This window comes from Anomaloglossus baeobatrachus, chromosome 1 (genome assembly GCF_048569485.1).
Source record: "Anomaloglossus baeobatrachus isolate aAnoBae1 chromosome 1, aAnoBae1.hap1, whole genome shotgun sequence".
Taxonomy (NCBI): Eukaryota; Metazoa; Chordata; class Amphibia; order Anura; family Aromobatidae; genus Anomaloglossus; species Anomaloglossus baeobatrachus.
The window spans coordinates 285,637,048-285,781,226 of NC_134353.1; the positions used below are offsets into that span (position 1 = coordinate 285,637,048).

At 45.3% G+C, this 144,179-nt stretch overlaps 1 protein-coding gene across 1 annotated transcript; it reads left to right on the forward strand.

The window, feature by feature from the left end:
* Positions 1 to 14,127: 14,127 nt before the first annotated feature.
* On the forward strand, positions 14,128 to 118,578 carry SLC39A8 (solute carrier family 39 member 8). The gene is made up of 8 exons (XM_075336831.1): positions 14,128 to 14,445; positions 68,757 to 68,907; positions 72,915 to 73,084; positions 77,958 to 78,080; positions 78,171 to 78,335; positions 100,999 to 101,203; positions 108,686 to 108,870; positions 117,845 to 118,578. The coding sequence occupies exons 1-8, from the start codon at positions 14,212 to 14,214 to the stop codon at positions 117,992 to 117,994; spliced, it is 1,383 nt and encodes a 460-aa protein (XP_075192946.1). The 5' UTR covers positions 14,128 to 14,211; the 3' UTR covers positions 117,995 to 118,578.
* The last annotated feature ends 25,601 nt before the right edge of the window (positions 118,579 to 144,179 follow it).

Below are 144,179 nucleotides of genomic sequence, written 5' to 3' on the forward strand. Positions count from 1 at the left end.
CATTGGACAGGTGTGGAGGATGAGTACTGTTCCAGGAAAACCAATCGAGTCCAACCTGGGGAAATATATGAGGGCAGTTTCTGTCTGACCTTTGCTGGTGATAATTGTTTCTGCTCCAAGAAAGATGTCCTGAATTTAGTCCTTCTGTCTTTAGGCCTTTTTTTGCCTTTCCATGTGGGACTGGTTTTTGCTTTTTCTGTTCCTTTTTTTGGATTTTCCAGGAATGATTTCTACAACAGCTTTTTCGTTCTTTTGCATCAGTTTTGTGCCTATGTCATCCAGAGTCTGCAGATATGCCTGATAAGTATTTTGTTTTTTCTTCCTGAGATTAATTTGTTCTTATTTATTTTTTTGTCTTTTTTTTTACAATTAATGGAAATTGTGTAATCTCAGTGATTTTTTTTCTTGTGAGGGTTTTTTCTCTCAGTCTGGACTTGGTTTGGGCTAAAAATTGTACTTATGGGTGTTTTTTGCTTAAACTGTGAAGTCTATTCCTAATTCAGTGATTGAGAAGATTCTCTTTTGTTTCTTGCATGGGAATAGGCATCCTTTCTGCACTATTTTTTGAGGATGATTTATTCGCAGCAAGAAGGTTTTTTTTCTTTACTCCCTGTCTGATTAGGAGTTGTATTTGCACAAGAGTTCCTAATATAGTGGGAGGAAGACCGTGTGATCTTACGGTATTTTTGTTTATCGGGTGTTGGTGTTTTTTAGAGTTTTTACTGGTTGCAACCAGTAATCTTTTCTATCCTTTTTGTATCTATCTAGCAGGGCCTCACTTTGCTTAACCTATATTAACCATCTCTGTGCTGTCTTTTTCCCTACATCACCATTTTTATATGTAGGGGGCTTTACTATTCTTTGGGCTGCTCTGAGGCAAGAAAGGATTCCTCATTTCATCTTTGAGGCTAGTTAATTTCTCCGGCAGTGACGAGGCGTCTAGGTTGGTTAGGAACGCTCCACCGATACTTTTAGTTGTGTATTTGTAGTCAGCGGATTGCAGCCAGCTCAGCTTCCAAATACTCTTGTGCATTATTTTGTACCTTATGGGGTTTTTGCAAGATCATTTGCAGTGGTCTCTTGACCATAACAGATCTCATTTCACGCACTAACCTTTTATGTGTATGTTTTTGAAATTACCTCACCATCCACTGGATCACTCTGGTCAAGTCTAGAACTTCTCATAGAAGCTGATCAGATTAGTTTGACCAAACCAATCCCTCATACCTCTGAAGACTTGAGTTTGGTTCGGTTCGTCGAACAGAGGGCTGGTTTGGCGAACGTTCGACGAACCTCTCGAACTCCATTGGAAACAATGGGAGGCAAACACATAAAAACACATAGAAAACACTTTTAAATGTGTCCAAAAGGTGACAACTCCCAAGACACCACAAACACATGGGAAAGTGACAAGGACATATACTCATGCGAAACCAAAAGAGCTGGATGAGGAAAAAGAGGAGGAGACACACATATAGGCATGTCATGCCCTTCTAAAATCATGTAAAACACAGCAAGGGGACTCCAAGCAGAGTCTCCCTTTTTTCCAAAAATTGGGCCCCACAGACACCACTTCAGTGGCATCACTTGTGCCCCAGTTACAAACTTGACAGGTAAATTTGCATCAAGCACAGTCAAAAATACACCAGCCTTAACTGTCCCCAGGATGACAGCGGGGTAGGTAGCAAAGTCCTTGCTGATCCATGACTTGTTCATCTTGGCTCATTTTTAAAAACACAGCAGGGGGACTCCAAGCAGAGTCTCTCTTTTTCCAAAAATTGGGCCCCACAGACACCATCACTTGTCCCCCAGTTGCAAACTTGACAGGTAGATTTGCATCAAGCACAATCCAAATCCACAAGTCTTTACTCTCCCTAGGATGACACAGGGGTAGCAAAGTCCTTGCTGATCCATGACTTGTTCATCTTGATGAACGTTTGTCTGTCCACATTGTCACTGGACAGACGCGTGCGCTTTTCTGTCAGCACACACCCAGCAGTACTGAAGACACGTTTAGAGACAACGCTGGCTGCGAGACATGACAAGATCTCCAAGGCGTAAGTGGCGAGCTCAGACCATTTTTCATGACTGGAAGCCCAAAATGAGCAAAGCTCCAGTTGCACAGTCATGGCATTGATGTTCATTTGGAGATACTCCTGTATCATCCTCTCCAGCCGTTGACTATGTGTCAGACTTGTTGTCTCTGGTGGCCTTGCAAAGGATGGTCTGAAAAAATTATGAAACGATTCAATAAAATTGCTGTTACCACCAGATACGGTGCTGCTGGTATGGTTTGACTGATGATGACGAGACAGTCCCATGTTGGTCAAGTTACAACTGGGAGATTCACTCTGTGCACCACTGGTGTTTTGTGGAAAAGCCAAGCTAAGATTGCGTAACAGCTTCTGCTGATACTCCTGCATACGTGCGTCCCTTTCTATGGCTGGAATTATTTCACCAAATTTTGACTTGTACCGGGGATCTAAGAGTGTGGCAACCCAGTAGTCATCATTACTTCTAATTCGGACAATCCGAGGGTCATGTTGAAGGTAGTGCAGCAAGAAGGCGCTCATGTGTCTTGCGCATCCAGGCGGACCAAGTCCTCGCTGTGATTTTGGCGGCGAGGTGATAACCGTGCTTTCTTCCTCTGACATCTCCCCCCAACCTCTTTCAACCGAAGTTTTACCAAGGTCTCCCTCATCTGCTGAGTCTTCCATGCCCATCAAGAGTTCATCCTCCATTTCTTCCTGGTCTCCAGCACCTTTCTCAACATTTTGACTGCTACCATGCGCCCTTGTTAATCCCTCTCCCCCACCGTCCCATGCCTGCCACCTTGGTAATGCTGAACGTCTGGACCGTGTAGATGTTGGTATCCCTTGCGCATATGAATCCTCCTGTACTTCCTCCCCTTCCTCTTGTCCCACCCCCTGACTCCGAATAGTGTTTAGCGTGTGCTCCAGCATGTAAATGACTGGAATTGTCATGCTGATAATGGCATTGTCAGCGCTAAACATATGCGTCACCATGTCGAAACTGTGCAGAAGGGTGCATAGGTCCTTGATCTGAGACCACTCCAGCAGCGTGATCTGCCCCACCTCTGCATCTCGTTGGCCCAGTCGCTGTAACATGTGGAGAGTCGAATTCCAGCGTGTCAGCACATCACATTTCAGGCAATGAACTGGAAGGCCGAAAGACCTTTGCAGCGATGCAAGTCGGTCAGCTGCGCTGGTTGAACGGCGGAAGTAAGCAGAGAGTGACCGTGCCCTGTGCAGAAGCCCATCTAGGCCGGGATAGTGGGTTAAAACTAGCTGGACAACAAGGTTCAACACGTGAGCCATACAAGGCATGTGTGTCACCTTGCCCCGGCAGGTCCGGGAGCACTTGGGCACCAGCGATCATAATATGGTAAGCTTTAACGTAATATTCAATAGAACATTTCAAAGGGGGAATGCTAAAACCTGGAATTTTAGGAAAGCTGATTTCAACAAATTAAGGGAAGAGCTTAAATGTGTAGATTGGGACAGAGTCATGGTAACTGGGGATACCGAACATAAATGGGGTAAGTTTAAGGATATACTACTAGAGTCCTGTAAAAAACGTATACCCTCTGGTAATAAAATGTCCAGGAATAAAAATAAACCACTATGGATAAATAAGACTGTACAAAGTATAATAAAACAATAACAAAGGGCGTTTAAAATCTTAAAGGCTGAGAATACAGAAATAGCATTGCAGGAGTATAAAGATATCAATAGGCAATGCAAAAAAGAAATCAAACAAGCAAAACTAGCTACTGAAACAAAAATCGCCAATGACATTAAAATAAATCCCAAAATCTTTTATAAATACATTAATGCCAAAAGGAAAACAAAGGATAGTATCGGACCCTTAAAATATAACCAGTTAGTTATAGAGGACAAACAAAAGACTGAGATATTAAATAGGCATTTCTCATCTGTATTCACCAAGGAACTGACTGTACCATGGATCATTCAACAAGTGAAAAATCAAAGTCCACCACTCGATATAATTAATTTAACACAAGATGAAGTACGCCTACGTCTGAGTAAATTAAACATTGACAAATCCCCAGGGCCAGATGGCATTCATCCACGAATATTGAGGGAATTGAGCTCCGTAATCGACAGACCGCTGTATCTCATCTTTTTAGACTCACTTGTAACGGGGTTGGTGCCTCAGGATTCGAGGATTGCTGATGTGGTACCGATATTTAAGAAAGGTAAGAGGGTAGATCCAGGCAACTACCGTCCAGTAAGCCTAACATCAGTAGTATGCAAAGTTTTTGAGGGCATTTTAAGGGATGACATGCAAAAATATATTGCAGAAAATAATATGATAACTGACAAACAGCATGGATTCATGAAAGATAAGTCGTGTCTAACCAACCTGTTGGGGTTCTATGAGGGGGTAAGTTCAAACCTGGATATTGGTAATGCAGCTGATGTGATTTATTTGGACTTTGCAAAGGCATTTGATACTGTACCACATAATAGCCTTATACTAAAGCTCCAGAAGCAAGGACTAGGGGACACAATATGCAACTGGGTAAGGAATTGGCTAAGAGATAGGAAACAAAGAGTAGTCATAAATGGTACATTCTCTAAATGGGCTATAGTCAGCAGTGGGGTGCCGCAGGGATCTGTGCTTGGACCGATTCTTTTTACTCTCTTTATTAATGACCTTGTGGATGGGATTGATAGTACAGTGTCAGTCTTTGCCGATGACACCAAACTATGTAGGATATTAAAAACTGACCTGGATAGTACAATATTACAAAAAGATCTGGATAAGATGTCAGAATGGGCAGATACTTGGCAAATGAGATTTAATGTTGATAAATGTAAAGTAATGCACCTAGGACGGAGTAATCCTATAGCTGCATATACATTAAACGGAAGTAAACTCGGGACTACAGAACAGGAGAAGGACTTGGGTATTCTCATTACAAATAAGCTGAGCAGCAGCACTCAATGTCAAGCAGCAGCTGCTAAAGCAAACAAGATTTTAGGGTGTATAAAAAGAGAGATTAGATCCCGTGATCCCAACGTATTGTTACCCCTCTATAAATCACTTGTAAGACCACATCTGGAATACGGGATCCAGTTTTGGGCTCCACATTTTAAAAAGGACATTCAGAAGTTAGAGTCAGTTCAAAGGCGGGCAACTAGACTATTACAAGGAATGGAAGGCCTCCCATATGATGGCAGGTTGAAAAAGTTAGATATGTTTAGCTTAGAAAAAAGACGTCTCAGAGGAGATCTCATTTATATGTATAAATACATGTGTGGTCAATATAAAGGACTGGCACATGACTTATTTCTTCCAAAAACAATACTAAGGACCAGGGGGCACTCACTGCGAGTGGAAGAAAAGCGATTCCGACACCTAAAAAGGAAAGGGTTCTTTACAGTTAGAGCGGTCAGACTGTGGAATACACTACCACAAGAGGTTGTAATGGCAGATACTATAACAGCTTTTAAAAAAGGGCTGGATGATTTCCTCAGTACACAAAACATTGTTGGTTATAAATGACTTAGTGACTAAATGTAGAACTGGTGGAGGAAGGTTGAACTAGATGGACCTAGGTCTTTTTTCAACCTAAGTAACTATGTAACTATGTAACTATGTAACTATGAAGGGCCGCACCCAGGTTTGCAGCATTGTCGCACATGGCCTTCCCAGGCTGCAGGTTGAGTGGAGACAGCCATTTACGAAACTCGGACTGTAGAGCTGACCACAACTCCTCAGCTGTGTGACTCTTATTTCCCAGACATTTCAACGTAAAGACCACCTGATGCCGTTGAGCTCTGCTGCCAGCATAGTAAGGAGGTGCGTGGGATTCCTTGTGCACAGTTACAACGCGGGTGGCCTGACCACACAGGGTTTGGGTGGAGGTGGAGGACCCAGACGAGGTTGAGGAGGCAGAAGCAGTGGATGAACTTCTACATACAGAGGATTGACGCAAAAGTCGTGGAGACGGCAAGACTTGTACAACAGACCCTTCTCCATCTCTCACCATAGTTACCCAATGCCCAGTCAGCGACATGTAACGCCCCTGTCCATGCTTACTGGTCCAAGTATCGGTGGTGAAATGCACCCTGTCACACACAGAGTTTCTCAAGGAAGCGGTGATGTTGTGTGTGACATGTGTTGTGCAGACACACCTTTCTTGGAGAAGTAGTGACAACTGGGAATCTGGTACTGGGGCACTGCAACTGACATAAGGTCTCAAAAATCCTGTGTCCACCAGGCGGAAAGGCTGTATTTCGGTAGCCAAGAGCTTACAGAGGTGAAAGTCAACCGCTTAGCTTTGTCATGGCTCGGAGGAAATAGCCTTTTATTTGTCCACATCTGAGGGGCCGAGATCTGGCTGCTGTGTGGAGATGGTGTTGAGTAGGGTGTCCCTGGAAAACTGCAGGTCTGTGAGGAAAGTGCAGGCAGTGACATGATGTTGCCTTCATTCAAAGTTGGTCCTCTTGATGTCTGAGAGAGCTCTACACCAGCACTTGTTTCCCCTTCCAAAACAACTGACGACCTGCTAAGCAATCTGCCTGTTGAGGTTAAAGTGGTGGAAGGTCTGCGTGGAAAAACATGTGTGACAGCTGTCCCCACAGTCATAGAGGATGAAGAGCGCGCGCATGCACTTGAAGGGGAAGACGGTGGTTGGCCTGGTCTGCTAGGCCGCATGGTAGCATGGTGAGCTTCCCACTGGGACTTATGCTTGTTATTCATGTGACGATTCATGGAAGAAGTTGTCAAACTAGTGAGGTTTTGGCCTCTACTTATAGATTGGTGACAAATCTTAAACAAAGGAAGGCAGAATGCAAGTGCGATTGGGGTGACAACTCAGAGGACTGTTGTTTTGGATGTTGAAGTTGAGGTGGAGGGGAGGCTACTTGTTGGAGCACTTGAGATTCCTTGAAGCACGTTCTTTTTTTGTGCATCATCTACCTATGTTACAGTTGTTCGTTTCCGTAAAAAAGTTAGCACATCCGATTGTCCACGGAAAGTAGTAGACATCTTACTTTTGCTGGAAGATGGCCTTTCTTCAGCAGATGTTAATGTAGCTTTCCCACCTATTCCACGGACACAAACTTTTTTTCCTTTTCCAACACGCTTGTTCCCCTTTTCACCATCATCTGTGCTTTTGCCACTCATTTTGTTAGCAACAAGATTGGACATTTAAAATGTGGTAGCAAAAATGGAGAGGTGGTGTAGATTGCAGAGGTTGTCTAGCTTTATTGACAGCTGAAAAACCAACACTGACTATCCCAGACAATTTTAGTATGCCCCTAACAGTGGCAGCACAGTTTGCAATTAGAATTACGTAGCTAAAAATGGAAAGGTGTGTACAATGCAGAGGTGGTCTAGCTTTATTGACAGCTGAAGAACCAACACTGACTATCCCAGTCAATTTTAGTAAGCCCCTAACAGTGGCAGCACAGTTTGAAATTAGAATTGCATAGCAAAAATGGACAGGTGTGTAGCATGCACAGGTGCTGTACCGTGATTGTCAGCAAAGGCACACTAAGGTAGTATCCCAGACAATTTTAGTATGCCCCTAACAGTGGCAGAACAGTTTTCAATTAGAATTGCGTAGCAAAAACTGGGCAGGTGAGTAGAATGCACGGGTGCTGTGGGTCACTGGACAGCAAAGGAACAATAACTTAGTATTCCAGACACTTTTAGGATGCCACAAAAAGTGTCAGCTCTTTGCGGAAATAAAATAGCATGGCAAAAATGGGCAGTTGGGTAGAATGCACGGGTACTGTAGGTAGCAGGACAGCAAAGGAACACTAACTTAGTATTCCAGACACTTTTAGGATGCCACAAAAAGTGTCAGCTCTTTGGGGAAATAAAATAGTGTGGCAAAAATGGGCAGTTGGGTAGAATGCATGGGTACTGTAGGTAGCAGGACAGCAAAGGAACACTAACTTAGTATTCCAGACACTTTTTGGATGCCCCAAAAAGTGTCAGCTCTTGGGGGAAATAAAATAGCGTGGCAAAAATGGGCAGGTGGGTAGAATTCACGGGTGCTGTGGGTAGCAGGACAGCAAAGGAAGCCTCACTTTCTATCCCTGCTAATGAAAAAATGCAGCAAGGAATTGCCTGAGCTGAGGTAGCCAGACTCTGTTATCTAAAGCCATAGGGGAACGAAGAAAGAACAATTCAGCTCACCCGTATATGTATCCGCTCAGTTCAGATGGGATGCAGGATGTCCACCGGACAGGCAGGTCCGTAGAGGCAATAGCTAGGAGAAAGGACGTGACTCAGCACCAATTCCAGGATAGGAAAAATATAAATCCAACGAAAAATATATAAAAGTGTAGAAACTTTATTCAACGATTAAAAATCCAAGAAAAACATCATCGGTTCCATGAAAACATCATGGCTTGACGTGTTTCGGACAGTTGGAATGTAGATAAGTCCTTAATCATATGCTTATGATTAAGGACTTATCCACATTCCAACTGTCCGAAACGCGTCAAGCCATGATGTTTTCATGGAACCGATGATGTTTTTCTTGGATTTTTAATCGTTGAATAAAGTTTCTACACTTTTATATATTTTTCGTTGGATTTATATGTTTCCTATCCTGGAATTGGTGCTGAGTCCCGTCCTTTCTCCTTGCTGTTATCTAAAGCCATGCACAGTGTTAGCATGGACCTGCCTAGCAGCTATGGCTATGAACGCCTTTAAATCAGCCCTGAAAAGAGCTGAAATAACCAGTAGTCCCTACTCCCTAAAGCGTTGTGTAGATTGCACTGTATCTCTATAGCGCACACAGCAGCAGCAGCGGGAGCGGTGACTGTCACCCACATGCAGCAGAGAGATAATGGCGGCGATGGGCAAAATGGCCGTGTCTTATAAGGCAAGGACATGTGACATGCACAGCCTTTGACACATGCCCTTGCTTGTCTGGCAAAAATCCACTTAGCTGTGTGTGTGTCTGTGATTGGCTGACATCCGGGCCCACCCCACTGTACGCTCGGTTAGGGAAAAAAAAATGGTGATCGGCATTCTCTCAGCACTCAGCAGCAGCACTGATCTAAACCTCATCCCCCCGCACACTATACGCTGAATTTTGATAATAGCGTGATTCACATTGACTCACACTATTACAGTGAAATGCCAGCTAGTAACTAACTAGGCTTTTTGTTGATCAAACCGTTCTCGAACGTTACTCAAACTGTCGAACTTTTAGCAAAAGGCTCGAGTTCGTCGAACGACTCGAACACCCACCAAAATCACTCGAACATGAAATTGCCGAACCTCGAACATCGCTCATCTCTAGTTATGAGATACTCCAGGATAACATCTTTTTTGAAAACCCTAAAGATTTGGAGGTAGAAGATAAACTTAAAGGCCCTCCTATTTAAATTAAATGTGACATGTAAAAGAGAATTTGTAGTATTCCTGATCTTAATAATTAAACATATGCTTGTATTGAATGGTCCAGCCATCAATATAATATATAGTGAATTAAAATAGCGCCGCATGAATCAACCAGTATGTGTAGAGGTACAGATACAGAGTACTATTAAGTGCATGGATGGTGTAAATAAACAGATGATACAACGCACTACATTTCGAGGAGTTTTTTGGAAAGGCACAACAAGAATAGTTAGATATGTTACGTAGTGAGGTAGGCTGGTCTAAAAAAATGCATTTTTAGGCCACGCTTAAAACTGTGGGTATTGGGAACACATTGAATTGTCCTGGGTAGTGCATTCTAGAGAATTGGCACAGCTCACGAGAATTCTTGGAAATCAGAGTGAGAGGTTTGGATTACTGAGGATGTCAGTCTTAGGTTATTAGCATAATGAAGGCATGGGTATGATGGTAACACCTTGTCACCCAGATAATTTTTTAGGGGCCAACACTATCATTTTTTTAATCTTTAACTGTTTATGTAGTTGATGAATATATTTGTAACATTTTTATTTTCTTTGACAGTGAGTCTCTTTGTCTCAGTCTTTCCTGCCTTGATGTGTTTTTTTACACAATTTATTTTCTCTCTATTATTTTTAAATGCATTGTCACTACCCTCTTACTTTAGTTTTCTTTTTGTTATTTATTGTGCCTCCTACAGCTGTATTTTCTATAGTTAAAAATAATAATCAAGGAAGTCGAGAGGAATTGCACTTCTGAAAGCCACCAAAGAAAAAGCAAGTTAAGCTGGTGTCACACATAACGATGACGACAACGACGTCGCTGCAACGTCACCATATTCGGTGACGTTGCAGCGACCTCAACAGCGACGTCGCTGTGTGTGACACATAACAACGATCAGACCCCTGCTGCGAAATCGTTGCTCGCTCCTGAATGCTCGAAGTCATTTTTTGATCGCTGCTATCCCGCTGCGCCATGCTGATAAGCTGATAATCCTTGTGTTTGACACCGCAGCAGCGACGCTACGCTACGTCTGAAACCACACAACGACCGTCGACGTCGCTATGATCGCTGCTTCTTCGCTGCTTTTTCTAACATGTTTGACAGCTTACTAACGATCATCTATGGTCGCTGCAACGTCACAGAATATGGTGACGTTGCAGCGACGTCGTTGTCGTCGTCATCGTTATGTGTGACACTAGCTTTACTCTTTCTTCCTTTGTACTTGGTATCAGATATACTCATGACCCCACCAGCCAGTCATTAATTGCACATATAATCATTATTCCATCAATGTTAAAACTGCATTAATCCTTTGCTACTTTTTGTGAATATCTTTGTAATATCTGTGTAAGAGGTTTAGCTTGTGGCTTGTGTGATCTCCTCACAGACGGTCAGAGGTGCCACTAATGCAAAGTACTTGACTTATTGTAAACATTTGCCCTAATTGTATGGATTGGGTCTTTATGGTTATACTTTAACTACAAGGACAATAGAGCTTTACCATTTTGCTATCCTCAAGAATGTGCTGAGACAGTGTCATTTCTGGCAGGTTTTTGGCTGGTTTTCACTAACTCATGAAGCAAAGGGAGGAGTATAAAATACAGTGTGTACGTCACTGACAATTTACATAGCTCTGCAGTTTTTTTTTACAAGGTAGTCATTTTGGTAGCTAATGAGCATAATGACAAGCCATGTGACTTGTCCAATGTCTTTATTAACCTGACCAAAATCAAAAAGAGTAAAGGACAAGAAAAGGAACAGGTGAGACCTATTGAGAGTACCACCAGGTATTACTGATACAACCAATGCATGAGGACATTTATATAGGAACGCAATTCAATACTTAAGATCTTCTCGCATTTAGATTGATGTTTTTCTTATAGTTTCATAGTTTCATAGTTTTTAAGGTTGAAGGGAGACTCTAAGTCCATCTAGTTCAACCCGTAGCCTAACATGTTGATCCAGAGGAAGGCAAAAAAAACCCAATGTGTCAAATAAGCTCCAATGGGGAAAAAAATTCCTTCCTGACTCCACATACGGCAATCAGACTAGTTCCCTGGATCAACACCCTGTCATAAAATCCAATATACATAACTGGTAATATTATATTTTTCAATTAATGCGATCAGGCTCTGCTTAAATTTTACTTGTGAATCCCTCAATACAACATCATACGGCAGAGAGCTCCATAGTCTCACTGCTCGTACAGTAAAGAGTCCTCATCTGTGATTATGATTAAACATTCTTTCCTCAAGACGTAGCGGATGCCCCCGTGTTCCAGTCGCAGGCCTAGGTGTAAAGAGATCTTTGGAAAGGTCTCTGTACTGTCCCCTCATATATTTATACATTGTGATTAGATCCCCCTAAGCCTTTGTTTTTCCTAACTAACTAACCCCAAGTTTAATAACCTGTCTTGGTATTGCAGCCCACCCATTCCTCTAATAATCTTGGTCGCTCTTCTATCTACCTGTAAGATTATGCTATTTATCACCTTCTATACTTTTGCTAACAAGAAATGCATCCATTCCATTATGTTTTTTTGCATGGTTAACTGATGCTGACCATAGACATCTCCATTTCATAAATAATTTGCAGAAAAACAACGATTTTATATATTTGACTCAAAAATGACGAGATAAGACCTGTATAAATGCAATGAATTGTGTAGTGCATTTCAAACCATGTTTCATTTTGTAATAAAACATTCTTGATGATTGTGAAATAGTGACAATATCGGGCAGGTCAAAGTCTGGATGTCAATAGTTAATTGGTCCATGAATGGTACTTTGTTTTTTTTTTAGTTTGTTATACTTTTCAATAAATATGGAAGTACAAATCAAATTTAGCCATTCTTTATTATACTTAATATCAAATGCCAAATAGATGTAATCATACATTAATTGTGTGACTATTGGCTAATTTTAGACATTTTGTGATGGCCAATTTTTGTTAGGGGTGATCATCTAACATTTATATTAATATAAATGTAATAAATAGAATAAAATCATAAAACTTGAAAGAGTCCTTAGTTGTTGATGCCTTTTAGTAATATATTTTTCCCCTAAATGGCATCAGCTATGTAGTGATGGACACCTTCTTCCACTTGCTAGTAGCTGGGACCAGAAGTGCAAATTATTTGTTTAACTAGGTATTACCCACTTGGTACTGTATGGGATATCTCTATATTATTATTAGTTCTCACTAGTTATTAGTGGTTATCACTTTTATTTTAGTAAATTTGAGTGTATTTGTGGATACCTTTAGAACTTTTTCTTAAATAGGCTGTTTCATTTACACTCTTGATGATAATAATAAGTTTTAGTTCTTTAGCGCCAACATATTCTGCAGCGCTTTACAATTAAGAGGGGACATGTACAGACAATATGAGACAATACAAAATAACAAAATTGAGATACCAGGAGGAGTGAGGGCCCTGCTCATAAGCTTATGAGGAAATAGGGGAGACACAAATGATCTTTTCAATAGTGTAGTTTAGCCATGGTACCTGATGACTAAAATATATTAGTAAGTTCATATGGTCAAAATTCAGGAAGGAAACTCGTTGAGAATGCTATGTTGTTTCCATTTCTTACAGAGAGATCCCAGTCAGATACTTTTTTTGTAGGGAACAGGGACTAGAATCCTTAGACTGGTTATACACTTTGGATGGCCATCGATCATCCTTCCCGAAACCATGTTAGCCGACTCCCTCTTAAACAGGAGAGGTTTTTTGGCCCCAGTGCTCCTGTGTTTTCTATGATATAGGAGCCACCAGGCCTATCTCCTGGACACAATTCGATCAGCAGTGCAAAATCAGACATGCTGGATTAATATTTCTTCAGAAAATCAATTTTCTGGGGTTGTCATACTTATTAGTCAGTCAGCTCAACCTATTGATATTGGTGTGTTCGGCCAAAATTAGTCTATTGTGTATGGAGGCTTTAGTCTTGGGTATGACTTATTTTCCGTGCACCTTTCATACTTTCTCTAAATGCAAAAAAAATAAAAATTAAAAAACATATATTTTCTGTTATATTTACAAACCATTATTAAATATGAATTAATACATATCCTGGTTCCAAATTTCTCAGAATCAAATATTACTAGGAAGGCAATAACGAGCCAAAAGTACTATTTACTACAGTGTATCAGTGTTAAACAAGGCAAAAGAAAAAAAGAGCAAACAGTATCCGTACAGTTCTGAGCTCCACAATAACCCATTTAATGGAAGAACTTGGCCTGCTTCTATTTACTGGTTACATGATGCCAGGCAATATCTGAAGTAGTTAAAAGAAAGAAAATCCTCATTGACAAAGAAAGGGAATAGAGGAAAAGTACACACAGTACAGTGAGTGCTATTAAGAGAATATATATGTAGAGTGACTGGTGTTATCACAGGCTGTGGTGTCATATTTATATTGATTACCATGTTTTTTTTTTAAATATGCAGGTTTCATTGACACGGAGACAGTGTTTCCTTATCTGCCACAGACTGGGAAGAGCTTATACCATCTGGTATCAGAGGGCAGTTCCTATCCACAATACTAGCTGAGTTATCAGAGGGAGAGGACAAGTGGAAGAGGACAGATACAGGCTTAACCTACTCCGCAGGAGCCCATAGACTTGTGCAGGGCAGGAGGAATACACAGCCAATGCTAACAGCTCTCACAACTGGCTATTACTGACTATATGCTCTTTGTTTAAAGCCACTAACCAGTTCTGCAAGTTTTGTGTAGTTACTAATTAGACATCAGTTCCTTGTTCTAATAGGATAAACTGGGTAACTGGTGTGACATGGGTACCGGGGGGCACTGTGGAACTAAATGGGTCTGCTTAGCACTTACTCTGAGTATATGGCTGACAAAGGTCTACTCCCAAGGAACAGACATTGGGTTTGACACCGAGGAGAATTTCATTGAAGCTGTACTAAACACCTATGGAAACAATGGAAATCTCAGTGCCAGTCACATGGACAAGATGCTGGAAAGCTGTGGAAATCCGGAGGAGATGCACTCAAATTTCAACAAGGTAAGACCCTTATTTAGATACTTTGGTACTTCGGGTACTTCTAATTGTGTTACCAGAGTTGGCATTACATGTGGTAGGTAATGGAGGGAAGAATGCCAAAGGAAATCTAAGAAGTCATAACAATAGTTATAGCACAAAGACGTACTCTGTGTAATAACAAAGCACACTCAATCCAATCATATGCTTTTTACAAGTCCTTTATACACTATTTATAGATCCTGGTGACATTTACGTAAGTTGATAGGACATTCCATAAGGATCTTCACAAAGATTTCCTAAATGGATAGAACATTTTGCCAGTAAAGGTGTCACCATTGCTAAAAGACACAGTGTACAATATACAAATATATGGAGCATGTAGTGTATACTGTACATTGAACTGACTATACAAGTTATTAGATAATCCCTGTGGGAAAGTGCTTTATCTTGTGTAGATGGCATCCAATCAGGTCATTGTAAGAATGCACAACGTTTCTTACTTGTTACATCAGGAAAAATCATTGTGTAAGGGGAATGTGATGTATATATTCCTTTTGTATGGCATAAATACAAAAACACTATTTTTGGTGATTTTCAGTAAGGTAATGTTTTGGGTTAATTAATTATTGTATGCGTGTTATATAAATGCTGAATTCAAATGCTGACCGTCAATTTTCATTACCTGCTGGTTTCTGGGTGCCGACTAATGATGAAGTTCTGGTTTACTCGCAAGTGTGACTCCGGCCTATAATCATCCGGCAGAGATCCGTTGGCAAAAAGTTCTGCAAACACAATTTTTTTGCCCATTGCTAAATAACTGATTTTTGCCAGATTTGTTTCTTAACATTGGAGTCTATGGAGAACGGATCTATTAATTGACTTCTATTTAGACATCTGTTTTTCTTTTGCAGAACGTTTTCCGACGGATCTCTGCCGGATGAAAGGATCCGTTTTTTTCTTACAGGATCCATTTCAAATGTAAAGCAAATAGCAATCCGATAATGGATCTGTTCTCCATAGATTCCAATGATAAAAAAGTATCCAGCAGAAATCCTTTAAATTATTAAATAACAGACAAAACATTTTCCCAATGGATTTTCACAGGATCCATTCTAATGGATGATTACTGGACATGTGAACTCAGCCTTAACTATAGTGCTGTGTTTTATTGCCAAAAATCATTAGTTACTAAGAAAGCATTTTAGAATAAATAGATGTTATACTTCATTACTATTACAATTTAACCATTTAACATCATTATGTATGTGGCAGTGAAGGTTGTAGGACAGTGATACCCAACGTTTTTTGCTGTGAGAGCTACACTCCGCTCTGAGAGAAGTCGAGAACCATATTCAACTTTGAGAGATTGTAGTGAGCCATTAGCAACTTGTCCTCTCCTATAATGACACCCAGAGTGTGGTGTAAAAAAAGCCATCCTTCCCAAAAAAAGTACACCCAAGACCTTGTGCCCCCTCCCTTATAGGCATTAAATTTACAACTAGGGGTGCCCACTTTACCCCCATTCAATATATTTACATAAAACATACTCATCACACTATCGAATCCAGTGTCAAGAATCAAACTGGCAATATCATCCTTTGTCACCACACCAGGTGTATTGGCATCCAGATGTACTATGCTGTGGGGGAGTAACATCTAAAACCTTCACTTCATAGCTGGTTTCTAGATCTTAAGCTAAGGCAGCAAGCTGGCAGACAGCCACGAGCCACACATCATGGTCCTGAGTGCCATATGTGGCTCCCAATCTACAGGTGGGGGACCCCTGCTTTAGGAGATAAAGTACAGTGCCCAGGGCCAGATTAAGGTTGGTGGGGGCCCCTGGGCAGAAAATCTGGTGGGGGCCCAATAACCTTAACAATTTTAGCCGTAACAGTAGAGCACGCACTGTAGCATTTAGATATAAATACTGCACCTCAGTCTCACATTCCCCCTTCTCAGCATACTGTGCCCTCCTCCATACTGTGCCCTCACACTGGCCACCTTGCTGCCCCTTATCTATACTGCTTATCTCCTTCACTATCCAGTCACTATACTGCACCTCAGTCTCACATTCCCCCTTCTCAGCATACTGTTCCCTCCTCCATACTGTGCCCTCACACTGGCCACCTTGCTGCCCCTTATCTATACTGCCTATGTCCTTCACTATCCAGTCACTATACTGTACCTCAGTCTCACATTCCCCCTCCTCAGCATACTGTGCCCTCACACTGGCCACCTTGCTGCCCCTTATCTATACTGCCTATGTCCTTCACTATCCAGTCACTATACTGTACCTCAGTCTCACATTCCCCCTCCTCAGCATATTGTGCCCTCACACTGGCCACCTTGCTGCCCCTTCTCTATACTGCACCTCAGTCTCACATTCCCCCTCCTCAGCATACTGTGCCCTCCTCCATACTGTGCCCTCACACTGGCCACCTTGCTGCCCCTTATCTATACTGCCTATGTCCTTCACTATCCAGTCACTATACTGTACCTCAGTCTCACATTCCCCCTCCTCAGCATACTGTGCCCTCACACTGGCCACCATGCTGCCCCTTCTCTATACTGCTTATCCCCCACCACTACCCAGTCTCTATTCTATGCCCCTCACACTTTTCTTTCCCAATACTGTCTACTTACAATTTTCTCCCACCATACTGCTGCCTCACACTTTCCAATGGTGCCCCCCTGATAAATATGCAAATATGCCGCATGCCCCCCAAAGGTACGCCCCTGTACAGTGTACAGGAGAATACATGGCTGGTATGCGCAGGGCCGGCTCCAGGTTTTTGTAGGCCCTGGGCGAAAGAGTCTCAGTGGGCCCCATCCACACATAGACATGCACAGATACATTCACATACAGGCATACGTACACATATATATTTAAAGAGAAATTCACAAAAACACATAAATAGACATAAAGACACATCATACATGCACACACAGACACATTTTTATATTTTTATATATATTTTTAATATTGGGAAGCCGGCAACAGTCTCATTCACCTCCCCGCTTGTCTCCATCCAACTCCTCCTGGGCATGTGTCTGTGCCACGCTGATTGGTGGCAGTCACTAACAGACATGGCCGCACATAGAGCACACTAACACCGATGTATATACAGATCACAAGAGAGGCTGGAGACATACACATTACTGGGGGGGCATAAATATTACTAAGGAAAGGGGTATGGAGCAATGGGGGGCATACAGCTCTAGAGGGAGGCAGTGACTCAGAGGTGGGGGGACAAACAGCTCTGAGGTGGGGGGTGACATGCAGCTCTTGGGGTATACAGCTCTGGGGTGGAAGGGACATACAACTCTGGGGGTATAGTATTATGCAGCCTCAATATTCCTCCATATAGTATTATGCAGCCCCGATATGGCATTATGCAGCCCCGATATGGCATTATGCAGCCCCGATATGGCACTATGCAGCCCCCATATGGCACTATGCAGCCCCATATAGCAGTAGGCACCCTCATGTAGTATACAGCCCCCATATAGCACAATGCAGACCCATATAGCATTAGGCACCCTCATGTAGTACACAGCCCCTATATAGCACAGTGCAGACCCAGATAGCATTAGGCATCCTCATGTAGTACACAGCCCCTATATAGCACAGTGCAGAGCCAATAGCATTAGGCATCCTCACATAGTACACAGCCCCAATATAGCACAGAGCAGACCAGATAATATTAAGCACCTTCACATAGTACACAGCCCCTATATAGCACAGTGCAGACCCTGATAGCATTAGGCATCCTCATGTAGTATACAGCCCCTATATAGCACAGTGCAGAGCCAGTTAGCATTAGGCACCCTCATGTAGTATACAGCCAGTATATAGCACAGTGCAGAGAACCAGATAGCAATAGGCATCCTCATGTAGTGTACAGCCGCCATATCATTTAATGTACCCCCATGGTCGTCTGGCCATAGTGATTGTACATACTCACTTCTCCTCGTTCCCCCGCTGCTCCGGTCTCCTCGGCGCGTCCATTGCTGTCGTTCGACCTATCAGCAGGCGCGCAGTGATGACGTCACCATGCTCCGCTGCAGAGCTCTCAGAGTGCCAACAGAGACAGTGGGGAGAATCATGAGAGAGAGCCGCCCAATCTCATCATTGCTCTCAATTGTATCGGCAACTGCGATGCCGATACAATTGAAAGTGCGATCCTTGGCGGGGGGGGAGGCTGGTGACAGCGCTGGCATCGGGCCCCCTGACTAGGGGTACGCCACTCCTGCCACCGCGATTGGGCCCCGCGGCAGCTCAGGGCCCCAGCATTTGACCGGGTTTACTGTGATACAGACACCAGATGTTATACAATATACACATTATATGCCATCTGATGTGTGTACACAGTATATCACAGTGCTCTGTACACTGGATGTGGTATACCATGTACACAGTATATCACACAGCTCTGTACACTGGATGTGGTATACCATGTACACAGTATATCACACTGCTGTGTACACTGGATGTGGTATATAATGTACACAGTATATCACTCTACTCTGTACACTGGATGTGGTAAATAATGTACACAGTATATCACACTGCTCTGTACACTGGATGTGGTATATAATTTACACAGTATATCACACTGCTCTGTACACTGGATGTGGTATATCATGTACACAGTATATCACACTGCTCTGTACACTGGATGTGGTATATAATGTACACAGTATATCACACTGCTCTGTACACTGGATGTGGTAAATAATGTACACAGTATATCACACTGCTCTGTACACTGGATGTGGTATATAATGTACACAGTATATCACACTGCTCTGTACACTGGATGTGGTATATAATGTATACAGTATATCACACTGCTCTGTACACTGGATGTGGTATACCATGTACACAGTATATCACACTGCTCTGCACACTGGATGTGGTATACCATGTACACAGTATATCACACTGCTCTGTACACTGGATGTGGTATACCATGTACACAGTATATCACACTGCACTGTACACTGGATGTGGTATATCATGTACACAGTATATCACACTGCTCTGTACACTGGATGTGGTAAATAATGTACACAGTATATCACACTGCTCTGTACACTGGATGTGGTATACCATGTACACAGTATATCACACTGCACTGTACACTGGATGTGGTATACCATGTACACAGTATATCACACTGCTCTGTACACTGAATGTGGTATATACACAGATATACAATGCCCTGCACTGATCACACCTGGGCCTACAGGACCTCACATATTCTATATGTAATATGGGCCATATAGTGTAATGTGTGCTGCAGGCTCAGATGTGATCAGTGCAGGATTCTGTGTAGTGATGTCTCTGCTGGAGATCAGTGTGAGTTATTGCAGGGGAGGGATGAGGCCGATGACCCGGCACTGACAGTCCGACCTGATCTGCAGCAGGTCACACTCCTGCAATAACTCACACTGATCCCGCCGGCAGAGCTGCCGCTGACACTATGAAATCCCGTCCTGCTCCCTCCTCACTGCAGCCTCCTGCCCGGCACCATGATGGATGATGTCACACTCACCATCATCCACCGAGGCCTCTGCTCCGGTCCTCCCACAAGCTCCTGTACGGCACGAAGAAGCATCAGCAGGCGCGCGGTGACGTCATCCTTGCAGACTCAGCCCACACAGCATGCAGTGGGCGTGTCTGCAGCACAGTGACGGCCGGATTGAAATTCTTTAAAGGTACAGTGTGGTCCTGAACCTTAATAAAATGGCGCCCACACTGATGGTGGTGGGGGCCCCCTCAGAAGCTCTTGTGGTGGGGGCCCCTGGGCTGAAGCCCCACCTGCCCCGCCTATAATCCGGCCCTGACAGTGCCAAACAGGAGCTACAAGACAATGTATGAAGCTGATAGAAACCTCATTTATTGCCAAACATCATTAGATACAAAAACGTTTTGGGAATAAATTATGGTTATAGTTTCCAGTTAATTATACAGTATAACCAGCAATACATAAATAGCATAAGAGGCTTTAGGAGATTGGGCACAGTGCCCCAGAGCATCCAGAACACTATGTATAGACAATTGAATGTATCAGCTCACCGTGTATTCATGATTAAGGGTGAGTGTTTTCACCTGAAACGCGTAGTGTTGGTCATGTCATTCGTTGTGTCTGCATAATGGAATAAAGACCTTGGTTTTCCTTGCCTGAAGAGCTGGACATCCTTTCTTCTTTTATACTATGTATAGAACTGACGAATCCGCATTTATTGCCAAACATCAATAGATCCTAAGTAAACATCTAGTAAATAAATGTTATAATTTCCAATCAATTATACAGTTTAACCATTTACTAGCACGAGGGTTTTCTCACAACTAAGTACAATATATTGGGCTGATTTTCATCCTGGAGAGTAGAAAAGTGAAATCTGTTTGGTATTCTATATATCTTGCGAGTGCTATGAGAGTGTGCAATTTTTTTCATCACCTACCATCCATCGATATGACATGCGTTCTTGTTTCTCAGCAACTTATTATACAGTCATTTACAGTGTTCTATACTACATAATGGTGATGTATCTGTAAAAAATTGAATGATATATGGATGTCATATGGATAGTTCAATTTTTTTCTTGCACACAGAGACTTGTATTGGTGAGTCTTGTGCGATATACTCAGCTTTCAGCTAAATGGTGAGGGTTGCAAGTGTCAGACCCCACCAATCTTAAATTGATATCCTACAGACAAGAAATCAATTGCTTGGTCCCAGATAACCACTTTCGTGGAGCTCCCTAGGTAAACAGTTAGGTAGTTGTCCCTTTTCCTTTTCTATAAAGTCCAAACCAATAATAATATCTGTCTAGCTCAGATTAGATAAATAGTGTATAGATAAAGCAAATAGAAGATTACAAATACTAGAAAAAATGATGTAATAATAAAATGATAGACTGTTTTTCTAAATAACATTGCCATAAAACGATGTTCTATGTGGATTTCTTATCCAATGCTCTAATTTGGCTCTGGGTTTTGTGTTATAAAGTTAAAAATGTAAACAAAGATAAAACAATCTTTTTGCCTTTTTCTGCTCAGTTTCATTTAGCACAAATTGGACTGTTTAGCCCTGTTTAACCTAATAAATAAATAAAAAAACGATGTGGGTTTGATCACCATCCAAGGTAAAGCAGACAGCTGTGGGCTGATATTATCAGGCTGGGATAGACCAATGGTATTTGGCCCTTCCCAGCCTAAAAATAGCGGCTCAGAGCTGCCCCAGAATTCATGCATCACATTAGATTGGCTTTTCCCCATTGCCCTGGTGCAGTGGTAATTGGGGTAATATTTTTTGGTGTTATAATCAGCTTTGAAATATCAGCTGACAGCAATCCCAGAGATTAGTAAATGAGAGACATTTATCAGACACACCCATTGCTAACCCAGTAAGTGTAAATTAAATAAAGCACACACACAGGAAAAAATAGTTTATTTGAAGTCTCCCTCACACTCCATCATTCACCAATTTATTTGAAGAAAAAAAAAAAAGCCATGGCGATCCAACATAATTTATTGTATAGTGATTCCTCGACATCCTCCGAACCTGTACTCCAACCTATGGAGCCTCATTCAGTGAACTAGGCTCCAAAGGTCACTCCAGGTCAGCACCAGACCCACAGTTTCTCATGTCAGTAACTCAGTGACGTCATGGCACGTGAGAAATTCTGGGTCTGGCGGTGACTTGGAGTGACTCTAGAGGTCACTCCCAATCAGTGCCAGATCCATGATTTCTCAAGTGCGGCAACATCAGAATCACCATGTATAAGAAATTCCAGTTCTGACGCTGACCGAGAGTGTCAGGCCCGGTCAATGGCAGACCCGGAATTTCTCAAGTGCGGTAAAGGTCAACTGAGCTATTGACATCACCATACGTGAAAAACTGTGTGTCTGGTACTGATCTGAAGTGACCTATGGAGCCTTGTTCTCTGAACAAAGCTCCATATATTAAAGTTTAGACTTGGAGAACGTCGTGGGATTACTATACAATGGTTTACATTGGATCTTAATGTTTTTGTTTTCAATAAATTAGTGAACAAAGGAATATCTGGGGTAATTTTTATTCAAATAAACTATTTTTTCCCTTGTGTGTTTTTTTTTAAATTTACACTTAATGTAATGGGGGTTTCTGATAGATACCTTTACTTTACTAACCTGTGGGCTTGATGTCAGCTGACAATTCACAGGTGGCATCAACCCCATTAACCATTACCCCAATTTTAACTGCAACCGGACAATCTGGAAAAATTGGGGTGAAGGACCAGAACTGGAGGAACTAATGGATGCGCCAATTTTGGGGCAGCTCTGGGCTGCTAATTTTAGGCTAAGAAGGGTTCAAAATCCATAGGCCTTTCCAGCCTGATAATATCAGCCCATAGCTGTTTGCTTTACCTTGGCTAGTTATCAAAAAGAGGTGAGATCGCATACCAGTTTTTAAAAATTATTTATTTATTTATCATATTAAACCAACCTAAAAACACCCTTTAATGCAAATTGAAAGGCACTAAAGGGTGCAAGTGTAAACCATTGCATATATGCCTGCTGTAATCTTAGCTGTCCCTCCTACATCAACACTCCCTGAAATGCACGGTGCTGTGCATTGCACCCTTGAGTCTCATATAAGACCTGATGATGCAATGCGGCCAGCCAACCACAGAAATACCAGTAGCCAACATGATTGTGGCATTACTGTGATTGACAGGCATTCCTCATGTTTAGTGGCTCAAAAATAGTCACAAAACATTCAGATTGTGTACTTGAGCAAGGGGCTCGAGCACTCCCAATACTCGGCCGCGTATTGAGCTTGTAGAGCACCCCAATATTCAATCAAGTAACGATCAGTGCTGAACACGCTTGCCCATCACGAAGTATGACTATGATAGGGATATCTGCTTCCTCACAGTCAGGACTATCGAAACAGATAAGCACATCTGAGCTACGCTGTGTTCATAACCCCATTGAAGTGTATGGGAGCAGTGAAAAAAAGCGTAGCACTGCTTATTTATAATAAAGCTTATTTTTATAGCACCAACATATTCCACAGCACTTAACTCTAGGAAAGAATCTCCAGACACATTATAAATTGGCCCAAGTTTTTAAAGGGATCTATATCACAGATATAATGCTGCTGATGACACATCAGCAGTAAGAAATTGGTTACATTTAGTTTAATTGTTTTTTCATAATATTAAATATCCTCAAGTAAGTAATAAAAAATGGTGTAAATCTAGCAGTGGTACACTCAACTTGTGCACAGTACCTATATTATACTGTGGGGCATTTGCTTTGAGAACCCTATAGTGAGCAGAAGTAGTAAACAAAAAAAAAAATCAATCTCTTCCCATATTTACACACATTAGCTATGCAAACCACGGACGATAATTACAAATAGACTTAAGCTTACTAATCCCTTAGTTAAAATGTAACTTTTGTTGAATAATTAATTTAAAACTCACAACAAAGAAAATTAAGATAAACACTAAAACAATGGATCTGGTGTTGTGCTTGATTAAGTATGTATGCCAGACAAAAAGTTAACAGATGACAGGATAATAATTGACAATCAGCATAAATTAAACTCATTATTTCAGGAATGTCTATAAGTAGTAAGACAAATCTGGCCAAATTCAAACCAAACCGGAAAAACAGCTGTGAATCCCGGGCGCTGCCATAGAGTGAAACCAAGGGAGTATGTTCGCTGTATCGTTATTCATACAACCTGATGAAGGAGTTACTCCTGACTCCGAAACGCATTGTATGAAAAAAGATCCAGAGAACATATACCCTTGTCTTCACTCTATGGCAGTGCCCAGGAATCATAACTCTTTTTCCTCTTTTGTTTCTTCCCAGCAGCCTTTCCTACTTACAAGTACAGAGTTGTGCCAGGTCACAACCTAGGCAGGTGAGCATATAGAATACCTTGCTTGCCCTGTCTTATATTGCAGATAGCACACTTTAGGCCGGAGTCACACTTATGAGAGAGTCTTGCAAGTCTTGCATCATATCACCCGACATGGCCTGCAGCTCTCCAGACAGGAGCATCTCAGCTGCATAGAAATACATGCAGCTGACCCGATCCTGTCAGGAGAGTGTGTGGCCATGCCGAGTGATGCGATGTGAGACTCGCGCGAGTCTCTCGCAAGTGTGACTCCAGCCTTAGAGTGCCTTTTCTCTTTCTTTTTAAATCAAACCAAGTGGCTCAACCTCTATTATGTCACCATGCCACTCCAGGAAAGAAGCGTCAATCTTAAAAATAGTATCCTCACTGCTCGGAGGTTCTCCCTCAGGTCTTAAGTTAATAGCAGGCCATAATCTTGAGCTTTAGCTTCACCATAAAGTGGGATGGAAAATCTCTTTTTGGCATGGAATGGACTTGGGCAGGGGTTTCACCATCTAAAGGTTTGTGAAAATGCCATCATTTTCAGATGAATTCTGCCTTGAAGCCACCTGAAAAAGAACTAAAAATAAACCAAAAACAACAAACATATGATAGCAATAGTAGTATACACATGTTTTGTCATTTTGAACTTCTTTTAAACACTTCAGGCTTCCATAGCTGCAAAAAAGGTCAAAAGAAGTGCTGTGACTATTATTTTGGTGGCTTGCAAGCTTACTCACTTGTAATGCACACAATTTAAAAAAAAACAACAAAAAACAAAAACGCAGGAGCCGCTTGCCTCTGGTCAGCGCGCTGACATCAAAGGCATGAGCCGCTTGTCTCTGATTTGTCAGTGTGCTGCCTTTGGGAAGCGCTGACAGCAGAAGTTCCTGCATCAGTCCCAATGGTTACCGGATACACATACCTGTGGACTACAAGAACCAGGTTAGAGACCGCCGAGGGAGCAGAAGATAGGTGAGCATACTATGTGTGTTTCTGCGGACTTCAAGAGCCAGTCAGAGAGCGGTGAAAGTACGGAACCGGAAGTGTGTGCGGTGAGTATTTGCCTGTACAGCAAAGCATTGCTCGTAAACCGAAGTTACAAATTTACAGCAAGCTTTGCTCGTATAGCGAAATACTCGAACACCAAGTTACTCGTAAACAGAGGTTCCACTGTAGTTTAAAAATGAAAAAAAAAAACAGAAACAAAGAACAAATCTTTGATTGATTTGGTGCATCTTAAGTTATCACACATCTGTTTAGAAACATTACTCCGCTTTTTAAGCCACATTCTTACTTGAGTGAGTTTGTGAAATATTTTTTTAAAAATGTCGCAATTGGTAAATATGGTTAAAACCTCAAGAGCGTAGTTAGCCATAACCACTTTTAAAAAGTAATGAGAGAGGTGTAAAAGGTCAAAATGTCACACATTTTTGCCCAAAACTTATCTCTGGAAAAATAGGCAACTTTTAGAAAATTGCCTCAAAAGCCTTGATGCTTGGCATCACAGTTTTTTTTTTTATCTTTTTTGAGGGACATTTTGAATTTTACATGGCCTTTTGTCTGAGGTTTGACAGTGGACTTTAGTATAGAAACAAACACCTTAAAACCACATGTCAAAAGTGTGTAATAAACAAAAATCCAATAAAGAAAATGTAGGTGGGTTACAGTTGGGGATGCTAAGTGGCCTCTGTGGTTGACTTTCACTAAGGTCTCATTCACAAATCCGTGTTTAAACATGTACAAGAAAAATATAACGGTGTCATCAGTATTGTCCATCAGTGTGACCATTTTTACTGTCAGTGTCTCATTGTTTTCATAGATGGATAAAAAATAAACCCCAAACTTTTCCTATACTTGAAATGTGAAACACATACAGTACACAGGCTGTACACTGATGCCATCCATGTGCTGTATGGCGGATCCATAGACTTGTATTGGCCCTTGTTATCCGTGCTACTGGAAAACAATGGACATGTTTCTTGTGTTTTGCATGGATGCTTGATCCGCAAAAAAGATGGACATGTGAATAGCAACTTAGATTAATGGGTAATGGGTATGTCATGTATATGTAAAAAAAAAAACAGACTGAAGACGTATGTGCAACATGGATTTGTGAATGAGGCCTCATTGAATAAAGTCAGCACTTACATTTTGAGATACTTAATTTTTTTTGGAATAGTTCTGTGAATAAATTTACAATCCGTAACAGCATTCATTATTATCTCCTTCTTGACGTGTGATGTACTTCGATCCTATATGTCTCTGTATATAACAGCATCATATCCAATAGTATAGTTGCTATGTAGCTGGTTAGGGCTGTATAAACGTGAAAACTACCGGATTCTGATAGGCTCAGTTGGCCACTATGTCACAGAAAATGAAAACCAGTATAAAAAATGGCGCATGTTGTGAGAACTGTTATATTTTACGTTGGCTTAAGGACTTCATGTTATTCCTCTTGTGATCTCATACATGGTTTAATATATTATGCTCACATGTGCTTTGAAGATCAAGTCATAGCACAGTGTTTTATTAAATACTAAATGTACACTTTACTAGGTTGTCATTTTATAACAGACTGAAAAAGTTCTAAATCGATACTACAGTGCATTATGATTCACCCTGAAAACATGAAGTTTCCTGTGACCTACATAAATTTAGGCACGTAAATTTTAATAACATTTTTGGCAATTCAGACTGAAAACTGAATTTAAGGTTCCTGTAAGAAGGAGATATTCCTGGCTTTATCTTTCTACCTTTCTACTCAGACATGAGTTGGCACCGTAGGTCGAGGGTTATCTCTATGTACTTAGGATGAATCACAAATATTTTCTACGGTAAGGACAGAACTCGGTAGAATACATGAGATATTCAACTGGCTGGAATCCTGTACATAAGTCCTACTCAGATCTGAGAAAGTGGGTATAACTGTATCCAGTCTCAGCAACCCTGTGTGAACTTACACTCCCTGACAGAAGTTTTGACGCTTAGCCATGTTATATAAATAAAAGCTTATAACCTGACTTTAAATTCATCCATTGGTTTTATAAATTACTCTTTTGAAAGATGAAACCCTCCCAAATTGGTTTAGGCTATGAAAATAAAGTTGCTGCAAAGCTGAAATATTGATCATTTAATGAGCACAGAAAGGTCAGATTTTGGCAAGACAAAAGATTTGTCGCCCACAGAAAGTAATGTGAAATTCAAACAAATAATTAACTTCTAATACAAAGATATGTTGTATAACATTGGTGAATGAAGTTGTGGTGCTATTAGAGCCATAATTAATATTTTGTGTGTCTTCCATGAGCTTGAAGCACTGCATCCATGCGGTTCAACAATGATTCATACAATTTATTGATGAAATCATCAGGAATAGCACAGAATGCAGTCTTACATGCCTCCCAGAGTTCATATAGATTCTTTGGTTTGGTCCTCCAAGCTTCCTCTTTCATCCCAACCCAAACATGCTCAATTATGTTCATGTCTAGTGACTGGGCTGGCCAGTCCTTGAGCACCTTGATTTTCTTTTCCAGGAGTAACTTTGTTGTAGAGATCGATGTATGAGATGGAGCACCATCCTACTGCAGAATTTGACCCCTTCTATGATTGGGAATGTAAGAGTTAGCTAATACTTCTTGATATTTTAGGCTATTGATATTGCCTTCCACCTTGCAAATGTTTCGGACACCCCCATACTGAATGTAACCCCAGCATCCATCTGTTTAACAGGCTGTGGGACTTGGCAAATGCCACACGTTTTTTTAATTGCCTTTTGTTTAGTGCTGGCTTCTGGGCATTGATTCGACCATGGAGGCCATTTTGAGACAGAATCCTACAAACTGTTCTAGTTGACACAGGGACTTGAGGAGACCAGGCCTGTTGGAGCTCAGCTGCAGTGGAAGAGGGGCTGGCTTTGGATTTTCTCACCAACAAACTTTTCTCCTGAGCAGTTGTCTTGCAGAGTATGCCGGACCTGGGCTTGCCAAAAACATTTCCAGTCTCTTCAAACTTTTTTTTAATTCTTTGTACTTGACGCTGAGACACATTAAAGGTGCAAGCTACCTCTGCAGTGGATCTGGTCTTCAGCCTCTTGATAATCAAGGCTGTGGTCGCAGGGTGGATTTTCGGCATGTTGTCAGAGGTCAAGTTGCAGTTGAAGTGAAGGTCTGGAGTGCTGAGTTTCTTTTTATACACACCCACTAATTAACCGATCATTTAGTGAGCACATGTGAGGATGTAAAGTAGGATTGGGTGCATTATATGACAAGGCGACAAAACTTTTGTCTTGCCAAAATCTGACCTTTCTGTGTTCATTAAATGATCAATATTTCAGCTTTGCAGCAACTTTACTTTCATAACCCAAACCAAATTTGGGAGGGTTTCAGCTTTCAAAAGAGTAATTTATAAAACCAATGGATGAATTTAAAGTCAGGTTACAAGCTTTATTTACATAAAATGGATAAGCGACAGAACTTCTGTCAGGGAGTGTATATAGGGCTACAGATACTCACTGTGCTGTTTGGTGACCTGACTTGTACCACACTCAACATGGACTAGAGGAAGCAAAGGAATGAATTGTCTCAGGAGATTAGAAAGAAAATTATAGATAAGCATGTTAAAGGTAATGGTTATAAGACCATCTTTAAGCAGCTTGATGTTCCTGTGACTACAGTTGCACATATTATTCAGAAATTTAAGATCCATGGGACTGTAGCCAACCACCATGGATGTGGCCGCAGGAGGAAAATTGTTGAGAAATCAAAGAGATGGATAATATGAATGGTAACAGAAGTTCCCAGAAAAATGTCTACAGAGATTGAAGGTGAACTTCAAGTTCAAGGAACATTAGTGTCAGATCGCACCAGCCGTCATTGTTTGAGCCAAAGTGGACTTCATGGGAGACGACAAAAGAGGATAGCATTGTTGAAAAAAATATCATAAAAAAGTCAGACTGAAATTTGCCAAACTACATGTTGACAAGCTATAAAGTGTCTGGGAGAATGTCCTATGTACAGATGAGACAAAAATGGAACGTTTTGGCAAGGCACATCAGTTCTATGTTCACAAATGGAAAAATTAAGCTTATCATGAAAAGAACACTATCTCTACTGTGAAACATAGAGGAGGCTCTGTTATGTTCTGGGGCTGCTTTGCTGCATCTAGGACAGGGTGTCTTGAATCTGTGCAGGGTACAATGATATCTCAAGATTATCAAGGCATTCTAGAGAGAAATGTGCTGCCCAGTGTCAGAAAGCTTGGTTCAGGTCACAGTTCATGTGTCTTGCAACAGGATAAGGACCCAACAGCTAAAAACACCCAAAAATGGCTAAGAGGAAAACATTGGACTATTCTGAAGCGACCTTCTATGATCCCTGACCTAAATCCTATTGAGCATCTCTGGAAAGAGTTGAAACATGCCATCTAGAAAAGGCAAGCTTCAAACATGAGACAACTGGAGCAGTTTACTCTTGAGGAGTGGGCTGAAATACCTGTTGAGAGGTGCAGAAGTCTCATTGACAGTTACAGGAATCGTTTGATTGCAACAGTTGCCTCAAAAGGTTGTGCAACCAAATATTAAGTTAAAAGGGTGGTTCACCCATACTTTTTATTGTCTAGATCGATATTATATTGAGAAACAATGTTTCTCTCAAATACTTTGTGTTGGCAATAGTGCATGTGAGAGGCACTATTGCAGACCGCTGTTCCCCGCTCCGTGACCTTCAGGCTCCATGACCTCAGGGATCTGGTGACGCCATGTCAAGTTCCGGACACGTCACATCCCTGTACCCGACCCCAGTCTTCCTGACTCACTGAGCTGTGGGTGGTGTTTCACCGCTTGTCACAGCACAGTGAGTCTCCTGCTTGCAGCGCTCTGCTGTGAGGTAGGAGGGAGCAGATGGGGTGTGACGAGCGGTGAAACACCGCCCACAGCCCATCACTCACAGACACTGCGGCCGGCCGCAGTGTCAGGAACATGACGTGACGGTCACGGAGACCGGGGGTCACGGAGCGGGGAACAGCGGTCTGCAATAGCTCCTCTCACAGGCACTATTGCCAACATAAGGTCTTTGAGAGAAACATTGTTTCTCAATATAATATCGATCTAGATAATAAAAAATATGGGTGAACCACCCCTTTAAGGATGGGTACCATCATTTCTGTCCAGGCCTATTTCATGAGTTTTATTTTTTTTTTAAATTCTGTGGAAGCAGAAAAGCAATATCTGACTTTAATTTGTTTATTTTAATAGATTTATTTTTTTTATTTACTATTACTTTTGTCAGATTCAAGTTATTTCTGTGACCATTGTGGGTTTTTCTTTCATTAAATGAGGGGTACCTACAATTTTGACCATGTGTGTATATCTAGACAGTCATCACAGTGAATTTTACTGCTGCTAGATTTCGAATGGGGATCCCTGGGTCCAACCAAGGATGTGGTTCTATGCTGATCCTACTGAACCTACCCTGTAGGTAGTGATGTTTTCTTCTAGGACTCATTCTGTCAGTGGATGAGTCAACCTGAGATTTTCCAGGTGTGGAGCATTTCAACTGCCGATGATTTGCCTAAACGGTCAAGGAGGACTAGGTCAAAATAGAACCAGGACAAAATTCAGCCTCTGGATTAAACAACATTTTCAACCAAATAATTTTACCCTTTAAAGACCCAGACATTTTCATCTCTGTACTTTACATTTTCCTTGTTCCAAGAGCCATACCTTTTTTCTTATTTTTTGTTGACAAAACCATATAAGGGCTTGATTTTCGTGGGACGGGTTGCAGTTCTAGCAATAGCTATTGTTTTTTATGGCTTATGTTTTTAAGGTGTTCATTATGTGCTAAAAACATGTCCAGTTTTTTTTATTTTAGGGGTGAAAAAAAGGTTCTGAAATTTGTAAAAAAAAAAAAACAAAACAAAAAAACCCCAACATGTTGCCAGTGTTTGAAACCTGTAACTTTTCTATTTTTCTATTGATGGAGCTATGTGAAGGCTTGTTTTTTTGCACCCTGTGATATTTTTATTGAAACTATTTTGGTAGACATTTTGTCAGCTTTTTCTTGCATTTTTTTGTTTTGCAAAAATGCAATGACCAAATATCTTTTTTCATTTCAATGCTAATATACAGTTTAAATAAATATGTATTTTGACTGATTAGATTTCATGGGACATTACATTACCTAATACGTCTATTGTACTTGAACCTACAGTCATGACCAAAAGTTTTGAGAATGACATCAAAATTATATTTTCACATGATCTGTTGCCCTCTAGTTTTTAATAGTGTTTGTCTGATGTTTACATCACATACAGAAATATAATTACAATCATATTATGAGTACCAAAAGGTTATATTGACAGTGAGAATGAGTTAATGCAGCAAGTCAATATTTGCAGTGTTGACCCTTCTTCTTCAGGACCTCTGAGAGCATGCCAGGGAGAATTGCAATCAACTTCTGGATCAAATCCTGACTGCTCTGTCCATTCTTGCATAAGCAATGCTTGCATTTTGCCAGAATTTGTTGGTTTTTGTTTTTCCACCCGTCTCTTGATGATTGCCCACAAGTTCTCAATGGGATTAAGATCTGGTGAGTTTCCAGGCCATGGACCCAACATCTTTAAGTTTTGTTCCATGAGCTATTTAGTGATCACCTTTGCTTTATGGCAAGGTGCTGCATCATGCTGGAAAAGGCATTGTTGCGCGCCAAACTGCTCTTGGACAGTTGGGAGAAGTTGCTCTTGGAGGACATTCTGGTACCATTCTTTATTCATGGCTGTGTTTTTAGGCAAGACTGTGAGTGAGCCGATTCCCTTGGCTGAGAAGCAACACCACACATGAATCGTTTCAGGATGCTTAACAGTTGGCATGAGACAAGACTGGTGGTAGCGCTCACCTCATCTTCTTCTAATAAGCTGTTTTCCAGATGTCCTAAACAATCGAAAAGGGCATTCATCTGAGAAAATGACTTTACCCCAGTCCTCAGCAGTCCACTCCCTGTACCTTTTGCAGAATATCAGTTGGTCCCTGATGTTTTTTCTGGAGAGAAGTGGCTTCTTTGCTGCCCTCCTTGAAACCAGGCCTTGCTCAAGCAGTCTCCGCCTCACAGTGCGTGCAGAAGCACTGACACCAGCCTGCTGCCATTGCTGAGCTAGCTTGGCACTGCTGGTAGTCCGATCCCGCAGCTGAAACAGTTTTAAGATACGGTCCCGGCGTTTGCTGGTCCTTCTTGGGCGCCCTGGAGCCTTTTTGGCAACAATGGAAGCTCTCTCCTTGAATCCTTGAAGTTCTTGATGATGTGATAGATTGTTGACTGAGGTGCAATCTTTGTAGCTGCGATACTCTTCCCTGTTAGGCCATTTTTGTGCAGAGCAATGATGGCTGCACGTGTTTCTTTAGAGATAACCATGGTTAACTGAAGAGAAACAATGATACCAAGCACCAGCCTCCTTTTAAAGTGTCCAGTGGGGTTATTCTTACTTAATCATGACTGATTGATCGCCAGCCCTGTCCTCATCAACACCCACAACTGTGTTAATGGAACAATCACTAAAACAATGTTAGCTGATCCTTTTACGGCAGGAATGCAATGATGTTGAAATGTGTTTTGGGGGGTTAAAGTTCATTTTCTTAGCCAATATTGACTTTGCAAGTAATTGCTGTTAAGCTGATCACTCTTTATGACATTCTGGAGTATATGCAAATTGCCATTAGGAAAACTTAAGGAGTAGACTTTGTAAAAATTAATATTTGTAGCATTCTCAAAACTTTTGGCCATGACTGTACAATCATTTGAACACATATACTATATTTTTCGATACAGACGCATTGCAGTATACAGCATATGTCTGTTTATCCTATGAAGCCCAGTCCATGGTTGACTTTCTTAGAATAACTAAAATAGCAGCTACAGGGTCAATCAGCAGGACGCTGGCTCCCTTAGTAGTTAATTGGCTCCTTGTGATGATGAAAGGGTGTAATGGGAGAAAGTGCACTTGCACACTGACATTGATGTTACTTAAAGTACCACTCAAGCATTTTTTTTTATTGGAGTGATGTTTTAAATCTAAGTTCCCTGATCCCTGTCTTATACTCACCTTCTGGCAGCTTCATCTTCTTCCAGCATTGCTCTGGCTGGTCTTCTGTGATTTGTGACCTGCCTGCAGCTCAAATGTTTCATGGAGCGTGGCGGAGGTCACAACAACTCAATGTATCTCTATGAAAGCCTCATTCTGTCCTCATTCTGGCTCTCATAGAGATGCATTGGAAGCTTGTGATGTAACTTCTGACTTATGGACAGTCAAAAGTTATAGCCACCAAAGCGGTGTCAGTAAAAGTTGAAGCCGACAGAAGATGAGTATATGACAGGGGACAAGGGATTTGGATTTAAAGGGAACCTGTCATGTGCAATATGCACCCAGAACCATGATCATGTGCACTAAATTGATGCTGAGTGTAAGCTTGCCAGTAGAGATGAGCGAGGTTTGAGGTTCACCAATTTCATGTTTGAGTGATTTTGGGGGGTGTTCGAGTTGTTCAATGAACTCGAATGATTTGCTAAAAGTTCGGCAGTTCGAGTTACGTTCAAGAATGGTTCGATCACCAAAAGCGTGGCTTTTCACAGTACATATGTGCGCACCTTTCGCATCTGCATGCGTCCTGCGTCCCCAGCTCAATCCCTCTCTCTTTCCTACTCACCGATCACGGGCGTCTCGCTGCACGGCTGTCACAAATCTCCAGCGTCATTTTCTCTTTTGAAAATGGCTGCCGCTTCATTATTCAATTAGTTATTCCGTGCTTTCCCCGCCCACCGGCGCCCATGATTGGTTGCAGTCAGACACGCCCCCACGATGAGTGACAGCTGTCTCACTGCACCCAATCACAGCCTCTGGTGGGTGGGTCTACATCGTGCAGTAAAATAAATAAATAATAATAATAATAATAAAAAAAAAATGGTTCCCCCCATATTTCATACCAGCCAGGATAAAGCCACACAGCTGGAGGCTGATATTGTCAGGATGGGGAGCGCCACATTATGGGGAACCCACCACCCTAAAAATATCAGCTAGCAGCCGCCCAGAATTGACGCATCCATTAGATGCGGCAGTTCTTGGACTCTACCCAGCTCATCCCGAATTACCCTGGTGCGGTGGCAATTGGGGTAATAAGGAGTTAATCATGGCAGGCGTCTACCCGAGATACCTTCCATGATTAAACTGTAAGTGAAAGTAAAGAAACATATACAGCGAAAAATCCTTTATTTGGAATAAAAGACAAAAAACACCTCATTTACCTCTTTATTAATCTCCAAACAACAATCCAGGTCCGAAGTAATCCACACGACACTGTCAGCTCTGCTACGTGAAGATGACAGGGAGGGCTCTGTGTCCTCTCCATGTAGCACCTGAAGTGAGCCGCGCTGTCACCGGACTTCACTCTGCAATGCAGACGTCAAGATTACTAAATCTGCCTATGTTTCTCATTAGAGACAGTGGCTCAATGGTTAGAGCTCTTGCTTAGAAAGCATTAGTTCACGAGTTCAAGTCCTGGCCGTCCTGGTAAAAATGTAATTTATTTTTAATTATTATTTTATTGTAATTTAATTTAATTATGCACTGAGGGGAGGAGCCAGACATCAGCTGTGAGCCGCAGGACACACTTCTAAAATCGGAGCAGTTCACGGAATGAGGCTGCATTGCTCTCCCTCTCCCTCTCTTTTTCTCTCTCTCTTTTTCTCTTTTTCCCTCTCTCTTCTCTCTCTCTCCCTCTCTCTTTTTCTCTGTTTTTCTCAGTCTATTTTTCTCTTTTTTTCCTCTCTCTCTCCCTCTCTCTCTTTCCATCTCTCTCTCTTTCCATCTCTTTTTCTCTCTCTCTCTCTTCTCTCTCTCTCTCTCTCTCTCCCTCTCTTTCTCTCTCCCCTCCCTCTCTCTCTTTCTCTCTCTCGCTCTCTCTCTCTTTCTCTCTCTCCCTCTCTCCTCTCTCTCTCCCTCTCGTTCTTTCTCTCTTTTTCTCTCTTTTTCTCTCTCTTTTTCTGTCTCTCTTTTTCTCTTTTCCCTCTCTCTTCTCTCTCTCCCTCTCTCTTTTTCTCTCTCTTTTTCTCTCTCTTTTTCTCTTTTTTCCTCTCTCCCTCTCTCTCTCTCTTCTCTCTCTCCCTCTCCCCCTCTCTTTTTCTCTCTCTTTCTCTCTTTCTCTCTCTCTTTATCTTTCTCTCTTTTTTGCTCTCTTTTTCTCTCTTTTTCTCTCCTCTCTTTTTCTCTTTTTCCCTCTCTCTTCTCTCTCCCTCTCTCTTTTTCTCTCTCTCCTCTTTCTCTCTCTCTCTTTTTCTCTCTTTTTTCTCTCTCTCTCCCTCTCTCTCTTTTTCTTTCTCTCGTTTTCTCTCTCTCTCTCTTTCGCTTTCTCTCTCTCTTTTTCCCTCTTTTTTCTCTCTCTCTTTTTCTCAGTCTCTCTTTTTCTCTTTTTCCCTCTCTCTTCTCTCTCTCCCTCTCTCTCTCTCTTTTTCTCTCCTCACCCTCTCTTTCTCTCTCTCTTTTTCCCTCTCTCTCTTTCTCTCTTCCTCTTTCTCTCTCCTTCTCCCTCTCTTTTTCTCTCTTTTTCTCTCTTTCTCTCTTTCCGTCTCTCCTCTCTCTCCCTCTCTCTCTTCTCTTTTCTCTATCTTTCTCTCTCTTTCTCTCTCAGACCTGGCGATGATCAGCTGATGCGGTCACCTGACGGAATCAGCTGACACTATAAGTCGAGGGGTGAGGCCGGCTTCTTACCGCACGGCCGGCTAAACTATCAGCTGATGCTGTTGGACAGGAGTCTGCACAGAAGTATGTAGTTTTTGGGGTTTTTTGCACTGATGCATCATCTGATTGTATAAAAGCTGATTATACAATCAGCTGCTGTGTCATGGGATTAAGGCCCTTGAACCTGACACCTCATCTGATCACTTTGCCTTCCAGCAAACCGATCAGATGATATTGGATCCGGATTGGACGGCGCGGGTAGTCTGGATTATGTGCAGCATGTATCCATCCTCCACCGGCTACCATCAAGACTGAGGTATGTTTGGCAAAGCTGCGCACTCATTAGCATGTTAGTACGCCCACATGGGTGTGCTAACATGCTATGTGGGCCGGCTAGCCAAGGGAACTCATGTCCTTGTGACTAGTCATGGGCCTCATTAGCATATAATAAACGATCTTTAGAAATACTTATTCTAAAGATCTCTTTATCTATGGTAGTGTATACAGGGATGGTTATGCAGGAATTACTAATGTGCACCCAGAACTGCACATGGTACTGGGTGCATATTCCACCTGACAGGTTCCCTTAAAAACACCATTTCGTCGCTGAAAAATAAATAAAATGCTGGAGTGGTTGTTTAATTGTTGCTGTCCGAAATTAACAGCGGCATTTATATAGTTAAATTGCAGTGACTAACGCAAGCTGAAATCTGCCTTCTATGAAGCAGACTCAGTTCCTAAAATGGCTGCATAATAAGGTTAGTGATCTGTAACAAAAATGTACGTCACAGGCCATTAAACAATGATCTATAAAATGGAGAGCAATTAAACAGATTTCTAAAAGGCGTGTTAGAAGGCATAGATTAGAAATTACGCATATTGTTAATAATTTGTAGTGCATATGGCATGATAAATTTAGCTGAACATGATTGGTAGGAAAAGATGGAATAATCAAATGATATAAAGTTGCAAAACAAGTAAATATAACATTCTATATATCATGTAAATCACACAGGACAGCACTGAGCATTCACCCAGTAAAAGTTTATTCCCATCTTTGTTGATGGATAGAATGGGAGAGTGCTGGTAAAAACAATCAATTTTCCAGTTACTGTTCATTAAAATTCCTGTTTCCTTACCAGATAATTTCAGAGGGGTTTTTTTTATTATTATTTATAGCTTTTTATCTAGTGTACTGTCAACCACGGTGTGTTCACAGTGGCCGAACATGAGTAGCGTTTACCACCTCTTTCCATCTGAAGCCGGCCAGGATCATTGAAGCTCGCTCTTAGCACCTAGTGTCACCCAGCTTCAGTGCATTGCACTTCTCCAATGCTGCAAAAATGAATAAAAAATTAGAATAACAGAATATTTTGGATTTATGGTCCAGGTAGGCATAGAGCTATAATACTGCAAAAGATTTAGGCAGAAAAACGCTGCATAGTAAGAATGCGTTAAAAAATAAGTGATAAAAGTTTATTTTTATAGCAAAATCTAAATCATATCACTGTTTGGCGAGATCACCCTTCTAAGCACACTTGCACAAAGTGAAGGATTTTGTAGGATTATAGTAAGTGTATGAGCAATCAGTTGTAAAAAAACAGGCGATATTGATAATTCCATATGTAAGTTGAAACACAGTCACAGAGACCTAAGGAACCTATATATACACTATGCGTCAGATCACTGTGACTAATGAATGTGTGAGGCCCCTGGACTATTCAGGTCGTCACAGGGTACTGCACGCTCTTTTTTAGTGCAGGATTCAACCCCTCATGGTTCTGGGTCCCCATCTTGCAGTACTGCCTCCACCAGCTCTACAAATCCTAGTCACATCTCGCACCACACCCTGTCAGGCACACCAGTGGGCTGCTAAGCTGGAATAAGGCCGCCCACCTAGGGATCAGACAGGGAGGTGGGAGGTGACAAGTGTACCGCCCCGCGGGCTTGGCTGTGACCGCCGAGCTGCTCGGATCCGTGCTCGCACTGCAGGTGGTGGCTCGAGCCTCTCACGGACACGGGGGTCATGTCGCTCTGCAAGGGAGTTGGCGCTACACGCGGGGATTTGGGTGTTTGGTTTGAAATGATAGTTCATGACGCCACCCACAGGTTGTGGTGATTGTAGACACCACCGCTGCGGTGAAGGTGTGGGGGCCCCCGGGAGCGGTGTAGTAGCGTAGCTGGGTGTTGATCTCTCCGTGGGTAGGGGATGTTGGTACCGGGGTCTGGTGGGCTGGGGCCCGGGTGCAGGGTTTAGTGTTGCGGTGCAGCGCGGCGTGGTGCCGGATGGCACTGGTGTACTCACTCTGACACAAGACACTGGAGTCACTGGTAAACCAAACGAAGTGATGAACGGGGCCCGCCGTCGGCTGCAGCTTTTCCCAGTTTAGATTGGTAATGTCCGCTTTTCTCCTGCACCTCTGTGTGTGAATCTTGACTCCTGTGCCTAGGCACCGGTAGTCCGCTCCCCGACGTGTACCTGTCGTAGGAGCCCGTTTGCCCGCAGACGCTGGTCCTTTGGATCTCTTGCCCTTGGCGGTGGCACTTATCCGGAATGGTTGGGCTGTTGCCTTCAATCGGGACTTAGGTGGGAATGAACCCCTGAGGTCCAGACCGCAATCAGTTAATTTGACTATGGTGGTGGCTTCTAGCCTAGTTCGGGGTCTGAGTACCCTGCCTGGTGCTCCGGTATTCAGTTGGCTCCCCGGTTCGGTTACGGCGAGCCATTACCCTGTCCCGGTCCCTTACGGTTCCACCGGTCATCTTCCCGGTCTCCTGCAGGCGGCTTCTACCGTCTGCCTCCTTGCCAATGGTGACTGGGCTCCAACCCAGCCACCGGTGTAGTCTCTGGGCAGCCTTGACACAGAACTCCCTGTGAACTTGGACTTGACTCTTCCAGAGCCTGAGCTAGACCACTACTCGACTACAACTACTTGGGTTCCGGCCTCCAGGCCTGTGAACTCCTCGGTGGGTGGAACCAACTGCCTGGCTCCACCCCCCTGACGTGGACATCAAACCTGGAGGGTGGTGACAAGGCTTTAAGTTTGACTGGTGTTACCTAACTCGGAAGGAGGTGTGTAGTGTTGTTGTGTCTACCTGGGACGACCTGGATAGTCCAGGGCGTCACACAAGCAGTTAGCTCCAAGGGAGCAAAGTGTGTGGAAGCTGGAAGCTGTAGCTCCCAGGGGAGAAGCAGACTAGGTCGCAGACGGTGGTCTGGACCCGGAGGAGTCGGAGACCCGATTGCGGGAAATTGGGACTGGGTGCTTGGCTAGTCTTGGAGGATAGAAAGCAGCTGCAGTTCAATAGCTAGGCTGGGACTGAAGGCACTTCGGGGTACATGGACCCAAGGTCGGGGAGAGGCTTCAAGAACCCTGGCAATTAACCTGAGGAGGACAAGGCCTATATGGACTGTTCCCACGAAGCTCAGAGATTGGGGGCACTAGCGCAATGAGGGGGATAGGGCTTTCCAAGAAAAGCAGCCCACTGAAATCCCAAGTTTGAGCTCCTGAGAGAAAGCTCCTCTGCTACTCATAGCAGGGAGTGGGGCCCATTAACTTCAAGCTTACGGGGCCACTTGAACACTCTAAAATTACTGTGCCCGGAGGCAGGTCACAGACCACCAGGCAGTGCTGCAGGGGACGGGACCTGGACGAGCTCCCCAAGAGGGCAGCGGCACCCAGAGACTTGGTTTACCACATTGTCAGCGTCTGCTTTCTTGATGAGTGAGTACCTGATTAACCCCTGCAACCTCACTGCTGGGGATATCTCCTAATCCTGGTCCTCCTCACCACATCAATATTGTCATATTTAACTGCCTAACACTCTAACACAAATTTCCGCAACCTATCTATCTAACCTCATACCCATCCACCCAGCCCCCGCTCACCCAGTCCCACTAACGGGAGCTCTATGGAACGCTCACTCTGTCTGCAACAAACTATCCTACATTCATGATCTTTTCATCACTAATAAACTTTTCTTCCTCGGCCTCACTGAAACCTGGCTTACCCCCTCTGACACAGCCTCTCCTGCTGCACTTTCTTATGGCGGTCTCCAACTCTCACCCCCCCCGCCCCAGTAACAAGCATGGTGGAGGAGTTAGTTTGCTCCTGTCCGACCAATGCTCCTTTACACCAATTCCACTACCACCCTCTGTTACTCTCCCATCTTTTGAGGTGCACTCTGTACACATCTACGCCCCCTCCAACCTTCAACTGGCTGTCATTTACTGCCCTCCAGGGCCAGCCACTGCCTTTTTTGACCATTTCACCACCTGGCTACTACACTTCCTTTCCACCGACATCCCCACCATCATGGGTGATTTCAATATCCCCATTGACACTTCCCACTCATCTGTCTCCAAACTTCTAACACTCACTTCCTCTTTCGGCCTCACCAAATGGTCTTCTGCAGCTACTCACAAAGATGGCCACAAGCTGGACCTCATCTTCACTCGCTTCTGTTCCCTATCTAACCTCTCTAACTCACCTCTCCCCCTGTATGACCACAACCTACTCACATTCTCTTCCCCCTCTTCTCCAAGTACGCAACCCCCACTCCACAAACTTTCACACCCTCGCAGAAATATCAAACACCTTGATTTACACACATTTTCTCAGTCCCTTCTCCCTCTCACAGACATTGCATTTTTACATGATGCAGATGCTGCTGCAACTTTATATAACACTACAATCTCTGCAGCTCTCGAATCAGCTGCCCCCTCACACACACCAAAACCCGCACAATCAACAGACAACCCTGGAACACGAGTCAGACTAATGAATTGAGACGGGCTTCCAGAATTGCTGAGCGCAGATGGAAGAAGTCTCATTCCACTGAGCACTTCAATGCATATAAAGAGTCCCTCACCACCTTCAAGTCCACACTCACAGCTGCATAACAAACCTACTTCTCATCCCTCATATCCTCTCTCTCTCTCACAACCGGAAAAAGCTATTCAACACTTTCAATTCTCTCCTCCGTCCTCCAGCACCACCTCCCTCTCCTCTCATCTCAGCTGAAGACTTTGCCTCTTTCTTCAAGCAGAAGATTGACAACATCAGAGCAAGATTTGGCCCACAATCACCATGGCCCCTCATCATAGCTACTCAGCCCTCTTCCTCCAAATCCAGCTTCTCCACCATGACAGAAAACAATCTTTCCACTCTACTCTCAAGATCACATCTAACTACCTGTGCACTGGACCCGCTCCCATCACACCTCATCCCCAACATCACCGCAGTCCTCATCCCAGCCCTAACCCATGTCTTCAACCTATCACTAACAAGTGGTGTATTCCCTTCATGCTTTAAATATGCCTCCATTACACCCATCCTTAAAAAGCCCTCCCTTGACCCATCCTCTGTGTCAAACTATCGCCCCATATCCCTTCTCCCCTATGCCTCAAAAATACTGGAACAGCATGTCCATCTTGAACTGTCCTCATACCTCTCTTCCTGCTCCCTCTTTGACCAGCTACAATCTGGCTTCTGACCACATCACTCTACTGAAATTGCCCTAACCAAAGTCACCAATGATCTACTAACCGCCAAAGCCAAGCGACACTACTCTATCCTCCTCCTCCTGGACCTGTCCTCTGCCTTCGACACAGTAGACCATTCCCTCCTACTACAGATTCTCTCATCTCTGGGCATCACAGACTTGGCCCTATCTTGGATCTCCTCATACCTAACCGACCGAACTTTCAGCGTCTCCCATTCTCACACCACTTCCTCATCTCGCCCCCTATCTGTCGGTGTCCTCCAATTCTCAGTTCTTGGAACCCTGCTGTTCTCCATCTACACCTTCGGCCTGGGACAGCTCATAGATTCCCACAGCTTTCAGTATCATCTCTATGCCGATGACACACAGATCTACCTCTCTGGACTTGACATTACCTCTCCACTAACCAAAATTCCACAATGTCTGTCTGCTATTTCATCCTTCTTCTCTGCGCGATTCCTAAAACTTAACATGGACAAAACAGAGTTCATTGTCTTTCCTCCTCCTCACTCATCTCCTCCAACAAGCCTTTCCATAAAACTTGATGTTTGCTCACTCTCACCAGTCTCACCAGCTCGTTGCCTTGGAGTAACCCTCGACTCTGCTCTATCCTTCAAGCCACACATCCAAGCCCTCTTCACCTCATGCAGACTACGACTCAAAAATATCTCCCGGATCCATGCTTTCCTTAACCAAGAATCAGCAAAAACATTAGTGCATGCCCTCATCATCTCCCGCCTTGACTACTGCAACCTCCTGCTCTCTGGCCTCCCTTCCAACACTCTTGCACCCCTCCAATCTATCCTAAACTCTGCGGCCCGCTTAATACACCTCTACCCTCGCAATTCCCCAGCCTCGCCACTCTGTCAATCCCTCCACTGGCTTCCCATCACCCAACGACTCCAGTTCAAAACATTAACCATGACATACAAAGCCATCCACAACCTGTCTCCTCCTTACATCTGTGATCTAGTCTCCCGCTACCTACCTGCATGCAACCTCAGATCCTCACAAGATCTCCTTCTCTACTCCTCTCTTATCTCCTCTTCCCACAATCGCGTACAAGATTTCTCCCGTGCCTCCCCCATAATCTTGAACGCTCTACCTCAGCATATCAGACTCTCCCCTACCGTGGAAAGCTTCAAGAGGGACCTCAAGACCCACCTCTTCCAACAAGCCTACAACCTACAATAGCCCTCAGTCCAGTACACCACTGCACAACCAGCTCTGTCCTCACCTAGTGTACCATCACCCATTCCCTGTAAACTGTGAGCCCTCGCGGGCAGGATCCCCTCTCCTCCTATACCAGTCTGTTTTGTACTGTTAATGATTGTTGTATGTATACCCTCTTTCACTTGTAAAGCGCCATGGAATAAATGGCGCTATAATAATAAATAATAATAATAATGATAATAACCAGCGAGCCTACGCCCCCCTTCACCCCATCACACCATCCAGAGTCCCGGGGCCTTTTCCTACCTGTGGAGGGTAACGTCATATAGCTGCCCCACTCCATCACCCCGGGTACACTCAACGGCAGCGGCGGTACTCCCTATTACAGCACACCACGGGTGGCATCACGAACTATATATATCTCCCCTGTAAATAGCCCCCTTCTTCATTTGGGTGTGACCCTTAGCCCCCGAGTCCGAAGACCCTCGAGCCACGAGTAGTGACATCCGGATCTGAGCGGTTCGACCACTGCTAGGGTGGTACAAATGCATGAACTCCAATTGTACTTTACTCGTTAAAAACACAAAGTATTTAGATAACATTTTTAGTAAAAAAGCCATGTCGAAGTCTACGTTTAATATGGATGATCCCTATCACTTATGTCTACTCTAACCTCTTTTTATACCAAGCCTCAGTAGAAGTGAAAAGAAACCAGGCATTGCTTGAAATTTATACTTTGCTTAGGAAAGATTTGTGAATAAGGGAGCTGTGCCCCAGAAGGGGCCCCCCCTTGAATGTATACAGCAAAAAAAAATAAATAAAAAAAATCATAAAATAGGACACCTTTAGCATTAAATTAAAGGGAACCTGTCACCAGATTTGGTGACTATAAGCTGTTGCCACCACCAGTGGGCTCTTATATACAGCATGTTAGAATGCTGTATATAAGAGCCCAAGCCGCTGTGTAGAACGTAAAAATCACTTTATAATACCTAAATGGTCGGTGCGGTGCAGACTGGTCCGATGGGTGTCTCCGTTCTCCGGGTCTGGCGCCTCCTCTTTCGGCCATCTTTGTCCTCCTTCTTCTGAAGCCTGGGTGCATGACGCGTCCTACGTCATGCACACAGACCGGCATTGAGGTCCTGCGTAGGCGCACTTTGAACTGCCCTGAGCAGAGCAGATCAAAGTATTGCAGTGTGAATATGCGGGACCTCAAAGCGGCCTGTGTGCATGACGTAGGATGCGTCATTCACCCAGGCTTCAGAAGAAGGACAAAGATGGTTGGAAGAGAAGGTGCCAGACCCGGAGAACGGAGACACCCATCTGACCAGTCAGCACCACACCGCGAGTATTATAAAGTGACTTTTACATTCTACACAGCGGCCTGGGCTCTTATATACAGCATGTTAGAATGCTGTATATAAGAGCTTCCTGGTGGTGGCCGGAACTTATAGTCACCAAATCTGGTGACAGGTTCCCTTTAATCCACAGGTGTACAAAGCATGTTGACGCATAATTTATTATGTTTGTATATTGGCCACATAGCTTATTTGCTCACATGTTCATTAATTTAATACTAGAGCTGTTCAGGAATGATTTTTTTTGCCTTTTTTGTCACGAGGTTTTATTGAAATAAACTAAATCTACCACCTTTGAAAAGAACCTGTCAGCACAATTTTATAATGTAATGTATAAGTGTGGCTGTAGTGGCACTGTAATACTCATTAAATTGATTTCTTTGGTGAAGAAATCTGCTTTGTGGTTCTTCTTTATTCACCCTTTGAAGTTTTCTACTAATTAGATTTCACTGCTGGACTGTACACTGGGTCTTACATTTCCCTGTATGTGATTCCTCAGCCCCTCCGCCTACCACTGGCCTTTGAATGACAGATCACTGCTTTTTCATTGACTTGCCTCCTCAGTTTGAAATTTCCTCTTCAAACAGAGGAGACAGATGAGGTGTAGAAAAAATAGCAATTGCTCTGGATTGATGAGTCAACGTTTTCAAATATTTGTTTATAACTTAAGGGAGAAAGCAGTACAATACTGAGTGCCTGCAGGCAACAGTAAAGCATAGTGGAGGTTCCATACAAGTTGGGGCTACATTTCAGCAAATGGAAATGGGATTTGGTCAGAATTAATGGTGTTCTCAGTATTGAGGCAGGTACTTTTCCTTCATGCACTACCATTAGGGTAGCATCTGATTGGCTTAAAATATATGCTGCAGCAGGACAACAACCTCAAACATACAGCCAATGTAATTAAGAATTATTTTTAGCATAAAAGAGAACAAAAAGTCTTGGAAATCATGATATTGCCCCGATCAATGAATCTGTATGTAATTGCACAAAGAGACAAAAGGATTTGCATAAATGCCGCTTTACACACAACGACATCGCTAAGGAGATGTCGTTGGGGTCAAGGAATTTGTGACGCACATCCGTTCTCGTTAGCGACGTCAGTGAATGTGACATGTACGAGTGACCGCTAACGATCAAAAATGCCCACCTTATCGTTGATCGTTGACACACTGTCCATTTCCCAAATATCATTGCTGCTGCAGGTATGATATTGTTCGTCGTTCCTGCGGCAGCACACATCGCTATGTGTGACACCGCAGGAACGAGGAACCTCCCCTTACCTGTGGCAATGAGGAAGTAGGTGGGCGGGATGTTCGTCTCGCTCATCTCCGCCCCTCCGCTTTTATTAGGCGGCCGCTTAGTGATGTCGCTGTGACGCAGAGCGAACCACCCCCTTAGAAAGGAGGTGGTTCGCCGGTCACAGCGACGTCGCTAGGCAGGTAAGTAGTGTGACGGGTCCGAGCGATGTTGTGCGCCACGGGCAGTGATTTGCCCGTGACGCACAACCGACGGGGGGCGGCTACGCTCGCTAGCGATCTCGCTAGCAAGATCGCAGCATGTAAAGTGCCCTTAAGCCTATATCTGCACAAGATCTATATTTAGTAGAGATGAGCAATCCCATGGAAATTCTCTTTGGCGGGGTCAGTGGAACTTTAAATTAAGTTCGGTTTGGCACCCAAACTTGACCTGAATCACAATGGAATTCACTTGCTGGACAGTTTGGTTCTCTGCCCACGTGCAACTAGCCATATACAGATCACTACCAGGGGCAGGAGAGTGGGGTTTTTACATTTTGTTTGGGTGCACACTACATATGATCATGCTGTTATTACTCCCAGTGCAAACCATTCAAATACTGCAAGCGGCTCACACTGGGCCAAGCACCGAGCATACCTGAGCACAGCGTTGCTCTCACAAATGAAATTAATATTAATAAATAGCATCCAAACTCCGAAACTGAACTTAGGATTTTTATAAAATTCTGAACACCAAAACTCAGATTCACTAAACTCTACTAGCTGGTTGTCAAAGATGTTTGGAAAGATTCCCTTACCAAGTTTATTTAAAAATTGTGTACAAGTGTGCCTGGAAGAATTAATGCTTTTTTGAAGGCAATGGGTTCAAAATGTCACAACAAATATTTTGTTCATTCATTTTATTTTTATCAGTTAGCAAAATGCAAACTATTAACATGTCTATTTTTGAAAGCATTATTTTAGAATTTTTGTCATACCTTCATGTGCATAAGATAGATAGATAGATTTGCACCATTTTACTAGCCCTTTCCACCTCAGAAAGGAGAGATGGAAAGTAGCGTGGGTAGAGAAGCGTGAATGACCAGTAATCGGTGTTGGCCAAAAGTCGAATAACTTGAGGGTCCCGGGAAAGGCTGTGGGACATAATGTCAGCCATATGTTGCAGATTCCAACAGGCAAGACTTCCCTTCCCCCACCAGGAGGACAACTCTTCTTGTCAGCCTCCTCCCCCTCTTTATCACTCAATCCTTGCTGAAAAGATGAGATGAGCCTGGGCTGGGTAGCATCACCCCTGTTATGAACCACCTTCTTCTCCATATGCAAAGCTTCCTCTTTAAATTGTGAACAGTGAGCATTTGAGTAAACTCAAAAACAGCATGGTTATGCTGATTATGGCGCCATCACCGCTCCCCATCTTGGTTGATTCCTCAAAGCTTTGTAGAACCTCACAGATGTCAGACATCCATACCCAGTCAATGGTTGTTATGTGCGGTGGCTAAGTGGAATACCGATGGGCATGTTGTAGCTGGTATTCAACTCCTGCCCTCTGATGTTCACAAAGTCTTGCTAACGTGTAATATGGCGCTCCTGCATGGTCATGTCGCACACCAGTCAGTGAGATAGCAATTGCAAGTGTGGCGCCCCTGAGGATACAGTCGCCACAGGGTACTGCACCTCACTTAAGGTGCGGTACTCATCCCGGGTATTGAGGAGGTAGGTGCCGGTTCCACATCCAAACATTCCATAAATACACAGCAGGTTGCCCTCCCCACTGAGGACCAGGCTAGGGTCAGGCCTTAAGATTGCCACAAAACACTGGAGCATCCACCCACTAGTGATGGAACTCGGGGATGGGAGGGTCAGCCACTGGGAGTGAGGGGGGAGGTCAGTTACACAATGAGTCATGAGCTGACAGAGGTAAGGGAAGGAAGCAAGGTAGCTTACCGGTGGAATCTGTGGGACACTTGAGCAAGGACGGCCACCAAGGGGAGAGCATAGTTGCTTCCACGGGACTGGCACAGTTCAGGGTGCGGAGCCCTAGGATGCTGTATATTTCAAGTTGCGCCACCAGAATCCATCAGACAGGGGGATTTTATGTTCCTCTGGTCACCACCAGATCCCGGAGCACAGTAGCAACATAGAGCCCGGAGTCGTGATCACAAGCACATCCTGGCTGTGACACCACCCCCCCCCCAGAGGACAGCACCAGCAGTGGCGGCTAATTCCTGGCCACACACCACAGGTGTCATCACGAGACAACTCCCAACATCTTCAACCCCTTTATCCTTATCTCCCCACCATCATCCCATCCTCTATCCCTTCGTGAACCCCTCGGGGTCACGAAATCGGGCAGGGCCACCTGTGAAATCCCCTGACCCTCACCGACCCGGTGACGAGTATCCCCCGGGCCTCGTGAGGTACTCCATTTGTCGTCACAAACAGGATAACGTGCCTGCAAGAACGCCTTACAGAACTGTGTCAAAACGTAGTTCTTGAAAAGACAGTCGCCATTAATCATTCCACGCTGGAACAGAAGGGACGTGCCATTGTGGGCAGGACCCAAAAATGTGTGGGTGGAGCCCAGAAAGAGCGCGAAGGAGAGCCCCACTGCCGGAAACGAGCAGGAGACCTCGTGCCTCTAAGCCAGAGCTGGAAACCACTGGTCGAGGTATGTCCAATGTGGAAAGAGACCAAACCGTTCATGTTGCCGGAGCTGCAGCATTAACCCCAGCTCCAGTTCTACCGTTTGCCATGCCGTACCTCCCAGGAGCAACATGGCTACCCCAGTATTCCAGGGAGGCGTATACCCTGACTGACTTTAAGGAGACTGTACAGTTTATTCTGGGTGTACCCTATGACAGAGGACCAGAAAGCCAGCGTCCTTATTGGCCAATTAACCGGGACAGCTCGTCGAGAAGTCAAGTCCTGGCCAGAGACCGATAAAAGAGTGGTAAAGAACATTTTAACTAAACTCAAGGAAACTTTTGATGCCTGTACAGCAGCTGAGATAAAGATACGATTTTACGGATGAAAAAGGTGCAAGACAGTATACGGGACTATGTTTAAACCTTCAGGAGGCAATGAGAGCTGTTCGGCATGTGGAACCGGAGGGGGTGATAGATGAGAACCGCCTGCTGACCGATCAGTTAATCGCGGGGCTTCTGTCCGATGCCCACCGGACCCAGCTGCGCATTGAGTCCATGCAAAACCCTAACTTCAGCTTTGCAGAAATTAAAGACCGGGCCATCCGGGCGTTGCGTGAACCGGATCACTGCAGCGCAGTGCTGGTGGGAGCCAAGGAACAAACCGTGGGTAAGGACTCTATCAATGAACTGCGCAGCTCCAGATCCTGGAATTGATCAAAGATATGGCTACTTTGACCAAAGTGGTGCAAACCAGGCTGAGGGCTCAGCAACCTGCAACCATGGAACTGGCTTCCAGTGCTGACGACCTCCCTTGGTGGTGATGTGGAAGAAACCCACTGCCTCAGATTCCCGACCATTACGATGCCAATGGGCAGCCGATCTGCCAACGCTGCGACCAGGTTGGGCATTTTGCCAGAGGATGTCCCATGAGTATCCAGAGCCAGGGGGCTGGGACCAGCCCTCTGGTACAAACAGCAGCCAAGAAAGAGTAAATGTTTCCATATGCAAAGAGTTGTTGTTTATATGTTGCAATTAATTACTCTGCTGATAATTGATTTGATTGGTAATGATTCCCATAAAGGGAAAATTGTTACATGTTTCTTTTTCTGCATAACAAAATTGCGGTGAGCCATTGTTATTTTATTGCAGCCCAGTAGTGCTGCAATTTGCTGTGGGGGTATGTGGCACCCCTGAGGCTACAGTCGCCCAGGGTACTGCACCTCACTTAAGGTGTGGTACTCATCCCAGATATTGAGGAGGTCGGTGCCGGTTCCACATCCAAACATTCCGTAAATACATAGCAGGTTGCCCCCTCACTGGGGATCGGGCTGGGGTTGGGTCTTAAGGTTGCCATTAAACACTGGGGCATCCACCCGCTAGTGACAGGAACTCGGGGATGGAATGGACAGCCACTGGGGTGAGGGAGGAGGTCACTCTAGCAATACGTCGTGCCCTGACAGAGGTGAGGGATGGAAGCAAGGGAGCTTACCGGTGCAATCTGGGGGACACTGGAGCAAATAAAGTCTCCAAGGGGAGAGCATAGTTGCTTCCTCGGGACCGGCACAGTTCAGGGTGCGGAGCCCTAGGGTGGCGTATATTTCAAGTTAATCCACCAGAATCCGCCGGACAGGGGTTTTTTTTTGTCCCTCTGGTCACCACCAGATCCCGGAGCACAGTAGCAACATAGAGCCCGGAGTCGTGATCACAGTCAGGCCCCAAACGGTTTTGTGCTGCCTGCAGACGGGACGGGAACTTTAACACCAAACAGCGGTCCCCAAGCACATCCCGGCTGTGACACCATCCACCCCAGAGGACAGCACCAGCAGCGGCAGCTAATTCCTGGCCGCACACCACAGGTGGCGTCACGAGACAACAACTCCCAACATCCTCAACCCCTTCATCCTCATCTCTCCACCATCATCCCATCCTCCATCCTTTCGTGGACACCTCAGGGTCACTGAACAGGGATCCCCAAGAACTTCAGGTCATGGGATCCACACAGAAAGCTCAAGAAGGAAGTGCCCACAATCCACAACACCGATGGTGACCTCCGAAATATCCTGGATTGGCTGGGGCCCATCACGGCAGAGATCGGCACTCTAAGGGTGACAACTGGACAGTGAGCAAAAGAAACCTTGAACCGCAACTACCAAGTCAGCCCTTCATTGCCATGGCCATCGCCCCCCTCTCCGGCGCCAATGGTCACTACTATCTCCATCATCCTCCCTGGGGCCTAGCTCTACCTATGGGGAGCTGAACTATCCCAGCTGCAACACCATCCACCCCAGAGGACAGCACCAGCAGCGGCGGCTAATCCCTGGCCGCACACCACAGGTGGCGCCACAAAACAACAACTCCCAACATCCTCAACCCCTTCATCCTCATCTCCCAATCATCATCCCATCCTCCATCCCTTCGTGGACACCTCGGGGTCACGAAACCGGGTAGGGACACCCGTGAAATCCCTTGACCCTCACCGGCCTGGTGACGAGTATCCCCCGGACCCCGTGGGGTGCTCCACAAGCACTACTGCAGCACGGGCACACCGGCAACAGCTGTACCAGACCTGCGGAAATGGGCACACATGCGGCGTACCTTCACAAGTAGCTCAGGTAAATCTGGGTAGGTTTTTAGAAAGCGCTCAACAACTAAGTTGAGCACGTCAGGCAGGCCTGGTAACTGTACAAGCTTGCCAAGCTTCAGAGCCACCTGGTTACGGCCATTATCACACACGACCATGCCTGGTTGCAGATTAAGCGGCGTGAGTCACATTTCTGTCTGGTCTATTATACCTTTTAACAACTCTGTGGCAATGTGAAGTTTGTGACCTAAACAAATTTGTTTCACCAGAGCATGTTGCTGCTTCACTTAGGCAGTGTAGCAAGGCTTCAAGCGTGTTACTTATATGAACAACGTGCTCTTAGATAATAATTTGGAGATGGAGAAAGAGCAAGCATCTGGTGTAGGACATGGGAGAAACTCTGATGGTACTAGGGACCGCAATGCTCAGCATTGGTAGCACATGTGCTATTCCAGGGTCTGACTCAGTCCTGCCACAAGGTTCACCCACTGTGCATCAGGCAAATCAAGTGACCTTAGCCAAAAATACTTGTCCACGTGTCGGTTGTTAAGTAGACCTTCCTAGTAACTGTGTTGGCGAGGACACGAGTAATGTTATGAGACATGTGCTATTGTAAGATGGGGACAGCACACTAGCATAAATAATGGTGGCTGGGCAATTAATACCAAGGAAGGGTTACTGCAAGGTAACAGAAAACCTCAGTGTCTAAGCCATTTTCAGGTCAAGCAGTCTGAAAATGTGCCCGTTAGGTGTTTGGGCCTGTGGACATGTGGGTGGTTGGGTATTTACATTTGCTTTCCAAGGCCTGGTGTAAGGACAGCTGATCACTGCCATGGAATAAAGAATCAGAGAACATTACTGATGGTGCTTGCGAATGTGCAATGACAAGTGTTGGAGGTGTGCCCTCCCTAGTCAGGCGAGCTACTCGGATCCAGGATTACTGTGGCTCGAGGGTCGCCGAGTTTAGCGGACACTCAATAAAGGGGGTATTTACAAGGGAGAAGTGTTCCGTGACACCACATGTGAGCTGCGGTAACAGGTATATCGCTGCTGCGTAAAGGGGGCTGGGGCTGATGGAATTTAGCAGCTAGATGTTAGTCCCTCCACAGGTAGGGAAGGCCCCGGTGCCCTCGTGGTGTTGGATGAGGTGGATAGTGCAGGAACAGTCTGAGACCTCTTGGTGTTGGATGAGGTGCACAATGCAGGAAACAGGAACACACACTGCTGGTTATCTTGGTGCTGGATAGGGTTGATAATGCAGGAAAACAGGAACACACACTGCTGGTTATCGTGGTGCTGGATGATGGAGACAGTGTAGGAGACAGGGACCACACACAGTAAACCAAGTTCTTACTCACTCAGAGCTCTGGGATGCCCGTTCCGGTCCCGGTACTATCAGTGCCACATAGTGATCCAATTGCTCTACCTTTGCACTTTGTGTTGAAGTCTGTGGTGAGATCCCAAAGCCTGAAACTTTGGGTTCTCCGGCTGTTTTGCAGCCCCTTTTGTCCATCTGGCTGGCAACGTGGACCCTGTAGGGCCGGTACTTGGAGTCTCCTGGCCCTGGTCCAGAATTGGTGCTGCTGTTGCCACGGATCTTTTGGGTCAAAGAGGGTCGTGAAGATCCCTCCCTGGGCAGGTCAATTATCAAGGCGCCTGAAGCTCTTCCCTAATCTAGGGCCCTGTGCCCCGTCGCACAGTTCCAGAGGGATTTGTTGCACCGTCTTGGCATCCACTGCCCCCTCTAGGCAGTGTCCTTGGCAAACCTCAGGTTCAGGTCACCCCTGACTGGCAACTGTCCGCCTCTGCCCCTGGGTCACCGCTACACACCCAGCTGGCAGGTTCCCCTCCTAGCTCCTCACTCCTTGGAGCTCTCCACTTCACTCCTAGCTCCACTCTCTTTGGAGCTCTGTACTCCACTTCTAGCTCCTCTCTTTTTGGAGCTCTGCACTCCACTTCCAGCTCCTCTCTCTCTGGAACTCTACACTCGACTCCTTGTCCCCACCCACCAGGCTGTCTAGTCACCCCCAGGCTGGCCCTGGGACATTGGACCCCCCCTGGTCTGTGACTGTCAGGCACTGGTGTGTGTGGTAGCTGGGATTTTCTGTGTTGTGGTGGTAGTGGCACTGAGTTCCCTGGAACCTTGGGGGTAGGCCCTGCACCCTAGGAGAAGATGCAGTTCCCTGTAGCACCCTGAAACCTTCAGGGGCTCTACAGTGGCATCCGCACCTGCATCCTGGACAGGATACTGGCAAACACATAGCACAGGGGAAGAGGCCTGTGGGTGGGTGGCTGGGTATTTCCTTTTGCATTCCAAGGCTTGGGGTAGGGACAGCTGAACACTGCGCTGGGACAAAGATCTGGAACTGGTTGCTGGTGGTGCTTGCGAATGTGCAATGACAAGTGCAGGGTGGGAGGCATCTGGGCCTGTATCCTGGACAGGGGATTGGCAAGCATGTAGCACAGGGAAAGGCCTGAAACACACATCCGTGAAACACGTGCGTGTTTGGTCCGTTTCCGTGTATACTGGAGACACGGCCAAACGTGCACCAATGTTACCATATCTCAGCGGTTACAATTGCGTTTTTGGTTATGTCCGTGAGTCCGTCTCCGTGATGCGTTTTTTGGTCCGTGTCTCACGCCAGCATGTCCGTTTTCTGCACGCAACACGCAGCACGGACCCAATGAAAGTCAATGGGTCTGTGCGCACGTCCGAGTGACACGGACGCATCTCTGTTTGCTCCCTGTACGTTTTGTGCTTTTTTCATGTGATGTCGGTCTTTTTTCTTTTTCTGTTTCGTTCTCTCCCTCAGTCCGTCGGTCGGTCTCTATGTCTGTCGGTCGGTCTTTCTGTCTTATCTGTCCCTCTAGCTGTCTGTCGGTCAGTTCCCCCCCCTCTCTATAACTTACCGTTCCCCGATCTCCGGCGTGGCGCTGCACGGCTGTTATAATAACTCCGGCGGCTTTTACTATTTTGAAAAAGCCGGCCGTCCATTAATCAATCTCGTATTCCCTGCTTTACCCACCCACCGGCGCCTGTGATTGGTTGCAGTCACACACGCCCACCACGCTGAGTAACAGCTGTCTCACTGCACCCAATCACAGCAGCCGGTGGGCGTGTCTATACTGTGCAGTGAAATAAATAAATAAATAATTAAAAAAACCGGCGTGCGGTCCCCCCCCATTTTAATACCAGCCAGATAAAGCCATACGGCTGCAGGCTGGTATTCTCAGGATGGGGAGCTCCACGTTATGGGGAGCCCCCCACCCTAACAATATCAGTCAGCAGCCGCCCAGAATTGCCGCATACATTATATGTGACAGTTCTGGGGCTGTACCCGGCTCTTCCCGATTTACCCTGGTGCGTTGGCAAATCGGTGTAATAAGGAGTTATTGGCAGCCCATAGCTGCCACTAAATCCTAGATTAATCATGTCAGGCGTCTATGAAAACACCTTCCATGATTAATCTGTAAGTGACAGTAAAAAAACACACACACACCCGAAAAAAATCCTTTATTAGAAATAAAAAACACAAACAAATTCCCTCATTACCAATTTATTAACCCCGACAAACCCTCCATGTCCGGCGTAATCCACGGACCTCCAGCGTCGCATCCAGCTCTGCTGCATGGAGGTGACAGGAGCAGCAGAAGACACCGCCGCTCCGGTCACCTCCACACAGCTAATGAGATGAGTAGCGCGATCAGCTGCTGTCACTGAGGTTACCCGCGGCCACCGCTGGATCCAGCAGTGGCCGCGGGTAACCTCAGTGACAGCAGCTGATCGCGCTACTCATCTCATTAGCTGTGTGGAGGTGACCGGAGCGGCGGTGTCTTCTGCTGCTCCTGTCACCTCCATGCAGCAGAGCTGGATGCGACGCTGGAGGTCCGTGGATTACGCCGGACATGGAGGGTTTGTCGGGGTTAATAAATTGGTAATGAGGGAATTTGTTTGTGGTTTTTATTTCTAATAAAGGATTTTTCGGGTGTGTGTGTTTTTTTACTGTCACTTACAGATTAATCATGGAAGGAATCTCGGGGAGACGCCTGACATGATTAATCTAGGACTTATTGGCAGCTATGGGCTGCCAATTAGAGTTGAGCGCGGTTCGCGGTTCGAGGTTCTCCAGTTCTAAGCTCGAGTGATTTTTGGGGCTGTTCGAGATCGAACTAGAACTCGAGCTTTTTGCAAAAGCTCGATAGTTCTAGATACGTTGGAGAACGGTTCTAGCAGCAAAAAGCAGGGCTTTTTACAGCTACAGTGAGCAGGAGCCATCGCTGGCAGCCTGCCAGAAGCTGGTAACCAAGATAAACATCGGGTATCCAAGCAAAGCGCTTTGGTTAGTAACCCGATGTTTATCTTAGTTACGTGCAGGAAGCCCACACTTCCCCACTCAGCTCGCTCCGCCCCCTCCTGCCCGCGGCATGTACACATACATACACATACACACACACACACACACCCCCCCCCACCCCCCGCTCGGCTTACCTGCGGTGATGAAGTCCCGCCATCCCGACCTCAGCGCTGTCACTGTCCTCCATGGCCGCCGCTTGTCACATCACCTCTCGCTTCCGACCCGAGACTGACTAGCGGTGACGTCACGGACCTCTCGCGATACTTGAGGGGAAGGTGCCGGTCATTGAACTCAGTGACAGGGGCTGTCAGTGTGCTGGAGATCAGCGCAGGTAATGTACCTCGCTGACAGCAGCACTTGTCATCCCCTGCAGTGACCTGGGCTGACCCATTGATGTTAGCTCAGGTCACTGCATTGCTCTCCCAGTCAATGGGGAACATCCTGCTCTTCATTGACTGGGACAGTGTGGATCGTCATGGCAACCCCTTGGATTACACCAGACCTGGATTTGTTTTTCATTCTAATAAATTGGTTAAAGAGGGAATGTTTTGGGGAGTGTTTTTTCAAATAAAAATGTGTTTGTCGTCTATTTTTTTTTATTACTGACTGGGTTGGTGATGTCGGGTATCTGATAGATGCCTGACCTCACCAACCCCAGGGCTTGATGCCAGGTGACATTACACATCTGGTATTAACCCCATATATTACCCCGTTTGCCACCGCACCAGGGCGCGGGATGAGCTGGGGCGAAGCACCAGGATTGGCGCATCTAATGGATGCGCCACTTCTGGGGCGGCTGCGGCCTGCTATTTTTAGGCTGGGGAGAGTCCAATAACCATGGACCTCCCTAGTCTGAGAATATCAGGCCCCAGCTGTCTGCTTTACCTTGGCTGGTGATCCAATTTTGGGGGACCCCTACGTGTTTTTTTTTTTAATTATTTATTTAATTTAAAATAACAGCGTGGGGTGCCCTCAGTTTTGGATTACCAGCCAAGGTGAGGTTGCCAGCTGTGGTCTGCAGGCTGCAGCCGTCTGCTTTACCCTAGCTGGCTACAAAACTAGGGGGAACCCTACGTCTTTTTTTTTTTCATTTTTTTGGCTAAATACAAAGCTAAGCACCCCTTAGTGCCACATGAAAGGCACCAAAGGGTGCTCCACTTTTTCTCCATTTTTTCTACATTTTTTTCTCCACTTTTTCTCCACTTTTTCTCCACTTTTTCTCCACTTTTTCTCCATTTTTTTCTCCACTTTTTCTCCACTTTTTCTCCATTTTTTCTCCACTTTTTCTCCACTTTTTTTCTCCATTTTTTTTCTCCACTTTTTCTCCACTTTTTCTCCATTTTTTTCTCCACTTTTTCTCCATTTTTTCTCCACTTTTTCTCCACTTTTTCTCCATTTTTTTTCTCCACTTTTTCTCCACTTTTTCTCCACTTTTTCTCCATTTTTTTTCTCCACTTTTTCTCCACTTTTTCTCCACTTTTTCTCCATTTTTTTCTCCACTTTTTCTCCACTTTTTCTCCACTTATGGAGAAAAAGTGGAGAAAAAGTGGAGAAAAAGTGGAGAAAAAATGGAGAAAAAATGGAGAAAAAGTGGAGAAAAAGTGGAGATTTTTTTTCTCCACTTTTTCTCCATTTTTTCTCCACTTTTTCTCCACTTTTTCTCCACTTTTTCTCCACTTTTTCTCCATTTTTTCTCCACTTTTTCTCCACTTTTTCTCCACTTTTTCTCCACTTTTTCTCCATTTTTTTTCTCCACTTTTTCTCCACTTTTTCTCCATTTTTTTCCTCCACTTTTCCTCCACTTTTTCTCCACTTATGGAGAAAAAGTGGAGAAAAAATGGAGAAAAAATGGAGAAAAAATGGAGAAAAAGTGGAGAAAAAGTGGAGAATTTTTTTCTCCACTTTTTCTCCATTTTTTCTCCACTTTTTCTCCACTTTTTCTCCACTTTTTCTCCACTTTTTCTCCACTTTTTCTCCACTTTTTCTCCACTTTTTCTCCACTTATGGAGAAAAAGTGGAGCAAAAGTGGAGCAAAAGTGGAGCAAAAGTGGAGCAAAAGTGGAGAAAAAAGTGGAGAAAAAAGTGGAGAAAAAAGTGGAGAAAAAGTGGAGAAAAAGTAAAGAAAAAAAAGTGGAGCAAAAGTGGAGAAAAAGTGGAGAAAAAGTGGAGAAAAAGTGGAGAATTTTTTTCTCCACTTTTTCTCCATTTTTTCTCCACTTTTTCTCCACTTTTTCTCCATAAGTGGAGAAAAAGTGGAGAAAAAGTGGAGAAAAAGTGGAGAATTTTTTTCTCCACTTTTTCTCCATTTTTTTCTCCACTTTTTCTCCACTTTTTCTCCACTTTTTTCTCCACTTTTTCTCCACTTTTTTTTCTCCACTTTTTCTCCATTTTTTTCTCCACTTTTTCTCCATTTTTATTCTCCACTTATTCTCCACTTTTTCTCCACTTTTTTCTCCACTTTTTCTCCATTTTTATTCTCCACTTTTTTCTCCACTTTTTTCTCCACTTTTTCTCCACTTATGGAGAAAAAGTGGAGAAAAAGTGGAGAAAAAAATTCTCCACTTTTTCTCCACTTTTTCTCCACTTTTTCTCCACTTTTTCTCCATTTTTTTCTCCACTTTTTCTCCACTTTTTCTCCACTTATGGAGAAAAAGTGGAGAAAAAGTGGAGAAAAAGTGGAGAAAAAAATTGAGAAAAAGTGGAGAAAAAGTGGAGAAAAAGTGGAGAAAAAGTGGAGCAAAAGTGGAGCAAAAGTGGAGCAAAAGTGGAGAAAAAGTGGAGAAAAAGTGGAGAAAAAGTGGAGAATAAAAATGGAGAAAAAGTGGAGAAAAAGTGGAGAAAAAGTGGAGAATTTTTTTCTCCACTTTTTCTCCACTTTTTCTCCACTTTTTCTCCACTTTTTTCTCCACTTTTTTCTCCACTTTTTTCTCCACTTTTTCTCCACTTTTTTCTCCACTTTTTTCTCCACTTTTTCTCCACTTTTTCTCCACTTTTTCTCCACTTTTTCTCCACTTTTTTCTCCACTTTTTACTCCACTTTTTCTCCACTTTTTCTCCACTTTTTCTCCACTTTTTTCTCCACTTTTTTCTCCACTTTTTTCTCCACTTTTTCTCCACTTTTTTCTCCATTCTTTTTCTATGGTCGGTCTACCCATTAGCTCTGCCATGCACACTGTAGCTCTACACCTACTGCACATGTTACTTTATGATTGACATCTCTTTCGTACCAGAGCTGTCTAAGTCTACTCTGACCCCATATTTGGAGAATAAACTGTGGAAGAAACAAGCGCAGAAATAGGGTCTTATCTGATGGATGAGGGAATACACATGTAAAGACAGGCACTCACCTGTTTCAGTTGTGACAGGCACAACTCCTATGCAAGCATATAGGCAGATTATGCAGCAGTGGTCAGCAGCAGCCCCGATGCAGAAATAGTAGATAACAGGATGGCTGAGAGAGAACCGGGTTAAATGCTGCGCTAGAAAACCACAATTCCGATGGATAAAGTGAAATCCTTTCCTTTATTGGCACAAGTCTACGCGTTTCGAAGGCATACCGCCTGGCGCAGCATTTAACCCGGTTCTCTCTCAGCCATCCTGTTATCTGACCCCATATTTGTCATTACTATATTGTCCTTGTACTGTATTATGACATTTGTATCATGTGTTTCATTTCTTGCTGTGTTGCAATTTTTTTGCTGCATCCCAATTGTACCTCTACATTGTTCGAGTTTATGTTATTGTTCTCTCACTCTTATGTGATACTGATTATTGTCATTTTTCAGGATTACATGCAGATAAGTCCAATCTGACGAAGGCTCAGGCCGAAACGTCATTTGTAACTTGTTTTGGACAAAAACATATATGCTTATGAAAATTTTTTTTTTCTTAATGCGGACCAATAAAGAGTGATTTTGCATTACTATCCGTTGTGACTTACTGACTTAGTCTGGGAGATTTAGAGTGCCGAGGTTACTCACTAATTTTATCTATTATTACCTCTGAGCACCTATATACCAGTGAGCAGAGCTTCCTCTACAGTAGTTCTCCTGATTAGGCATGCCCTTACCTCATGAGCAGGGCATTGCAGCTTTGGTAGCAACCATTACGACATGGACTCTGCTGCTGTGGACCCGAGAAGAGTGAGTGCAGATTCATTGCACCCACACTCCTCACATGAAGGGTCCGCACTCCTAGAAAATGGGGGTACGTTCCCTGAGTGTCTCCCCCCCCATATTCTAGACGGTCCAGAGTCGTCGTGGGACCCCTTTATTTTTTTTCTTACAATAAATTGGTGAAAGAGAAAATGTTTTGGGGACTGTTTTCTCAAATAAATTTCTTTTGTCGATTTTTTTTTTTTTTTTTGTTAGTACTGACAGTTTATGATGTTGGGTATCTAATAGACGCCATGACATCACAAACTGCTGGGCTTGATCTCAGGTTACTTTACAGCTAGTATCAACCCGATTTATTACCCCGTTTGCCACTGCACCAGGGCACGGGATGAGCAGGGGTGAAGCGCCAGGATTGGCGCATCTAGTGGATGCGCCACGTCTGGGGTGCCTGCGGCCTGCTATTTTTAGGCTGTGAAGGAAGGCCCAATAACTATGGACCTTCCCACCCTGAGAATACCAGACCACAGCTGTCAGCTTTACCTTGGCTGGTGATCCAATTTGGGGGGGACCCAACTTTTATTGTGTAATTATTAATATTTATACAATAATTATAAAAAAGAGCCTGAGGGGACCTCCACATTGGATCCCCAACCACGGTAAAGCTGCCAGCTGTGGTTTTCAGGCTACAGCCGTCTGCTTTACCCTAGCTGGCTATCAAAAATGGGGGGACCCAACGTCATTTTTTTTTTTAACTATTTTTTAAATAGAAAAAATTAATGGGCTTCCCTGTATTTTGATTGCCAACCAAGGTAACGGCAGGCAGATGGGGGTGGCAACCCATAGCTGTCTGCTTTATCTGCGCTGAGAATCAAAAATACCGCGGAGCGCTACGTCATTTTTTTAAAGATTTATTTTTACAGCACTGTGATGTCCAGCAATCAAAATACAGGGAAGCCCATTTTATTTTTAGTTATTTAAATAAATAATTAAAAAAAATATATATGGGCTCCCGCTGCATTTTTTGTATTGCTAGCTAAGGGTAATCCAAGCAGCTACTGGCTGCTAACCCCCACTGCTTGGTGTTACCTTCACTGGCAATGTAAAATCCAGGGAAGCATTTTTTATTTTTTTTGCCAAAAAACTACAAAAAAAAAGGACGTGAGCTTCGCCATATTTTTGTATGCTAGCCAGGTATAGCAGGCAGGTGCTGGAAGAGTTGGATACAGCGCCAGAATATGGCGCTTCTATGAAAATGCCATTTTCTGAGGCGGCTGCAGACTGCAATTCGCAGCAGTGGGGCCCAGAAAGCTCAGGCCAACCTGTGCTGCGGATTCCAATCCCCAGCTGCCTAGTTGTACCTGGCTGGACACAAAAATGGGGCGAAGCCTACGTCATTTGTTTTCTAATTATTTCATGAAATTCATGAAATAATAAAAAAAGGGCTTCCCTTTATTTTTGGTTCCCAGCCGGGTACAAATAGGCAACTGGGGGTTGGGGGCAGCCGTACCTGCCTGCTGTACCTGGCTAGCATACAAAAATATGGCGAAGCCCACATAATTTTTTCAGGGGGCAAAAAACTTCTGCATACAGTCCTGGATGGAGTATGCTGAGCCTTGTAGTTCTGCAGCTGCTGTCTGTCTGGAGAAGAGCAGACAGCAGCTGCAGAACTACAAGGCTCAGCATACTCCATCCAGGACTGTATGCAGAATTTTTTTGCCCAGCAAAAAAATGACGTGGGCTTCGCCATATTTTTGTATGCTAGCCAGGTACAGCAGGCAGCCACGGGCTGCCTCCAACCCCCAGTTTCCTATTTGTACCCGGCTGGGAACCAAAAATATAGGGAAGCCCGTTTTTTTTAATTATTTCACTTATTTCATGAAATAATTAAAAAACAAATGACGTGGGCTTCGCCCCATTTTTGTGTCCAGCCGGGTACAACTAGGCAGCTGGGGATTGGAATCCGCAGCACAGGTTAGCCCGAGGTTTCTGGGCGCCTCTGCTGCGGATTTCAGTCCGCAGCCGTCCCAGAAAATGGCGCTCTCATAGAAGCGCCATCATCTGGCGCTGTATCCAACTCTTCCAACAGCCCTGGAGCCGGGTGGCTTGTTGGGTAATCATGAGTTAATACTGGCTTTGTTTTACTAGCCAGTATTAAGCCAGAGATTCTTAATGGCAGGCACGTTTGACCCGGCCATTAAGAATCTCCAATAAGGGGTTAAAAAAAAGACACCACACAGAGAAAAAATACTTTAATAGAAATAAATACACAGACACATTAGAGACTCCATCTTTATTACCCCCTGTCAGCCCTCCACGATCCTGCTCTTCTGTCTTCTTTCTTTCTAGTGTAGTAGTAGTGACGATTGTAGTGAGGATGAGGTTACCCAGCCCATCATGGGCTGAGGCATCTCATCCTCACTACAATCCTCACTAGTGTAGTAGTAGTGACGATTGTAGTGAGGATGAAGTGCACCAGCCCATCATGGGCTGGGGAACCTCATCCTCAGTACAATCCTCACTACAATCGGGAAGCAGCGTGCAGCCTTCACTCCGTGAGTGATCAGTGCTGGCTGTCAGCGGTAACAGCGGTAACGCTGACAGACGCGTTACCATAGCAACGGTGCTCTCGGAGCCGCGGTTAGCGGTGACGTCACCGCTAACTGCGTTGCTATGGCAACGGTGATCTCCGTTAATGACCGGCTGTGTCAGCCGGTCCCTAACGGAATGGGGAGTCGACCGTGTGGTAGAGCATGTCGCCGGTACACGGCGATACACATATGTGCACCGTGTACCGGAGAGATGCACTCGCAGGTCCTACATGACGTGTCATAGTCATGTGACCAGTCTGTAGCCAATGAGATAATAGCCATTTGACTGGTCACATGGCTATTTTGACGTCACGATAGGTCCTGCATCTCTGCTGGCAGTGCAGGTCACCGGGAGGATTCAGCGATCATCGGATGGAATAGCGGCAGGAGACAGAGTGCAGAAGGGATCACGAGGACCGGAAAGTGTTATGGCAATGTTTATTAACTGTTTGTGTACATTTATAATGCATTTTTATGTGTTTGTGATTGCCTCCCATTATAGCCTATACGTTCGAGTTCGGTTCGTCGAACGTTCGACGAACCGAACTCGAACGGGACCCCCGCTCGGCGAGCCGACCTCGAGCTGAACCGGGACCGGTTCGCTCATCTCTACTGCCAATAACTCCTTATTACCCCGATTTGCCAACGCACCAGGGTAAATCGGGAAGAGCCGGGTACAGCCCCAGAACTGTCGCATATAATGTATGCGGCAATTCTGGGCGGCTGCTGACTGATATTGTTAGGGTGGGGGGCTCCCCATAACGTGGAGCTCCCCATCCTGAGAATATCAGCCTTCAGCCGTATGGCTTTATCTGGCTGGTATTAAAATGGGGGGGGACCGCACGCCGTTTTTCTAATTATTTATTTATTTATTTCACTGCACAGTATAGACACGCCCACCGGCTGCTGTGATTGGGTGCAGTGAGACAGCTGTCACTCAGCGTGGTGGGCGTGTGTGACTGCAACCAATCACAGGCGCCGGTGGGCAGGGAAAGCAGGGAATACGAGATTGTTTAATGAGCGACCGGCTTTTTCAAATTAGAAAAAGCCGCCGGAACAGTGTGAACGCCGTGCAGCGCCGGTGATCCGGGAACGGTGAGTATGAGAGAGAGGGGGACACTTCAGTCACTCGGGGGATTAGCGGTCACCGGTGAATCCTTCACAGGTGACCGCTAATCAGTACACGGCACACAGACAGAGCCGCGGCATGAGAATGAAGTCGGGTGAAGTTCACCCGAGTTCATTCTCATCCCGCTACTCTGTCTTCCGACATGTAGTAACGACATTTTGCATCACACACGTACATTTCACACGGACAACACACACACATGTCAGTTATTTCACTCACGCACACACGGACATTCCACACGCACATAAGGCTAGCATACGGGATACACACGCAGGCCACACATACCATAAAAACGGACCTAAAAAACGGAAAACTGCCCCGAAAAACGGCCCGTTTTACACAGACGTGGTTTTCACGGATGTGTGGCGGAGGCCAAAGAGGCAGTGGTGTTACTAGCAGACATTAATTGTGGACGCAGGCATTCGGCCCACCTAGTTGGGTGCTTGGATGACATGTGCCTGAGCTTGCTGGTGTTAATCAAACTGATAGTTGTCATACCCCTGCTGATCCCAGGTTCCTTTCTTTTCCAAGTGAGACTTCTCAGTATATCTGTGTGCACAATAGACATGTAAGTGCAATCCTTGAAAAAGGCTCTGCTAGCTGAAACATGTCAGATTTCTCTTAATGGGTCCCCCCTCACTGTTTTCATGATCGATGGATATTTTTTAATAGAACCTCAATAAATATTTTTAACCTTCTTTGAAGTGCTGGAGATCATACTCTAGTTTGCTTGTCTGTGTTCTGCCTGAGGACAGGGCAGCTCCGTGCACCAACACCGATCCTGATCTTGGACTTTAAGAAGGGTGAGCTGAACTACTTTTTCTATTTCCTGCTGATCTTGGTATAGCACAGGCTTAAAATAACCATTGTTTTATAGACGCCACTTTCTTTAAAAAAAGTGCCAGACTGAGGAACACCTAACCCTTGGCCTCGGAATTTGCTGCATGTGGGTGCTCTGGGGAGCAGTTGCATGCCTTCTCCCTGTGGCCACCACACTGTCTCTGATGGCCCTTTCAAAATTTAGTGAGGGCCATCTGATGGCCCTCTAAAAATTGATTGATAGTCGCCTGATAGCCCCTTAAGAATTGAGTGAGGGCTACCTATTGGCCTCTGAAAATTGAGAGAGGGCTTTATGATGGCCTCCAAAATATTGAGTGAGTGCCACCTGATGACTTTCTAAAAATAGTAAGTGAGGGCCGTCTGATGCCTTTCCAAAAATTGAGTGATGCAGACAAATGACCCATTAAAAATTGTGCTGCTCTTCCTCTAAAGATTATGAATGACGGCCATCTGATGGCCCTCCAAAAATTGTGAGTGAGGGCTGCCTGATGGCTCTCTAAAACTTGAGTAAAGACCGCCTGATGGCCCTGTAAAAATTTGGAGCAAAGGCCAAATGATAACCCTGTTGATATGGTGCAGGAGGAGAAAGAGGGAGACGACAAGAAATATAATAAACCATGAACCGTATACTTTTTTGGGGTGAGAAAGGGTACATGGGAATACATGAGAAAAAAAAAACAACAATTTTTTAGTTGGCTTTATGTTCCACTGCTGTCATCTGTTGGAATTGAGAATTCAGAACCAATCCAGGCCTTGTTCTATTTGAGAACAGTTAGCCTGTCAGCATTTTCAGTTGACAGGCAGATGCGCCTATTAGCTATTATGCCCACAGTGGACAAACTACCTATGAAATGAACTTAAGCAGGGAGGGAGCAGTTGGAGAAAGGCCAAATGCACCTGTTGTGTGAATAAATGGACAAAGGATTTGTGGGGTTCTTTCCTCTGGAATAACTATGGGACATTTCCCCCACATGGTTCATGAAATTTTTATTGGCAAATGTCTCCAAGGAGATAAAAAAAAGTCTGGAAGCCCTGCTTCAATCTATTTGGGGCTGCTTAATGCCCTGAGCCAGCATAGGAGATGCTGTTGCCCACCTTCACTGGAGCAAAATTGGATTTGGATGCCTGAAGCTATTTGTGCCAGTTGTACACTGAGTAGTGACCTCGAATCCGGGCCACACAGGCCCGACTCTACATGTGTTCCAGGGTGTATTGGAGTGTCTCGCCTCCTTCTATTTTTTGGAAACCCTTGCACATAATGCATACGCTTTAGCAGTCTAGGAGTTCCTATGGGGAAAAAATGTTTTCTGAGACCCTCCTCTACATGTATTCCAGGATGTATTGCAATTCATCCATTCAATTTTTTATAGGCTTTGCACTTACATAAGATTTACCAATCAGGGAGTCCTACGCCTTAGAAAAGAGAACACATTTGAGAAATCTCATGTACACAATTCAGCTTTTTGCATTGTTTTTTTCCCCAATGAAAGCAATGAAAGTACAAAAATGCAGCAAAAATGCAGCAAAAATGCTATGTGTGAACATATTCAAATGGGTGGAGGAGTGTTTTTCTCTCTTTTTAAATTTGCTGTATATACAAGTCATTATATAGGAAAGAATGTTTCCTAACATGTTTTCCTGTAAAATCTATTTTATCTTCGGTTTGGAATGTTTTAATGTCTGTCCTGAAAAGTGAAGTAATACTTTGACAACATTTTTCACAGCAGCAACCTGGGAGTCAGATGTGTGTCCAAGCATCTACCCCATGCTGTTCCAATTCCATTTGAGCACTTCTTCTATCCTTTTCTGCAATTTACCTGCCCCCCCTGCCCTCCTGGAAGGGTCTGCCAGAAAAGGGCTCAATTTTTTAATTGACTTCCATTATACTTGTTACTCAAGAAGAGCACCCGGGCATTCCAATTTTGTATTTGAGCATTTTAGTGCTCGCTCATCACTAACTTCAAAGGACAACTCAAGGACTTTCATTTACTTAACTGTGCATACAGCGTTCAGAAGTGTCTCATTTTCTGCTCTTATTTTTCATATTTTAGCTTATACTAACAGGATAATATTCAAAAAAGTGTTGTCAGCTCACCCCTCTTCACTCTTGGACTCCACACCAATGCACGGAACGCCCTGGCCGGGGCGGGAAGCACATTTAGGAAAGACGAGGATCCAGCATCAAAGAGAGTAGAAAAATAAAATTTGCATTTATTGGAATGAATAAGACTCTCTGTTCGAAACGCGTCGGTTAATCTGCGACTATACTTGTGCCTCTGTGCCCACTGGATGTATATCTGTTTTTATTCATTCCAATAAATGCAAGTTTTATTTTTCTACTCTCCATGATGCTGGATCCTCGTCTTTCCTAAACAGGATAATATTGTCTACAAATATTCACCACTTTTTGTGAAGCACAAGGTTTGACTGTTAAAAGGAAAAGGTCAATGAAATGCACTTCTTATCTGTTTAACTCTGTTCACAGACACAGTGAAACAAATGTTATCTTCAAAATTGTCTCAGTCATCACTTTTCACACTTTCTAATGTCACTCCCTTCTACTTAATCTGATCCCAGTAAGCATTTACTTAGAGCCTGCTATCTCATCCCAAACACAATTTACCCTTTTCAATATTGAACATAGAGGTGTTTTCTTTTGAAATTTGCATTAACTTTATAAAATACAATTGGAACCTTACTTAGACTATAATACCTAGCATTTCCTGGAGTATCCCATATTCATGGAATACTCTCCTGGAAAATTAGAATGATCACAGTTCTGATGAACACATGAATGATGAAGGCATATGATAATGTTGTGTGAAGGAATATGTACTGGTAGCAGGAGATTACAGTCCTATAAAAAGAAACAAATGGGTCATTTCTGGCAATACTCTATTTTATTAGACATCTATAAACTCTGAAAATAATCTGACAACTTCTTATCTGGTTTATAAGCACTTTATGGTGCCTACTGCCAGCGGGGTGGTACTTTAAGGACAGTGTCACACTTGCGAGTGCCTCTCATGTAACTGTGAACTAGTCAGGGTGTCACAGGGTACTGCACTCCTTTCCTCTTGGTGCAGGACTCAACCCCCCATGGTTCTGGGATCCCAACCATTGGTTTTGCTCCATCAGCATTCAAATCCTAGTCACACCTCACACCACACCCTGTCAGGCACACCAGTGGGTGGTCCATCCGGAAAAGGGCCACTCGCCTAGGGGTCAGGCAGACTGGTGGGAGGGAGGAAGTCAGAGAGAGGAAGTGGAGAGCAGAGTTTAGTCAGTCGAGTAGTAGCTCCCAAAGAGTGAGGAGCTGGGAGTTGGAGCTCCCTGGCGACTTTTGGCTAGGTCGCAGGTGGTGGTCTGGGACCAAAGGAGTCGGAGACCCGGTCGCAGGGTATTGGAGAAGGGTGCTTGACTTAGTTTAGGAGAACGGCCGGCACCGGAGTACCTAGCAACCGAACTGGGACCGAGCACGGCAGGGTACTGGACTCTAGATCAGGGAGTAGCTTCACGCAACCTGATAATTAACCTGTGGAGGATAGTCTCTTTATGAACTTTCCCCAAGAGCTCAAAGATCGAAGACACCAACACAAAGAGGGGGATAGGGCTTTCCAGCTTATGCAGCCCACTGAAATCCCAAGTCTCAGCCATCGAGAGCACAGCTCCCCTACTTAACAGTAGGGAGCGGGATCCCTTCAGCATCAAGCAGAAGGGTCACTCAGAACATCTAAAATACAGTGCATGGAGGCAAGGTACAGACCATCAGCAATACCAACGGGAGCGGACTCCCGGACGAGCTCCCCTGAAGTGGCAGCGGCACCCAGAGACTTGGTTTACTTCAGTGTCAGAGTCTGATTTCTGTTCGCATTCATACCAACACAGCCTGAGTGAGTACGCTGTCCTCCCCTGCTTCCAATCTGCACCACGCTCCCCTACACCTCACCATCACGAGTCCTGGGGCCTCCCCTATCCATAGAGGGAATGTCATCTTGCTGCCCCACTCCATCTCCCCTGGGTATGTTAGGGTGAACTCTTAACCAGAGACTGCCTGGCCGAATTGATATGGGCCAAGTGCATGCATAAAAGAATCCACACCAGACACAGTCGGATATGTAATCTTTTCTTGGTTACAGTAGAAATGGCACCAAAACAGACTGAGGAGACTCATGCGTCCTCTTGATATAGGCTAGGGGCGTACACAAGTTCAGATATGCCCATTTAGTGGGACAGTTCATGAGCTAGCCAATGGGGAGATCCGTGTTGGTGTTGATGGGTGCGTCTGACTTCAGTGGATGAAACCATGGTGATGGGAGGGACGTCATCTGGTGCATCCATGCTGATGGTTTGGTCTGTGATGTCTTCTAGCTTGACCAGGGGTCTTCCCTTATATGGTATCTTCTTTCATCTGGACATTCCTTGCATTCCAAGCAAGGTGTGGATAACAGGAAATGGCGGCCATCTTTATATCTGTGTCATGTGTATGATCTGAAACCTGAATTATGTAAGGCAAATCGACATATTTCCCACAATCCCTTGTCAAGAGGTTAATTAAGTATTTGATGGAAAGGTCCTCCTCAACAGGTATTCCTATCTGCAGTGGTGGTACTCCCCTTACCATGGACCACGGGTGGCGTCACAAACTCTTATCCCCTGTAAATAGCCCCCTTTTCATTTGAAGTGGCCTCAAGCCCCTGGGTCCGGAGACTCTCGAGCCACGGTAACCCCCGGATCCGAGCAGTGAGACTGCTGCAGGAGTGGCACATAACTCGCATGAGTCTCTCATTGCATCACCCGTCACAGCAGCCCACTCTCTGGACAGGAGCGTCTCAGCTGCATAGAGATACATGCAACCGACCCGCTCCTGTCAGGAGAGTGTGAGTCCGTGCCATGTGATTCAATGAGAGACTTGCGCGAGTTACACGTGAGGCACTCGCAAGTGTGACTCCGGCCTAAACGAGAGGAACACTTGTCATTTTATCAATGGGGGTCTTTTTGAGGGTCAAGGAGCCTTCTAACAAGTAAACAAAAGTAAGAGACTGTTAGAATACTTTAATAAATATACTTAATACTCTGAGTCAGAAGAGATATGGAACCTGTTGAGTACTATGGGTTTCATATACGGTAATAATGGTCTTTTTCTCTTTCAGTGTTATACTAATGAAGAAATATTTGCTCATTATGGAAACCAAATTACAGAAGTAAACTTCAGAGAAGCCTGCCCTGCTCTCTTATATTTAATGTTTACTCACCCATGTACATACGAAGAACTGCCAAGTCAAAAGCCCAGCACTGCTGAAGGTACCATCCGCTTACATTCAAGACTGCAAAATGTGTTATTGACATGCATTATAAATCCCTACACGTCACACGTATTCTTCAAGACATTTGCAAATACAGTAATTTATTTTTTTTTTTAGATTTTTACTCAAATAGGTAAATTTACTATCAGCAGAGTCTGCAAAACATTTACTAAGGAGTATTTTTTACATTGAAGGGATTATCCCATCTTTAACATTTCTGGCATATCAATAGGATATTCCATAAATGTCTTATAAATGTAGGTCGTGCATTCTATGAGGGCAAGCACACTCCATCCAATCTCACTGAGCTAGAGCTACAGTATTTTGCAATGAAGAATGGACAGAAATTTCATCTTCTGGATGTGCAAAGCTGGTAGATATATATATCAGTAATTGCAGGGAAGAAGGTGTGCCTACAAAATATTGACTCGGGGATGAATATAAATTTACGTCACAATTTTCAGATGTATATTTTTGAAATATTTAATAAACCGTATATCACTTCCTTTACACTTCTTAACTACTTGCTACTTAATGTTGGTATATCCTATAAAATCCCAATAAAATGCATTTAAGTTTGTGGGTGTAACGTGAAACAGTATGGAAAGGTTCTTGGGGTATGAATACTTTTTTCATGGCACTGTATGTTCAAACATTGGGCATTTGCTAATGATTTTGTTGTCTGAAGTTCCGCAGCTGTAACTGCCACCCCCCCTTACTAAAAAAAATTAGGCATTGGAAGTCGGTGGGGGAGGAGGGTAGTTAGTTATAGAGCCAGATTTTTTGCACATACCTAATTTTTTCACATATCTAATTGTTGCACATTCCTAATTTTTACACATTCCTAATTTTTACACATTCCTAATTTTTACACATACCTAATTTCTGCACATATCTAATTTATGCACATATCTAATTTTTTAGTTTACAAAACTTTTGATAATGTTTTTACAGGGAGGGAAAGGAGTTAGTGAAAGGCTATAGAGACAATAACTGTCGTAGATGTGATTCTCTGTTGCACAGGTGCCTAGAGAGTTTTTTTTGTAAAGGCATTATCTTCTTTAAGAGAACTTGTCAGGTCCAATATGCACCCAGAACCATGGGCAGTTCTGGGTGCATATTGCTAATCCCTGCCTAACTGTCCCTGTATACGCTAGCATAAATAAAGAGATCTTTAGAAAAAGTATTTCTAAAGATCTTTTATCGTATGCTAATGAGCGAGGGCACTAGTCCTCTGGGCGTTGCATCCCTTGCCAGTCGCCCCCATTAGCATGTTAGTACGCCCCTGTGGGCGTGCTATCATGCTAATGAATACGCAGCGTCACAGGATGATCTCACTCACCTATCTGCTGCAATCACATCCAATGGGGGATTTCTGCTCAGTGCGCATGACCCTGGAGTTTGGGTCATGCGCACTATGAAGCCGAGTGTACACGTGACCCCAAACTCCGGGGTCATGCGCACTGAGCCGAAATCCCCCGTTGGACGTGATGGCGGCGGATAGGTGAGATTATCCTGTGATGCTGCAAATTCATTAGCATGATAGCACGCCCACAGGGGCGTACTAACATGCTAATGGGGGTGACTGGCAAGGGATGCAACGCCCAGGGGACTAGTGCCCTTGCTCATTAGCATACGATAAAAGATCTTTAGAAATACTTTTTCTAAAGATCTCTTTATCTATGCTAGTGTATACAGGGACAGTTAGGCAGGGATTAGCAATATGCACCCAGAACTGCTCCTGGTTCTGGGTGCATTTTGGACCTTACAGGTTCCCTTTAAGTTAAGGTCCAGTCACACTAAGCAACTTACCAGCGATCCCAACAACGATAGGGATCGCTGGTAAGTTGCTAGGAGGTTGCTGGTGAGATGTCACACTGCGACGCTCCAGCGATCCCACCAGCAACCTGACCTGGCAGGGATCGCTGGAGCGTCGCTACACGAGTTGCTGGTGAGCTCACCAGCAACCAGTGACCAGCCCCCAGCGCCGCGTGGAAGATGCTGCGCTTGGTAACTAAGGTAAATATCGGAAAACCAACCCGATATTTACCTTGGTTACCAGCTCACGCAGCTACACGTGCAGAGAGCAGGGAGCAGCGCATACTGAGCGCTGGCTTCCTGCTCTCCTAGTACAGCACACATCGGGTTAATTACCCGATGTGTGCTGCAGCTAAATGTGCACAGAGCAGGGAGCAGCGCACACTGCTTAGCACTGGCTCCCCTGCTCTCCTAGTTACAGCACACATGGGGTTAATTACCCGATGTGTGCTGCAGCTAAATGTGCACAGAGCAGGGAGCAGCGCACACTGAGCGCTGGCTCCTTGCTCTCCTAGTTACAGCACACATCGGGTTAATTAACCCGATGTGTCCTGCAGCTACATGTGCACAGAGCAGGAGCCGGCACTGACAGTGAGAGGGCGGAGGCTGGTAACAAAGGTAAATATCGGGTAACCAAGGACAGGGCTTCTTGGTTACCCGTTGTTTACTGTGGTTACCAGCCTCCGCAGAAGCCGGCTCCTGCTGCCTGCACATTTAGTTGTTGCTGTCTCGCTGTCACACACAGCGATCTGTGCTTCACAGCGGGACAGCAACAACTAAAAAATGGCCCAGGACATTCAGCAACAACCAACGACCTCACAGCAGGGGCCAGGTTGTTGCTGGATGTCACACACAGCAACATCGCTAGCAACGTCACAAAAGTTGTTCGTTAGCAGCGATGTTGCTAGCGATGTTGCTTAGTGTGACGGGGCCTTTAGACACATGTTACTTTAGTCATTGACTTTTGTCTTGTGAAATTCGTTAATTGCATTTGAACAATAGACATGGCCTATGTGCAAGAGATCATGTAGTCACTTAGTTCTTACTGTTAAAGTGGATTGTGAAGGATAATGTCATCCATAAAAAGAGTCTTAAAATCACAACGTGATAAGTGTTTGGTAGGAGCCAACTTGCAGCATATGTTTTATAGGACACAGCCTGTTTCTTCCTGACATGACAATTTCATGTTTACAGAACAGTACATGCTGAAAGGTTAAGAATAACTTCAGACATAAAAAATTATCCTGTAAACTGCTAGGGCTAAGTCAGCAGAACAATACCATAAAAAGTCTCTGAGATAAGGCCAGTTATCTGAGGAGCCACATTGGATTTTAAGACAGACTTTAGTTTACCAGTCCAGGCTCAATATGAAACTGGTTGTATAAGTAATCACTTATTATGCTATAGTAAATGCCATCATGTCCCTGTATTTTCTTAGACAGAGAAGTTAATGAAACCCCATTGTTACACAACAGGACAATTGCAGTTTGATTGGTATTTTGCTATAAAATGTATATTTAGCTTGTGCAGAACTTCTCTCTTAAGCCTTCAGCTTCCATGAACGCGACAGTGTTTGGTACAGTTGAAATGGTAATGATCTTACTTCCAAGACATGTTTGGCTTCCTTTCATGTGTCAAAGGTCTCTCAGGTACAATACCTCCTTCCAGGTGCAATAGATGGCATTTGCCAAGACGGGACCATTTAAGCGTAGTGTGCCCATTCCTCTTTTTATGTATCTTTGAATTCTAAGAATGTGCAGTATCAGCTTTTCAGATAGAGTAGCACTGGATCTACAGAGGCTTCTTTTTTTTACCGTTACGGCTACTTATTTTCACTTAACATGACACGTCCATGTAGCACGGTGTTTACTTCTGTTACACAGTTACACTTCCTTTACAGCATTAAAGAATGTATTATGTTACTAACACAGTATTTGGATTAATGGGAATGGTTTTCCTTTAGATTTTGTAGGCTGAATCTGAAGTTACGGTATAGTCTCCTAGATCATGGTAGAACAGGTCCTTCCAGATTTAGATACAGCTCTCCTTCAGAAAGGAAAAAATCCATCTACAAAATCAATCGTATCAATACCATTCAGTTGCCACTTCATAGCAATTTGTCACATTATAACAAATGATTATACAAGTATAATAGTATTAATGTGTGCATTTTCTATTCATTTACAGTTTGGGGATTTAGCTTTCTCACAGTAACCATTATTAACTTGACATCACTGGTTGGACTTTTTATTACCCCCTTGGTAAAGAAGCCTTATTTTCCAAAAATATTAACTTACTTTGTGGGATTGGCCATTGGATCCTTGTTTTCTAACGCAATATTTCAGCTTATTCCAGAGGTAAGTAGCTGTTTTGATAATGAAAATAATATAAAGACAAAATGTACCGTATGTATTTTTCATGTTGCTAAATAGTGATGAGTGAGCATTGCAATGTTTGGGTGCTCGGTACTCGTAAAAAGCAGTTGGACACTTGGACAGGCTCAACTCGTGTACTGAGTATAATGGAAGTCAATGGGTAACTCAAGCATTTTCCCAGAGGATATTTTGAAAAAATGCTCAAGTTCCCCATTAACTTCCATTATACTCAGTACATGAGTCAAGCCTGTCCAAGTGCGTGTTACGAGTACTGCACACCTGAGCATGATAGTGCTCGCTCATCAGTAATGCTAAAATTAAAAATTACACTGTAAAGTAATAAAGAAGATTTTATGACTTGACTGAAAATTCTCATGGTTATTTTTCAAGGTCCTCCACCACCTCTCCATGTAGGGCTTAATTATGAAAGGCCTTGTATGTAGTGATGAGCGAGCATGCTTGTAACTACTCGGTACTTGCACGAGTATCACTGTACTCGGGCTACTCGGCGGGTACCGAGTAATTTTGCAATACTCGTGCTTTACTCGTGGTCGTCATCCCTGCATGTTGGCGCTCTTTTGAGAGCCAGCCCTCATGCAGGGATTGGCTGGCAGACCACTGCAATGCCACAGCCCTGTTAGTTGTGGAATTGCAGTGATTGGCCGGCCCGCACAGCGTGACCGAGCCTTTATACCGACCGGCGCGCTGTGCTCTGTACACAGCCATCTCATATTCCCTGCTTTCCACGCCCACAGGCGCCTATGATTGGTTGCAGTGAGACACGCCCCCACGCTGAGTGACAGGTGTCACACTGCACCCAATCACAGCAGCCGGTGGGCGTGTCTATACTGTGCAGTAAAATAAATAAATAAATAATTAAAAAAACCGGCGTGCGGTCCCCCCAATTTTAATACCAGCCAGATAAAGCCATACAGCTGAAGGCTGGTATTCTCAGGATGGGGAGCCCCACGTTATGGGGAGCCCCCCACCCTAACAATATCAGTCAGCAGCTGGCCAGAATTGCCGCATACATTATATGCGACAGTTCTGGGACTGTACCCGGCTCTTCCCGATTTACCCTAGTGCGTTGGCAAATCGGGGTAATAAGGAGTTAATGGCAGCCCATAGCTGCCACTAAATCCTAGATTAATCATGTCAGGCGTCTCCCCGAGATTCCTTCCATGATTAATCTGTAAATTACAGTTAAAAAACACACACACACCCGAAAAATCATTTATTAGAAATAAAAAACACTAACAAAGTCCCTCATTACCAATTTATTAACCCCGACAAACCCTCCATGTCCGGCGTACTCCACAGTCCTCCAGCGTCGTGTCCAGCTCTGCTGCATGGAGGTGACAGGAGCTGCAGAATACACCGCCGCTCCGGTCACCTCCATGCAGCTAATGAAGGGAATAGCGCGATCAGCTGCTGTCAGTCAGGTAACTCCCGGCCACCGCTGGATCCAGCGGTGGCCGCGATTAACCTCAGTGACAGCAGCTGATCGCTATACTCACCTCAGTTGGTGCATGGAGCTGACTGGAGCGGCGGTGAGTAGCGCGATCAGCTGAGCTGTCACTGAGGTTACCCGCGGCCACCGCTGCATCCACCGCTGGAACCAGGTAACCTCAGTGACAGCTCAGCTGATCGCGCTACTCATCTCATTAGCTGCGTGGAGGTGACCGGAGCGGCGGTGTTTTCTGCAGCTCCTGTCACCTGCATGCAGCAGAGCTGGATGCGACGCTGGAGGACTGTGGAGTACGCCGGACATGGAGGGTTTGTCGGGGTTAATAAATTGGTAATGAGGGACTTTGTTAGTGTTTTTTATTTCTAATAAAGGATTTTTCGGGTGTGTGTGTTTTTTAACTGTAATTTACAGATTAATCATGGAAGGAATCTTGGGGAGACGCCTGACATGATTAATCTAGGATTTAGTGGCAGCTATGGGCTGCCATTAACTCCTTATTACCCCGATTTGCCAACGCACTAGGGTAAATCGGGAAGAGCCGGGTACAGTCCCAGAACTGTCGCATATAATGTATGCGGCAATTCTGGCCAGCTGCTGACTGATATTGTTAGGGTGGGGGGCTCCCCATAACGTGGGGCTCCCCATCCTGAGAATACCAGCCTTCAGCTGTATGGCTTTATCTGGCTGGTATTAAAATTGGGGGGGACCGCACGCCGTTTTTTTTAATTATTTATTTATTTATTTTACTGCACAGTATACACACGCCCACCGGCTGCTGTGATTGGGTGCAGTGTGACACCTGTCACTCAGCGCGGGGGCGTGTCTCACTGCAACCAATCATAGGCGCCGAAAAGCAGGAAAGCAGGGAATACGAGATTGATTAATGAGCGGCCGGCTTTTTCAAAAGAGGAAAAGCCGCCGGAACAGTGTGAACAGCCGTGCAGCGCCGCGCCAGAGATCGGGGAACGGTAAGTAAGAGAGAGGGGGGAGAATGACCGACAGACTGTCAGAGGGGGACAGACAAGACAGAGAGAGACAGACAGAGTGAGACCGACCGACGGGAGATAGAATGAAAAAAAAAAATGACCGACATCGTTAGTAAAAAGCACAAAACGTGCGTTTTGGACATCGGAGTGCCACACAATGTTTTACGTAAAATCTTTCATGTATTAATCTCAAAAAGTAACATACACCAGCTCTATCCCACTATTGGGTATGTGCCCTTAACATTTCCGCCATGAAAATTCATTTTGGTGTCATTTTGGAAGGTTTTCTGGTGAGTCCGTAAAAATGGCGTAAAACGCGGACACAATTGTTCACAGCTGTGACTTTTGAGTGATAAATGCTTCAAGGGGTCTTCCCCATGCTGTTGCCATGTCATTTGAGCACTCTTCTGAGACTTTTGTGACATTTTTAGGGTTTCTACATGCTGCCGGGGGGTCATTTCACAAAAATACTCGGGTCTCCCATAGGATAACATTGGGCTCGTTGCTCGGGCCGAGTACACGAGTATCTTGGGAGGCTCGGCCCGAGCTTCGAGCACCCGAGCTTTTTAGTACTCGCTCATCACTACTTGTATGGTTTAAAGAACGGGACTTTTACTGCTCCACAAACAGCTTCAACTTTTCCTACTGTATTTGCTTAATGAACTTGAATTGATGAAATATTAAAGGAGTATTCTCAAGTATTTAATTTAATTAGCAAGAAAGCACACAGGTTTGCAAATTACTTGCTCTTTTCAATTTGCTGTTATTTTCTTGCACTGAGAGCTTTTATCTTTCATAGTGTAAAGGTTTCTATGGAGCTTGACTACCAGTGCCTTCTCAGTTCTAGTCAGAAGGTTTGTTACATTCCAAGAGAGGAGTTAACTACTAACATTCAAGCCACTTCTTTCCAGCCCCATTACTTTTTATATAGCAGTTACCTACTCACCTCCCTCCCCATCATTCACAGCTACTGACAAGCTGCCTTTGCTGTGTGCTTATTCAAATGCCCTGTTATCTATATCTTTAAGCACAATGATAACAGTGCATACTTAAGGCCCCGTCACACTAAGCAACATCGCTAGCAACATCGCTGCTAACGAACAACTTTTGTGACGTTGCTAGCGATGTTGCTGTGTGTGACATCCAGCAACAACCTGGCCCCTGCTGTGAGGTCGTTGGTTGTTGCTGAATGTCCTGAGCCATTTTTTAGTTGTTGCTGTCCCGCCATGAAGCACAGATCGCTGTGTGTGACAGCGACAGAGCAACAACTAAATGTGCAGGCAGCAGGAGCCGGCTTCTGCGGAGGCTGGTAACCACAGTAAACATCGGGTAACCAAGAAGCCCTGTCCTTGGTTACCCGATATTTACCTTTGTTACCAGCCTCCACCACTCTCACTGTCAGTGCCGGCTCCTGCTCTGTGCACATGTAGCTGCAGGACACATCGGGTTAATTAACCCGATGTGTGCTGTAGCTAAGAGAGCAGGGAGCAAGCGCTAAGCGGTGTGCGCTGTTCTCTGCTCTGTGCACATTTAGCTGCAGCACACATCGGGTAATTAACCCGATGTGTGCTGTAACTAGGAGAGCAGGGAGCCAGCGCTCAGTGTGCGCTGCTCCCTGCTCTCTGCACGTGTAGCTCCGTGCGCTGGTAACCAAGGTAAATATTGGGTTGGTTACCCGATATTTACCTTAGTTACCAAGCGCAGCATCTTCCACGCGGCGCTGGGGGCTGGTCACTGGTTGCTGGTGAGATCACCAGCAACTCGTGTAGCGACGCTCCAGCGATCCCTGCCCGGTCAGATTGCTGGTGGGATCGCTGGAGCGTCGCAGTGTGACATCTCACCAGCAACCTCCTAGCAACTTACCAGCGATCCCTATCGTTGTTGGGATCGCTGGTAAGTTGCTTAGTGTGACTGGACCTTTAGAAAAGCCACTGAATGTGTTACAACAGAACTTGTGCAGAACATTATAGTTCCAGTAATGCTACAGTTCTGCTATTCATCAGAACTGTCATGTAAGTAGCAGAGCATGCCCTGCCAGAGGCCAGGAAGTAAGGAGACTGCATAGCTCTGAGCAGCTCAACTTGAACATACCCCTTTAAGGCTCTATTGATATATTGTCAAAAAAATAGCAGTCTTATTTAGCTGTACATTTTCTTTTTTTACCAATAGCCTGATTTTTCTTGTGTTTGTTTCCTTCTGTCCAGAAAACTTGCAGAAGTCACTCGTGTTTATCTGTTTTCTATGATATTTCATATTTTATATGTACAAAAACTTGCAAGAACTCATTGTAACATTTAGTAGAGGATGCCAAGGTAGACTGGACAGACTGCCTTTGTTTTAGCTTGAAAGCAACTCCAGTACGATAAGAGGCTGAAGCTAACACTTGTGTATCTTGTTGCAGGCATTTGGATTTGATCCTAAACATGATAATTACATTTCAAAAGCAGTGGCTATTTTTGGAGGTTTCTACCTCCTAATGTTCATTGAGAGAATATTGAAAATGAGTCTAAACATCTATGGAGAGGTAAAATTACAGCCGTGTGGTATTTTTTTTTTGAACGGACTTGAATGCATCATTCCAATTTGCAAAACTTGCATATGCTCTTTCTTTTAGGGTGTCCACACTCACTTAGAAATTGACCACCCTCCTCACCAGGAAATGATCAAAAATCACCAAAAGTGCAACGATACAAATGGACCCACCATGTTTGTAAATTCTACTATAACAGAAGTAAATGGCACTGTCAACCCTGATCAAGTCAGCGTGGTTTCCTCAAAAGTACGATACATTCTTTTCACTACTTTCTTTTAATTTATGCTTGTTGAATTTGGTACTATGAGCGTGGAGAGGAATATTTTCTTTTCTACAGCAATGGACATACATTCATACTTACAACCTGATAAACTAAACTGTGCAGAATTTCCTATCTCTAGTTCCAAATTGGCTGGGTAATTGAAGTAACCAGGATAATGTCCACTGTGTACAAGTAATTCTACTGTGAAATATCTTACAGCAGACATAATTACCAAGACAGCAGGAAAAACTTTTATGAAGCTTAAAGGGAACCTGTCAGGTCCTTTAAAGAGTAACAATCACCTGTTTATGGCTACCCTTTCTATTTAAGACAACAGTGGGCAGCCAAAGACAGGTGATTTTACTAACTCGCCCTAGGGCTATGGGGTATTCGGTCCTAGGCATATATGTACGGGGACAGTTTACTGGGTGGCCGTTGCCCAGTTCCGTGACCCTGGGGGGGTCGCCTGAAAGGGGTTATTTACAGGGGACAAATAATAAAGTTTTTGTCGTGACGCCACTTGCGGATTGCGGCTAGGTAGATGGAGCTAGCGCTTCACAGTCTCTCACCACTGGGGCTGATGGTAATGGCAGTCTGGATGTTGGGCCCTCCACAAGTAGAGCCGGGGCCCCAGGGGGTGGGTGATAGAAGGTAGGCTACACAAGGGATTGCAGTGTAACTGTTTTTCTTTACTCACAGCGGTTGGATGGCTGGTTCCCAGAGGAAGGCTGGTCCTCACTACTTGTCCCCTTAGTCCCAGTGCCGGTATGGTGACCTGGTGGCTTCTTTCCCCTGCACCCTTCTCTAGTTGGTGGGTCCCTGTAGCTTGGAGCGTCTGGGGGTCCCCTCCTGCAAGTCTCTCAGTCTTTAGTCCATACAGCGGGCAGTTTGAACCCTGTAGGGTCGGTGTTCTGTTCCGGTCCGTGGTTCTCCCATCACTGCTGGTGCCCCCAGACAATACGGTCAGTGAGGTCCTGGATGATCCCCTCACTGTGCAGATTTTATCAGGTCTGCTTGGAGCGTTTGCCTAACCTAGGGCTCTGTACCCCGTCAGTGCTATGGTTCCGAGAGTACTCCGCCGTACTCCTTCAGCAACCAAACAGCTGCGCCTGACAGGTCACTGTTACACAGTCCCGTTCGAACGGTTACGTCCGTCTCCTCTCACTTCCACTTAATGACTGTCTGACCCCTCCTCCCTGGTTGGCATCTATTGGACTGGATCGGCTCCACCCCTAGGTTGCCATCCATTGGGTTCAACTCTAGTCTGTCACCAGTCCTTGGGGAAGGAAAAACAGGGATTATATATGTGTTTTGGTGTTACAGGCACTGGTCTTCTGAGTCACTGAGCGTAGGCCCTGCATCTTTGACAGGATGCAGTACCTTGTAGCTCCTGATGACTTCTGGGCGCTACATTACAATATAGCAAAACTTAGAAAAAGTGTCCACAAGTTCTCCAAATATCACCTTAAAGGAAATCTATCACATATAAAAATGCTATTAACTTACAGATATGGGTGTAATCTGCAGTTTGATTGGAACCTGCCTGGCCCCTGCATATTGAACCCCGCTGGTGGGAAGAAATTAAATTTATTACTCCCAGCATCCCTAAGGTTTCAGTCACTTGGAAGGTGCAGACACAGGTGCAGTCACCACTCTATATGGAGAGTGGTGATTGTAACCACGCGTCCACACTGACTAATGCAGAGAGGCTGTTAAGGCCACATTACATGCTACGATATATCGGGCGATATGTCGTCGGGGTCAAGGATTCTGTGACGCACATCTGGCATCGTTTGACATATAGCGTGTGACAGCTATGAGCGACTGTTAACGAGCACAAATACTCACCTTATCGTTGCTCGTTGACACGTCGTTCATTTTCAAAATAGCGGTTACATTCCTGGATGGAGGTTGTTTGTTGTTCCTGAGCCAGCACACATCGCTCCGTGTGACACCTCGGGAACGACGAACACAGCTTAACTGCATCCCGCCGGCAATGAGGAAGGAAGGAGGTGGGCGGGATGTTACGTCCCGCTCATATCCGCCCCTCTGCTTCTATTGGGCGGCCGCTGTGTGACGTCGCTGTGATGCCGAACGTCCCTCCCCCTTCAGGAACAGGATGTTCGCCGCCCACTGCAAGGTCGTTCAGGAGGTAAGTCCGTGTGATGGGGGGGGACCGACTTTGTGCGACATGGGCAACAAATTGCCCGTGACGCGCAAACGATGGGGGCGGGTGCAATCGCACATGCGATCGCACGATAAATCGTTGCGTGTAACAGCGCCTTTAGTCAGTGCAGGGTACATAGTTACAGTCGCCGCTCTCCATACCCACATAGATTAGGGTGTCTGAAGCCCCTTAGAGGAGGTGGATATGGTCTGAAATTTGTCCTGACCTTATATTTGTCCATTGTCATTTTATTACTTCTGATATTACTTGCATATCATGTTGACACTGTTAGGTTACAAATACATTTGTCTCTGGAAATCCGCTATGTTAACCGTGTTATGTGGTATGCATTTTGTCACACTGTTATGCTCTACCCCCTTTGGATATATCTTTATTCTCCTGACATTACTTGCAATAGCAATAGGGTCAAAAGTGAGGACAACCCTTGGAGGAACAGGAGCACCACTTCTGTTGTTTAGGGTGTATTCACTCCGTGGTTAGGAAGGTGACAGTTTTTTGAAGGTTAACTCAGGCCCTTATTATTTCCTTGTTATTGGTGAGATGGCATATGTTTTGTGTTTCCAAATATGTGTTGTATTGTCTGAATTTTCTATCTTTGTCTTAGGGGTACTAGTTTTTGTCATCCCTTACTTTTTTATACTTACCAATAAACAGGGGCATAACTACCGCGGTCGCAGAGGTCGCGACTGCGACCGGGCCCGGCAGCTTAGGGGCCTGCTTTGCAGATCAGCAAGCAGCTCTTTTCTGTGAGAGAGGAGCTGCGCTGTTCTGGCACCGACCACGCGGCCGCTATATGACCTGGTACTGCCGCCGCTGACATTGGGCCCCCCTGCCCGTTGTCAGTGGTGGCGGCAGCATCGGGCCCCTCTCCCCCGCCATCGCGCACCGCAAGAATGAAGTGTGGAGCGGCCCGTGCTGCTCCATGCGCCATCATTCTCCCCCTGTGCCTGCGCGGTGATGTCACTCCTGTGTGACTGCTGTGCAGAGAAGACAGAGCGCAGGACGGGAGGACGCCGACCGCAGCAGCAGGGGAACAAGGAGAGGGGAGAGTGGAAGAGCGGGGGAACAGAGGAGAGAGGCAAGAACTTGTTTGTTTATTGTTTGTTGTTTTAAAGAATCAGTGCGTACACGGTCGGCCGGTGGCCAGAAGCCGGGGGGGGGCTGCCAGCATTATACACGGAGCATGGGGGGGCTGCCAGCATTATACATGAAGCATGGGGTGCTTGCATTATACATGGTGCATGGGGGGCTGCCAGCGTTATACATGGGGCATGGGGTGCCTGCATTATACATGGAGCATGGGGGGCTGCATTATACATAGTGCATGTTGGGGCTGGCTGCATTATACATGGAGCAAGGGAGGCTGCCAGCATTATACATGGAGCAAGGGGCGGGGCTGCCAGCATTATACATGAAGCATGGGGGGCTTGCATTATACATGGAGCATGAGGGGGCTGGCTGCATTATACATGGAGCATGGGGGGCTGGCTGCATTATACATGGGGGTCTGGCTGCATCATACATGGAGTACTATGTGGTAAATTACAATATATGGAGAACTATGGGAAATGCATTATAATACATGGAGGACTATGGATCTGCATTCTAATATATGAAGGGTTATGTGGAACCCTTTATACAATATGGAAGGCTATGTGGGGGCCATTATAGTATTTGGAGAACTATATACAAGGGGGGACAAAGATACAAGCAAGGGATGGGAACGTTTTGTGCTGAGGGAAAAGGGCTCTTTCCTTCAGAACCCAGCTTTCCCATGCTCTGCTATACATCTCTCAGCACTGAGGGTGCTGTGGGAAAGATGTATAGCAGAGTATGGGGAATCTGGATGCCGAGGACACAATGGATATCAGAACATAGGAAAGCTGGGAGCTGATAGAGGGATTTCAGATCATGGGAAATCTGGGTGCTGAGTAGAGTTGAGTGCGGTTCGCGGTTCGAGGTTCTCCAGTTCGCAGCTCGAGTGATTTTGGGGGCTGTTCTAGATCGAACTAGAACTCGAGCTTTTTGCTAAAGCTCGATAGTTCTAGTTACGTTCGAGAACGGTTCTAGCAGCAAAAAGAAGCTAATTACTAGCTGGCTTTCCGCTGTAATAGTGTAAGTCACTCTGTGACTCACACTATTATGAAATTTCAGCGTATAGTGTGCGCGAACAGAGCATTCAGATAACTGCTGTTTGGATAATGGTGATCGCCATTTTTTTTTTTTTCCTTGTCTTCCTTCCCTAAGCGCGTGCGTGTAGTGGGGCGGGCCAGCATGTCAGCCAATCCCAGACACACACACAGCTAAGTGGACTTTTAGCCAGAGAAGCAACAGCATGTGTGATAGGATGTCCATGTCACATGTCCATGCATTATAAAAACGGACATTTTCCTCCAGCACACCATTATCTGCCTTCTGCGTCTTGGTGTCAGTCACCGCTGGCGTAGATCCTGTCTCCGATACTGCTGTGTACGCTCTATACACAGCGCTATACAGAATAGGGATAGAAGTTTCTATTAGTCCTTTTAAGAGCTAATACCAGCAGGGTCAGAGCCATAGGTGACAGTCAGGTCCGTGAAAACAGATTTTAACAGCTACACAAGATGACAGCGTCTGTGTAGCTAAGGTCAGGGATTTCCTCGCTGCATTTCCCCATTAGGAGGGATAGAAAGGGAGGCTTCCTTTCCTCTACCCAGACCCACAACCCTGCCACTGTACCCCCCTGCCCTTTGCACACTCAAGCTCATTGTTACTAAGCCATTATACTAGCAAACACTGAGTAAACTTAGTGGCATCCTAAAAGTGGCTGTTGGACTTCCATTAGTGTCCCACTGGTGCAAATCTATGTGCAGCACCTCTGTATTGCACACTCAAACTCATTGTTACTAAGCCATTATACTAGCAAACACTGAGTAAACTTAGTGGCATCCTAAAAGTGGCTGTTGGACTTCCATTAGTGTCCCACTGGTGCAAATCTATGTGCATCACCTCTGCATTGCAAACTCAAACTCATTGTTACAAAGCCATTATACTAGCAAACACTGAGTAAACTTAGTGGCATTCTAAAAGTGGCTGTTGGACTTCCATTAGTGTCCCACTGGTGCAAATCTATGTGCATCACCTCTGTATTGCACACTCAAACTCATTGTTACTAAGCCATTATACTAGCAAACACTGAGTAAACTTTGTGGCATCCTAAAAGTGGCTGTTGGACTTCCATTAGTGTCCCACTGGTGCAAATCTATGTGCAGCACCTCTGCATTGCACACTCAAACTCATTGTTACTAAGCCATTATACTAGCAAACTATGCTGCCAGTTTAAGGGCCGTAGTTGCATTGTCAGGGATAGTTATTGTTGTTTATTCTGCTGTTAATAAAGATAGACCACCGCTGCAATCTACACCACCTCTCAATTTTTACTACCACATTTTAAGTGCACAATCTTGTCGCAATCAAAATGAGTGGCAAAATGACAGATGCTGGTGGAAAGGGAAAGAGGCGTGTTGGAAAAGGAAACAAAGGGTTTGGCCGTGGGGAAGGTGGCAAAGCTCCATTAAAATCTGCTGAAGATAGACCATCTTCCAGCAAAAGTAAGATGTCTACTACTTACCGTGGACAATCCGATGTGCTCCCTTTTTTACGGACACGAACAGCTGGAACAAAGGTAGATGATGGCCAAAAAAAGAAAAATGATTGAATGGATCTCAAGTGGTCCAACAAGTGCCCTCTCCTCCACCTCAACTACCGCATCCAAAAAACACCAGTCCTCTGAGTTGTCATCCCAATCACACTTGCTTTCTCCCAGCTCTGAAGTCTCCATCCGCCCTGCACAGTATGGTGGAACTCAGATGGCTGAGTCTGCAGAGCTGTTCAGTCACACTATAGCCTGGGAATCAGAGGTCTTCTCCCAAGCTACAGTGAGTACAGACCAGGAAATGGTCTGCAGTGATGCCCAGAACCTTTGTGACTCTGATTCAGGCCATGATGACCAAGTTTCTGAGCATAATGTTGACCCTTATTCACAAACTGAAACACCTGTGGTAATAGACAATGAGGAACATACTGATGACGATGAGACGCAGATACCAGATTGGGATGACAACTTAAATATTCGGTCAGGCCAAGAAGAGGCTCAGTCTGAGGGTGAGGGGAGTGCAAACACAACAATTGATGAGGAAGTTCTAGATCCCACCTACTGTCAACCCACAGTCAGGCCCTCGAGGAGGTCAACAGAGACGGTGGAGGAGGATGCAACTGACGACGAAGTTACCTTGCGCCTTTCTGGACAGAGTCGGAGTACTGGTAGCACGTCTACAACTGCATCCTCAGCCACCACTGTGCCTCTGAGCACTAGTCGGGGTGGATCAGCAGGTCGCATGCCCTCTAAGCCTTGCCTAGCCTGGTCCTTTTTTGACATAGCAAAAGATCGGCCAAATTATGTGATCTGTAAAATTTGTCGTGATTCTGTTAGTAGAGGGCAAAACCTCAGCAGTTTGACAACTTCTTCCATGAATCGTCACATGAGTAAATATCATATGTCCCAGTGGGAAGCTCACCGTGCTGCAATGCGGCCTAGCGGAGCGAACCATCCACCGCCTGCCCCTTCCAGTGCATCCGCACGCTCTTCATCTTCTAGGACTGTGGGGACAGCTGTCACACCTGGTTTTCCACGCACAACTTCCACCACTGTTACCGCAACAGGCAGTTTGCTTGGTAGGTCGTCAGTTGGTTTGGAAGGGGAAACAAGTGCGTGTGTACAGCTCTCTCAGATATCGATAGCACCAACGTTGGATGAAGGCAACATCATGTCTACGCCTGCACTTTACTCACAAACCTGCATTTTTCCAGGGACACCCTACTCTACACCGTCTACACACGGCAGCCAGATCTGTCCCTCAGATGTGGACAAATAAAAGGCCATTTCCTGCGACCCATGACAAAGCTAAGAGGTTGAGTTTATCCCTCTGTAAGCTCTTGGCTACCGAAATGCTGCCTTTCCGCCTGGTGGACACACAGGATTTTAGAGACCTTATGTCTGTCGCTGTGCCCCAGTACCAGATGCTTAGTCGCCACTACTTCTCTAAGAAAGGTGTGCCCGCGCTACACCAGCATGTCGCACACAACATCACCACTTCCTTGAGAAACTCTGTGTGTCAACGGGTGCATTTCACCACTGATACTTGGACCAGTAAGCATGGACAGGGACGTTACATGTCGCTGACTGGGCACTGGGTAACTATGGTGATAGATGGTGAAGGGTCTGCTGCAGAAGTCTTGCCGTCCCCACTACTTGTGTGTCAATCCTCTGTCTGTCCAAGTTCCGCCACTGCTTCTCCCTCCTCCACCTCATCTGGGTCCTCCACCTCCGCCCCAAGCCTGCCTGGTCAGGCCACCAGCGTTCTCACTGTGCAGAAGGAATCACGCACCCCTCATTACTATGCTGGCAGCAGAGCGCAACGGCATCAGGCGGTCTTTAGCTTGACATGTCTTGGAAATAGGAGTCACACAGCCGCTGGATTGTGGGCAGCTCTGGAGACTGAGTTTAATAAATGGTTGTCTCCACTCAACCTGCAGCCTGGTAAGGCCGTGTGCGACAATGCTGCAAACCTGGGTGCGGCCCTTCACCTGGGCAAGGTGACACACGTGCCTTGTATGGCTCACGTGTTGAACCTTGTTGTCCAGCAATTTTAACACACTATCCCGGCCTAGATGGCCTTCTGACCAGGGCACGAAAACTGTCTGCTCACTTCCGCACTTCCGCCGTTCAACCGCTGCAGCTGAGCGACTTGCATCGCTCCAGAAGTCTTTCGGCCTGCCGGTTCATCGCCTGAAATGCGATGTGGCGACACGCTGGAATTCGACTCTCCACATGTTACAGCGACTGTGGCAGCACCGCCGAGCCCTGGTGCAATACGTCATGACGTATAGCCTGGGCCAACGAGATGCAGAGGTGGGGCAGATCACCCTGATGGAGTGGTCTCAGATCAAGGACCTATCCACCCTTCTGCACAGTTTCGACATGGCGACGAATATGTTTAGCGCTGACAATGCCATTATCAGCATGACAATTCCAGTCATTTACATGCTGGAGCACACGCTAAACACTATTCGGAGTCAGGGGGTGGGACAACAGGAAGGGGAGGAACTACAGGAGGATTCATATGCGCAAGACACAACAACATCACCAAGGTCCAGACGTTCATCATCACCAACGCGGCAGGCATGGGACCATGGGGGACAGGGATCAACAAGGGCGCATGGTAGCAGGCGAAATGTTGAGGAAGGTGCAGAAGAACATGAAGAAATGGAGGACGAACTGTCCATGGACATGGAAGACTCAGCGGATGAGGGAGACCTTGGTCAAATTTCAGTTGAAAGAGGTTGGGGGGAGATGTCAGAGGAAGAAAGAACGGTTAGCACCTCTATGCAACAAACACAGCGTGGACTTGGTCCGCATGGCTGCGCAAGACACATGAGTGCCTTCTTGCTGTACTACCTCCAACATGACCCTCGTATTGTCAAAATTAGAAGTGATGATGACTACTGGCTTGCCACACTATTAGATCCCCGGTACAAGTCCAAATTTTGTGACATAATTCCAGCCATAGAAAGGGACGCACGTATGCAGGAGTATCAGCAGAAGCTGTTAATCGATCTTAGCTCGGCTTTTCCACCAAATAACCGTGCAGGTGCAGGGAGTGAATCTCCCAGTTGTAACTTGACAAACATGGGATGGTCTCATCATCTTCAACAGTTTACCCGTACCAGTAGCACCGTATCTGGTGCTAGTAACAGCAATTTTATTGAATCTTTTCATAATTTTTTTAGACCCTCCTTTGCAAGGCCACCAGAGACAACAAGTCTGACACATAGTCAACGGCTGGAGAGGATGATACAGGAGTATCTCCAAATGAACATCGATGCCATTACTTTGCAAATGGAGCCTTGCTCCTTTTGGGCTTCAAATCTTGAAAAATTGCCAGAGCTCTCCACTTACGCCTTGGAGATTTTGTCGTGTCCAGCTGCCAGCGTTGTCTCTGAACGTGTCTTCAGTGCTGCTGGGTGTGTGCTGACAGATAAGCGCACGCGTCTGTCCAGTGACAATGTGGACAGACTAACGTTCATCAAAATGAACAAGTCATGGATCCACAAGGAATTTACTACCCCTGTGTCATCCTGGGGAGAGTAAATGCTTGTGTATTTTGAATGTGCTTGATTCAAATCTAGCTGTGAAGTGTACAACTAGGGCACAAGTGCTGCCACTGATGGGGTGTCTGTGTGGCCCAATTTTTGGAAAAAAGGGAGACTCTTCTTGGAGTAACCCTTGCTGTATTTTTAAAAATGATCCAAGATACACAGCGCTGGGAACAGGAAAGACTTTGCTACCTACCCTGGTGTCATCCTGGGGACGGTTAAGTATGGCATATTTTTGAATGTGCTTGATGCAAATCTAGCTGTGAAGTGTACAACTGGGGCACAAGTGCCGCCACTGAAGGGGTGGGTGTGTGTGTGGCCCAATTTTTGGAAAAAAGGGAGACTCCGCTTGGAGTCACCTTGCGGTGTTTTACATGATTTTAGAAGGGCGTGCCATGCCTATATCTGTGTCTCCTCCTCTTTTTCCTTGTCCTGCTCTTTTGTTTTCGCATGAGTATATGTCCTTGTCACTTTCCCATGTGTTTGTGTTGTGTTGTGAGTTGTTTGTCACCTTTTGGACACCTTTGAGGGTGTTTTCTAGGTGTTTTTATGTGTTTGTGATTGCCTGCCATTGTTTCCTATGCGGTTCGAGTTCGGTTCGTCGAACGTTCGCCGAACCGAACTCGAACGAGACGCCCGTTCGGCGAACTGAACTTGAGCCGAACCGCGACCGGTTCGCTCATCTCTAGTGCTGAGGTTAAGAGCCAAGTGTCAGTATCATTATCCCGTCCCCCGAGTGTCAGTGTCATTGTCCATACCCCAAGTGTCGATGTACGTAGAGGGGGGGGTCCAGGTCCGAACTTTGCACCGGGGCCCATCAAACTCTAGTTACGCCACTGCCAATAAAGGTTATATTTTAGTATAGCTTGGGGTTATTGTTCCGATTTAACCTAGTGCCATCTAGTCTTGCAGTATTGGTGGATCTGTGTGCTGTTAATCAGGAATAATCAGCTCACTGATTCAGCTACTTAGACAGAGCCACACCCTACTATAGCTCCCAGCTTACTGCTGCTAGGTGCCAGATATAGTTTGTTCTTCCTCTTGCTTACTGCTGCTTTTCAGTTTCTGTGTCTTAATGTTCTTGTTCTGATATCAGATCATTTGCACACTCTTCTTATATTTTCTGACTTTGTACCTTGTCTGCCATCCTGGTTCTCATCCAGCAACATGACCATTCCTGCCAGCAGTGTGCTAAGCGGCCCTATCCCAGGGGTCCCTGTGCCAATGCAGTTCCCTGTACAGGGGTTAAAGGGTGAAGGCATGGTCAATTCTGGATTTTGGTAAATAGAGATTCTAACAAGAATGTTAGTCATGTTAACAGAGCTGCCAGGCAGCCGTTCATGGATCCCTAGGGAAAAATATAATAAGGATGTAACAATTTCAGTGTATAGGCACACAATGATGTCACAGTAATGGAATAATTCTTACGGTTACATGGCAGTAATGAGATAATGTAACAAGCAACAATGGAGCCCTAAGACATCCTAGGACATATTTGTGTGCATTATTCCTGTGCCTTATCCATGTATTGGAATATCCCTATGCATACTCTACTAACCCATTACTGTGACATTCATTTCAGTGCTGTGCTGCAATTTCAATTAATAGATTACACTGGGGAACAATTTGAAAAAAAAATTCTGTTGAGTTAGGTTTTTGAGCTGATTTATACTAAAATTGGCATGCTGATTGCAAAAATGTAGTCAGTTTTTTTCTATCACGTCAAGTTTTTCCTCCTCAACTTACCTGCCATAGAAGCACAATTGCACTGATTTCTGTAATAAGACTTGTTATCTGAGTACAATTCGACTCACATAGAGCTACCTGGCAACTTGTAAGAGTAGTCACAACTAAAAAACATATTTGTCATGCCTATTTCTTATATATTTCATTTTTTGTTCATATTTGTACTATTTAAAAAAAACAAACCACTTTTAAGGTACAGTAGTTTACATATTTTTGAGAAGACAAAAATCCTATAGTTCAAAAACTTGATGTGATAGAGAAAAACTGAGATAATTTCTGGATTCAGCATCCAAAAATTAATTAAGAACAGTTGTCTGACCTAACTCCTAAAAAATTGCGTTCCCCAGTGTTATCCATGTACGGTGACGCTGAATTTACTCTGTACTATGGGGCATCACTGTATGCCTTATCCTTGTACTGTAACTTAATTAAATTAATTAGCCCTTTACTGTGGTAACTCTATAAGCTACATACTGTGACATCTCTACGTTATTAGTGTGCTATGATTAGTTTGTCCATAACTCTGGTGTATAAAGCCAGCTTTACACCTTACAATTAGGTATGCGATCTCGTATGCGATGTGACACGCCCAGGTCGCATATGCGATTGAATGAGATTGCACGTAGGTCGTTCATTTGCTGTCACACGAGCGTTAGTAGTCTATGTTAAATTGATCAATTTTGTGTGCGATCCTTTAGATCACGTGTTCTGTGACGTATGCATTGGGCACCTTTTTTTTTTTTTTATTTATTGACTTGCCAAGCGTGTGTAATGTGTAGGGATGCGTTTTTACTATGTCATCTGCCATTCAGCTCTGCTACATGGCCGCTGACAGCAGACACAGACAGCCATGTAGCAGCGGTGAATGGTAGTTGACAGCAGACACAGAAAGAGCCACACTGTCAGAATGAAGTCGGGTGAACTTCACCCGACTTCATGGTCATGCTGCGGCTCTGTCTGTGTCGTGTCCTGATTAGCGGTCACCTGTGAAGGACTCACCGGTGACCGCTAATCTCCTGAGTAACTGAATTGAGCAGCCCTCTCTCATACTCACCGATCCCCGATCCCCGACTCTGCACTGCATTCACACTGCTCCGGCGGCTTTTACTGTTTTGAAAAAGCCGGCCGCCCATTAAACAATCTCGTATTCCCTGCTTACCCCGCCCACCGGCGCCTATGATTGGTTACAGTGAGACACGCCCCCCACGCTGAGTGACAGGTGTCACACTGCACCCAATCACAGCAGCCGGTGGGCGTGTCTATACTGTGTAGTGAAATAAATAATTAAATAATTAAAAAAAACGGCGTGCGGTCCCCCCAATTTTAAAACCAGCCCGATAAAGCCATACGGCTGAAGGCTGCTATTCTCAGGATGGGGAGCTCCACGTTATGGGGAGCCCCCCAGCCTAACAATATCAGCCAGCAGCCGCCCAGAATTGCCGCATACATTAGATGCGACAGTTCTGGGACTGTACCCGGCTCTTCCAGATTTGCCCTGGTGCGTTGGCAAATCGGGGTAATAAGGAGTTATTGGCAGCCCATAGCTGCCAATAAGTCCTAGATTAATCATGTTAAGCGTCTATGAGACAACTTCCATGATTAATCTGTAAATTACAGTAAATAAACACACACACCCGAACAATCCTTTATTAGAAAAAAAAACACAAACATATACCCTGGTTCACCACTTTAATCAGCCCCAAAAAGCCCTCCATGTCCGGCGGAAGCCAGGATGCTCCAGCGTTGCTTCCAGCGCTGCTGCATGGAGGTGACCGGAGCTGCAGCAGACACCGCCGCTCCGGTCACCTCCACACAGCAACTGAAGACAGCCGCGCGATCAGCTGATCTGTCACTGAGGTTACCCACTGTCACTGGATCCAGCGGTGGCCGCGGGTAACCTCAGTGACAGCTCAGCTGATCGCGCGGCTGTCTTCATTTGCTGTGTGGAGGTGACCGGAGCGGCTGTGTCTGCTGCAGCTCCGGTCACCTCCATGCAGCAGCGCTGGAAGCGACGCTGGACCATCCTGGATTACGCCGGACATGGAGGGCTTTTTGGGGCTGATTAAAGTGGTTAACCAGGGTATATGTTTGTGTTTTTTATTTCTAATAAATGATTTTTTTCGGGTGTGTGTGTTTATTTACTGTAATTTACAGATTAATCATGGAGGGTGTCTCATAGACGCTTAACATGATTAATCTAGGACTTATTGGCAGCTATGGGCTGCCAATAACTCCTTATTACACCGATTTGCCAACGCACCAGGGCAAATCGGGAAGAGCCGGGTACAGTCCCAGAACTGTCGCATCTAATGTATGCGGCAATTCTGGGCGGCTGTTGGCTGATATTGTTAGGCTGGGGGGCTCCCCATAACGTGGAGCTCCCCATCCTGAGAATAGCAGCCTTCAGCCGTATGGCTTTATCTGGCTGGTTTTAAAATTGGGGGGACCGCACGCCGTTTTTTTTAATTATTTAATTATTTATTTCACTGCACAGTATAGACACGCCCACCGGCTGCTGTGATTGGGTGCAGTGAGACACCTGTCACTTAGCGTGGGGGCGTGTCTCACTGCAACCAATCATAGGCGCCGGTGGGCGGGGTAAGCAGGGAATACGAGATTGTTTAATGGGCGGCCGGCTTTTTCAAAACAGTAAAAGCCGCCAGAGCAGTGTGAACGCCGTGCAGCGCCGCGCCGGGGATCGGAAATCGGTGAGTATATGAGAGAGGGGGTAAGAGGGATAGACTGACATGGACAGAGAGAGAGGGACAGAGATAGTGACCGACTGACAGAGATTAGTGAATGACAGACATTGTGAGGCGCTTCAGAACGTAGCTTTTCAGCTGCGCTCTGAAACAGACCTTTTTTAAGCTGCGGTGCAGAGCGCACACCTGCGCACATAGCATCAGACATCACAATCGTATGATGGATGTCACACGTTACAATTGACTAGGTTCATACAACAAAATGTCCAATGTATGAGGAATAAACGATGTGTATGCGATCACCGTATTTGCGTTCAATATCGATCGCACGTAGGTTTCACACGCAAATACGTCACGAACGATGCCGGATGTGCGTCACTTACAACTTGACCCCGACGACGGATTGAAAGATCTATTGAAGTGTGTAAAGCAGGCTTTAGATAGACACATAACACAAGGTAATTTCAACAATCACAAATTTTTCATGCTCTAAACTTACTACTTACGTGATTAAATGGAACCTGTCACCAGTTTTTTCCCTATTAAACTAAAAGTATCACCTTCTGCAGCCCTTGTTGCTGGCCCCCATTCCAAACCCAAAAAGAACATTATAAAATCTCACTGTTGTCTATTCAAATTAGTTCTGTTGGCCAGATGGGCCGGCTCTATTTTGGCTCCTGTCCCCACTCCTGTTGCTCTTCGCCGTCCTACTGTCATGATTGACAAGGATGGCGCCGCTGTCATTATCCACTCTGCTGTCCAAGTCTCGCGCAGGCGCAGTTCGCTCTACCCCTATCACGGGCCGAGCATAAAAACACTTTCCCTCTCGCGCACCGGTGATGTATCTGCACAGGCGCGAGATCATGGTCGGCGCTGTGCATGAACTGCCAGCAGGTCATACTCGTTCACGACCATGATCTCGGACCTGCGCAGATATATCACCGGTGCGCGAGAGGGAAAGTGTTTTTATGCTCAGCCCCACGATATGAGTCACAGATGACACTAAGCCCTAGATTAGTGATGGCAGGTGTCTATGAGACACCTCCATGCTAAATTTATTTTTTCTCTAAACAAGAAATACTTCATTAAAGGGTTTCTCAACTTTTTAAACATCTGCAAACCGTAAAACACTACTCACCTTTTCTTTCCCAGGCATATTTAGCACTGATGCTCCGGAAGTCCTCTACATCTTTCTTTACAAGCAGCCAGAACATGACCACTGCAATCAGTCAGTGGCCTCATTGATCATGTGTCGAGATGAGCGGACCCATGGATGAGGTTCGCTGAGTTCAGCCGGACTTTAGATAAAGTTCAGTTCGGAATCCGGACTTGATCTTAACTTGATCCTGAAGCATGAACTCCATTGGAAGTCACTAATTGGGTAGTTCCGCTCTCCGCCCACATACAGCCAGCCACAAATAGAGCATTTTGAGGGAGGGTGTTTTTTTTTTTTTTCTGGGGTGTCTGCATCCTGAACTGTTGTTTTTACCCCCAGTGAGAGCCATTTAAAGACTGCATGTGGCTCACAGTGGGCCAAGCCCTGAGCGTAATCAAGCAGCCCAATGCTTGATTGAGTGGTTTTCACAAGTATAGGACCTGAACTCTGAACTCAGACACTGATTTTTTTTAAAAGTCCAATATCGGTACGAACCCTCAACTATGCGGTTCGGGTTTGCTCATCTCTAGTCATGTGCTGTACTACTGACTTGATTCCCATCACAAAGCAATGATGCCAGTAGTATACCATTATCTGTGATGCCTGCTTTACACGCTACAATAAATCTTTCAATCCGTCGTTGGGGTCAAGTTGTAAGTGACGCATATCCACCATCGTTCGTGACATATTTGCGTGTGACACCTACGTGCGATCAAGATTGAACGCAAATACGGTGATTGCATACACGTCGTTTATTCCTCATACATTGGACGTTTTGTTGTACGAACCTAGTCAATTGAAACGTGTGACATCCCTCATACCATGTTGATGTCTGAGGCTATGTGCGCAGGTGTGCGCTCTGCACCGCAGCTTAAAAAAGGTCCGCTTCAGAGCGCAGCTGAAAAGCTGCGTTCTGAAGCACCTCACAATGTCTGTCATTCACTAATCTCTGTCAGTCGGTCACTATCTGTGTCCCTCTCTCTCTGTCCATGTCAGTCTATCCCTCTTACCCCCTCTCTCATACTCACCGATCCCCGATCACCGTTGCGGCGCTGCACGGCATTCACACTGCTCCAGCGGCTTTTACTATTTTGAAAAAGCCGGCCGCCCATTAAACAATCTCGTATTCCCTGCTTTCCCCGCCCACCGGCGCCTATGATTGGTTGCAGTGAGACACGCCCCCACGCTAAGTGACAGGTGTCTCACTGCACCCAATCACAGCAGCCGGTGGGCGTGTCTATACTGTGCAGTGAAATAAATAATTAAATAATTAAAAAAAACGGCGTGCGGTCCCCCCCAATTTTAAAACCAGCCAGATAAAGCCATACAGCTGAAGCCTGGTATTCTCAGAATGGGGAGCTCCACGTTATGGGGAGCCCCCCAGCCTAACAATATCAGCCAGCAGCCGCCCAGAATTGCCGCATACATTAGATGCGACAGTTCTGGGACTGTACCCGGCTCTTCCCGATTTGCCCTGGTGCGTTGGCAAATTGGGGTAATAAGGAGTTAATGGCAGCCCATAGCTGCCACTAAATCCTAGATTAATCAGGTCAGGCGTCTCACCGAGATTCCTTCCATTATTAATCTTTAAGTGACAGTAAATAAACACACACACCCGAAAAAATCCTTTATTAGAAATAAAAAACACAAACATATACCCTGGTTCACCACTTTAATAAGCCTGAAAAAGCCCTCCATGTCTGGCGTAATCCACGGACCTCCAGCGTCGCATCCAGCTCTACTGCATGAAGGTGACAGGAGCTGCAGAAGACACCGCTGCTCCTGTCAGCTCCACGCAGCTAATGAAGGGAATAGCGCGATCAGCTGAGCTGGCCGCAGGTAACCTCAGTGACAGCTCAGCTGATCGTGCTACTTACCTCATTTGCTGCGTGGAGCTGACAGGAGCGGCGGTGTCTTCAGCAGCTCCTGTCACCTTCATGCAGCAGAGCTGGATGCGACGCTGGAGGTCCGTGGATTACGCCGGACATGGAGGGCTTTTTCGGGCTTATTAAAGTGGTGAACCAGGGTATATGTTTGTGTTTTTTATTTCTAATAAAAGATTTTTTCGAGTGTGTGTGTTTATTTACTGTCACTTACAGATTAATCATGGAAGGTATCTCGGGGAGACGCCTGACATGATTAATCTAGTATTTAGTGGCAGCTATGGGCTGCCATTAACTCCTTATTACCCCGATTTGCCAACGCACCAGGGCAAATCGGGAAGAGCCGGGTACAGTCCCAGAACTGTCGCATCTAATGTATGCGGCAATTCTGGTTGGCTGCTGACTGATATTGTTAGGCTGGGGGGCTCCCCATAACGTGGAGCTCCCCATCCTGAGAATACCAGCCTTCAGCCGTATGGCTTTATCTGGCTGGTTTTAAAATTGGGGGGACCGCACGCCGTTTGTTTAATTATTTAATTATTTATTTCACTGCACAGTATAGACACGCCCACCGGCTGCTGTGATTGAGTGCAGTGAGACACCTGTCACTTAGCGTGGGGGCGTGTCTCACTGTAACCAATCATAGGCGCCGGTGGGCGGGGAAAGCAGGGAACACGAGATTGTTTAATGAGCGGCCGGCTTTTTCAAAATAGTAAAAGCCGGCAGAGCAGTGTGAATGCCGTGCAGCGCCGCGCCGGTGATCGGGGATCGGTAAGCATATGAGAGAGGGCTGCTCAATTCAGTTACTCAGGAGTTTAGCGGTTACCGGTGAGTCCTTCACTGGTGATCGCTAATCAGGACGTGACACAGACAGAGCCGCAGCATGACAATGAAGTCGGGTGAAGTTAACCCGAATTCATTCTGATCGTGCGGCTCTTTCTGTGTCTGCTGTCATCTGCCATTCAGCTCTGCTACATGGCTGTCTGTGTCTGCTGTTAGCGGCCATGTAGCAGAGCTGAATGGCAGATGACATAGTAAAAACGCATCCCTACACATTACACACGCTTGGCAAGTCAATAAATAAAAAAAAAAGGGTGCCCAATGCATACGTCACAGAACACATGATCTAATGGATCGCACACAAAATTGATCAATTTAACATAGACTACTAACGCACGTGTGACAGCAAATGAACAACCTACGTGTGATCTCATTAAATCGCATATGCGACCTGGGCGTGTCACATCGCATACGAGATCGCACACCTAATTGTAAGGTGTAAAGCAGGCATAACAGTCATGTGTCATTGTGTAAAAAGACCAGGAGGACCACTTAAGTGCCAGCCCTGAATCTGCCAGGGGAAGAAAAGGCCAGTTATGTCTGTTTGTTTTGTTTTCTAATATTTGTGTGGTTTTACATTTTTTCAATAATTGGATACCCCTTTAATTTTTTATCCAATTTTTCAATGGCACATACAGTAGCCCTTCCAAGAAATAAAGAACTTTTTCTGGATAAGCACTCTTGGCTGGCCAACCTTAACCTTTGGTGAGATCCATAATTGTTGTACCTGAGTACCAACATGGACTGAATTAATACGCTCAGCATTTTTGTATTTATTTGCTTAGGGTTTGTTCTAGTACTGGCATTTAGACAGGTAATGAAAGAGATAAGCTACCGGGAGCATTATAATTAAAGATTTACAGTAGACTTTGCTAAACTGAGAAAATGCTTATTGGTGTTAGAATTCTCTTTATAGCACCTATAATTTGACAGCTTTGCACATGTGTTGCCAAATATGTAAGTAAAGTGGCTTAATTACAGTGTCAGAATCTGCTGATGCAGCTAAATCGCTCATATAAAGTAACTGTCACAAAACACATTGCAGCACAAATCTGGTAAGGTCCTCATGTCTTGAGCTGGCCGTTCTTTGAATTTCTCCTTGTAAACATTTGTTCATAAATTTTTATATATACTCATTGCCCTTTCACATTTATGTCTTTGTGACGTCTACTTTGTAACTAGTAATAGAAATTAGATTGTATTTCCACCAACTTTCTGATACAGTGCTGACACCAGGTTTTCGTGGGCCCCATGCACACACAGATATTCACATACACAGATGCATACACATACAGGCATACTGTATGTACATATATATTTGAACACAAATATCACAAAAATACATAGAAACAAACATAAATATACACACAGTCATATACACTGACATACATAGATGTACACATCATTCATGTACTCACAAAAAGGCATAGACAGCACTTGGGGGCATACACAACTGTGGGGGCAAACAAATTGCTGGGGGCATACACATTACTGTGGGGCATATACATTACTGGGAGGCATACATGTTACTTGGGTAAGGTGCATACAGCACTAGGGCATTCATGTCACTAGGGTGGGGAGTCATACAGCACTGGGGAGCATAGATGTTACTGTTACTGGTTTGGGAGGGCATATGGCACTGGGGGAATATACAGCTCGGGGGGCATACAGCACTGGGTGACATACACATTAGTGGAGGGCATACACATTACAGGGTAGCATACACATTACTGGGTGGCATACAGGCATATATGTTACTGATGTGGGATGCATACAGTACTGGAAGGCATATACGTTACTGGGATGGATAGCCATACATCACTGGGGCATACAACTCTGGGGGGCATACACGTTATTAGGTGTGGGGGTATACAGCACTGGGGCTGGCATACAGTTCTGGGTGGACATCCAGCTCGAGGGGCATACAGCACTGGGGGACATTGGCTGGTGGTGTGACTCAACTCTACACCTGTGGAATGGGAGTGCATTAAATGCGAACTCCACCCACAGAAGAATGCCATCCCTCAGCATTTAGCTGCATGCTCATTTAAAGAGCTGGCAGCCAGCAAAGTGCAGCTGCTGGCCCAAGCACTGCTGTTCCCAGAAATAGTCCGTCAGGCCGCAGAATAGATCACTGCACCTGACGATGGCGTGTAGATCCCACTTGTTTTTCCTGGGCCATGGCACTTGCCCGGGTGCGCTGGTGCTGACGCCGGCCCTGTTCTCATGGGTGGCAAAAAAAAAGTATTTTAGGTTATGTACACTGGCTCCTAGCTGTTTTGTTTCCTGTGGATAAAAATTACATTTCTGGGGCTGGTATTTTATCAGGAAAGTAGCTATAAGACGTCCATACTTGTTTAAGTATGAGTAAAATGGACCTGGTTTAATTAGTGATTTTGTTCAGAGATTTATGAGATTTTCATCAATATCATCACAGTTTGGTTAAATCTTCATCAGTTTTTCTCAGATTAGAGAAAAAAAGTTTCTCCACTTTCTATCTTACAGTCCGTGAAAGCAGTCAGTGCTTGGGTAGCACCTGACTGTTGTCCAACTTTTCACAAGCCCATAGACATGTATTGCTGATTTTAATTGGGATAAATATTGGTCATGTCCCGGTAAATTTTGCATCGGAAGCTTGGTCTGCAAAAAATAAATTGGACATGAGAACAGCTTTTTAAATTATAATAGATACAGTCAGAGCCAGAAATATTTGGACAGTGACACAAGTTTTGTTATTTTAGCTGTTTACAAAAACATGTTCAGAAATACAATTATATATATATATAATATGGGCTGAAAGTGCACACTCCCAGCTGCAATATGAGAGTTTTCACATCCAAATCGGAGAAAGGGTTTAGGAATCATAGCTCTGTAATGCATAGCCTCCTCTTTTTCAAGGGACCAAAAGTAATTGGACAAGGGACTCTAAGGGCTGCAATTAACTCTGAAGGCGTCTCCCTCGTTAACCTGTAATCAATGAAGTAGTTAAAAGGTCTGGGGTTGATTACAGGTGTGTGGTTTTCATTTGGAAGCTGTTGCTGTGACCAGACAACATGCGGTCTAAGGAACTCTCAATTGAGGTGAAGCAGAACATCCTGAGGCTGAAAAAAAAGAAAAAATCCATCAGAGAGATAGCAGACATGCTTGGAGTAGCAAAATCAACAGTCGGGTACATTCTGAGAAAAAAGGAATTGACTGGTGAGCTTGGGAACTCAAAAAGGCCTGGGCGTCCACGGATGACAACAGTGGTGGATGATCGCCGCATACTTTCTTTGATGAAGAAGAACCCGTTCACAACATCAACTGAAGTCCAGAACACTCTCAGTAAAGTAGGTGTATCTGTCTCTAAGTCAACAGTAAAGAGAAGACTCCATGAAAGTAAATACAAAGGGTTCACATCTAGATGCAAACCATTCATCAATTCCAAAAATAGACAGGCCAGAGTTAAATTTGCTGAAAAACACCTCATAAAGCTAGCTCAGTTCTGGAAAAGTATTCTATGGACAGATGAGACAAAGATCAACCTGTACCAGAATGATGGGAAGAAAAAAGTTTGGAGAAGAAAGGGAACGGCACATGATCCAAGGCACACCACATCCTCTGTAAAACATGGTGGAGGCAACGTGATGGCATGGGCATGCATGGCTTTCAATGGCACTGGGTCACTTGTGTTTATTGATGACATAACAGCAGACAAGAGTAGCCGGATGAATTCTGAAGTGTACCGGGATATACTTTCAGCCCAGATTCAGCCAAATGCCGCAAAGTTGATCGGACGGCGCTTCATAGTACAGATGGACAATGACCCCAAGCATACAGCCAAAGCTACCCAGGAGTTCATGAGTGCAAAAAAGTGGAACATTCTGCAATGGCCAAGTCAATCACCAGATCTTAACCCAATTGAGCATGCATTTCACTTGCTCAAATCCAGACTTAAGACGGAAAAACCCACAAACAAGCAAGACCTGAAGGCTGCGGCTGTAAAGGCCTGGCAAAGCATTAAGAAGGAGGAAACCCAGCATTTGGTGATGTCCATGGGTTCCAGACTTAAGGCAGTGATTGCCTCCAAAGGATTCGCAACAAAATATTGAAAATAAAAATATTTTGTTTGGGTTTGGTTTATTTGTCCAATTACTTTTGACCTCCTAAAATGTGGAGTGTTTGTAAAGAAATGTGTACAATTCCTACAATTTCTATCAGATATTTTTGTTCAAACCTTCAAATTAAACGTTACAATCTGCACTTGAATTCTGTTGTAGAGGTTTCATTTCAAATCCAATGTGGTGGCATGCAGAGCCCAACTCGCGAAAATTGTGTCACTGTCCAAATACTTCTGGACCTAACTGTATGAGTTCTGTCCATGAAAAACACAGGTAGAACTTATAAAACATCTGAATGAGCCATTTGTTGTTGACTAGTAGCCATTGCACATGGGACTTTGTACCTTAGGGTGCCCAAAGGCCCTTCTGCCACAAATGAAGACATTATCAAGTTACACCTGGATTTCATTATATTCCATTCATAAAATATGGCATATAGAGAGAATCCGTGGGTCCGGTATCACTCCGTAACATCCTGTAACTAGGCATAAGGACTCTTTCACACATCAGTATTTAGCATCAGTGTTTCATCAGTATTTGGATGTCAAAACCAGGAGTGTCTCCAAAACACAGAACAGGTGTCAATCTTTCAATTATAGTTCTTTCCTGTAAGTTCCACTTCTGCTTTTGGCATCCAAATACTGACGAAACACTGATGCAAAATACGGACGTGTGAAAGAGGCCTAAAATGGTGTTGGGTTTTACCTAGAGCATCCCTTTAATACCACTGACTTCTTACATTACAGGTCTTTCTGATTAACCATTCTTACAAGGAAGCTACAGGATAAATCACGTCTACTGACATTTACCCTCTCTTTCACATTACCATGTGTTACAGGACTCAGAAGGGACAAATTGCTGCAAAGTAAGGAAATGGACACCACTGAAGGACATTGGCACACTGGCATGGATGATTACGCTGAGCGATGGCCTGCATAACTTAATTGATGGGATGGCTATTGGAGCTTCGTTTACCCTGTCCCCTTTGCAGGGGCTGAGCACATCTATTGCAATTCTGTGTGAAGAATTTCCACATGAATTTGGTAAGAAGTGTAATGTTCTAGTCACCAGAACAACAATAATAATAATACATCTAAATAGCATATTGTACGGTGGAGTAGAAACATCTCGCTCATTTTTGTAAGGTGTAAATAATTACATTTTAATTATCATTTTATAATTCTAATTAAAAAGCATTCCTATATTCAAAGCCAGAATAACTCGATAAGTCATATTTATTAATTTATTTTCTGTGGGGTCTAAATTTAAAGGGAGGATGCCTTGGTAATATTGGCTCTATGTGCAGTCATTAGTCTATTTCCATTTTGCTGTTTATTATTGTGATTGAGGTTTCTAAAACTTGTGAATAGCAGGTATATTTTTTACAGAAATCTCTATTACTGAAGATCAGTGACATTTATCTGAATGGAGTTGCTTTGGCAGCAAGTTCCATTCAAACAAATGGGAAGGTCACAAAAATTTCAGCTTCACTTTTTACCTTTTTTTTTAAAGCACTATTCCAACAATTTGGTTTTGCACCACCTTAGTGCTGCTTTAAATATAAATCCCCTGCCCCCTGTCTGACCTTCCGGCAGCTTCCTCTTCTATCACTCCAGTTTGCCTCCGGTGATTTGTCATCTAATTTGTGACCTGCCGACTGCTTCAGTGTTTCATAGAGCAGCTGGAGGTCACAACTCGATACAAGTCTATGAGAGCCTCGTTCTGTGCTCGTTCAGGCTCTCATAGAGATGCATTGGGAGCTTGTGATGTAACTTCTTCCTTTTGGCTAGTCAGAAGGTAAGGTCACAAGATGGCTTCGCAGACTGGAGGGCTCTCGATAATAGGTGAAGTTGGTGGAAGGTGAAAATAAAACAGGGGTTGGGGGACTTAGATTTAAAGCACCACTCCAGAGCTGAAAAAACTAACTCTGGAGTGGTGCTTTAAGTTGGGACATGCTACCCATGTAGTTTGTCTTTCATTTCACAAAATGACATGTTGGAAGATAGTTGAGTATCTCAACTGCTGGCGTGTTGCATTCTGAAGGGCACAACTGGCGGAAGTGAATGGGCTATGTGAGGTAGCGTGGTCGGCTGCACGGCAGAAGACACGGGATCCAGGCACCAATGGTCACAGCACACGGTTTATTACACAAACCAAAAGTCCAACAACAATATACATGTGCTCCCCGGGCAGACACTCAGGGAGTTGTGTTCACTCCCTCACACTAAGGCCCCACGCCCATGTTCCTGTTTCCTTTTAACCCTCCTTTAGCCTGCAGGGAAACAGCATAAACCCTGGAGTGGAGTTGCTTTCTATGCATGGAGTGAGCACAACCGGGGCGAGACGTACCGGCCGTCATAGATAACCCCGGTCACAGTCTCACACACCCCCCCCCTCAGTTCAAGCGAGCGGGGTTGAACTCCCGCCATCAAACACAGGCCACGGGACAAGGCATCGGCGTTACCCTGCAACCTACCGGCCCCGTGTTCAACCGTAAACCAGAAGTTCTGCAGAGAAAGGAACCACCGGGTAACCCGGGCATTCCGTTCCTTGGCGGACCTCATCCAGACCAGTGGAGAGTGATCCGTCACCAAGCGAAACTGCCGTCCCAGCAGGTAATAGCGTAGGGACTCCAAGGCCCACTTGATCGCCAGGCACTCCTTCTCCACTACGCTATAATTCCGCTCGAGAGGGGTGAGCTTCCTACTTAAGAAGGTGACGGGGTGTTCCTCCCCCTGAACCACCTGAGACAGCACTGCCCCCAGGCCGACCTCAGAGGCGTCAGTCTGTACTATGAACTCCTTCCGGAAATCAGGGTTGACAAGAACGGGCTGTCCGCACAGGACCCCCTTCAGGGCCCGGAAGGAGTCCTCAGCCTGCGGAGTCCAGTGCACCATGACGGACTTCTTGCCTTTGAGAAGGTCCGTCAAGGGGGCTGATAGTCCCGCAAAATCTTTTACAAACCTCCTGTAGTACCCAACGATACCCAGGAAGGCCCTAACTTGCTTCGTGGTCAGGGGTCTAGGCCACTTCTGGATCGCCTCAACTTTGTTAATTTGGGGCTTAATCACTCCTTGGCCTATTACGTAGCCCAAGTAGCGGGCTTCTGTGAGCCCCAACGCACATTTCTTGGGATTGGCTGTCAATCCGGCTGTTCGGAGCGCGTTCACCACCGCTTGTACCTGTTCCAAGTGGGTCTGCCACTCAGAGCTGTAAATAATGATGCCATCCAGGTACGCTGATGCATACGCCTGGTGGGGTTCCAGCACCAAGTCCATCAACCTCTGGAACGTGGCCGGAGTGCCATGTAACCCAAAAGGCAAGACAACATAGTGGAAGAGACCCTCCGGCGTAACAAAAGCGGTTTTCTCCTTGGCGGACTCCATCAGTGGCACCTGCCAGTACCCCTTGGTCAGGTCGAGCGTGGTGAAATATCGCGCCTGTCCCAGTCTATCAATCAGCTCATCCACCCGGGGCATGGGGTAGAGATCGAACTTGGATATTTCGTTCAATCTCCGAAAGTCATTGCAGAACCTTAAGGAGCCATCGGGTTTTGGTATTAGGACAATGGGACTAGCCCATTCACTCCGGGATTTTTTGATGACCCCCAGGCGTAGCATTGTCTTTACTTCCTCTGATATGGCTTGTCGTCGAGCCTCCGGTACCCGGTATGGCTTCAGGCGTACCTTCAGGTGAGGCTCGGTGACAATGTCATGTCGTATCAGACTGGTCCTACCAGGCAGCTCGGAGAAGACATCGGGGTTCTGCTGAACCAGCCGTCTGGCCTCTCGCCTCTGTTGCTTGGTGAGGGCTTCTCCAATCCTTACTTCCGGTTCGTCCTCTCCAGAGGTCGCTGGAGCCGGGTTTGAACAACCCGAAGAGGAGGGAGATGGGGATAAATCAACCATCAGGCTTTCCCGTTCCTGCCAAGGTTTTAACAGGTTGACATGGTATATTTGTTCAGGTTTCCGCCTACCGGGCTGCAATACCTTATAGTTGACCACTCCGATTCTTTCCTTTATCTCGTAGGGGCCTTGCCACTGAGCCAGGAATTTACTCTCCGCCGTGGGGATCAATACCAACACCCGATCCCCGGGTTTAAAGGTCCGCACGGTGGCTTGTCTATTGTAGCGGCCGCTTTGCGCGGCCTGAGCCTCCTGTAAATGCTCCTTCACAATTGGCATGACCGCGCTTATGCGGTTCTGCATTCCTAAAATGTGTTCAATCACACTTTTATGGGGGGTGGGCTCCTGCTCCCATGTTTCCTTTGCCAGGTCCAACAATCCCCGGGGATGTCGCCCGTATAACAACTCAAAAGGCGAAAACCCCGTGGATGCCTGTGGCACCTCTCGGATGGCAAACATCAAATAGGGAAGCATCATATCCCAGTCTTTCCCGTCTTTGGAAATCACCCTTTTGAGCATGGTTTTCAGGGTTTTATTGAATCGTTCCACTAAACCGTCCGTCTGAGGATGATACACAGACGTACGCAACTGCTTGATCTGGAGTAGCCGGCATAGCTCTTTGGTCACTTTAGACATGAATGGGGTCCCCTGATCCGTAAGGATCTCCTTGGGCAACCCCACCCGGCAGAACACAGCAAACAACTCCCGAGCTATAAGCTTCGCTGCAGTATGTCTGAGAGGTATCGCCTCTGGATATCGGGTGGCATAGTCAACGATCACTAGGATGTGTTGGTGCCCTCGAGCGGACTTTACGAGGGGCCCCACCAGATCCATCCCTATCCGTTCAAAAGGGACTTCTATAATGGGTAAGGGTACCAACGGACTGCGAAAATGGGCCAGGGGTGCGGTAAGCTGACACTCCGGGCAGGTTTCGCAGAACCGTTTTACCTCCCCAAAGACCCCGGGCCAATAGAACCTTTGCAATATTTGCTCCTGCGTTTTCTTGACCCCTAGGTGGCCACTCATCAGGTGTTTATGAGCCAAGTCGAGGACCCGCCGGCGATATGGCCGGGGCACCACCAACTGCTCTACCCCCACGCCCCGTATTTCATCTACCCGGTAGAGTAAATCCTTTTTAAGATCGAAATGGGGGTACCTTTCCTGGGCACCGGGCAGCTGTGCCACCCCGTCAACCACTGTACCCGACTCCGGGCATGTATTATTGTAGGGTCCTGGAGTTGGGCTGTCCCAAACGTATCCGGGGATGCCTCCAACTCCGGGATGGGCTCGACCATCTCAGCCTCTCCTGCCAAAACCTCTAGGGGCGACCTATCGGGTTCACATTCTGTCCCTATCATGGGGACCCCTACGGCAGGCGTCCCGGATTCGGGATTGTCGGGCTCAGGTCCCGGACTGTCCAATATCTGAGGGGACTTAGGAGGCCCCTTCCATAAAGTCCAAAAATAGGGCAGATCCCTTCCTAGGATCACATCATAGGGAAGAGTGTTAATAAGTCTCACCTCATGTTGCACCTGACCGCAGGGTGCTGTGATGGTGACAATCCCCGTGGGATAGTCTCGGCAGTCCCCATGTATGCAAACCACCCCCACGATACGTCCTGTGGCTTTTACTTCAGCCCTTAGGGTTGATCGCACCAGGGTCACTAAGCTTCCGGAATCCAACAAGCCTGTAACCGGACATCCATTCACCTGTATTTGGCACAAGTGGGGCTCAGTCTCCGGGGAGACAAGGTCAGCGGTACACACCACCTGAGCATACATTGAACCCCGCCGGGTAACCCCACAATCCATGGGCTCCGTGGTGAGTGGACACTGGGCTTCCATATGTCCCACCCGCTGGCACCGCCAACATCTAATAGGGAAGGAAACCCCCTTGACGAGTTGTCGTTTAGGGTACATAGCCTTCCGGACCTCAGGGACGGCGGGCGCGGCCTCGGATGGGACGGTAGCGGTCTCCCGCACCGGTGTCAGCGGTGGGTCCTTGACTCTAGGCTTTGAGGGGCCGGACCGACGGGCGGTACGCAAAGTCTCAGTGTCCCGTATCAAGTCCTGCGTAGCCACATGCCGCTCCACCAGGCATACTAATTGGTCCAGGGTACTTGGGTCGCCCTGTCCTACCCACCGTTGAATGGTGACGGGTAAAGTGCGCACAAAGTGATCAACTACTACCCTTTCCACCATTTGCGCTGGGCTCAGAGTGTCAGGCTGCAACCACTTCTTTACCAGATGCAACAAGTCATAGGCTTGGGAGCGTACTGGTTTGGCTTCCTCATAGAACCACTGATTTACCCGCTGAGCCCGTACATAGGTATTCACCCCCAACCGAGCAAGTATTTCGGCTTTCAGGGTCGCATATTCTATGGCGTCCTCGGTACAGAGGTCCAGGTACGCTTTTTGGGGCTCCCCCGTCAGATAGGGCGACAATACCTCAGCCCACTGGGGGGTCGGCAGCTTTTCCCGCTCGGCCACCCGCTCAAACACCGCCAGGAACGCTTCCACATCATCCCCCGGGGTCATCTTTTGCAACACTTGTCTCACCACTTTCCGGACGCTGCCGTCATCACCTGGTTCCAGGGTTGTTGCTGCCGGTCCGGCACGGATTGACTTGGCCAGGAGAACCATCTGTTCTTGGTGCCTTTTTTCCTGCAATTGCAAGGATTGCTGCTGACGTTCCAACGACCGGAGCAGGTGTGCATTGGTCTGTTGCTGCTGTTCATTAGCCTGTTGTTGCTGTGCATTAGCCTGTTGTTGCTGTGCATTAGCCTGTTGTTGCTGTGCATTAGCCTGAGCCAGTTGCTTTAGTATGTCCTCCATGGCGTCACCGGGTTTGGGGTGTAGAATAGCCGCTCGAATCCAGGACATGTGCTACCGGGTCACCAGGGATGGATGCTACACCTCACCGGGCTGGCATGCCCGCATTCTCCACCATCTGTGAGGTAGCGTGGTCGGCTGCACGGCAGAAGACACGGGATCCAGGCACCAATGGTCACAGCACACGGTTTATTACACAAACCAAAAGTCCAACAACAATATACATGTGCTCCCCGGGCAGACACTCAGGGAGTTGTGTTCACTCCCTCACACTAAGGCCCCACGCCCATGTTCCTGTTTCCTTTTAAGCCTCCTTTAGCCTGCAGGGAAACAGCATAAACCCTGGAGTGGAGTTGCTTTCTATGCATGGAGTGAGCACAACCGGGGCGAGACGTACCGGCCGTCATAGATAACCCCGGTCACAGTCTCACAGCTACCTTATTATCCTCTTCAAGATCCCTGGGAACTAACTATGCTATGCTTCTCACCTGATCATTGTTGACTGATTAGGACTAAAGGCTGGATAGTCAATAATTTTAAGGCCGAGGTGAGATGAGCGAGAGCTATTGACAGTCTGCTCAAACTCTGCTGCCCGCTTTAGAAGAATGTCATTCTACTGTACTCCAATTATCTTGAATGCGAGAATTGGAGCAAGGTGCAGAGAAGGAGAGATTAATTTCTCCATCTTCTCCACTGTGTCTTGGCGTATATTGCACTGCACTCAGATGTCATTAGTGCAGTCCAATTTTTCATATGCACCAATAGACTTGTGTGGGTGCGCATGATTCGAGACTCGCTGCCAATCACAGCACACTGCATTTTTTTTGGTCAGTTCAATTAAAGCTGAGGAAAAAAACCCATATCTGATCTGCATCATTGACTTAGGGCGGCTTTGCACGTTGCAACATCGCACGTGCGATGTCGGTGGGGTCAAATCGAAAGTGACGCACATCCGGTGTCACTTTCGACATTGTAGTGTGTAAATCCTAGATGATACGATTAACGAGCGCAAAAGCGCGTTATCGAATCATCGGTGTAGGCTCCGACTTTTTCAAAACTACGCTGCCGCGACAGGTACGATGTTGTTCCTCGTTCCTGCGGCAGCATACATCGCTGTGTGTGAAGCCGCAGGAGCGAGGAACATCACCTTACCTGCTGCCGGCGGCTATACGGAAGGAAGAAGGTGGACGGGATGTTTACATCCTGCTCATCTCCGCCCCTCCGCTTTGATTGGCCGCCTGCCGTGTGATGTCGCTCTGACGTTGTACGAACTGCCCCCTTAGGAAGGAGGCGGTTCGCCGGCCAAAGCGACGTCGCAGGACAGGTGAGTGCATGTGAAGCTGGCGTAGCGATAATGTTCGCTACACCAGGAATCACAAGATATCGCTGCTGCGACGGGGGCGGGGACTATCGCGTGCGACATTGCAGCATCGGCTTGCGATGTCGCAACGTGCAAAGCCCGCCTTAGAGTGCAATATGGGATTTTCTCACATGGCACTCCTCCATATTATACACCAGTGTAAGCGTACCCTAAAGTAGGGGAGCACAGATTTTTTTTGCCTTATGAAGTATATTCACTTGAATCTATTGATTTGGGGTATTTGTCTATATGTGTGATTCAGTAAGATAATAATAACAACAACAACAACAACGACGATAATAATCTCAATAATAACAACATTTTTCAATATATACATACACATATACTCATCATGTGATGATATCAAAGTATACACAATATATGATCTATGTGTACTATATCTTACCTATTACATGTTCTGGTTTTCAGGTGATTTTGCGATCTTGCTAAGTTCTGGAATGAGTATTCCCCAGGCATTATTCTTCAACTTTGCTTCAGCATGTTCATGTTACCTTGGAATGATAATTGGGATTGTAATAGGTAACAACTTTGAACCAAGTATCATCTTTGCAATCGCTGGAGGAATGTTTCTGTATATAGGACTGGCAGATATGGTAAGATGCAAAGTATCTTAATAGTTTAGAGGGGTTGTCCGCTACTTTAATATTGATGACCTACAATGCCTTGATAAAGTATTCACACCCTGTGAACTTTTCCACATTGTTTCATGTTACACTCACAAACTTAAAGAAGTTGTCTGACATAAACTCCAACATTTTTTTTACGCTAATCTGTGCTGTAGTGTCATCTAAAACATCCCTACTTTTTTTTTTATTGTTTCTGACTTTTGTTCCTTTTGAATTATCACTTTATTCTCTGCAGACACTTTGTTTTCCTGCAGCTCAAGCAAACTTGACTTTTTCCTTTCCTTGGTTGCCAAACCTCACAGTCAGAGCTGGCACCACCCATCCTCACTGTCCAGCCCCGCCCTCTGCATACTTATTGGCTGTCAGTATTCTGCTCAGCACTGATCGCTCCAGCATTGGAAATACAAATCAGTGATACTACCTCTCATCTGTGACAGCACAATCACCTCGCATCTTACCCACAATGGTGACAGATTTTAGTCTATTTCTAGTGTTTTTCCTTTCTCTTTTAATCAATAAAAGCAAGGAGAAATTATCCCAGCAAAGTCTATGAAAATCGTGACTTGCTGTGCCCACGTTGCTTCTTGTTCAATTGCTTTTTTTGTTGCTGAAAAAAGAAGCAACATTTCAATTGTTTTAGCATTTCTTCCTGCTATTTTCCCCAATTGACTTCAATGGAGTCAGTGAAAAATTCAGGAAAAAACACATTTGTAATGTGGCGCCCTGGACTAGCCAGGCAGCCACAGACAAAACACACACACCACCCCACCCCCGGACAGTTACATTAGTCAGACACAAAACCCTTGTTGCCTCCCTCCAGGGTCTGATGTCCACACCAGGTGGGGCGGAGTCAGGCGGTTGGCCCCACCCACTGAGGAGTTCACAGGCCTGGAGGCCAGGAGGTGGAAGTGAGAGGAGTAAACACTTGAAGTGTCTGGGTCGGAGCCCAGGCACTGACAGAAAGGTTGGCAGATGGTGGTGGCCGTCTGCAGGAGTTAGTGGAACTCCGTAGAGCCGTAAGGACCGGGGCTGGGTGGTGGCCCACCGGTACCGGACCGGGGAACGGAGTGAAGCTAAGCACACCCAGGCAGGGCCATCAGACCCCGACCAGGATTGGAGCCACTGTCAATAGTCAAATCCGAATGTGACAGGAACCCCCGGGGTTCCCTAACATCCAAGTCCCGATTGAAGGCAATCGCTAACACCGTGAGGATACACAGCCATCGCCAATGGCTAGAAATCCAAGGGCCAGCGCCTGCGGGCAAAACGGGCGCCTCCGGTATCTATACACCGGGGAGCGGACTACCATTGGGAAGCCATTGGAGTCACAGTACACAAAGGTGCAGGGAGAGACAGCCACCATCACCTGTCCGGGGAGAGACACAGCAGTCGGCTGCGGGACCCGTCCATCCAGCCGTTTGGTTTACCGGAGACTTTGTGCATCTCTTGCTGAGTGAGTACACCCGTGCCATCCGGCACCACGCCACGTTGTCCCGGCAACCCTGCACCTCACCAACCCTGCCTCCCCATCACACCACCGGGCCCCGGGACCACCAACCCCTACCCACGCAGCTGCGCCGGACCCGAGCGTTAGCGAGCACCGCGCCCCGCCACCCGCGACAGTAATGCCCATGTTGCTTTTTTGTGTGCTTTTTTATTTGATTTTTGATGTCACCTATAATAAACATAAGTGATCCTAATCGGCAAAAATCGGAAAAAATAGTATGATCTTTGGCTGGATCGGACATCTGATCATTTACCGCAAAACATCTTGCCAAGTAGCAGTATAAATTATCGGAAAATGGCGAAAAACATCCTTTCCCTGCCCATTACAGCCATGTCACGTATTGGCATGGCTGTGATTGGCCACTATAAAAGAAAGATTTAAAAAAAAAAAAAGGAAGCAAAAGGGTTAAAGCAGGCGGCACTGCAGCATTACTTCCGGGCCCGACAATTATCTCTAATAAATATTCACTGCTCTCCCCGCCCACTGGCGTATCTGATTGGCTGCAGTCAGACCCAGCTCCCAGACAGCGTCTGTTGATTTGTTGGAATCATAGGCTCTGTCTCAGGGTCTATATCATGGTATAACAAAAATAAATAAATAAAACATTTGGCGAAGGAACTCCCCCTGCTCCCCCCATATTGATACCAGCACAGATAAAGATGGCTACAGGCTGCAGCTCAGCTGTGCGATTATCTTTGTTGTGTATCAAAATAAGAGGAACTGCATTCTGCTTTTCTTTTTTAAATTATTTAAATAAATAATTAAAAAACAAAAAAAAAAAAACAGCATGTGGTCTGGTCCCCCTAATTGCAGCAGAGAGTCAGCCGCAATTGGTTAGTGACGGTCACAGCTGGACATTCACGTGTGAGCACAGGTAACCTGAGTGACGTCACAAGGTGAATCCCGTTCATGCCGCCAAATCACGGGGGTTTCCTGCAGATCAACCGGCATGAATGTCACTGGGGTTCCCTGCACCTAGACCTCACGGGCTTTACTTTGCTGGAGGGAAGTCCGGTCTGTGAGGTGATCCTTAGCTCAGTAAGCCTGGCTCATTATGGTGATGAGCCAGGGTTACTATGGCAGCATTCGGGCCCCTGTGATCACTGTCCAGGGACCCGATCGTTAGGAAGAGGTAAGAGATCACTCTCCCTGCCTTCTGACTGCTGCCATTGCACTGATCGCAGCATTCAGGAGGTTAAATTGCCGGGACCGGTGCAAGCACAGCTCTAGGCAGTGAGAGCTGAGTCCCGGCTGTAAGATCATCTGGAGACCTGGCGGCAATCACGGGGGTACAACGCCTGAACCCCCGAGATTGCCATGACAAAAAATACCATGAAACAAAGCATGTGAAAAAGCATGAAAAAAAACATTAAAAAACACATGGAAAGAAGCAAGAAATAGAAAGCACAAAAGCATGAAAAAAGCATTTTGTCAGCAGCTTTTTTCTTGCCAAGACATACGGTACTTTCTTTGTGCTGAAAAAAATGTACCGTGGGCACATAGCCTTATAGATAAATGAATACTTTATAATACTCTATCAAAATATAAAATAAAGTAATCTCATCAGATCATAATGAGCATAACAAGAGAAAAAATCCAAACACCAGAATTGCAGTTTTTCGGCTGCCACAACAACACAAAAAAGTAATAACAGGTGATCAAAAGCCAAAACACAATATATACCTCAAAATAATATCAGTAAAATAATTAGTTCGGGGTGCAAAAACCAAGCCCTCACACAGCTCCATATCCCAAAAATTGAAAACGTTACGGAAAGTCATGACATAAGCAAGATTTTTGAATTTTTTTCACCACTTAAATAAAACAAAACTGATGCATGATTGGTATCTACGTAAGAGTACTGACCTGTACAATCATATTGTCAGTTTTATGGTAAAATGAAATCTGGAAATAAGAAGCCCCAAAAAAGCTGCAGAATTTCACTTTTTTGCTATTTTGCCACACTTAGATATTTTTTCATGCTTATCAGTACACTATATGATAAAATTGATAGTGTAATTTAAAAGTACACCTCATTCCACAAAAAACAAGCCCACACATGGCTATAGCTACATAAAAATAAAAAAGTTATGGCTCTTGGAAGAAGGGAAGGAAAAAACAAAAGCACAAAAACAAACAAAATTGACCTGTCCTTAAGGGATTAAGATGTCTATTGTAGGTCACATCTTGGGGTCATATATACTTATGTCATCAGTTAACAGTAACCTGTCACCAGGTTTTTCCCTTATGAGATGCGGGCCGCACCTGTGATGCCCTGTCCTATCAGGTCATCACAGGGTATTGTGCAATCTGCCCTTCTGTGCAATATCCACCTCCTCCTTGGTTACGGGTCTCTAACCTTTGGTGTTGCCAAGAACAGCTAATCAAAATCCTAGGAACACTCTGCGCCACACCCACCAGACACACCAGTGGACGGCCTGAGTGGAATAGGGTTGCCCACTTGGAGGGTTGGAAAAGGGGGGTCAGGAGTGTCAGGAGACAGTGATTGTGAAGTAGCTCTCAGAGAGAGAGGAGGTTAAGAGATGGGCTCTTTGGAACTACTACAGTGCTGGCCAAAAGTATTGGCACCCCTGCAATTCTATCAGATAATACTCAGTTTCTTCTTGAAAATGATTGCAATCACAAATTCTTTGGTATCATTATCATTTATATTTTCTTCAATGGAAAAAAAAAATTGTCATAAAGCCAAATTGGATATAATTCCACACCAAACATAAAAAAGGGGGTGGACAAAAGTATTGGCACTGTTTGAAAAATCATGTGATGCTTCTCTAATTTGTGTAATTAACAGCAGCTGTAACTTACCTGTGGCACCTAACAGGTGTTGGTAATAACTAAATCACACTTGCAACCAGTTGACATGGATTAAAGTTGACTCAACCTCTGTCCTGTGTCCTTGTGTGTACCACATTGAGCATGGAGAAAAGAAAGAAGACCAAAGAACTGTCTGAGGACATGAGAATCCAAATTGTGAGGAAGCATGAGCAATCTCAAGGCTACAAGTACATCTCCAAAGACCTGAAAGTTCCTGTGTCTACAGTGCGCAGTGTCATCAAGAAGTTTAAAACCCATGGCACTGTGGCTTACCTCCCTAGATGTGGAAGGAAAAGAAAAATTGACGAGAGATTTCAACGCAAGATTGTGCGGATGGTCGATAAAGAACCTCGACTAACATCCAAACAAGTTCAAGCTGCCCTGCAGTCCGAGGGTACAACAGTGTCAACCCGTACTATCCGTCGGCGTCTGAATGAAAAGGGACTGTATGGTAGGATACCCAGGAAGACCCCAATTCTTACCCTGAGACATAAAAAAGCCAGGCTGGAGTTTGCCAAAACTTACCTGAGAAAGCCTAAAACGTTTTGCAAGAATGTTCTCTGGTCAGATGAGACAAAAGTAAAGCTTTTTGGGAAAAGTCATCAACATAGAGTTTACAGGAAAAAAAAAAGAGGCATTCAAAGAAAAGAACACGGTCCCTACAGTCAAACATGGCGGAGGTTCCCTGATGTTTTGTGGTTGCTTTGCTGCCTCTGGCACTGGACTGCTTGACCGTGTGCATGGCGTTATGAAGTCTGCAGACTACCAACAAATTTTGCAGCATAATGTAGGGCCCAGTGTGAGAAAGCTGGGTCTTCCAGCAGGACAATGACCCAAAACACACTTCAAAAAGCACTAGAAAATGGTTTGATAGAAGGCACTGGAGACTACTAAAGTGGCCAGTGATGAGTCCAGACCTGAATCCCATAGAACACCTGTGGAGAGATCTCAAAATGGCAGTTTGGAGAAGGCACCCTTCAAATCTCAGGGACCTGGAGCAGTTTGCCAAAGAAGAATGGTGTAAAATTCCAGCAGAGCATTGTAAGAAACTCATTGATGGTTACCGGAAGCAGTTGTTTGCAGTTATTTTGACTAAAGGTTGTGCAACCAAGTATTAGGCTAAGGGTGTCAATACTTTTGACTGGCTCATTTTTGGAGTTTTGTGTGAAATGATCAATGATTTGATTTTTGTTTCATTCTCTTTTGTGTTTTTTCATTGCAAGCAAAATAAATGAAGATAATAATACCAAAGAATTTGTGATTACAATCATTTTCAAGAAGAAACTGAATATTATCTGACAGAATTGCAGGGGTGCCAAAACTTTTGGCCAGCACTGTAGGTAGCAGACGTTGGTCTGGGCCTGGTAGGAGCTTGACCCTGGTCGCAGGGGATCGTGACAGGGGGCACGGACTGTCGAGGAGGACAGCCAGTGGCCTTGTGCCATTAACGGGCAGGGGCCAGGGCACGACAGGGTACTTGGACCCTAGGTCAGGGAGTAGCTTCAGGCGTCCTGACAATTTACCCAACGAGGATGGAGCCATCAAGATCCATTCTCCACCTGCTCCAAAATCAGGGTACTAGCGCAACGAGGGGGATAGGACTTTCCAATACACGGTCCAGAAATACCAAGTGTGAACCCTGAGAGCAAGATCCCTCAGTTAGCCGCACTAGGGAGCGGGACTCAATTAGTTTAAGACTAAAGGGACCAACTAGAAGACAAGGTGCCATGGAGAAAGGTCACAGACTAACAGGCAACACCAACAGAAACGGGATCCAGGCGTGCTCCCCCTCAGCGGCAGCGGTATCCAGAACTTTGGTTTACTACAGTTGTCGGTGTCAGCGTTATTGGACTTAGTGAGTATGCAAGTGACCCTTACCGTCCCAATGGCACATCCAAATTACCATCACCGAGTCCCGGGGCATTCCCCCTACCCGTGGAGGGGTTAAACACTTAGCTGCCCACACCATCGCCACCGGGTACTCCCAATCGCAGCGGTGGTTCTCCATCTTACCATGCACCACGGGTGGTGTCACGAACCTTCCACACCATCCCCTGTACATAACCCCCTTTGTTTGAGGAGCCGCACGACCCCCGGGTACGGAGCCCTGTCGAGCCACCGCGGATCCGGATTCGAACAGCCCGGCTGCTGATGTGGGGGCGACACACACCAGTGAGACCTTATATGCAGCATTCTAGAATACTGTAAATAAGTGCTCAGGCCTCTCTGTAGAACGTAAAAAACACCTTTAATATTCTCACCGGCGGGGCGATCTTTTCCAATGGGCGATGCTACTCTCGGTACAGCACCTCTGCATTTTGTGTGATCGCCGTCCTTCCCAGTCCCATGTGGATGACGCATCCTACGTCTTCCACACAAAGGCCTCCATTGCACTCCTGTGCATGCGCACTTTGATCTGCCCTACTGAGGGCAGTTCAAAGTATTGTAGTGCACATGCATGGGTGGTCTTTGTCCTTTCCTTGTGGCTGTGCATTACAGTACTTTGCTCTGACCTAAGCAGAGCGGATCAAAGTGAGCATGTGCAGGAGCGCAATGAAGGCCTCTGTGTGGTAGGGAGTAAAAAAAGTAAAAAACAATACTTGGAAAACTCTTATATCCTAGGAATGGCCCTAGAAATCTGGGACAGGTGTACTTGAAGAAAGCAAGAAAACCCAGTGTTACATATTACTAATAACAATCTAGAGGAAATGCACACTACTTGCCACTCTGGCAATGGCACTCATGTGCGCACGTTGCTTTTTACCTGCTTTTTTGCTGCTTTTTCTTCTGCGCTGTTTAATGCCAAAATGGATGTGTTCTTCTATTCAAGCAAAGTCTATGGGAATTTGGGTTTCTTGTTCACACTATGTTGTTCAAAATGCTGCCTTTTTGAGGCAGAACTTTGGTCAAAAACTCAGCTTTTCAAAGAAGCAACATGTCAATTGTTTTTGCCATTTGGGTTTTGCACTGCAAAGCTGAGTTTTTGACCAAAGTTCTGCCACAAAAAGGCAGCATTTTGAACAACATAGTGTGAACAAGAAACCCAAATTCCCATAGACTTTGCTTGAATAGAAGAACACATCCATTTTGGCATTAAACAGCGCAGAAGAAAAAGCAGCAAAAAAGCAGGTAAAAAGCAGGTAAAAAGCAACGTGCGCACATACCCTAAAGTGTTATATGAAGCATAGATTCCTGTCTGCACAGTTTCTCATAGAAGCAGGAATGGCTATTGGGACTTGATCTTCTTAATTAAAGAATGTCATAAATTTAAAGCACTAGTGGCATTTTTTTGATCAGACCCTTAAAGTCTTACATATTGTTTTCATAGGTAAAAATGTTGATGGATTTTAGGCAAGGGTTACATGCAGCAGACTGTAGAGTTGATTCATTACAATTGGAAAGATACACTACAAAAAGTCTGCATGTAGCTCCATAACTAGATGATTGCATACACATAAAGAGGTTTTTCCATGAACAAAGTCCAATTTAATCAATAGATCTTGGAATAAAATTTAAGTTCTACAATTGGATGTGTTAAAAAAATATTTCTTGTGCTGTGATAATCTAAGGCTACTTTCACACATCAGTTTTTTTCCATCAGGTACAATCCGGAAAAAACGGGTAAAACGGATCCGGTACCGCATCCGTTTTATCCCCATAGATTTGCATTGTTACCGGATTGTACCTGATGGCTTTGCGTTGTATCCGTGTTTTTCCGGCTGTGGCAAAATTAGTTAAAGCGGCGGCTGGAGGCAACGTAGCTTGCAACGTTTTTTTGTCCGGCAAAAAAAACCGCATCGCGCTGCATCCGGCTGCTGCGGCGCATTTTTCAATGCATGCATATGGACGCCGGATGCGGCGCGATGCGGAAAAAAATGCATCCAGCCGCCGCATGCGTTTTTTCCACTGTGCATGCTCAGTAGCGTGCCGTAACCGGAAAAAACCGGACGGGCCGCATGTAAAAACTTATGCAAAGGATGCGGTGTTTTCGCCGCATCCGTTGCATAGGTTTCACAGCCGGATTGAGCCACACTGCTCAAACCGTATGTGTGAAAGTAGCCTAAGTTACAAGAGAAAAAGTTTGTGTACCGTGTTAGCCAGTTGAAATGATTGATTGTTCTCAGTGAGAGATAATCTTATCAATGTGTCCCTGCTATGTACTGTGTAATGGCTGTGTCTGACCGTACAGGGACATGGTCTGACCATACCACATCGCCTGGGCCAGGGAGGAAGTGAAAAAGTATACAGACGGGACAGCATGGCATCACAGCTGATTCTTTCTGTGAGGAAAAGCTTTTTTACATGCTTTATCTCATCAGCTGTGATGCCATGCTGTCCTGTCTACACTCTCTCATTTATTTTTCTCCAGCCCAGGATCTGTGGTATGATCAGACACGGCCATTACACAACATAGCAGGGGCACATTTATAAGATTATCTCAGCACAGGAACATTTTTTAACATATCCAATTGTGGAACTTTTTTTTTATTCCAAGATCTTTTATTTGAAATTTACTTTGTTCATGGAACAACCTCATTAAGGTGAGACATTTTTAGAAGAATAACCTTATTTATATATTTCTTTTCTTTTGTCTTCTAGTTTCCAGAAATGAATGAAATGCTCAAAGATAAGATTAAAGGGAGAAAAACAGACATGATCTATTTTGTCATTCAGAATGCAGGTCTGCTCACCGGATTTGCCATCATTCTGTTAATCACCCTGTATGCAGGAGAAATCAAACTAGCATAATGTTGATTGATGTAATGGCTGGAAATACTGAGGAAGATTTAATGCAAAGATGCTTTAATGGCCTTTACCTTCTCTTTCTTCAAACCTCAAGAAGTGATGACGAATGATCAATGTTTATGCACACTTGGATTACAAAGAAAAAATCCAAAAAACTTTGAGTAAAGAACAAACTGCTGCTACTTTATGAGAAGCAAATATTTATATGTATATTTATTGAATGCACCAGGCATTACCTGTACAGTGTTATAGTGAGCCCACGGTGTTACAATATATGACACATATACAGTACTGGCAGCTTATGCCCCTTCATTTCATGTGCTTTTGGAAATTGATAGAATCAAGTAATGCGCTCACGTCCAAATCACATCCAAAGAATTGTGTTTTTTTTACTAAAAAATGTTTTTGTATCTTGATCAATACTTTTATTTCTGTCTTTTGTTACCAACTTTTAGTATTTTTTTGCTTGGTTGCACTTAAAAGCAATAGGACTAGTGAAGGGCTGTGGGATATCACTGGGATATCTCAATGTGTAAAACGTTAAAGTGGGTACTCCATCAAAAGAATATTTTTTATATATGTTTATATGCAAGCATGATAAATAAATTGTTATAAATGTATCATTTGTAGTCTTTCATTTTGATATAGTTTGAGAATGACATGAATATATTATGTGAGTTGATATGTTTGAATTTTTTAATACTTAAACTTGACAGCAAATGGCAAAGTTCTCCCCAAAATTTAGTTTGCGTCGAAAAAATTCGGCATGACTTGCAAGTACTTCAGTTGCTTTGAAAGATGTGAATAGGACCCTCGTATGGCTGTATCCAACCCCTTTCAAGCTCTTTAAAAGGGGTGGTCTGAAATACAAATTAATTTTAAGCCTAAATCCCTATCCATTTAATGCCATAATATAAACTATTTTCTAAGATACTTGAATTAATATTCCCTATTATTTCCAAACTACACTTTTTAACTGCTTTTCTTTTTCTCCCTACTACCTTTTTGATGACGCTTCATTTGAGAATACCAGTGCATGCTGGGTTACTCAAATAAAGCATCATCAGGGGCAGAGGCTGCAGTCACTGCTGCAGCCTCTGCACCCTCACTGAAACAAAGCGTCATGATTGACCCCAATTTCAGGGTCTGGGCTACTCCATAAGGGATCTGCACTAAGCAATGTGCACAATGACAGTATGTAAGAACACTAAGGAGCAAAAGGTGCAAATTGGGTCTTATTTGGCATAAATGGAATAAAAAAAGAGGTACACTCACCTTTTCAAGTTGTGAAAAACAACAAAAATTACACTTAATAATAGAGCAACCGCTGCAGATACATGAGTGCACAGGACAGGTCAGACAATTGCAGAAAAAGGACAGAAGATGTGTTCACTCCGCACTGCTGCTGAAGACTTTCCAAAGGAAAATGTAGGACTTACTAGTGGAGATAATAGGTTTTTTTTTCAATATTGAATAATATTGAATAAAAACCAATTAGCACCAATGGTGTGTCCTGAATCTTCCTATGGAATGTCTTCAGCAGCAGCATGGAGTGAACACGTCTTCTGTCCTCTTTCTGCAATGACAGCATGCTCTCTTGCTAGATCAGAAGTAATGAGGTGACAACTGAGCTGGGCCAGTCCCTGCTTTGACACTGTGATGTGCAGAGACCAGCGCCTCCCCGGAAGTGACATTGGATTCTGACAGTCTGCTAGGTTGCCGGATCGATACTGCCGATCTGAGATGGTGAGAGAGTCCACTGTTGTGTACATTGCACAGTGACAGAACAAGGAATGGCCAACTATAAAATGGGCATCATGGATGATGTTTTGCTTCAGTGAGAAGCCAGGGATTGCAACAGCGATGGTAGCTTCTACCCCGAATGACGCTTCATTTGACTATCCCAGCATGCACTAGGATTCTCAAACAAAGTATCATCAAAAAGGAAGTAGGAAAAAAAAGAAAAGCTGTTAGTATAGTAAGGGAAAGAAAGGGATTTTTTAATTCAAGTATATTAGAAAATAAAAAGAAAAAAGGGAAGCTCTAAATAAAGATTTTTTTATTTTACTCATCGCTCCATTGAAGATGCCACTCCTTCATATTAGAAAATTGTTTAGATTATGGCATTAAATAGATGAGGATTTAGAATAAAAAATACTGTAAATTTTATTTTGGACCACCTCTTTAATATAAACACAAATATAATATTGTCAAAACCTTCACTTATATCTATGGGTAAGCTGATAATAACCTTTCTTCATGGCTGTTTTGTTACACACTTTCTGTATAGTATATTCAGAGATTTTTTTGCATTTTATTTTTCCATCTCTATTGCTAAACTGTGAGCTGTGACAACCTCTCACTAAACAGATCCACCCAAAATTGATTGCTATGCTGCCTTCCCTGCTTAGGCTTTTATACAGGCTATGATATGCTTTGCTATATTATGTGATGTGTCATATTATATGATGTACAATACTATATGATGACTAGAGATCATGTGAACCGTTTTTGGCTGACACAATCTTCTCCTTGTTGAAAAATAGCATTTAGGCATTTTTGACCATTTCTATGAAATTTAATCAAACATTGTTCAGCAAATTTCTTAACATTTTCCAAAAATTCAGGTTGAATTGATCCATTCATTTTTAATTGTGAGTCCACATTATATACAAAAATAATCATTTTGAATATGACTGAAAAATCAGCTTTTAAATCTATTTGAAGAGTACTTATTACCCCTGATGTGGCTGCCCTTTTTATTTGAGAAACCAATCTACAGCCTCCCACGGTTGATTTCTCTAAATATATAGTGGAACCTTGGTTTATGAGCATTATCCATTCTGGAAATGTGCTTGTAAACCAAGTTACTCGTCTAGCAAAGCAAAATTTCGCATAGGAAATAATGCAAGCTCAGACAATTCGTTCCACAACTTGTACAATGCCCCATCCTGGTCCCCTATTGTGCCATTGCACACATGCACAAACACGCACATTACACATACATATTAGGCTCACCTTACCTTCCTTTCCATTGCTGGCCTTCATGGTCCTTGTAGTTCGCAGGTACAGGATGTGGATCAGGTAACCATCCCGACCAATGCCGCAGCTTCCGCTGCCAGAGCGCTGACGTCAAAGGCCATGTGCGCACGTTGCGTTCAGTAACTTGCAGGAATGAACGCATCTTCTGGCAGAATTTGTCATTGTCAAATTTGATTTTGACCACATAAACGCAGGAAATATGCAAGCGTTTTTATAGTGTTTTGACCGCGTTTTACATGCATTTTCATTGCTTAAATTGAGATGCATTTTCAACACAAATACAGAACTAAATAAAGTTTGTACATTCAAACAGTAGGAAAAAATTGAAAAAAAAAAAAATTATAATCTTTAAATCATGCACTATAATGATAATTGACCGAAAATTATTAAAGCAATTGAATAATTACCGTATTTTTTCACTTTATAAGACGCACTTTTGTTCCCCCAAATTTTGGGGGAAAGTAGGGGGTGCGTCTTATAATCCGAATATATGGGGGGGGGTTATATATATACAGAGTCCAGTGGAGGTGCGGGCAGCTCTGGAGCTGTGCTGGGGGCAGAGAAAGCTGGGAGCGGCAGTGTTTGATCTCCTGCTCCCGCTCATATAATATGCACAGCCGCTGTCCATCAGAAGCATGGTGCTGAAACTGCATCGCGCTGATGGGCTGGGGGAGCTGCACATATTATATCTGCCTGTGCTTACCTTTGATCGCACAGGATCCCCCCTCCCCTTGTGTTAGCTATAGCCTCCCGTGCTGTGCTGCCCATAGTAAAATAATAAACTCTTTACTCACCTCCTCCAGCGTCTGCCCGGTCTCCCTCCTGCCGCTGTGATTAGGCACGCAGAGATATAGCTCTGCTGTCCCGATCACATGACCTGCACTAGAACCAGGAAGTAGGAAGTGCAGGAGACACAAGACAAGACAGTGCTGCAGAAGGTAAGGAAAGAGTTTATTTTACTAAAAGCAGCAACATGGGGGCGATATGTAACAGGGGTGATGTCTGCCTGCCACAGTGGGCCTGTCTGCCTGCCACAGTGGGCCTGTCTGCCTGCCACAGTGGGCCTGTCTGCCTGCCACAGTGGGCCTGTTTGCCTGCTAGAGTGGGCCTGTCTGCCTGCTAGAGTGGGCCTGTATGCCAGCCACAGTGGGCCTGTATGCCAGCCACAGTGGGCCTGTGTGCCAGCCACAGTGGGCCTGTGTGCCAGCCACAGGGGCCGTGTGCCAGACATAGAGGATGTGTGCCAGCCATAGGGGAAATGTGGCATCACTGGGGGATGTGTTCAATATAAGGTGGCCATATCCAGATTAAGGGGTCTAATTTTAGGATGAGGTGGCTATGAGGGACATATACCCTATATTATTTGTTAGACGGACACTGGCATTATAAGACGGACCCCATTTATTAAAAAATTCTCTATTCCTTCACCAAATTTGGGGGTGCGTCTTATAATCAGGTGCATCTTATAAAGCGAAAAATATGGTATGTTCAAAATAAACTAAAAGTATTGTTTCACTCATTTTTTAAAGTCAGAATGGATGTGAGGGCAATTAGAAACTGCTTGCCCTCACTATAATGTCAAAAAAGCATGCGTTAAGCATCAAAAAGGCATGAAAAACGCTAGAATTTTATTTCAGGAGTATTTTGATAATTCTCATTGACTTCAATGTTAGCAAATCGCTGCCAAAATGGCAAAAACAATTGACATGTTGCTTCTTCAAAGGCAGAGATTTTGACAAATTTTAAGCAACTAAAATGCTGCATTTTTAAAAGCATTGTGCACACAAGAAAGGCCAAATTTCCATAGACTTTGCCTAGAAATCAAAACGTATGCAATTTTGCATTAAAACGCTGCAGCTCAAAATGCTGCGGAAACGCATGAAAAAACGCAACATGTGCACATGGCCAAAGGCAGGAGCCACTTGCCTCTGATAGGTCAGCGCGCTGCCTTTGAGTAGCGGCTGACAGTGGAAGTTCCTCCCTCGTCGCGATGGTTACCCGATACACATCCTGTATTGGCGAACTACAAGAACCATGAGGCCGGCAATGGAAAGGAAGGTAAAGTGAGCACAATATGTGTGGGTGTGTGTGTTTGTGCGTGTTTGTGCGGACTGCAAGAGTGGGTCAGAGCGCGTAAAGTACGGAACCGGAAGTGTGTGCGGTGAGTATTTGCTCGTACAGCAAAGCTTACTCGTAAACTGAGTTACAAATTTACAGCAAGCTTTGCTCATATAGCAAAATGCTCGCAAACTGGGTTACTCGTAAACTGAGGTTCCACTGTAAGGCTATGTCCGCACGTTGCGTCGTAGTACCTGCAGTTTATTCTGCACGTTTTCCTGCCCTTGGTTTTTGACCAAATGGCTTTTGACCATTTTTTAGCGCTAAAAACGCATGCGTATTTACCACGTTTTTAGTGCGTTTTCAGCGCTTTTTACCTGCTTTTTCTCCTGCGTTTCTGCAGATGCGTTTTGTTGATCAAGACACTGAGAAATAAAGTTGGAATAGTCAAAAGGAATGAAAAAAAGAGAAAAAAAAAATTATATTCACTTTTAATATAACTATATGTAAAATCAACAATTATAGTGAAATTATAGCGGTTATTCACATTTTAACCGAAAAATTGGTGAAATTTATTATTTTATAACATTTAAATTTTCGGTTATTGTGTGTGTGTAAAGGAACATTAGAACCCTTTAATTTTTTGCCAGAAAATCATGCGTTTTTGGAGCCAAAAACGCAGTGGAAAAGCAGGTAAAAAGCATGAAAAACACAGGAATTGTGCTTTTGGTTGCATTTTGCCATTTCTCATTGACTCCAATGTTAAGGAAACGCTGCAGAAATGGCAAAAACAACTGACATGCTGCTTCTTTTTCAGCATGGTTTTTGACCCAAAATATGCAAATTAAACGCTGCAGAAAGAAAAGCAAAGTGCAGACAGGATTTCATCTTTTCCCATAGACTTTGCTGGAAAACAAAAACGCATGCGTTTTAGCGCAAAAACGCTGCCGCTAAAAATGCTGCGGAAACGCGGGAAAAAACGCAACGTGCGAACATAGACAAACTCAGTAAATAAAATGGCCTCAGCAACATACCTCCCAACTCTTGAAGAACAGAGAGACTCTTTGCAGTGTGCCAAAGCAAAATTTTACCACGCTCCTAGCCACACCCCAAGCCACACTTGGCACTGAGGGACATTCAGCAGATGCCCTGGACTGTTCATTCGTTCATTACTTCATTCATTCATAGTCTTAGCAGACAGAACTTTCTTATTTTTTTGTAGCATCACTATACAATATCTGGCTTTTTTCTCTGTAAGCCCGTGTTCACATGTTGCATAAATACTGTGTTTTTAGATTTCTGTAATTGTTCGCACTAAACTACACAATTACACTCTTCCCTGATTATTGCATTTTTGACTGCATTTTATATGTCTCTCCAAACTCATTGGATGCGTTTTTGGTGCAGAAAAGCTTTGATTCTGCACTTAAAAAAACTAGCTGCAGTTTTTCCATGGGTTTTTTTAGGCTTCACATAAATGCCTCTAAAGAAATAAAGCACCAAAACCGCACAGTTCGGTGGCATCTTTAGATATACAATGGGCACAGTTTATATAAAATCACATCCACTCTGCTTAGACAGATAAATGCAGAATTTGTGTGCAAAAAAGCAGAATTGAAACTGCATGTGAACATGGCCTAAATGTCCAAGAAGGTAGATGTGATTTCATGAAGTCTCCACCCACTGTGCTTCTAAAGATGCTGCTGAATTGCGCGGTGTTCATGTTTTTTCACTTTAGGCTTCTATGTGTAACCTGAAAATAACACAAGCAAAAAAAAAAACCACCACTGCATTTTAAACGCAAAATCCAAACTTTTCTGTAGTATTAAAATTAGCATTATAAACCCGGATTCACATCTGCACCAAACATGCATCAAGGGGGAAAAAGGCATTAAAAAAAAGCAACAAAAACGCAATAATCAGAGAAGATTGTTATTGCATTGTGTCGTGCAGATACCTGGAGAAAAGGAGCAGCATTTACACTGTCTGAACACAGCCTCAGCGTTACATTTTTAATAAAAATAAATTATTGATTTTAGTAGAGAAAAATAATCAATTACACCATGTTTTAGGCAATTTACCGATCCCCATAAATAATCTGATCACTGTGTTGTTCGGGTCGTTATGATTACAGTGACACCAAATATGACTGATTTGTGGTTTTTGTTTTTGTTTTGTTTTTTAAAATATTAAGAATTACATTACTGTATTTTTTTATTATTTTTTATTAATTTGATAGAAAGAAAAAAAATCTCTCTTTTATTCACCACCTAGAATACAGGACATAGAAATAGAGTGCTACAGTATGTTCAATGTATCTCTATGTGCCAGTGTAAGCTGCCTGTGGAGTCAGAGCCTACAGTGGAGCTTCAACTATAGAAAATCTTCTGTGTGACATCATCTGAGCTTGTGGCTCAAATCCTTATCTCCTGCTGAAATATTTGTTAGTTTGAGTCCTGCAAAAGGGAGAAAATAAATAACGTTTTTGTAATTATTTTATACAAACAAAAAATATATTAATTTTTTTTTTAAATTGCATTGCACTAGGACCAAAATTAATCAATGAATCAGGGTGGATCTCCAAGTTTTTCCACAGCTCAAATCAGCTTGAGGAACAAATTGCAACATGCTGCAATTGACTGTGCATGTTGGACAGGACTCACCAATGCAAAGGTATGGATGCAAGAAAAAAAAAAAAAACAGACGGCAACTAGACCACCAGTATGCCATCCATTTTTAAAGCATACATTACCATTCTGTAGCACAGAACACTGTAAATGGTCCTGTAAATTATTGTAAAAAAACAGATGCTGAGAAAAAAGACAAATTGCATAGGGATACTAGGTGACAAAAAAAAAAAATACTTCCATGACATACGGAATACAAATTGGATTTTACTCGTACCAGTTTTATGGATGAGAATGGGAACGATTTTTTTACACGCCAGTGTGAATGAACCCTTAGAATGCAGGGACAATAGAGATACATTGCTGTGTAGAGATGTTTCTCTATGTATCTGAATAATCTGTTTCTGGGTTCCCTGCCTGCACTACAGATCAAGATTGCCTGATCCTCCTATACCTCTAAGGGCTGCTTCTCACTTGCGAGTTTCTCGCAGTAGAGCAATGCGAGAAAAACTCGCATTGAAATCGGACACATGTTAGTCAATGATTCAGCTCTCATCTGCGATTTTTTTCTCAGTCCAAATCGGACCGAGAAAAAAATCGCAGCATGCTGCTTTTTTGCGAGTTTCTCGCACCATTTGTCCCAATGATTTCCTATGGAAGGGGATTAAAAGTAGCATCACACACGCGCACCACCGTTCACATTTGCGAGTGTGGCAGTAACTTCGCACATTAGATGAATGTGACAGCACATTCCCATAGGTTGATTAAATGACACATGTGTTATAGCTTTTATCTAATTAAGATGTTGCATGAAACTAGCATTGCAATCGCGACACACACGCGAGCAAAAAGCATCGCACTTGCGTTGCACTCGCACCTAACGTGAACTAAAATCAGCCGAGTATTTTTCAGCCCAGTCGGACCGATTTTACTCGCATAGATGTGTTTCCACCCTAAGGCCCTGTGTCCACGGTGCATTTTTTCATGCTTTTCTGCAGCGTTTTCAACTGCACCTTTTTAGTGCCCAAATGGCTGCGTTTTGATTTCCCAGCAAAGTCTATGGAAAATAGGGTTTTCCTGTGCCCACCATGCAGTTCAAAATGCTGCGTTTAATTTGCATATTTTGTGGCAAAAACCATGCGTTTTAAAAAGCAGCATGTCAATTGTTTTTGCCATTTGAAGTGCGTTTAGTTAACATAGAAGTCAATGAGAAGCAGGGAGTAACCAAGAAACATCAAAATTCCAGCGTTTTACCTGCTTTTTAGGTGCAGAAAACATGCGTTTTGGACTACTAAAACGCATGCTTTTTGCACATCAAAATAATGATTTCATATGTTCCTTTACACACACACATAGTCCGACAATTTATGTAAAGAAAATTATCATTTTATTGCTATATTTCCGTTTTTTATTAAATAACCGCTATAATTCTATTAAATCTTGCTATTTTCTTTTTTTTCATACAAAAATTTGTGTCCCTTTTTTTTCTCTTTTTTTCATTTTGTTTGACTGTTGTAACTTTATTTATCATTGTCTTGATGTTCAAAACGCATGTGTCAAAGTGCATTTGAAAAAGCATCTAAAAAGCGCTAAAAACGCACCAAATACGCGGCAAATACGCATGCGTTATTAGCGCTAAAGTTCTGCAAAAGGCAACTTTGGCTAATTCAATTAAGAACAAAACGTGCATTTAGAACTGCAAGTAGGGAAAAGCAACGTGGACACATAGCCTTAGGCCCGTTTCGCACGTCAGTGAAAAACACTGACGTTCTCCACTGACGTGTAAAACATGCACATGTCCCTCCGTGTTCCGTGATTCACGGCACACGTGGGTTGTTCATGTGCAATCTGTGATCCGTGATCCGTGATCCCGTAATTGCATATGGACATTACTCACCTGCCTTCACTGCTGCTGTCCATGGTGCTGAAGTCTCTGGCTCTGCAGCGTCCGCCCACCGATCTCAGCACCTACTTCCTGGTCGGCAGTTCCTGCTTTCATGAATATTCATGAGCTAGGCAGGAGCTGCCGAAAGCAGAGGCTGCACAGCGAATCACAGGCAAGGTAAGTTGAACATTTTTAATATTTAATATGTCCGTGATTTTCTTCTACGTCTTTCACTGATCACACACGGATCACACCATAGTGTGGTCCGTGGGTCATCAGTGATGCCAGACAAAAGCTGACATGTCTCCGTGCAGAATCACAGCCAAGGGTACACGCTGCATGGAGACACGTTCAGTGAAAAATCACTGATCTGTGAGCAGACCCATTGATTAGAATGGGTCTGCGTATGTCAGTGATTCTGGTACATTTAAAAAAAAGCACAAACATACCAAAATCACTGACATGTGAAAGGGGCCTTATGCGGGCATCACACGAGATGATCTATCGTGCGATATGTCGTCGGGGTCACGGTTTTCGTGATGCACATCCAGCATCGTTTACGACGTTGTCCCATGTGACACCTATGAGCGACACAGAACGTTCGTTAATCGTGTACCGTTGACACATCGTTTATTTTTAAAAAGTCATTTATTTTTCTTTGCGCCGGTTGTTCATCGTACCTGGGGCAGCACACATCGCTCCGTGTGACACCCCGGGAATGATGAACACAGCTTACCTGCATCCTGCGGCTCCCGCTGGCTATGCGGAGGGAAGGAGGTGGGCGGGATGTTTATGGCCCACTCATCTACACCCCTTTGCTTCTATTGGCCGGATACTGTGTGACGTCGCTTCAGGAAGAGGATGTTTGCCGCCCACAGCGACGTCGCTCAGCAGGTAAGTACGTGTGACTGCGGTTTAACGACTTTGTGCGCCACGGGCAACTAATTGCCCGTGACGCACAAACGACGGGGGCAGGTACGATCGCTCGTGCGATTGCATGATAGATCGTACTGTGTGACGCCCACATTAGTCTGGGCAGTGGCTTATTGATAGAGCTGCTGCACATGGACAAGACGTTCATGACTTCAAGCCCTGGGGAGACCAGAGGAGAATTATTAACCTAAAGAGAACCATTCAGCAGGATTATCATATATAAAGTAAAGCCTGTCCTATACTGGCACTATGATGCTGAATGTAAGCATACCTTCTCTTCTGAGATTGGATGTTTATTTCAGAAATATGTGCATGTAAAGTTACAGCAATGCATTGCTATTTGATTGACAGGTGCAACAGAGGTGGGATATGCGGGTAGGGTTTTTCTATCTATTCCCGCCCCTGTCTGCCTGCCTGGCTTTGGTAGACGCTAGACTGTAAGGGCTCCTTCCAGGTATGAGTCATTTCTGTCACATGATAGGGACATGTTCGAAATGCAGTCCATACAGTCTAGCACCTATCAAGGCCGGACAAGGGCAGGAATAGATAGGAAGACCCAACCCACATATTCCCACCTCTGTTGCACCTGTCAATCAAATAGCGGTGCATTGCTGGAACTTTACTTGTACATATTTCTGAAATAAAGCATCCATTCTCAGAACAAAAGGTATGCTTACATTTAGCTTCCTAGCACCAGTATAGCACTGGCTTTACTTAATTTATGAAAATCCTGCTGGTTGGTTTTCTTTAAATCGTGCACTGCAGAAATGCTGGCCCCATCCCTAGGAGAAGAAGCTACCGAGCAGCAGTGAGAGGACAGTGGGACTGAGCCCTTAAATTGGGGCAGTACTACTGAATCTGGGACAGTTGAGAACTATGCACAACAGTGCTTAATGATAGCATAGAGGAACAGATGTTGTAGCCAGTCAGATCTGAACCTCCAGATTGTAGGATTCAGTGCAAAGTGGGATCCCACATCCCTCTAAAGCTGACCGAGATCTTGTGCTTTTACATGTACCAGCACTGTTGTATTATTTACATGGCGCTTACTAGTTAGTAACATCATCATTACAACTGCTTCCGATCGGTATCTGGCCCTTAAACAATGCAACGGTGCTGTGTTTTTTAACAGTGTGAAATCTCAAAGGGGTAAGCCACTTTTGATGGTAATTTTCTTTTAACCAAAATTCATATATTTTGGGCTAAAAAAATCAATTTACCATTTGGGTTTCATTAAAACTGTTTCACTTTTGCTCAAGGGTGTACATAGAAATCATGGAGCCTGATAGCAGAACTAGAGCCCCCCCCCCCCAAGAAGAAATATATATATATATACATATATACATATATACAGTGCCTACAAGTAGTATTCAACCCCCTGCAGATTTAGCAGGTTTACACATTCGGAATTAACTTGGCATTGTGACATTTGGACTGGAAGTGTGAAATGCACTGCAGCAAAAAAGAATGTTATTTATGTTTTATTTTATTTTTTTTAAATTGAGAAAAGTTTATTCAGAGGGTCATTTATTATTCAACCCCTCAAACCACCAGAATTCTGTTTGGTTCCCCTAAAGTATTAAGAAGTATTTCAGGCACAAAGAACAATGAGCTTCACATGTTTGGATTAATTATCTCTTTTTCCAGCCTTTTCTGACTAATTAAGACCCTCCCCAAACTTGTGAACAGCACTCATACATGGTCAACATGGGAAAGACAAAGGAGCATTCCAAGGCCATCAGAGACAAGATCGTGGAGGGTCACAAGGCTGGCAAGGGGTACAAAACACTTTCCAAGGAGTTGGGCCTACCTGTCTCCACTGTTGGAAGCATCATCCGGAAGTGGAAGGCTTATGCAACTACTGTTAGCCTTCCACGGCCTGGACAGCCTTTGAAAGTTTCCTCCCGTGCCGAGGCCAGGCTTGTCCGAAGAGTCAAGGCTAACCCAAAGACAACAAGGAAGGCGCTCTGGGAAGATCTCATGGAAGTGGGGACATTGGTTTCAGTCAATACCATAAGTAACGTACTTCACCGCAATGTGGTTTCCGTTCCAGACAAGCCCGTAAGGTACCTTTACTTTCAAAGCGTCATGTCAAGGCTCGTCTACAGTTTGTTCATGATCACTTGGAGGACTCTGAGACAGACTGGTTCAAGGTTCTCTGGTCTGATGAGACCAAGATCGAGATCTTTGGTGCCAACCACACACGTGACGTTTGGAGACTGGATGGCACTGCATACGACCCCAAGAATACCATCCCTACAGTCAAGCATGGTGGTGGCAGCATCATGCTGTGGGGCTGTTTCTCAGCCAAGGGGCCTGGCCATCTGGTCCGCATCCATGGGAAGATGGATAGCACGGCCTACCTGGAGATTTTGGCCAAGAACCTCCGCTCCTGCATCAAGGATCTTAAGATGGGTCATCATTTCATCTTCCAACAAGACAACGACCCAAAGCACACAGCCAAGAAAACCAAGGCCTGGTTCAAGAGGGAAAAAATCAAGGTGTTGCAGTGGCCTAGTCAGTCTCCTGACCTTAACCCAATTGAAAACTTGTGGAAGGAGCTCAAGATTAAAGTCCACATGAGACACCCAAAGAACCTAGATAACTTGGAGAAGATCTGCATGGAGGAGTGGGCCAAGATAACTCCAGAGACCTGTGCCGGCCTGATCAGGTCTTATAAAAGACGATTATTAGCTGTAATTGCAAACAAGGGTTATTCCACAAAATATTAAACCTAGGGGTTGAATAATAATTGACCCACACTTTTATGTTGAAAATTTATTAAAAATTAACTGAGCAACATAACTTGTTGGTTTGTAAGATTTATGCATCTGTTAATAAATCCTGCTCTTGTTTGAAGTTTGCAGGCTCTAACTTATTTGCATCTTATCAAACCTGCTAAATCTGCAGGGGGTTGAATACTACTTGCAGGTACTGTGTGTGTATATATATATATATATATATATATATATATATATATATATATATATATATATATTCAGCTGGGTGACATGAGAGCATATTGCACAATTTGGAATTCCTAATTTTCCTCCTATTGAGCCCCTAGATTCCCCTTTCATTACACACAAAAAAGTATGATGCCAACAAAACTGCCCGGCAAACACTGCACAACACCCCCACAGGGAATTCCTCCACCGTACCCTCCACTCGCAGAGTATGATGACCCTACTGCTCCCCCCTTCAACTACCACAACAATAAATGGTGACTAGAGTAGAGCGCGGTTCGCGGTTCGAGGTTCTCCAGTTCGCGGCTCGAGTGATTTTGGGGGCTGTTCTAGATTTCTAGATAGAACTAGAACTCGAGCTTTTTGCTAAAGCTCGATAGTTCTAGATACGTTCGAGAACGGTTCTAGCAGCAAAAAGACCAGCTAATTACTAGCTGCCTTTCCGCTGTAATAGTGTAAGTCACTCTGTGACTCACACTATTATGAAATTTCAGTGTATAGTGTGCGGGAACAGCGCATTCAGATCACTGCTGTTTGGATAATGGCGATCGCCATTTTTTTTTTCCTTGTCTTCCTTCCCTAAGCGCGCGCGTGTAGTGGGGCGGGCCAGCATGTCAGCCAATCCCAGACACACACACAGCTAAGTGGACTTTTAGCCAGAGAAGCAACGGCATGTGTGATAGGATGTCCATGTCACATGTCCCTGCATTATAAAAACGGACATTTTCCTCCAGCACGCCATTATCTGCCTTCTGCGTCCTTGGTGTCAGTCACCGCTGGCGCAGCGCCTATCTCCGATACTGCTGTGTACGCTCTATACACAGCGCTGTACAGAATGGGGATAGCACTTTCTATCAGTCCTTTTAAGGGCTAATACCGGCAGGGTCAGAGGTGACAGGTCCGTGAAAACAGAGTTTAACAGCTACACAAGATTACAGCGTCTGTGTAGCTAAGGTCAGGGATTTCCTCGCTGCATTTAACCATTAGGAGGGATAGAAAGGCAGGCTTCCTTTCCTCTACCCAGACCCACAACCCTGGCACTGTACCCTCCTGCCCTTTGCACACTCAAACTCATTGTTACTAAGCCATTATACTAGCAAACACTGAGTGAACTTAGTGGCATCCTAAACGTGGCTGTTGGACTTCTGTATTGTCCCACTAGTGCAAAGATATTTGCAGCACATCTGCCTGCATTGCACACTCAAACTCATTGTTACTAAGCCATTATACTAGCAAACACTGAGTGAACTTAGTGGCATCATAAAAGTGGCTGTTGGACTTCTGTATTGTCCCACTAGTGCAAAGATATTTGCAGCACGTCTGCCTGCATTGAACACTCAAACTCATTGTTACTAAGACATTATAATACCAAAAATTGAGTAAACTTAGTGGCATACAAGAAGTGGCTGTTGTACTCCATTAGTGCCCCACTGGTGCAAATCTATGTGCAGCACCTCTGCATGACACCCTCCTGCTCTGTTTTTAATAAGCTATAATGATAGCAAAAAATGCTGCCATTTAGTGGCATACAAGAACTGGCTGTTGGACTTCCATTAGTGCCCCACTGGTGCAAATCTATGTGCAGCACCTCTGCATGACACCCTCATGCACATTTTGCTACGCTAATTTTATAGCAAACTCAGGGAATTCCTTGCTGCATTTGATCATTCGGAGGGATAGAAAGTGAGGCTTCCTTTATCTTTTCCTTCTGTTCATAGACAGCATCTCCAAGTCCACACCCGAAGAGCAATTTCTCCTCCACGTCTAAGTGTGGAGAGGCAGCTAGTGCGCATGCGTGTGCCGATTTACCCCAGCCGCAGCCTAACTACAGTGTTTCGCCTAGTGAGTATGCTCAGCCTGACTGTGCCATTCCTGAGGCTAAAGCCCACTTTACACGTTGCAATTAGTTGTACAATCGCATTTGCGATGTGACACGCCCAGGTTGCATACGGGATCTATGAGATTTCACGTTGGTCGTTCATTTGCTGTCACACGAGCGTTAGTAGTCTATGTTAAATTGGTCAATTTTGTGTGCGATCCTTTAGATCATGTGTTCTGTGACGTATGCATTGAGCACCTTTTTTTTTTTTTTATTTATTGACTTGCCAAGCGTGTGTAATGTGTAGGGATGCGTTTTTACTATGTCATCTGCCATTCAGCTCTGCTACATGGCCGCTAACAGCAGACACAGACAGCCATGTAGCAGAGCTGAATGGCAGATGACAGCAGACACAGACAGAGCCGCACTGTCAGAATGAACTCGGGTGAACTTCACCCGAGTTCATTGTGATGCTGCGGCTCTGTCTGTGTCGCGTCCTGATTAGCGGTCACCAGTGAAGACTCACCGGTGACCGCTAATCTCCTGAGTAACTGAAGTTAGCAGCCCTCTCTCATACTCACCGATCCCCGATCCCTGGCGCTGCACGGCATTCACACTGCTCCGGCGGCTTTTACTGTTTTGAAAAAGCCGGCCGCCCATTAAACAATTTCGTATTCCCTGCTTTCCCCGCCCACCAGCGCCTATGATTGGTTACAGTGAGACACGCCCCCACTCTGAGTGACAGGTGTCACACTGCACCCAATCACAGCAGCCGGTGGGCGTGTCTATACTGTGTAGTGAAATAAATAATTAAATAATTAAAAAAAACGGCGTGCGGTCCCCCCCATTTTTAAAACCAGCCAGATAAAGCCATACGGCTGAAGGCTGGTATTCTCAGGATGGGGAGCTCCACGTTATGGGGAGCCCCCCACCCTAACAATATCAGCCAACAGCCGCCCAGAATTGCCGCATACATTATATGCGACAGTTCTGGGACTGTACCCGGCTCTTCCCGATTTACCCTGGTGCATTGGCAAATCGGGGTAATAAGGAGTTATTGGCAGCCCATAGCTGCCAATAAGTCCTAGATTAATCATGTCAGGCGTCTATGAGACACCTTCCATGATTAATCTGTAAGTTACAGTAAATAAACACACACCCGAAAAAATCCTTTATTAGAAATAAAAACACACACATATACCCTGGTTAACCACTTTAATCAGCCCCAAAAAGCCCTCCTTGTCCGGCGTAATCCAGGCTGATCCAGCGTCGCTTCCACCGCAGCTGCATGGAGGTGACCGGAGCCGCAGCAGACACAGCCGCACCGGTCACCTCCATGCAGCAAATGAAGACAGCCGTGCGATCAGCTGCTGTCACTGAGGTTACCCGCGGCCACCGGTGGATGCAGCGGTGGCCGCGGGTAACCTCAGTGACAGCAGCTGATCGCGCGGCTGTGTTCATTTGCTGTGTGGAGGTGACCGGAGCGGCTGTGTCTGCTGCGGCTCCGGTCACCTCCATGCAGCTGCGGTGGAAGCGACGCTGGATCATCCTGGATTACGCCGGACAAGGAGGGCTTTTTGGGGCTGATTAAAGTGGTTAACCAGGGTATATGTGTGTGTTTTTATTTCTAATAAAGGATTTTTTCGGGTGTGTGTTTATTTACTGTAACTTACAGATTAATCATGGAGGGTGTCTCATAGACGCCTGACATGATTAATCTAGGACTTATTGGCAGCTATGGGCTGCCAATAACTCCTTATTACCCCGATTTGCCAACGCACCAGGGTAAATCGGGAAGAGCCGGGTACAGTCCCAGAACTGTCGCATATAATGTATGCGGCAATTCTGGGCGGCTGTTGGCTGATATTGTTAGGGTGGGGGGCTCCCCATAACGTGAAGCTCCCCATCCTGAGAATACCAGCCTTCAGCCGTATGGCTTTATCTGGCTGGTTTTAAAAATGGGGGGAACCGCACGCCGTTTTTTTTTAATTATTTAATTATTTATTTCACTACACAGTATACACACGCCCACCGGCTGCTGTGATTGGGTGCAGTGTGACACCTGTCACTCAGAGTGGGGGCGTGTCTCACTGTAACCAATCATAGGCGCTGGTGGGCGGGGAAAGCAGGGAATACGAAATTGTTTAATGGGCGGCCGGCTTTTTCAAAACAGTAAAAGCCGCCGGAGCAGTGTGAATGCCGTGCAGCGCCGGGGATCGGGGATTGGTGAGTATGAGAGAGGGGGATAGACTGACATGGACTGAGAGTGAGGGACAGAGATAGTGACGGACTGACAGAGATTAGTGCATGACAGACATTGTGAGGCGCTTCAGATCGCAGCTTTTCAGCTGCGCTCTGAAGCAGACCTTTTTTAAGCTGTGGTGCAGAGCGCACACCTGCGCACATAGCCACAGACATCAAAATCGTATGAGGGATGTCACACGTTACAATTGACTAGGTTCGTGCAACAAAACGCTCAATTCTAGAGAATGATACGATGTGTTTGCGATCAACGGTTTTGCGTTCAATCCTGATCGCATGTAGCTGTCACACGCAGATACCTCACAAACGATGCCGGATGTGCGTCACTTACAACTTGACCCCAACGACGGATTGTGAGATATATTGAAGCGTGTGTAGCGGGCTTTAGTCTTCATTTCGGGATACAGCGCATGCTCCCACACTTAGTGCGAAAAGCCTCTTTGCACAGGTACTTGCACTCCGTGCCGGGTCTAAGTCCTGTTTTGTGCCTGGACACCATGCTAAAGCTGATAGTCTTTTTTCGGAGACTGTATTTCATGCTACTGAGCATGCTCAGGCACTTACTGCATCAGAGACTAGGTCCGGTAATGAACTCTTTGGCACTGGCCCTGATGTGGGGGGCCCATATAGACCACAGGGCATCAGGTGTCCTGACGATGTGGCCAGGCCACTCCCAAATGGCTTCCAGAGGCCCACCCCTATGACTTGTCACCTCATTATTGATGGTCAGACGATGACTGGTGAGATGTTTGTGTCGTGGCAGCCATGAGGTCATTATTGAAGTTGCGGTTCCAAATATGACGCTAGTTATGCCACTCATGACGTGTCACTCTGCTTTTGTCTTCAGGAGGTGCATTGTGGTCCACCCTGGTTTGGGGCGGACCCAGGTTATAAAACGGGCTGGAGCCAACAAGGAGGTGTGCAGTCTTCTATTATGCTCCGAAAGAGCACACCTCCATGTGTTGAACCCATTGCGGCTTTAGGCCAGAGGTAGGCAGGGATAGGGCTTCGATGCAGGCCGCCACCACAGTTGGTAACGCAGAACGGTTAAGACCACCTCCTGTCCTACAAGTCCTGCTTGTGCAGCCCAGTGGCATTAACAGGCCTGCTGCTGCTGATGCGCCTGCTGTCCACAGGTGGGGCCAGGGCCAGATTAAGGTTGGTGGGGGCCCCTGGGCAGAAAATCTGGTGGGGGCCCCATAACGTTAACATTTTTAGCCATAACAGTAGAGCACGAACCGTAGCATTTAGATATAAATCCAATGAACATTTATCTTATCCTGTTCTGCCACATTCAGATTTACAGTACTACAATACAGACACAGTCCAGGATAAATCACAGCTGTCCACTTACACACAGAAAGTAGAGTTAAGGCTGCTTTACACATTTCGATCTCGTATGCGATCGCACACGCCCTCATCGTATGTGCGGAACAGGCAATTTGTTGCCCGTGTCGCACAAACGATTAACCCCCGTCACACGTACTTACCTTCCAAATGACCTCGCTGTGGGCGGCGAACATCCACTTCCTGAAGTGAAAGGGACGTCACACAGCGGCCGGCCAATAGAAGCGGAGGGGCGGAGATGAGCGGGACGTAAACATCCCGCCCACCTCCTTCCTTCCGCATTGCCGGCGGGACGCAGGTAAGCTGTGTTCATCATTCCCGGGGTGTCACATGGAGCGATGTGTGCTGCCTCAAGAACGATGAACAAAGACGTTCAATTTTTAGAAAATGAACGACGTGTATGCAATCAACGTTTTAACGCACAATCAGGGTCGCACGTAGCTGTCACACACTACAATATCACTAACGATGCCGGATGTGCGTCACTTACGACGTGACCCCGCCGACACATCGTAAGATATATTGTAGCGTGTAAAGCCCGCTTTTGTCACATATTTTTTATTGATCCCAATGTTAAGGCAGCCAGGGCCAGCTCCAGGGTTTTGTGGCCTCCGGGTGAGTCTCAGTGGGCCCCATCCACACACAGACACGCACACACACATACAGGCATGCGTATATACATATTTGAAGACAAATTCAGAAAAATACATATAAACAGACAAATATATGCACAGTTATATACACTGACATACATGCAGACACAGATGCATTAGGGCTCGTGCGCACGTTGCGTAATTACATGCATTTACGCTGCGTATAGCACTGCAGTGTAAATGCATGCGTCCTGTGTCCCCTATACAATCTATGTAGATTGTGCATGATACATGCACCCATTGCTTTTATGAACGCAGCGATTTGGGTGCTAAAATGTTGACCCAAATCCGTGCGTTCATAAAATGAGCATGTCAATTATTCCGTGCGCTATGGATGCAGCTCCCGCTCTGTCTATGGTGGGGGCAGCAGCCAGAGCGCAGGAAATCGGCTTTTTTTGTACAGAAAAACTGAATCCATTATGCAGTGTTTCTGCAGCGATTTGACGCGCACATGTGCTGTCAAATCGCTGCAGAATATTCAGCAGTTACGTGCGCATGAGCCCTTACAGGTATTAATATGGGAAAGTCGCCAGCAGCCTCACTCACCTCTCCCGCTTGTTTCCGTCCAGCTCCTTCAGGACATGTGGCTGTTTCACGATGGCTGTCACTAACACACATGACTGCACACTGACAGCACTGCTGTATATACATCACAAGAGGGGCTGGGGGCTACAATATATACATTACAGGAGGGGCAGGGGGCATAGACGTTACTGGAGTGGCAAACAGCTCTGGTGGTGTACTCATCACTGCGATGGGTGACATAGCGCTCTGGGGAACCCATATAGTTCTGGGGGGGGCGCACAGACTGCTCTAATTCATATATACACACACAGTACTGCTTCTTACACACACATCTCTGACACACACACACACACACACTACAATGCACCCCCCATCACCCCCTACACACACACACACACAATACAATGCACCCCCCATTACCCCTACACACACACGCACACACAATACAATGCACCCCCCATTACCCCTACACACACACACACACACAATACAATGCACCCCCCATTACCCCTACACACACACACACACACACACACACACAATACAATGCACCCCCCATTACCCCTACACACACACACAATACAATGCACCCCCCATTACCCCCCCCACACACACACACACAATACAATGCACCCCCCATTACCCCCCACACACACACACACACAATACAACCCCCATTACCCCTACACACTCACACACACAATACACCCCCCATTACCCCTACACACACACACACACACACACACACACAATACAATGCACCCCCCCATTACCCCTACACACACACACACAATACAATGCACCCCCCATTACCCCTACACACACACAATACAATGCACCCCCCATTACCCCTACACACACACAATACAATGCACCCCCCATTACCCCTACACACACACACACAAATACAATGCACCCCCCATTACCCCTACACACACACACAATACAATGCACCCCCCATTACCCCTACACACACAATACAATGCACCCCCCATTACCCCTCCCCACACACAATACAATGCACCCCCCATTACCCCTCCCCACACACAATACAATGCACCCCCCATTACCCCTCCCCCTACACACACACACACACACACACACACACAATACAATGCACCCCCCCATTACCCCTCCCCCTACACACACACACACACACACACAATACAATGCACCCCCATTACCCCTCCCCCCACACACAATACAATGCACCCCCCATTACCCCTCTCCTCACACACAATACAATGCACCCCCCATTACCCCTACACACACACGCACACACAATACAATGCACCCCCCATTACCCCTACACACACACATACAATGCACCCCCCATTACCCCTCTCCTCACACACAATACAATGCACCCCCCATTACCCCTACACACACACACACACACAAATACAATGCACCCCCCATTACCCCTACACACACACACACACACACACACACAAATACAATGCACCTCCCATTACCCCTACACACACACACACACACACACAATACAATGCACCCCCTATTACCCCTACACACACACACAATACAATGCACCCCCCATTACCCCCCCCCCACACACACACACACACACAATACAATGTACCCCCCATTACCCCTACACACAATACAATGCAACCCCCATTACCCCTCCCCACACACAATACAATGCACCCCCCATTACCCCTCCCCACACACAATACAATGCACCCCCATTACCCCTCCCCCCACACACACACACACAATACAATGCACCCCCATTACCCCTACACACACACACACACACACACAATACAATGCACCCCCCATTACCCCTCCCCACACACAATACAATGCACCCCCCATTACCCCTCCCCACACACAATACAATGCACCCCCCATTACCCCTCCCCACACACAATACAATGCACCCCCCATTACCCCTCCCCACACACAATACAATACAATACACCCCCCATTACCCCTCCCCCTCCCCCCACACAATACAATACACCCCCCATTACCCCTCCCCCTCCTCCCACACAATACAATACACCCCCCATTACCCCTCCCCCTCCCCCCCCACACACACACACAATACAATGCACCCCCATTACCCCTCCCCCCCACACACAATACAATGCACCCCCATTACCCCTCCCCCCACACACACATTACCCCTCTCCCCACACACAATACAATGCACCCCCCATTACCCCTCTCCCCACACACAATACAATGCACCCCCCATTACCCCTCTCCCCACACACAATACAATGCACCCCCCATTACCCCTCTCCCCACACACAATACAATGCACCCCCCATTACCCCTCTCCCCACACACAATACAATGCACCCATTACCCCTCTCCCCACACACACACACACAATACAATGCACCCCTCATGACCTCTCCCCCCACACACAATACACCCTCCATTACCCCTCCCCCCCACACACAATACAGTGCACCCTCCATTACCCCTCCCTCCACACACAATACAATGCACCCTCCATTACCCCTCCCCCCACACACAATACAACCCTCATCACCCCCTACACACACAAATTACACTGCTCCATCCCTACACACTCCTGCCTCCCCCCCCTCCCTCGGAATACAGTGCTCCTCCTCTGCCTGTCACAGAGCTGTGTTCCTTCACAAATGTTCACCGTTGTGTCCTCAGCCCCTCCTCACTCATCCCCATTAATTACACCTGTCTCTTCAGCTCCTTCATGGAGCGCTCGCTTCCTCATGTCCCCAGTGTGGCGCCGGCAGCACTGTGATGACGTCAGCAAGGTTGCTGCACGTCGGGGGCGGGGCCCAGTACCGGTGCGCTGTTCAAATGTATTTACGTCTGAAAGACGCAAATACATTTGAATAGGAACGGAAACAGGAAGCTGCGGTCATTGGCTCTGCTGCGCTCCTCTGCAGTGTACATGCCGGCACACAGCAGAGCCGGCACACAGCAGAGCCGGCACACAGCAGAGCCGGCGCACAGCAGAGCCGGCGCACAGCGCGCTGCCTCCTGCTCCTGCTAGTGTGCCTGGCATGTAAGGAGCGCAGCGGGGACAGCAGACAGCGGCCCACCACACCGTGCCCCTGCTTCTAGGTACGGCCGCAGCACATAGCAGGGAGCATTAGCACACCTCTGACCCCGGAAGTTCAAGCGGCCGCTGGTACTTCCAAGGTCAATCAGCGTCCTGTGCCCGCAGTTTGTTTTTGCGTCTTAAAGACGCAGATGCAAATAAATAGCGGTGCCCCTTCCCCCCCCCCCCTTCCCCGAAAACACAGCTGATTTATTAGACTGTCTTTACGGAGGGGGAGAGGGTGTGAAAAAAAAATGCTGACAGGTGCCTAGTGCCAAGTATGGTGGGGGCCCCCTTGGAAGCTCTTTTGGTGGGGGCCCCTGGGCTCCAGCCCCGCCTGCCCCGCCTATAATCCGGCCCTGGGTGGGGCCCCAATGCACACGGTCAGCGTACTCAATGGCCCCTGTGATGTTAATAGGGAGTTCCTGGGCTGGGTGGGCGTGGGGACCCTGTGACACTAACAGGGCTCCAAGTCTACAGATCCCAGTGGCGTCTAACTCGGTTCAGGCAACTATTAGTTTCATAGCCACACAGATCTGTATCCTCCACCTAACCTTCCAGTTGCCAACCTCTCCTTTTCCATCTGGGAGCACAGTGGACATTGACTGGTGATGGGGATATATACCTTTCTCTTTCTTTTCTTATTAATTTTCGTTATATAGCGGTAACATAGTATATACCACCTTATCCAAATCTGCCAGTCCCACTGTAACAGATGGTGTTTCTTCATCAAATGTTACTTTTGCTTAACCACCAAACCCACGGACAAAAACTTTTTTCCCCTTTCCAACACAACTGTTCCCCTTTCCACCAGCATCTGTCCTTTTTCAACTCATTTGGTATATGACCAAAAGTGCAACTCTGCAGGGACACCGTACTCAATGCCATCTCAGCACAGCAGCCAGCCCTCGGTCCCTCAGATGTGGACAAGTAAAAGACCATTTCCTCCTATCCATGACAAAGCGTTGAGATTCACTCTGTACAGCACTGGTGTTTACTGGAAAAGCAGATCTAGGAATCCGTACCACCTTCTGCAGATACTCCTGTATACGTGCGTCCCTTTCTATGGCAGGAATTATTTCGCCAAATTTTGTCTTGTACCAGGGATCTAACAGTGTGGCAACCCAGTAGTTAGCATTACTTCGAATTCGTACAATCCGAGGGTCATGTTGTAGGTAGTGCAGCAAGAAGGCGCTCATGTGTCTTGTGCATCCAGGAGGACCAAGTCCTTGGTGTGTTGGTGGCAGAGAGGTGAGAATCGTGCCTTCTTCCTCTGCCCTCTCCTCCCAACCTCGCACAACCGAAATGTGAGCAAGCTCTCACTCATCTGCTGAGTCTTCCATGCCCATCGCCAATTCGTCCTCCATTTCTTCATGGGCTCCTGCACCTTCCTCAACACTTTTTGCTGATACTATGCGCCCCTGTTAATCCCTCTCCCCCACCATGACTGCCGCCTAGGTGCCGCTCACCGTCTGGACCTTGTAGATCTTATTATCCCTTCTGCATATGACTCCTCCTGTACTTCCTCCCCTTCCTCTTGGACCAACACCTGACTCCGAATAATGCTTACAGTGTGCTCCATCTTGTAGATGACCAGAATTGTCATGCTGAGAATGGCATCGCCATTGCTAAACATCTTCGTCGACATTTGTAAACTGTGTAGAAGGGTGCATAGGACCTTGATCTGACACCACTCAAGCAGCGTGATCTGCACCACGTCTGGATCAAGTTAGCCCAGGGTATACGTCAGACCGTATTTCAGCAGGGCTCTGCGGTGCTGCCACAGACGCTGCAACATGTGCAGATTCCAATTACTGCGTGTCGGAACATCGCATTTCCGGCGTTTAACCGCCAGACCCTAAGACTTCAGGAGCGATGAAAGTTGTTGAGCTGCTGGGTGCGAAAGATGAAAGTGAGCACATAGCAGCGTGCCCACTGCACAAGGCCATGTAGGCCGGGATGGTATTTTAAAAATTGCTGAAGAATCAGATTCAACACGTGAGACATACAAGGCACGTGTGTCATTTTGCCCTGCCGAAGGGCCGCAGACAGGTTTGCATCATTGCCGCACACGGCTGTTAAGTCACCAACGTAGTCCACTCAATAAATTTGTACTCTGGTCGCCAGGTGACAACGTGTTCCTTTCGTGCATAGTGCTGATGATGGGAAAGGAGTCGATGCCAGCGGCGCAGGAGGACGCAGGTTATGGTCACCCACTGGGTTGCGTTACCTTGACAGATACAGAACCACAGGCTGAATGTAGGTGGTGGGTATCTCACAGATGAAGTACCATCATTCAGCTACAACCAATGGGAAGACACCACACCCTTTTTTAGGCCCCTCCTGTCTGCAGACCACTGCCAGACAAAGCTATGAACCTCTTGTTACTGTTACCCCCAGTTCAGTTTTATGATTTTGTGTGCTTGTTACCTGACTACTTTTCCTGCTTGCTGTTTATGTACCTCGTTGGCCGATCCGCATTTCACCTCTGCTTGTTTTCTGATTAAGTCCTGGCCATCCCATTCTGTTCCTCTTCCTCAATTAATGTTTTTGACCCTGCATGACTACTATTCTCTGGAACTGCAGCCTTCCACAGGTATTGATCAACTTGGGCCCTGTGTAATTCCAAATCACTGTATAGGGGTTAAAGGGTTTCAGGGTTCTGGGTGTCCAGCTTGGTAAGTGGCTTGCCTCTAGCCTATCCTTTACAGCCCATCTGAGTGTGTCGATCCAGGCAGGCGTTACACCGTGCCCTCTGCAGAAGGCCATGTAGGCCGGGATAGTGTTTTAAAAATTGCTGGACAACCAGGTTCAACACGTGAGCCATACAAGGCACGTGTGTCACATTGCCCTGAAGAAGGGTCGCAGACTGGTTTGCATTATTGTCGCACCCGACTTTCCCTGGCTGCTGGTTGAGTGGAGACAACCATTGATGAAACTCGGTCTCACTCTCCAGAGCTTACCGTCCACAACTCCTCAGCGGTGTGACTCACATTTCCCAGACATT

Coding starts and splice junctions, on each gene's coding strand:
- SLC39A8 (XM_075336831.1), top strand. CDS start 14,212: ATGGGTACCGGGGGGCACTGTGGAACTAAATGGGTCTGCTTAGCACTT. Junction 68,908..72,914: donor AAAGCCCAGCACTGCTGAAG/GTACCATCCGCT, acceptor ATTCATTTACAG/TTTGGGGATTTAGCTTTCTC. Junction 73,085..77,957: donor TATTTCAGCTTATTCCAGAG/GTAAGTAGCTGT, acceptor ATCTTGTTGCAG/GCATTTGGATTTGATCCTAA.